General features: G+C 43.3%; 1 protein-coding gene across 2 annotated transcripts; it reads left to right on the top strand.

Moving 5' to 3' along the window:
* Positions 1-79,373: 79,373 nt before the first annotated feature.
* Positions 79,374-139,767, top strand: LOC148451051 (syntaxin-7-like). Of its 2 annotated transcripts, XM_088462341.1 has the most exons (11): positions 79,374-79,613; positions 82,386-82,524; positions 104,050-104,189; positions 107,229-107,298; positions 112,780-112,870; positions 116,638-116,775; positions 118,567-118,619; positions 120,295-120,391; positions 121,523-121,595; positions 137,294-137,376; positions 139,010-139,767. In XM_088462341.1, the coding sequence occupies exons 3-11, from the start codon at positions 104,111-104,113 to the stop codon at positions 139,106-139,108; spliced, it is 783 nt and encodes a 260-aa protein (XP_088318467.1). In that variant the 5' UTR covers positions 79,374-79,613; positions 82,386-82,524; positions 104,050-104,110; the 3' UTR covers positions 139,109-139,767. The 2 variants fall into 2 exon arrangements, with proteins under 2 accessions (XP_088318467.1, XP_088318466.1); XM_088462340.1 differs by lacking the exon at positions 82,386-82,524.
* The last annotated feature ends 4,412 nt before the right edge of the window (positions 139,768-144,179 follow it).

Below are 144,179 nucleotides of genomic sequence, written 5' to 3'. Positions count from 1 at the left end.
TCTGTCAACTCCAATGACACAGGGGTGGGACCCCCACCTGTCCCCCTTGCATGCCTAGCTCTGTCGGCAAGTTTTAGCTTGAGACGAATTTTTGAAGTCGCCCCATCTGTGGAATGAAATTGGAACCATTATCCTTTTGTTTAAAATGGGGCTTGTTTATAGGGTGGGAAAGTGTTTACTTACCGCCTTTTGACATCCCGGGCTAGACGGACATAATCACCCACCCTATTGACAGCAATGGCGACCTCCTCCCACATTCTCCCCTTCTGGCTTTGGCTCATATTCCTGTCTGCCTGGGGCAGGATGTCAACACACTTCTGGATCAAAACCTCCATCTCATTTCTTGTGAATTGTGGCTGCCTTTTTTTTGGGGCAGCTTTGGCGGGTTGACTGGGGCCAGCAGTCTCTTCCATGTCATCGTCCTCACCTATTTGGGTAAATATGCTGATTTAGCCACTTCACAACTTGCACAATATTATGTTTGAAAATAATCATTGAGACAAAATGCATGAAGGCCTTACCGCCGGAATTTTGCCCATTGTTTCCCTGGTCTGAAGCCATGTCTCTGCTTCCAGCATGAAATCATCCAGAAATTCTATGTGATTTCGTGACCTATTTATACATGCGTCCTTAGTTTGCGGCCGCATCATTGATTGTGCGTCCCTATGATTCATCCTTAATTTGTGCGGGAAAATAAACACTATTTATGGCTTGGTGTGTGTGGATTCGAGGTTGCGTTGTTGGATTATTGGCGGTTAAGTTGGTTGGAGTTTGTGGTTTACGGTTGGAGGATTTGGCGGATTTTGGCATTTTTTGGGTTTGCTACAGTTTATTTTTTTATCCGTTCGCATTTTTGTTGTTTTTTTTGGGCCTCGTTTCCTGATTTGGTAAGTTTGGTGAAGTCTAACTTGTGGCCAATTGGTGTCTACTTCTTGTTTTTAATTTAATATTTTCAGCTTAACACTAATTTCATCTCTTTTAGATTTTTTTGGCTTGCGGACCCAAAGACCTTTTTGAGGGAAATCTTTTATATTAGCTCTTGGTAAGTCCATTATTTTTCTTGCATTTGCGAACTAATTAGCGCATTTTTCACTGTTGGTCTAGTGACTTGCATTTGCGAACAAATTAGCGCATTTTGGGATGCTTATTCATCATGTAAACCAGTTTTTGTTTTCCCTTTTCCATTTTTGGCTTACATTTGACCCCTATTTGATGTACGGTGTGCAATGTCGTTTTGATCGATGCCCAAATGTGTGTTTCGCCTATTTTATGTTTTGGCTTGCACCAATTTGACAAACATAAATTCACCCTGTAAATTTTTGATGTATAATTTTTGGCTTGTTTACAGTTTTGACGTATCATGACAATACCCCGGCATGTAAGCAGCTATGGATGGTATCATAAAGCTAAGTTGTTTTATGTTACTTTTGGGGTAGGGCTCAAAAGCCTTACATTGTAAACTTTGAATTTCAGGTAGATCTGGGTCGAATTGTTCTGGCCCTGCTCCCGGAAGCCGACCAACCTCAATCTCGTCCCAGGCGTAGGCATCGTAGGCATGCAAGGCCCCAGATATTTCGAACACGTGTCACCCTTTTTGGAATGCCCGATGATGAGGTTTTAAGATGCTACCGTCTACCTCCCAAAATCATCATAGACACTCTCTCATTAATAGAAAGTGATCTTGAGCGGCAAATTGACAGTCCAACAGCAATACCACCACTGACGCAATTTATGGTGGTGTTACATTTCTGTGCCTCGGGATCATTTCAAACAACGGTGGGAATAGTGGCGGGCATCTCCCAATCCTCCTTTTCCCGGATCCTGAGGGCAGTGATGGAGGCACTTTTCAAGCACCTCCATCATTTTATTCAAATGCCTTTGGATATGGGTGCCCTTAGTGTGGCCAAGGCCAATTTTTACCAAATAGCTGGCTTCCCACACATCATAGGGGTTGTGGATGGTACTCACATACCACTTCAGCCTCCAGCATGGCTGGAGGCAATATTTAGAAACAGGAAACACTATCACTCCCTGAATGTAATGGTGGTATGTGATGCCTTCCTCCAGATCCTGTCCCTGAATGCTAAATTACCAGGAAGTGCACATGACTCCTTCGTCATCCGGCAATCAGGGATATGGCAGAAATTAACCAACCTACAAGCTGGTGATGCGTGGCTTCTGGGTAAGTGGAGACCTTTAGTACATAACAATGTTAAGCTTGATACACAGTGTTCCTGATGTTGTCTCTTATTTTTCACAGGAGACAGTGGATACCCTTGCATGTCCTGGCTGCTCACTCCTTATTTGGCTCCCACACCAGGCCCACAAAGTGAGTATAATTCCGCACTTACAGCCACCAGGCAAGTGGTGGAGCGCTGTATCGGCCTTTTAAAAGGCCGATTCAGATGCCTCCACCGCTCTGGTGGCGAGCTCATGTATTTGCCGGATATGGTGTCGAAAATTGTGGTCCTGTGTGGGATATTTCACAACATCGCCATAAGGAGTGGTGTCCCAATGCAGCCAGAGGATGCCTTACCTGAGGATGGCCCCCCCGAGGTTGGTCGGAGGTCAGTATGTGGGGGGCCATACGCGATGATGTGGTGGCCAGATTTTTTAGGTAAGTTTTACCAAAACTACAGTGTTTATACCTAATGTGTTTGTGTTTGTTTGCGAACATCTAATTTATTTTTATTTTTTTCACCATCTTCTGTTTGTTCACATAATCTTTGGCACTCCAACGCTCACTACTTCCTGCTACCCTTACCAAACCTGGATCTGCTGATTTTGGGCATATATTCTGGAACCCATATCGCAACACCATGTTTGTGGAATCATGTTGGCATGGTCCTTCGTCAACCAGTTCTTGATTGTTTTTTTTATTTAAATATTTTATTTGTATGTGTTGTATTTGAGATTATCACTGTGTTTTTTTTTGGGAGTGACCACTTTGATTTCTCATTTATGTTGTGAATAAATGTTTGGAGAGTGAAATGGTCTTCCTTTTTTTGGACGTTAACAGCAAGTGTAACCAGGTTAACACACCTTACATTTGACTAAGGGGTAATCCAGTACTGACACCAGTTGATGTAAACTGAAATATGTTTTCAGGTTCCCAACCCACACCAAAAGGAAGCCTGTCCAAACCTTTGGATTTGGAAGATTGGCCTAAGCAGCTTGCACACCAACTAGGAACCTGTAAAATGTAGAAATATCTAATTGACACTACACCCAAAAAGGGAAATGACATTGTTACTGTTATGTGTTTCTTGTGGCTGTTTTACATACAAATACAAAACACAATCTAACTTTTAAAAAAGGGAAATCCTTGCAGGAACAGTCTACTTATGTCAGGGAAAACTATTTTGTTTTGGAAAAAAAGAATGAGCCAGAACGTATATTCGAAATAAAAAATTTATTTAGAAAACGAAAAAAAACAAAAAAAAATACTGGCGAAGGATGCCAGACAGCCGGTCAAGGCCCACAAGAACGCCAATGACATGTTGGCGCATCTGGGCAACACATTCGTCCACCTCTTGCCGACGCCTCTGTTCCTCTGTGGGTGAGAAAAGTGTGTGGATTAATAAAACAATAGGGAATCCACATTAAAAAAACAAAAACACAACGAAATCACTCCTAAACCTAAAAAAAAGAAACCAAAACAAAAAGGGGGTGCTGCCAAAAATACAAGGCCTATGTACAAATTCCCACAGGTGTGATATGTGTATGTTGAAATCAGCAGGAAGAGGTAAAGGCAAACTGCTAAATCACCAAAAGTAAACCAAAAAATCACGAATAAAGGCACGACACATGATTACATACAAACAGTTTGTGCTTAAAAAAAATGCGAAAGAAAAACATACCGGGAGCCAAAACGGGAGATCCGGAAGTCCCTCCATGTTCTTCCTCGGAGGAGCCTTCATTCCCCAAAGAACGGGGAGGGGTAATGACGGACTCTGGGGAGGGGGTAATTGGAAGAGGGGTGGGTGGAGGAGAGGGGGAAGTGGGACGGAGGGGAAGGAGGCCCGACAGTTCCGGGAGAGGGTCTTGGAAGGCTGGGGAGGAGTGGGGTATAGGGGAAATATTTGGGGTGGAGTGTTGGCTGGGGGTTGGGGATAGTGGGCGGGAACGCCGTCTGGCCGGACGGTGACGGCATAGTCTTGGCTGTCCACCTAAAATATGTCAAACAAATTGAGGTTAGTTTCTGGCCAAATCCGGGGCCCAAAAAAAAAAAAACCACCAACAAAAAACATGCAAATAGGAGTAGAATGAAAAAATCAAAAATAGAGGGAAAACATGGCCATGCAGATATGAGGACAAATAATAAATAGGACAGACAGGAAAACATGCACACGCAGATATGAGGACAAATAATAAATAGGACAGACAGGAAAAAATGCACACGCAGATATGAGAACAAATAATAAATAGGACAGACAGGAAAACATGCACATGCAGATATGAGGACAAATAATAAATAGGACAGACAGGAAAACATGCACACGCAGATATGAGGACAAATAATAAATAGGACAGTCAGGAAAACATGCACACGCAGATATGAGGACAAATAATAAATAGGACAGACGGGAAAACATGCACACGCAGATATGAGGACAAATAATAAATAGGACAGACAGGAAAACATGCACACGCAGATATGAGGACAAATAATAAATAGGACAGACAGGAAAACATGCACACGCAGTTTGCCCCACAAACACAAACATGAAAACCACAATACAAAACACTTACTTTCCTGTATCTGCATGCGAAAGCATGCCAGCAAGCGGGGCGTTCGCCGTTGCAGGTCTGACCACCTGCGCTCCAGCTGCCCGATGTTGCGGCGTGAACCGAAGGACCGCAGGCGGGACCATGCCTCCGCATACGCGGAGCGCTTCTGCCGGTTGGTGATGGGTGGAGGCTGGCTGGTGATACGGCGATCCATCACCTCCGTAAGCACCAGCAGCTCGCGCCTGGTGAATGCGGAGGCTCTCATGATGGCAATGGTGTTTTTCATACAAAACATTTTTGATAAAGTGTGCAAAAAATTTCTGATTGGCTAATGTATTTTGGAAATTAACAGGAGCAATTTTATTGGTTAGTGTATGAGTCATGTGTTCAACAGGGCCAGAAATCTCTGGAGAGTTATGATAGGCTTGATGCAGTGACATGCGTAAGCACATTTAAATAAAGAAATGAACCCCGGGAAATATGCGGGGATCCACAGCAATAGTACAATTGTTTAATTGTGGTTCACATGTTTTTTGAACAATAAAAGCGAATGTTCCATCCGTACGTATTCTGCGGGTAAACACAAACACGGACAAGAGTAAAGTTTCTTGCATTGTGTTGAAAAAACAACAACAATTAAGCTAATTGATACATTGATTGGCATGATACGATTGATGGAGGTAGGCAGAATAAAGGAGCAGGTAATCGACATCTGACAAGGCCACTTCCGGTTTATACTTGTGCGTGCGTTCCCTTCAAGCCATTTCCGGTATGTACGCTCGCTATTTCGCACGCTCGTTAGTTAGAGGAGGGGTCGCCTGAGTTTAGGGAGGAATTTTAGATGCGAAAGAAAATACGAGCGAGCCATTGAATTTAAATAATTTTGTACGTACGCCTAACGTACGTGCGCCCGCTTGCGAGTGGGTCTGAATGAGGGCCATTGCCCCATATATAATCTTTTTCTGTATGTGCTGTCACATCCACAGTACTAGTTCTCCTCCTGTATTCTGGGTGTAATGATCAGTGCATTCCCAGACATTGCCCCATATATAATCTCAATCTCTATGCGCTGACACGTACACAGTACTACTTCTCTTTTTGTATGCTGGGTGTAATGATCAGTGCTCTTCCAGACATTGCCCCATATATAATCTTATTCTGTATGTGCTGACACGTACACAGTACTACTTCTCCTCCTGTATGCTGGGTGTAATGATCAGTGCACATCCAGACGTTGCCCCATATAAAATCTTATTCTGTATGAGCTGACATGTACACAGTACTACTTCTCTTTCTGTATGCTGGGTGTAATGATCAGTGCTCTTCCAGACATTGCCCCATATATAATCTTATTCTGTATGTGCTGACACGTACACAGTACTACTTCGCTTCCTGTATGCTGGGTGTAATGATCAGTACATTTCCAGACATTGCCCCATATATAATCTTATTCTGTATGCGCTGACACATACACAGTACTACTTCTCTTCCAGTATGCTTGGTGTAATGATCAGTGCACTTCCAGATATTGCACCATATATAATCTTATTCTATATGCGCTGATACGTACACAGTACTACTTCTCTTAATATATGCTGTGTGTAATGATCAGTGCATTTCCAGACATTGCCCCATATATAATCTTATTCTGTATGCACTAACATGTACACATTACTTACTTCTCTTCCTGAATGCTGAGTGTAATGACCAGTGCATTTCCAGACATTGCCCCATATATATAATCTTACTCTGTATGTGCTGTCACGTCCACAGTACTACTTCTCTTCCTGTATGCTGGGTGTAATGATCAGTACATTTCCAGACATTGCCCCATATATAATCTTATTCTGCATGCGCTGACATGTACACAGTACTTCTTCTCCTGTATGCTGGGTATAATGATCAGTGCACTTCCAGACATTGCCCCATATATAATCTTTTTCTGTATGTGCTGTCACATCCACAGTACTAGTTCTCCTCCTGTATTCTGGGTGTAATGATCAGTGCATTTCCACACATTGCACCATATATATTCTTATTCTGTATGCGCTGACATGTACACAGTACTACTTCTCCTCCTGTATGCTGGGTGTAATGATCAGTGCATTTCCAGACATTGCCCCATATATAATCTTATTCTGTATGCGCTGACATGTACACAGTACTACTTCTCCTCCTGTATGCTGGGTGTAATGATCAGTGCATTTACAGACATTGCCCCATATATAATCTTATTCTGTATGCGCTGACACGGACACAGTACCACTTCTCTTCCTGTATGCTGGGTGTAATGATCAGTGCATTTCCAGACATTGCCCCATATATAATCTTACTCTGAATGCACTGGCACGTCCACAGTACTACTTCTCTTCCTGTATGCTGGGTGTAATGATCAGTGCACTTCCAGACATTGCCCCATATATAATCCTATCCTGTATGTGCTGACATTTCCACAGTACTACTTCTCTTCCTGTATGCTGGGTGTAATGATCAGTGCATTTCCAGATATTGCCCCATATACTGTATAATCTTATTCTGTATGCGCTGACACGTACACACTACTACTTATCTTCCTGTATGCTTTGTGTAATGATCAGTGCACTTCCAGACATTGCCCCAGATATTATCTTACTCTGTATGTGCTGTCACGTCCACAGTACTACTTATCTTCCTGTATGCTGGGTGTAATGATCAGTGCACTTCCAGACATTGCCCCATATATAATCTTAATCTGAATGCACTGGCACATCCACAGTACTACTTCTCTTCCTGTATGCTGTGTGTAATGATCAGTGCATTTCCAGACATTGCCCCTTATATAATCTTATTCTGTATGTGCTGTCACGTCCACAGTACTGCTTCTCTTCCTGTATGCTGGGTGTAATGATCAGTGCATTTCCAGACATTGCCCCATATATAATCTTATTCTATATGTGCTGTCACGTCCACAGTACTACTTCTCCTCCTGTATGCTGGGTGTAATGATCAGTGCATTCCCAGACATTGCCCCATATATAATCTCAATCTGTACGCGCTGACACGTACACAGTACTACTTCTCTTTCTGTATGCTAGGTGTAATGATCAGTGCTCTTCCAGTCATTGCCCCATATATAATCTTATTCTGTATGTGCTGACACGTACACAGTACTACTTCTCCTCCTGTATGCTGGGTGTAATGATTAGTGCACATCCAGATGTTGCCCCATATATAATCTTATTCTGTATGCACTGACATGTACACAGTACTACTTCGTTTCCTGTATGCTGGGTGTAATGATCAGTACATTTCCAGACATTGCCCCATATATAATCTTATTCTGTATGCGCTGACACATACACAGTACTACTTCTCTTCCAGTATGCTTGGTGTAATGATCAGTGCACTTCCAGATATTGCGCCATATATAATCTTATTCTATATGCGCTGATACGTACTATTGATACCGTTTGAACAGCATCGATATTAGAGAGATTTGATTGCACAGACCAGATAGCCCATACCTCCCATTTCAATATAAAATAACTTTGTCACACAGAAACAGTTGGCGGTTCCAACACACACAAAGATACTATATTGTAAAAAGGGTATAATCAGCCTTAATCTATACAATGCATCTATATACAGGATAAAGACAAAGGCCCTCATTCAGAGCCGTACGCTCTAAGCAGAGCGCACGCTCTGAATGAGGGCCGCCCTCCATGAAAATGGAGCGTCCTGCTGGACGCTCGTATAGCTGTGGGTCACCACCCACAGGCTATACGAGCGTGCAGTTTGATGGCCGCGATGGTCTTGACCATCGCGACCATCGAAACTGCGTACAAAAGCCTGTGGTTGAGTTTTTCAACCACAAGGCTCGGAGTGATTTTGGCTCTATCAGAGCCAAAATCACTCCCACTGACATCACTAGTGATGTCAGTGGGCCGGCTTCTGACGGGAGGCGTTCCCGTGGGAGCGCCCCCGTCAGGGAGGCACGCCCCCGGCACGCCCACCAAAGGGGGCGTGCTGTCAGTCAACATCGACAGCACGCCCCCTTTGAAGAGACACTACGAGCGAAGGAAAATCCTTCGCTCGTTGCATCTGGCGCATGCGCACGACGGAGCTCCCTCCATCGTGCACATGCTCAGTGCAGAACATCGACCCACTTGCGAGCGGACAGCCGCTTGCGAGTGGGTCTGAATCAGGCCCAAAGATACAATTACCAATATTTCGCCATGCGGTCTGGATCCTAGACTAACAGCTGTCCATCAGGATTGCTGTGTGTTTCTTTAGGGTCAGGCAGGGAAAAAGGAAGCAAAGAAAAGGGGCTGGGATCCAGACTGCATGGCAATTTATAGGTGTACCATTACCTTTGAACATAAGCTGAATACTCAGAGGGGTTCCCTATTGGCCCTTTATTACTGAGTCACAATGGTTGTTGCTATTCATTTGTTAGTAAATGGTTGACGTCACTGGAGGTTGAACTGTTAAAAAAATCCCTTTGTACTAACATTTGGCATGCAAATCTACAGGGGAGGTGTACGGTGATTTATACAGTATAGAGTATAATTCTTGGCAGGTCTTCAAAACTCGATAGTGATCCCTTCCATATTCATTCTGTTGGTTTCATATTCCTGTTGAGACAGAGGGAAATCGGTAGATACTACTCATGACACATTTATCTTATTCCTAATCCCAGATATCATATAACTGCTATTTAAAATGTAACATTCACTGTATACCTTTAAAACACATAGCATTGTGCGTATCTCAGTCAGTTTAGGGTTAAATGGGATATAAGTTTATTGTAAGGAAAGGCTGCTGTCCGTCGGGGTAAGGTTTCCGACAATAATACTTAAAAGCTGGCTATGCGATTGAAACGCAAAACAGTATTTAAACAGTATTGCTGTACTAACTTTATGTGTTTATGTAATGTAAAAATGGCGCTTAACTGTTGTGAGCACAGAAGCATGGCTCGCCATTTACAATATGATGAGTTGCGGGGGCATGGGATGTGTGTGCATGTATAGCGAGCATGTGCAATTGCACGTGCGCAAATGCGGCGGGAGCCTGTGTTCGCATAAAATGGCCGTGGACGATCAAATCGTCCAATGGATGTCGTGTTGCGATTCGTGCGCAATTAAGCGATCGCAACCAATTTATACGGTTTCGACAGTCCACCCTTTGATAGCAATTATACGCTATAACCATACGCAAGCAACAATTAATAATTGGTTATCTGATTAGCCATACTATAAGACATTAGTTAATGTTATTGTTATGGGATGGCATGAGTTGTTAATTTACCCATCAATGAAGCGCTCTTGGGGGAAGGGACATAAAACTAGCCTTATGTGCACACCACAGGCCAGACTGAAGAGGTTGTGACCATATGTTAGATGTGGGAATGCACCTAACCCATAAGGATAATTTTGAATTGTTTAGAGACTTCATTTTAAGATGTTTTGAAATAGCATTAATAACACTTTTATGCACTGCTAAACAAATCCAAATCACACCATTACAAGGTACGTGTTCTTATGGGACTTCTACTATCATTCGGATCTTATTTCATGTGGACACTGTATTATAAAGTATTGTTCAATGTTCTTAACGATATGACTCCGTCTTGTCATTGGAATCGTTGAATAATGCGCCCCTGGGGACATAAAGTAGCCCCTTGTATGCATACCACGTGGACTCTAAGTCGAGGACCAATGGGGAGCTAGTGTGGGAAAGCACCACTCCATGGAGAGGACAACCTTGGAAGAAAGGGGAGATGAAGACTACATTTAAACTAGGGTGTTCTAAAGAAACATTGACAATACTTTATTATACATGGCAATATGCAAGCAAACATTAGATCATACTCTCTAATTCAGGGTTATAATGTAGGGTATTAGTTACATTAGTATTCACAGCATCATGGGTAACTACCATCATTATTTCATTTTCCTGGTTTCCATTGGAACAACCTTTTGCACACTTCATAGCTGCTGGAACACATCTGATACATATGCCAATTATTAGGATGACCACCAACACTAGGATCAGGAGTTTCCCTATACTCGCAATCAGTCCTTGGACCCACTCTCCTAGACCCGAGAACCATTTCATAGGGTTCAACCAGGAGAACCACTCTTCAACCTGTTCCTCCACTTCAGCGATTGAAGCATTATGGTTCTTCCGAAATTCCCATTTCAACTGCAGAATTTCATCCATTTTCCGGTCTATCACCTCCTTGTGGTCACTAGTGCTATTGGTGATATAAGTACAACATTTAACACCAAACTGGGTGGCTAGGGTTACGCAATACCCTCCAGTGACAGCAGTTAAATAATTCAGCACTAAACGATGTTGGACCAGCTCTTTCTTGTACACTTGCAACTCCTTACCAGTGTACCTAAAGGTGTCATCATATAGCTTGGTGATATTATCTATTAATTTTGCGAGATCTTGAATATACCTAAAATTTAGAGATCCCCGAGCAATCCTGGTGGGATCAAGTGCAACTAAAATCTGGAAGCCAGTCGTCTCACTTATCATTTGAGTGGCTTTATGCACATCACCAGGAATCATGTTTCTCTTATTTCTGTGTTCATAATGCGTATGAAGGTATGGAGAAGGTATGTTCCTATGGACATCAATCATTTCATTATGTGCAAGAGTCATGACTTCAGGGAGTACCTTTCCCAAATAGCATAGTCCACTGGAACTTGGAGAGAGCCATTTAGATGCTTTTCTACCACAAATATAATATACATCATCTGGGAGGATGAATGGGATGGAATGTTTCATGATACCGGTACACATCTTTTCTATGAATGATCCCATCCCTATCTCCTCCATTTGGCTAATACAAGTATCAGGTTGTATGATCTTCGCACAGTACCCGGGTGGTACTCTTCCAACCATCACTTTAACATTACTCCGCGTATACCTGTACCTATAGAATTTCCCACTTGTAACAATGTTGTATAAAAGTGCTGAGTCTATAGATACATTATCGGCTCTCAGTGAGAAGGTCATTGTCTGATTAATTCCTGTGACTTCCCAATTCCCAGGTTTGTTGGGATTGGTGAAGTTGAAACATAACAGGGATTTATCTACTTGATATTGATGGAGCTTCAAATTAGGGGAATCGGATATGTTAAATTTTCTGTCCACCGGTTTGCCTCCCTGTAAGTCAATGACTTCAGAGACCTTTAAGGGGAATGGGACTAACCCTACATTATGCTGTCCTTGAGGAACCTGGGAGCATACCCAACATTCGGTTTGGTTCAAAACCTTGCCTACTAGGGAATGGTAGTCCTCTAACGGATGCTCGCCCAAGTATAAATTACTCTGGGTCTGACATCGTAGGATGCATTTATCATTGACTACAGGCGCACAATTTGTGCATATACAATACTCTTCAGACAATAAACCTTCACACTGCCGCCGAGATTCCAAGAGAGCAGATCTTTTAACCATTACAGTGCTAAAATTGGTCAGGTACTGGCCTTGTTTTTGCAGCTATTTCTCTCCCAGCTCCTCTCCACCGACACCACTACCGATCTCTCTCTCCATCCTCCGACCACCAGCACAGAACCAGGACATCCCGAAACACAACAGTATGATATGAACTCTGGGAGGATACACAAAAGCAGTTACAACCTGAAACCCCATCACCATACCAGGTCTTACCAGCCTTGTTCAAGTGCTACTGATACAATTAGTAGCTTTCACGGAACAGGCTTGCAATTGACAGGTCCAGGTTCTCTGTCTCTCCCCTGGTCTGGTTCTCCTCAGGATTTTTGACCTTCCAACAATGGCTGTAATGGACCCAGGTGTCTCTCTCAGCTACTTTCACGGATGTTGTACTTGTCAGTAGCACTTGGTATGGTCCTTCCCAACGGTCAGTCAAACAACCTGAACGTAAAAAGTTTCGGATCATAACATACTCTCCAGGTTCAACATCATGACAGTTCATTTCAGGCATATCAGGTGATAACAGTTTTAGTTTCTGCTGCTGCTGTTGGAGCTGCTTACCCATCCCTATAAGGTACGTCACAGTAACCTCGTTGTTACTTTTCAAATCTTCCTGAGGACTTATAATTAAATGAGGTTGCCTCCCGAACAGTATTTCGAATGGGGAAAGATTAAGAGGGGATCTAGGGGTGGTCCTGATACTATGGAGCACAAGAGGCAGAGCTTCTGGCCATCCCAAACCAGTTTCAGCCATGATTTTACTCAGCTTGTTTTTAATAGTACCATTTACCCTCTCCACCTTGGCACTGGCCTGCGGTCGATATGGGATGTGAAGCTTACTATTAATACCCATCAACTTACACATACATTGAAAAACATCTCCGGTAAAATGGGTACCCCTATCACTTTCAATTACTCTAGGGATACCATACCTACATACAAACTCCTGAACTATTTTCTTTGCCGTGAATGCAGCAGTGTTGGTAGCAGCTGGGAATGCCTCTACCCAATTAGAGAATACGTCTATGCAAACCAAAACATACTTCAAGTTCCTGCAGGGTGGTACCTGGATAAAGTCAATTTGTATGACCTGGAAAGGGCCGTCTGCTGGAGGGATGTGAGATGGTTCGGTGGGTACAGTTTTTCCTATATTCTTCCTTAAGCAGGTCAAACAGGACATTGCCCTCTTCTCTGTTTGGGAAGAAAAGCCAGGTGCATACCAGTATGCCTTCACTAACTTACACATACCCTGCTTACTCAGATGGGTCAGACCATGTGCTGCTTCTGCTAAGCTTGGGTAGTATGCCTTAGGAGCTACTGGCTTCCCTTGTCCATTTCTCCAGAGCCCAGAGGACTCTTGCTCACATCCCTTGGATCTCCAGCTTGCCTTTTCCTGATGGGTACACACACCTTGCATTTCAACCAGTTTCTGCATGTCAACCGTTTAATATACCAACACTTTATCCATTTGATTAAGTTTTAAACCTGCTACCCATTTGGCAGCTTCATCAGCCCTGTTGTTACCCAATGATACTGGATCATCTTCGCAGGTGTGGGCTTTACACTTAATGACAGCTACTGTCTTGGGTAGCTGTATTGCCATCAACAGTCGTTTCATGTGATGTGCATGTGCGATTGGTGTGCCTGCTGCCGTTAGAAAATTTCTTAGACGCCATAGGGCCCCAAAATCGTGCACCACCCCAAAAGCGTACCTGGAGTCTGTGTAAATATTGGCCGTTTTCCCTTCGGCCAACTCACACGCTCTCCTTAGTGCCACAAGTTCCGCCACCTGCGCTGAATGGGGTGGACCGAGTGGTTCGGCCACTATAACGTCCTTGTCATCAACCACAGCATAACCTGTACATAACTCACCTGTATCAGTCTGTCTATGGCAACTCCCATCCGTGTAAAACGTTAAGTCTGCATTTTCTAACGGTGTGTCATGAATGTCAGACCTAGCTGTAAAATTTTGATTTAAATACTCCATACAGTCATGCCTATTAATTCCTGTACCAAACTCACCTTCTACCACTGGTAACGATTCACCTTTACCTTCCACCCTTTGTGCATCATGAGGCACACTTGGTAAATATGTAGCAGGGTTTAAAGTATTACACCTCTTTATAGTAATGTTGGTCGGTGCAATTAATGCTAGTTCCCATTTAGTGAACCTAGCGGAGGAAACGTGTCTGGTCTGGGCCGAATTTAACAGGGCAGAAACAGCATGTGGTGTATGTACAGTCATGTCATGGCCTAACACTACATCCTCACTCTTTTCCACTAAGAGTGCGGTTGCAGCTATGCTCCTTAAACACGTTGGGAGTGCTCTTGCCACAGCGTCCAACTGGGCACTGTAGTATGCTACTGGTCTATTGGCATCACCATGTTTTTGTGTGAGAACTCCTGCCGCACAACCAGCAGCCTCCGTACAAAATAAATCAAAGGGTTTCCCATAGTCTGGAATCCCCAATGCAGGTGCTCTTATCAGACTGTCCTTAAGATTAAGGAAGGCTTGCTCTGACTCTTCAGAGTGCAAGACACGGTCTGGTTTTATGGAAGATTCTAACTCCTGCAGTGGTAAAGCCAGAATGGAAAAACCGGGTATCCATGCCCTGCAATACCCACACATGCCCAAGAAGGTACGGATCTGGTGCTGGTTCTGCGGTAGTGTCATGGTCTGTATGGCGTGGATTCTGTCCGCTGTCAGATGTCGGAGGCCTTGGGTAAGACAGTGTCCCAAGTATTTAACCCTGGTCTGGCACGGCTGTAACTTGTCCTTAGCTACCTTATGCCCTGTGTGTGAGAGGTGAAGCAACAAAAGTTTAGTATCATTTAAACATGGCATAAACGAATCAGAGCATAACAGCAAATCGTCTACATATTGGATTAGTACCGATCCATTGGCAGGTTGAAAAGACTGTAAACAATCATGTAAGGCCTGGGAGAAGATACTGAGGCTGTCAATGAAGCCCTGGGGTAGTCGTGTCCATGTGTATTGTACGCCTTTGTATGTGAAGGCAAATAGGTATTGGCAATCAGGGTGAAGGGGGACGGAGAAGAAAGCGGAGCATAAATCTATTACCGTGAAATGGGTTGCGGTTGATGGGATTTGCATAAGGATGACAGCTGGGTTAGGCACTATGGGAAATTGGCTTTCTACCACCTTATTAACCCCTCTAAGGTCCTGTACCAGCCTGTACCCCCTCCCACCACTCTTTTTCACAGGGAAGATGGGACTGTTGGCTACACTGGCTGTACGGACTAAAATTCCCTGCTGTAGTAAACGCTCAATTATGGGGTGAACCCCTAACTCCACTTCTGGCTTTAATGGGTATTGGGGAATTTTAGGAGCGTGTCTACCGTTTTTCATGTTTACCATGACGGGAGCTACATTTGCCATTAACCCAGTGTCCTGTCCATCCTTAGTCCAAAGGAAACTAGGTATTTGTTCTAACATTTCATCTACCTGAGCTGAACCCTTGTCTGATGTTATGGTGTGCAGCATTAACCTTTGGGGAGTGTCTAGCACATCCCTTACCTCGTGTGCAAACCTTCTGGGGACATCCATAAATATCCTGTCAGGGGTACAATAGATAATACATCCCATTTTGCACAATAAGTCTCTTCCCAGGAGATTAGTAGGGGCTGTTGCTGCCAGGAAGAAAGAATGCCTGGCATGCAAAGGCCCAATGGTAACCTCCGTGGGTTTGGTTAAAGGGTAATGCTGTACGCTACCTGTTACACCCATTGCTGGTACTGTCTGGTTTGTTATCTGTAGATTTTCAAGAGATTTTAAAACAGACCTGGTCGCCCCTGTGTCTACTAGGAAGGAACGTTCAGTACCAGCTACATTAACCTTTATTACCGGCTCTTCCCTAGTACCTCCTGTTATCCTGACTGCCTGCAGACTACAGGTATGACCTAACCCCTATAGTTGGCTATCTTCCCCCAGCAAGGCATTTGCAGCAACTATGTGGGCAGGATTTATCTGGTAGTTCTTATGGTTACGAGATGCATCAATACGTTGCTGCATGTGGGGTTCCTGAATTATGACTCTACAGTCCTTCCTAAAGTGTCCTACTTGGTTACAGTTAAAACATTTCTTAGCTGATCTGTTGGGGAAATTTTGTTGAAGTCCGGGAGGAGCGGATTTTGAGTGTGGGTATGATGGTTTTGGATGTGTGTGAAGAGTGTGTTGTGGTCTGGTGTGCTATGGTTGAGGGAATTGTATGGGTTGGGCCTGCGCAGGATGGTAGGTGTTTAAGACTTGTAACTGTGCAGGTGGATATGTGTCTGTTGGCTGTAAGTGCATATCTTCGCTCTGAGCTTCACGTTTCCTGGTGATATTCTTGTCATGGTCTATTGCAGTTTCCCTGAGCGCGTCAACTGTTATCCCTCTCCAACCAGGGTGTGAGGTCTGAACTCTGTCTTTCAAACTGTCTTTTAGACCGTCCATTAGAACAGTGATGACCATTCCCCGGTAGTGCGTGCTATCCTTAATGTTTTCGATCCCAGTGTACTGAGTGATCGTCTGCAGCCCACGATTAAAGTAATCTTCTGCAGGTTCACTTTCCTTTTGTTTAATGGAGAAGATTTTACTCCAATTAACAACTAACGGGAAAAATATGGCTAGTTGGGCAACTATACGGGCAATGCAATCCTGATTACCTTGATCAGTTAAGGGGATGTCTGCATCCAGAGTACATGCTGTGATAAACTTTTTCACATCTGTACCTTCTGGGAGACATGCTCTTAACACCACTCGCCAATCCTTGTTGGTTGGCTCATGGGCATTGCCTAGATCCTTTATGAAACGCTGACATTTTGCCAGATGTTTCTTGGGGTCAGGAAATTCAGACATAATAGAATGTAGTTCTGCCCGTGTCCAAGGACAGTGCATCACTACTTCCCTTGTGAGTATGACACCATTCGCATCTGCGTTCCCATTAGGGACAATAATTGTCCTTACAGGGTGGATGCCTCCCACCTCTATACCTTTAAGCCTATTACTGCAGCGAACGGTAGTAACCTCCGCTATTGAAACAGTTGGTTCTAATATTTCCTGCACCCTTATTAAAGGAGCCTCCCCCACCATGGGTTCTACTAGGGCCTCCCCCCCATGAGCTAAGGATCCCTCCCCCCCTCTTGATGCCATAGGGGCAGCTACTTGTACTTGCTGGGAAGGGACATTTAATAACTGCACAGCATGGGATACAGCAGACATTGCTACAGGATCACTTTCTGCATCATAGACATTTTCCAAATATTCACTCAGGACCGGGTACAACTTACTTGGTTCAGTTACAACATTTTTATAGTTTTTGTTATGTGGTAATGTATCATCACCGCCCACCACATAAGGTGGAGGGGGTACGCAAGCGCGATTCGCAATACCTTTGGCAACGCTACCGTGCCGCAAGTTTGCATTTCCCTGTGATGCGTACGCTACGCTGTGTAGTGTTGCTTGCGCATCACCCCTAGGCATGCACGTGGCTCCACGCGGTGCCCCATGCACGCCATTAACCCATGTGCGACTCTCATTCAGCCAGAGTTTCAAAGAATCATCATACTCCACTCTTTTCTTTAGGGATTTCACTCTACATATGTGATCCCTAAGGTTATTTAAAATCTCCATATTAAAGCTTCCAATCTTTGGGAAAGGTTTCTCACACTTACCCATCATCTTAACCCACACAGTACAGTGCGTCGTTGCGTACGCACCATATTTAGTGTACATTATATGAAGAGCCGACCCGGTCGGACCTTGCATACACAGCGCATCGTCTACCATCCCTGTTGACTGTTTTGCGCCCATTTTGCGAAAAAAACAACAACAATGATGAGACCGGTGGAAGAATTAACCGATAGGCTGCCTTCACGCACCTATTCTACAGTTAGCTAATATCTAAAAATAGGGAACACAGCAATACCTACTAAGGCAAGCACAGTACCACCTATAATAGGGAACACAGGAGTTATCTAGCTATAGATAAAACCACAGTAACCACCTATTGTCCTTTTGTCCCCGCAACCAGCCTCAGTCAGAGATGCCACACTCGTATGGTCCGGTCGCAACACTCAAAGGCCCTAACTGACCGATGAATATTACAACTACACTGGAAGCTATGTTTTATCGTTAACTCTCTTTAACGATAGGAAACCAGGAGGATCCCCTCTGCCAGTATACCTGTTATGTATACCCTATATTTATTACCTAAAATAGGGACCACGAAGGCACAACCTATTTAACAATCTCAATCATACACCTTACACACTTCTATATTGTGGCCAAATAACAAAAATAAAAAAAAATACCTTTCTTTTGATTAATAGCCTTTTGGAGATTATAGCCCTATCAATATGACGTATTTCAGTCTTGATGATTTATTTGAATTCTAACAGAAATGCTAGTCACATGCTTCACTTGCTATTGTGCGTTCGGTTACAAACAATTAGATGTAATCACTACACATGGCAGGAAGTGGCCGTACATCCGGTCGCACGCACTATGCTGCGACTGTTTGCACGTGGTGTACACTAAAACCTTTGTGGCGTTATTGTGCGATCGGTTGCGCATGCAATGCGCGGCCGTTCTACAACAACGTGGGCAAGCACAAATCTCTCTCCACTATCCCAGATTCTAATCAGCCCTCTCTGAATTCGCAAACTGCGAGTCTCCATCTCTGAACAAAAATAGGAACGCAGGAAAAAAATCTGCGGGCGCCTTTCCTGCGTTCCTATTTTTGTTCAGAGATGGAGACTCGCAGTTTGCGAATTCAGAGAGGGCTGATTAGAATCTGGGATAGTGGAGAGAGATTTGTGCTTGCCCACGTTGTTGTAGAACGGCCGCGCATTGCATGCGCAACCGATCGCACAATAACGCCACAAAGGTTTTAGTGTACACCACGTGCAAACAGTCGCAGCATAGTGCGTGCGACCGGATGTACGGCCACTTCCTGCCATGTGTGGTTAAAAACACAGTGATGGGTGATATCCAACTCGGTGAGCCCCCATTTATTGATACCGTTTGAACAGCATCGATATTAGAGAGATTTGATTGCACAGACCAGATAGCCCATACCTCCCATTTCAATATAAAATAACTTTGTCACACAGAAACAGTTTGCGGTTCCAACACACACAAAGATACTATATTGTAAAAAGGGTATAATCAGCCTTAATCTATACACACCTATATATATGCAGCTATATACAGGATAAAGACAAAGATACAATTACCAATATTTCGCCATGCGGTCTGGATCCTAGACTAACAGCTGTCCATCAGGATTGCTGTGTGTTTCTTTAGGGTCAGGCAGGGAAAAAGGAAGCAAAGAAAAGGGGCTGGGATCCAGACTGCATGGCAATTTATAGGTGTACCATTACCTTTGAACATAAGCTGAATACTCAGAGGGGTTCCCTATTGGCCCTTTATTACTGAGTCACAATGGTTGTTGCTATTCATTTGTTAGTAAATGGTTGACGTCACTGGAGGTTGAACTGTTAAAAAAATCCTTTTGTACTAACATTTGGCATGCAAATCTACAGGGGAGGTGTACAGTGATTTATACAGTATAGAGTATAATTCTTGGCAGGTCTTCATAACTCGATAGTGATCCCTTCCATATTCATTCTGTTGGTTTCATATTCCTGTTGAGACAGAGGGAAATCGGTAGATACTACTCATGACCCATTTATCTTATTCCTAATCCCAGATATCATATAACTGCTATTTAACATGTAACATTCACTGTATACCTTTAAAACACACAGCATTGAGCGTATCTCAGTCAGTTTAGGGTTAAATGGGATATAAGTTTATTGTAAGGAAAGGCTGCTGTCCGTCGGGGTAAGGTTTCCGACAATAATACTTAAAAGCTGGCTATGCGTTTGAAACGCAAAACAGTATTTAAACAGTATTGCTGTACTAACTTTATGTGTTTATGTAATGTAAAAATGGTGCTTAACTGTTGTGAGCACAGAAGCATGGCTCGCCATTCACAATATGACGAGTTGCGGGGGCATGGGATGCGTGTGCATGTATAGCGAGCATGTGCAATTGCGTGTGCGCAAGTGCGTGCGCAAATGCGGCGGGAGCCTGTGTTCGCATAAAATGGCCGTGGACGATCAAATCGTCCAAAGGATGTCGTGTTGCGATTCATGCGCAATTAAGCGATCGCAACCAATTTATACGGTTTCGAAAGTACACAGAACTACTTCTCTTAATATATGCTGTGTGTAATGATCAGTGCATTTCCAGACATTGCCCCATATATAATCTTATTCTGTATGCACTAACATGTACACATTACTTACTTCTCTTCCTGAATGCTGGGTGTAATGATCAGTGCATTTCCAGACATTGCCCCATATATAATCTTACTCTGTATGTGCTGTCACGTCCACAGTACTACTTCTCTTCCTGTATGCTGGGTGTAATGATCAGTGCACTTCCAGATATTGCGCCATATATAATCTTATTCTAAATGCGCTAATACGTACACAGTACTACTTCTCTTAATATATGCTGTGTGTAATGATCAGTGCATTTCCAGACATTGCCCCATATATAATCTTATTCTGTATGCGCTGACATGTACACAGTACTTCTTCTCCTGTATGCTGGGTGTAATGATCAGTGCACTTCCAGACATTGCCCCATATATAATCTTTTTCTGTATGTGCTGTCACATCCACAGTACTACTTCTCCTCCTGTATTCTGGGTGTAATGATCAGTGCATTTCCACACATTGCCCCATATATATTCTTATTCTGTATGCGCTGACATGTACACAGTACTACTTCTCCTCTTGTAAGCTGGGTGTAATGATCAGTGCATTTCCAGACATTGCCCCATATATAATCTTATTCTGTATGCGCTGACATGTACACAGTACTACTTCTCCTGTTTGCAGGGTGTAATGATCAGTGCATTTACAGACATTGCCCCATATATAATCTTATTCTGTATGCGCTGACACGTACACAGTACCACTTCTCTTCCTGTATGCTGGGTGTAATGATCAGTGCATTTCCAGACATTGCCCCATATATAATCTTACTCTGAATGCACTGGCACATCCACAGTACTACTTCTCTTCCTGTATGCTGGGTGTAATGATCAGTGCATTTACAGACATTGCCCCATATATAATCTTATCCTGTATGCGCTGACACGTACACAGTACTACTTCTCTTCCTGCATGCTGGGTGTAATGATCAGTGCACTTCCAGATATTGCCCATATATAATCTTATTCTGTATGCGCTGACACGTACACAGTAATACTTCTCATCCGGTATGCTGGGTGTAATAATCTGTGCATTTCCAGACATTGCAATATATATAATCTTATTCTGAATGCACTAGCACATCCACAGTACTACTTCTCTTAATGTATGCTGTGTGTGATGATCAGTGCATTTCCAGACATTGCCCCATATATAATCTTATTCTGTATGCGCTGACATGTACACAGTACTACTTCTCCTTCTGTCTGCTGGGTGTAATGATCAGTGCATTTCCAGACAATGCCCCATATACTGTATAATCTTATTCTGTATGCGCTGACATGTACACAGTACTACTTCTCTTCCTGTATGCTAGGTGTAATGATCAGTGCATTTCCAGACATTGCCCATATATAATCTTATTCTGTATGCGCTGACACGTACACAGTACTACTTCTCTTCCTGTTTGCTGGGTGTAATGATCAGTGCATTTCCAGACATTGCCCCATATATAATCTTATTCTGTATGCGCTGACACGTACACAATACTACTTCTCTTCCTGTATGCTAGGTGTAATGATCAGTGCACTTCCAGACATTTCCCCATATATAATCTTACTCTGAATGCACTAGCACATCCACAGTACTACTTCTCTTCCTGTATGCTGTGTGTAATGATCAGTGCATTTCCAGACATTGCCCCATATATAATCTTATGCTGTATGTGCTGTCACGTCCACAGTACTACTTCTCTTCCTGTATGCTGGGTGTAATGATCAGTGCATTTCCGGACATTGCCCCATATATAATCTTATTCTATATGTGCTGTCACGTCCACAGTACTACTTCTCCTCCTGTATGCTGGGTGTAATGATCAGTGCATTCCCAGACATTGCCCCATATATAATCTCAATCTCTATGCGCTGACACGTACACAGTACTACTTCTCTTTTTGTATGCTGGGTGTAATGATCAGTGCTCTTCCAGACATTGCCCCATATATAATCTTATTCTGTATGTGCTGACACGTACACAGTACTACTTCTCCTCCTGTATGCTGGTGTAATGATCAGTGCACATCCAGACGTTGCCCCATATATAATCTTATTCTGTATGAGCTGACATGTACACAGTACTACTTTACTTCCTGTATGCTGGGTGTAATGATCAGTACATTTCCAGACATTGGCCCTCATTCAGACCCACTCGCAAGCGGGCGCACGTACGTTAGGCGTACGTACAAAATTATTTAAATTCAATGGCTCGCTCGTATTTTCGTTCGCATCTAAAATTCCTCCCTAAACTCAGGCGACCCCTCCTCTAACTAACGAGCGTGCGAAATAGCGAGCGTACATCCCCGAAATGGCTTGAAGGGAACGCACGCAAAAGTGAAACCGGAAGTGGCCTTGTCAGATGTCGATTACCTGCTCCTTTATTCTGCCTACCTCCCTCAATCGTATCATGCCAATCAATGTATCAATTAGCTTAATTTTTTTTTTTTTTTTTCAACACAATGCAAGAAACTTTACTCTTGTCCGTGTTTGTGTTTACCCGCAGAATACGTACGGATGGAACATTCGCTTTTATTGTTCAAAAAACATGTGAACCACAATTAAACAATTGTTCTATTGCTGTGGATCCCCGCATATTTTCCGGGGTTCATTTCTTTATTTAAATTTGCAAACGCATGTCACTGCATCAAGCCTATCATAACTCTCCAGAGATTTCTGGCCCTGTTGAACACATGACTCATACACTAACCAATAAAATTGCTCCTGTTAATTTCCAAAATACATTAGCCAATCAGAAATTTTTTGCACACTTTATCAAAAATGTTTTGTATGAAAAACTCCATTGCCATCATGAGAGCCTCCGCATTCACCAGGCGCGAGCTGCTGGTGCTTACGGAGGTGATGGATCGCCGTATCACCAGCCAGCCTCCACCCATCACCAACCGGCAGAAGCGCTCCGTGTATGTGGAGGCACGGTCCCGCCTGCGGTCCTTGGGTTCACGCCGCAACATCGGGCAGCTGGAGCGCAGGTGGTCAGACCTGCAACGGCGAACGCCCCGCTTGCTGGCATGCTTTCGCATGCAGATCCTTGAAAGTAAGTGTTATGTATTGTGGTTTTCATGTTTGTGTTTGTGGGGCAAACTGCGTGTGCATGTTTTCCTGTCTGTCCTATTTATTATTTGTCCTCATATCTGCGTGTGCATGTTTTCCTGTCTGTCCTATTAATTATTTGTCCTCATATCTGCGTGTGCATGTTTTCCTGTCTGTCCTATTAATTATTTGTCCTCATATCTGCGTGTGCATGTTTTCCTGTCTGTCCTATTAATTATTTGTCCTCATATCTGCGTGTGCATGTTTTCCTGTCTGTCCTATTAATTATTTGTCCTCATATCAGCGTGTGCTTGTTTTGCCTCTATTTCTGTTTTTTTCATTCTACTCCTATTTGCATGTTTTTTGTTGGTGTTTTTTTTTTTTTATTTGGGCCCCGGATTTGCCCAGAAACTAACCTCAATTTGTTTGACATATTTTAGGAGGACAGCCAAGACTACGCCGTCACCGTCCGGCCAGACGGCGTTCCCGGCCACTATCCCCAACCCCCAGCCAACACTCCACCCCTAATATTTCCCCTATACCCCACTCCTCCCCAGCCTTCCAAGACCCTCTCCTGGAACTGTCGGGCCTCCTTCCCCTCCGTCCCACTTCCCCCTCTCCTCCACCCACCCCTCTTCCAATTACCCCCTCCCCGGAGTCCATCATTACCCCTCCCCGTTCTTTGGGGAATGAAGGCTCCTCCGAGGAGGAACATGGAGGGACTTCCGGAGCTCCCGTTTTGGCTCCCGGTATGTTTTTCTTTCTCATTTTTTTTAAGCACAAACTGTTTGTATGTAATCATGTGTCGTGCCTTTATTCGTGCTTGTTTGGTTTACTTTTGGTGATTTAGCAGTTTGCCTTTACCTCTTCCTGCTGATTTCAACATACACATATCACACCTGTGTGAATTTGTACATAGGCCTTGTATTTTTGGCAGCACCCCCTTTTGGGTTTGGGTTTTTTTTTTTCGGTTTAGGAGTGATTTCGTTGTGTTTTTGTTTTTTTAATGTGGATTCCCTATTGTTTTATTAATCCACACACTTTTCTCACCCACAGAGGAACAGAGGCGTCGACAAGAGGTGGACGATTGTGTTGGCCAGATGCGCCAACATGTCATTGGCATTCTTGTGGGCCTTGACCGGCTGTCTGGCATCCTTCGCCAGTAGTTTTTTTTGTTTTTTTTCGTTTTGTAAATACATTTTCTAGTTTTAATATACGTTCTGGCTCATTCTTTTTTTCCAAAACAAAAATAGTTTTCCCTGACATAAGTAGACTGTTCCTGCAAGGATTTCCCTTTTTTAAAAGTTAGATTGTATTTTGTATTTGTATGTTAAACAGCCACAAGAAACACATAACAGTAACAATGTCATTTCCCTTTTTGGGTGTAGTGTCAATTAGATATTTCTACATTTTACAGGTTCCTAGTTGGTGTGCAAGCTGCTTAGGCCAATCTTCAAAATCCAAAGGTTTGGACAGGCTTCCTTTTGGTGTGGGTTGGGAACCTGCAAACATATTTCAGTTTACATCAACTGGTGAAACAATCAAGAACTGGTTGACGAAGGACCATGCCAACATGATTCCACAAACATGGCGTTGCGATATGGGTTCCAGAATATATGGCCAAAATCACCAGATCCAGGTTTGGTAAGGGTAGCAGGAAGTAGTGAGCGTTGGAGTGGCAAAGATTATGTGAACAAACAGAAGATGGTGAAAAAAAAATAAATAAATTAGATGTTCGCAAACAAACACAAACACATTAGGTATAAACACTGTAGTTTGGGTCAAACTTACCTAAAAAATCTGGCCACCACATCATCGCGTATGGCCCCCCCACATACTGACCTCCGACCAACCTCGGGGGGGCCATCCTCAGGTAAGGCATCCTCTGGCTGCATTGGGACACCACTCCTTATGGCGATGTTGTGAAATATCCCACACAGGACCACAATTTTCGACACCATATCCGGCAAATACATGAGCTCGCCACCAGAGCGGTGGAGGCATCTGAATCGGCCTTTTAAAAGGCCGATACAGCGCTCCACCACTTGCCTGGTGGCTGTAAGTGCGGAATTATACTCACTTTGTGGGCCTGGTGTGGGAGCCAAATAAGGAGTGAGCAGCCAGGACATGCAAGGGTATCCACTGTCTCCTGTGAAAAATAAGAGACAACATCAGGAACACTGTGTATCAAGCTTAACATTGTTATGTACTAAAGGTCTCCACTTACCCAGAAGCCACGCATCACCAGCTTGTAGGTTGGTTAATTTCTGCCATATCCCTGATTGCCGGATGACGAAGGAGTCATGTGCACTTCCTGGTAACTTAGCATTCAGGGACAGGATCTGGAGGGAGGCATCACATACCACCATTACATTCAGGGAGTGATAGTGTTTCCTGTTTCTAAATATTGCCTCCAGCCGTGCTGGAGGCTGAAGTGGTATGTGAGTACCATCCACAACCCCTATGATGTGTGGGAAGCCAGCTATTTGGTAAAAATTGGCCTTGGCCACACTAAGGGCACCCATATCCAAAGGCATTTGAATAAAATGATGGAGGTGCTTGAAAAGTGCCTCCATCACTGCCCTCAGGATCCGGGAAAAGGAGGATTGGGAGATGCCCGCCACTATTCCCACCGTTGTTTGAAACGATCCTGAGGCACAGAAATGTAACACCGCCATAAATTGCGTCAGTGGTGGTATTGCTGTTGGACTGTCAATTTGCCGCTCAAGATCACTTTCTATTAATGAGAGAGTGTCTATGATGATTTTGGGAGGTAGACGGTAGCGTCTTAAAACCTCATCATCGGGCATTCCAAAAAGGGTGACACGTGTTCGAAATATCTGGGGCCTTGCATGCCTACGATGCCTACGTCTGGGATGAGATTGAGGTTGGTCGGCTTCCGGGAGCATGGCCAGAACAATCCGCCCCAGATCAACCTGAAATTCAAAGATTTCAAAGTAAGGCTTTTGACCCACCCCAAAACTATATTAAAACAACTTAGCTTGATGATACCATCCATTGCTGCTTACATGCCGGGGTATTGTCATGATACGTCCAAACTGAAAATAAACAACAAAATTACTTGACACATTTCACTCTGTGCATTTTTGTTTATACATTTTGTGCTAGACCAAAGTTCAAATATGCCAAACACCCATTTAGCAAAACCGCAAAGCGACATTTAACACAGTACATCAAAACGGGCCGAAATGTTGGCTCAAAAAGCGAAAGATAAACCACCAAAAAGTTAGAATGATTATTAAGCTGTTTAAAATGCGCTAATTAGTTCGCTAATAAAAGTCACAAGAGTAACTACTAAAAATGCGCTAATTAGTTCGCTAATACAAGTCACAAGAGTAACTACTAAAAATGCGCTAATTAGTTCGCTAATACAAGTCACAAGAGTAACTACTAAAAATGTGCTAATTAGTTCGCTAATACAAGTCACAAGAGTAACTACTAAAAATGCGCTAATTAGTTCGCTAATACAAGTCACAAGAGTAACTACTAAAAATGCGCTAATTAGTTCGCTAATACAAGATAAAAAATGGACTTACCAAGAGCAAATATCTAAGATGCAAAATCAAAAGGTCTTTGGGGTCGAAAATAAACAAAATCTAAAATAGAAGAAATTAGGGATCCAAAAATTACAAAATATACAAAACACAATGAAACAACAATTGAACAAAAGTTAGACTTCACAAAACTTACCAAATCAACAAACGAGGTCCCAAAAATATAAACCAACAAAGATAACGGAAAAAAAAACGCAAATCTAACCAACAAACGAATCTCCAACCTCCAACTCCTTTCTACGCAATCAATAAACTCCAGCCAAGATAACCTCCAACAATCCAAAACGCCACCTCGACTTGAGACACACCAAGCCATAAATAGTGTTTTGTTTCCCGCACAAATTAAGGAGGGATCATAGGGCCACACAATCAATGATGCGGCCGCAAAATAAGGACGCATGTATAAATACGTCACGAAAACACATTCAAATTCTGGTGTATTTCTTGTTTGGACCGCAGACATAGCGACAGACCAGGGAAAAATGCACAAGAGTCAGGCGGTAAGTCTTTCATGCATTTTCTATCAACGATTAATTTGAAACATAAGATTAGGCAAGTTGTGATTTTGTGAATTCTGTAAATTTACACAAATAGGTGAGGAGGATGACATGGAAGAGGCTGCTGGGCCCAGTATTCCGGCCAAAGCGGGCAAAAAAAAAAGGCAGCCACATTTCACAAGAAAGGAGATGGAGGTTTTGATCCAGAAGTGTGTGGACATCCTGCCACAGGCAGACAGGAATATGAGTCTAAGCCAGAAGTGGAGAATGTGGGAAGAGGTAGCCGTTGCTGTCAATAGAGTGGGTGATTATGTCCGTCTAGCCCGGGATGTCAAACGGCGGTAAGTAAACCCTTGCCCCCCCCTAAAAACAAACCCCATTTTAAACCAAAGGATAATGGCTTCCATTTTTCCCCACAGATGGGGCGACTTCAAATATCGCCTAAAGCAAAAACTTGCGGACAGGGCTAGGCATGCAAGGGGGACAGGTGGGGGTCCCACCCCTGTGTCATTGGAGTTGACGGATTTAGAAGAGCTGGCACAGGGGTGTGTGCAGCCTGTGAAGGTGTTTGGCGTGTCCAACATGGATACGGACATGCCAGACTTTGCGGCTCCTCATGTTGGCCCAGGTAAGTATTGTGATGTCACCAACTCTGAAATGCTATTGTGCCAATATGTAGATTCTAATGTGACTCTTTTCTCATTTTTCCAACAGAGACACAGGCGGATGAGTCTGCTCCAGAGGGAAGCCTTGGCCGCAGAATTTCTGCTGGCTCTGCAGGGGAGGAACCAGTACATCCGGCTGAGGACCCTGCAGAAGCCAGTCCAGGGCGTGCCCCCTCGCAGGCAGTGGGCCTCCTCACAGAACTCAATTTCAAATCGGATTTCCATACGGAGATTCTGCAGAGGATGGACGCCAGTCTGATACGGGTGGCTGAGGCCCTGGAGCAAAATGCTGCGGCCAACGTGACCATTGGTCAGGCCCTGGCGGAAAATACCAGGGCCAACATCCGCATCGCCGATGCCCTGGAGCAGCTCGTTCGCCAGCACATGGTGGAGCCGACCTCCCTTCCTGCCGGAACATCAGGATCCTCCACCTCTTGCACAACATCAGTCAATCCTCCAAATGTGCCTAGCCCTGTGCCTAGTCCAGAGGCCACAACATCTGCCTCTGGACAGGCCAGCCCGATGGCATCCCGGACCCGGTCTGGCGCCCACCCTCTCCCATCCAAACGGGCGAAAAAACGGTGACAGCAATGGCGACTTTTCCCACACTCCTTCTGTGCTTGGCTCATATTCCTTTCTGGTCAAAACTTCCCTCTCCTTTCTTGTGAAATGTTTTTAAGTTATTTTTGTACGTTTATGTTATCAGTTATTGATTATTTATTTTTGATAAAAAGTATCTTTGGCAGAAAAAAAAAATAAAAAATATTATGCCAATTGGTTTGTGTTTAAACAATAAATTTATGATAAAAATCTGACATTGTATTGTGACATTATTGTACAAATGGGTTACATTTAATCCTGGCCCTAAAGGCAAAAAAGGACACAAAAAAACCATTTCATTTGTATAAAAAAAAGGCCTCTTGAAGGAACGTTTAAAAATTCACATAACGATGCAAATTCCACATTAAAAAAAAAAAGGGGAGCTAATTAAAACATGATGACATTATTGTCACAATAGGCCAGAAACAACAAATTGAGGCCAAAAAAAACCACAAAAAATGTACGCCAATTGATTGTGTAATCCTGACATTAGCAGGTATGATTTCCACCTGCGTACGGTTTTGTGCTATCCCAATAAACTGCTTTCCAAACACATACCAAGCCGGTTTTCAATACAACACTAATTGCTTTTGTGACCACCCGCGATTAATCGCTGCAACATCATGGAGTCCCGGGACGGAGGAGAAGGCCATCGCCAATGTGGTCGACTAATCCAGACCCTAAACTGTGCGAGCATTTTGAAGGGAAAGAGGATGTTCCAGTGACGTATGTGACGGTCCGAACACATTTGACGTTTGCATCTGCTAATGTATGTACGCCCCAAAAACGCATCGCCACGCCTGCGTTTTTCCATCTCCACCCCCGTCAACACCCAAAAACGCCCTGTTCTGTCAATCACATTTGACATGTCACTTCCTGTACGCTATTTTAGGAACGAGAGAAAAAAAGCTCGCAATCTGCCGTACGCACATGCGCAGTGTAACACCGACGCATGCGCGGTTAGTCAACATCGGAACGCAACGAGCATACTGCTGTTTGCGAGTGGCTCTGAATGAGGGCCATTGCGTGATGATCTGCGCACTTCCAGACATTGCCCCATATATAATCTTATTCTGTATGCGCTGACATGTACACAGTACTACTTCTCCTCCTGTATGCTCGGTGTAATGATCAGTGCATTTACAGACATTTCCCCATATATAATGTTATTCTGTATGCGCTGACACGTACACAGTACCACTTCTCTTCCTGTATGCTGGGTGTAATGATCAGTGCATTTCCAGACATTGCCCCATATATAATCTTACTCTGAATGCACTGGCACGTCCACAGTACTACTTCTCTTCCTGTATGCTGGGTGTAATGATCAGCGCACTTCCAGACATTGCCCCATATATAATCTTTTCCTGTATGCGCTGACACGTACACAGTACTACTTCTTTTCCTGTATGCTGGGTGTAATGATCAGTGCACTTCCAGACATTGCCCCATATATAATCTAATTCTGTATGCGGTGACACATACACAGTACTACTTCTCCTCCTGTATGCTGGGTGTAATGATCAGTGCACTTCCAGATATTGCCCCATATATAATCTTATTCTGTATGCGCTGACACGTACACAGTACTACTTCTCATCCTGTATGCTGGGTGTAATAATCTGTGCATTTCCAGACATTGCACCATATATAATCTTACTCTGAATGCACTAGCACATCCACAGTACTACTTCTCTTAATGTATGCTGTGTGTGATGATCAGCGCACTTCCAGATATTGCCCCATATATAATCTTATTCTGTATGCGCTGACACGTACACAGTACTACTTCTCCTACTGTATGCTGGGTGTAATGATCAGTGCATTTCCAGAGAATGCCCTATATACTGTATAATCTTATTCTGTATGCGCTGACATGTACACAGTACTACTTCTCTTCCTGTATACTAGGTGTAATGATCAGTGCATTTCCAGACATTGCCCCATATATAATCTTATTCTGTATGCGCTGACACGTACACAATACTACTTCTCTTCCTGTATGCTAGGTGTAATGATCAGTGCATTTCCAGACATTGCCCCATATATAATCTTATTCTGTATGCGCTGACACGTACACAATAGTACTTCTCTTCCTGTATGCTAGGTGTAATGATCAGTGCATTTCAGACATTGGCCCTCATTCCGACCCGGACGCAAGTGGGCGTTCGTACGTTCGGCGTACGTACAGAATTATGTTAATTCAAGCGCTCGCTCGTAATTTCGAAAGCAGCTAAACATCCTCCCCAAACTCTACCGACCCCTACTCTAACTAACGAGCGTGCCAAATAGCGAGCGTACATCCCCAATGTGGCTTGCAGGGAACGCACGCACAAGTCCAACCCGGAAGAGGGCCAGTCAGATTCCGATTACCTGCTCCTTTATTCTGCCTACCTCCCTCAATCGTATCATGCCAATCAATATATCAATTATCTTAATTGCTCGTCAATTTTTTTTTTTTTGGAAATGCAATAAACTTTACCCTTGTCCGTGTTTGTGTTTACCCGCAGAATACGTACGGCTTAAACATTCGCTTTTATTTGTCAAAATACATGTTTGAGCCAATTATCCATTTGTTTTCTTTGTTTTTAACCACGCATATTTTACTGGGTTCATTTCTTTATTTAAATTAGCTTACGCATGTCACTGCATCAAGCCTATCATAACTCGCAATAGATTTGTGGCCCTGTCGAACACATGACTCATACACTAACCAATAGAATTGGTCCTGTTAATTACCCAAATACATTAGCCAATCAAATTTTTTTTCGGGTCTTTATTAAAATTGTTTTTTATAAAATACACCATTGCCATCATGAGAGCCTCGGCATTCACCAGGCGCGAGCTGATGGTGTTAACCGAGGTCATGGACAGGCGGATCACCAGCCAGCCTCCCCCATCACCAATAGGGAAAAGCGTTCCGCATATGCGGAGGTACGTGGCCGCCTGCGTTCCTTCGGCTCATGCCGCCAGATCGGCCAGCTGGAGCGCAGGTGGTCCGACCTGCAACAGATAGCGGAAAGTAAGTTTTTTTGACTGTGGTTTTCATGTTTATCTTTGTGGCACTAAGTGCATGTGCATGTTTTCATGTATGGCCTATTTATTGTTTGTACTCATATCTGCATGTGCATGTTTTCATGTATGGCCTATTTATTCTTTGTACTCATATCTGCATGTGCATGTTTTCATGTATGGCCTATTTATTCTTTGTACTCATATCTGCATGGACATGTTTTCATGTATGGCCTATTTATTCTTTGTACTCATATCTGCATGTGCATGTTTTCATGTATGGCCTATTTATTCTTTGTACTCATATCTGCATGGGCATGTTTTCATGTATGGCCTATTTATTCTTTGTACAATTCCTGCATGTGCATGTTTTCATGTATGGCGTATTTATTCTTTGTACTCATATCTGCATGGGCATGTTTACATATTTTGGGTGTTAAAAATTAGAGTTTAACAAGGTGATGTTCTAAAATAAACACAATTTGTTTTCCATCCTTTAGGGGCAGAGCGAAGACTACGGCGCCATCGCCGTCAAAGACGGCGCTTTCGGCCCCTCTCCCCAACCCCCAGCCAAACATCCTCACCCCAAAATACCCTAAATTCCCCCTCCTCCCCAGCCTGCACAGACCCTGTGGCACATGCGTCTGGACTCCTTCCCCTCCATCCCAATTCCCCCTCCCCTCCAACCACCCCTCTCGTAACTACCCCCTCCCCTGAATTCGAAATCACCCCTCCCACCTCGTTGGGGAATGTTGTCACCTCCGAGGAGGACGAGAGAGTTGGTTCTGGGCCAGGCGTCATTTTGAACGGTATGTTTCCCTTTTATCCTTTTTTGTGTTTTAAAATGTTTGGATCTAATCCTGTGTCTGTGCCTTTTACTTTTTTGGTTTGTCAGAATTTGGGGTAGATCTCTGTTTGTCTTTACCTTTTACTGCTGATTTCCCCATACACATATCCCACCTGTCAAAATGTTTTGTTTTTTTGTGCAATTTTTTGGGTGTCCATTTTTGTGTCCTTTGTTTTTTGGGTTAAATGTGCTTTTGGTCACAATATTGTCATTTTTGGATACCTTTGTTTGGCTTGTTTTTTCAGTGGGTTTCATTAATTATGTATTAATCCCCACACTTTTCTAACCCACAGAGGACCAGAGGCGTTTGGCGGACCTAGCCGGGTGCGTCCAAGTGATGCGGGGCCATGTCATCAGCCTGCTGGTGGTCCTTGACCATATGTCTGGGATCCTGCGTCCATAATTTTTTTTTTTCATTTTAAAATATTTTTCTTAATAAAAAATTAAAACTTAGCGTTCTGTCTCATTCCTTGTCTCCAAATCTTAGATTGTTTACACTGACATAAGTAGACTCTTCCAGCAAGTATTTGCAATTAATGTCACTAAGATTGTGTGTTGTAGATTTTTAGGAAACAGGCACATGAAACAGCTAACAGTAACAATCTGCTTGGGCTTTTTTGGTGTGTTACAATTTTTATATTACTACATTTTACATGTTCCAATTTGGGGGGCAACCTGCTTAGGCCAAGATTACAAAGCCTACTGATTGTACAGAATACCTTTTGGTGTTGGTTTTGACCCAGAAAGCATATTTAAATTTAGATCAAATTGCGACATTACAGGATTAACCCTTAAGCAATTTTAACGTGGGTGAACCTGGTTACACTTGCTTGCAATGGTCAATAAAATAACATAACTAAAAAACCAAAGTGTTGGCTCACAAACAATACACACAGTGATAACAAAAAATACAACCCATCAAACACCATATGAAAAAAGTATAGAAAAATCAAGAACTGGTTGACGAATGAGCATGCCAACATGATTCCACAAATGTTGCGTTTCAATATTGGTTCCAGAATATATATCCAATGTGTCCCCATGAAGGTTTGTTTTGGGTAGCAGGAAGTAGTCATCGTTTGAGTCCCAAAGATTATGAAATCAAACAGAAGATGGGAAACAAAAAACAAATTAATTAGATGGTCTCCAAAAATCCTTACCACATTGTGTCAAAGAACTTCTTTTGTGCCAATAATTACCTAAAATATCTGGCCACCACATCATCGCGTATGGCCCCCCCACATACTGACCTCCAACCAACCTCGGGGGGACCATCCTCAGGCAAGGCATCCTCTGGCTGCATTGGGACACCACTCCTTATGGCGATGTTGTGAAATATCCCACACAGGACCACAATTTTCGAAACCATATCCGGCAAATACATGAGCTCGCCACCAGAGCGGTGGAGGCATCTGAATCGGCCTTTTAAAAGGCCGATACAGAGCTCCACCACTTGCCTGGTGGCTGTAAGTGCAGAATTAAAATTACTTTGTGGCCCTGGTGTGGGAGCCAAATAAGGAGTGAGCAGCCAGGGCGTGCAAGGGTAGCCACTGTCTCCTGTGAAAAAGAAGTGACAACATCAGGATCACTGTGTATCAAGCTTAACATTGTTATGTACTAAAGGTCTCCACTTACCCAGAAGCCACGCATCACCAGCTTGTAGGTTGGTTAATTTCTGCCATATCCCTGATTGCCGGATGATGAATGAGTCATGTGCACTTCCGGGTAATTTTGCATTCAGGGACAGGATCTGGAGGGAGGCATCACATACCACCATTACATTCAGGGAGTGATAGTGTTTCCGGTTGCGAAATATGGCCTCCAGCCGTGCTGGAGGCTGAAGTGGTATGTGAGTACCATCCACAACCCCTATGATGTGTGGGAAGCCAGCTATTTGGTAAAAATTTGCCTTGGCCACACTAAGGGCACCCATATCCAAAGGCATTTGAATAAAATGATGGAGGTGCTTGAAAAGGGCCTCCATCACTGCCCTCAGGATCCGGGAAAAGGAGGATTGGGAGATTCCCGCCACTATTCCCACCGTTGTTTGAAATGATCCTGAGGCACAGAAATGTAACACCGCCATAAATTGCGTAAGTGGTGGTATTGCTGTAGGACGGTCAATTTGCCGCTCAAGATCACTCTCTATTAATGAGAGAGTGTCTATGATGATTTGGGGCGGAAGATGGTAGCGTCTTAACACCTCATCATCGGTCATTCCAAAAAGGGTGACACGTGTTCAATATATCTGGGGCCTTGCACGCCTACGATGCCTACGCCTGGGACGAGATTGAGGTTGGTCGGCTTCCGGGAGCATGGCCAGAACAATCCGACCAAGATCAACCTGAAATGGCAAGAATTGAATGTAAGGTTTTTTTGGCCAAAAATAATTGAAAAATTACTTCGCTTGACGATACAATCCAATGATGCTTACATGCCGGGGGATTGACATGATTTTCCCAACCTATAAATAATAACAAACAAACAATGCAACAATTTAGGGTGGGCATTTAGGAATCTAAATTGGGTGCAAGACAAAACATAAAAGGGGAGAAACACACATTTGGGCAAAGAGCAAAATGACAGTGCGCAGACTACCCCAATTTGGGCCCAAATTTAATAAAAATTTGCTAAAGGGAAATCACAACCAATTTCAAGACAAAAAATACGCAGCTAAAAATGCGCTAATTAGTTCGCAAATACAAGACAAAAAATACACAGATACAAAAGCGCTAATTAGTTCATACATTTCGGAATCACAAAACCAAAGGTTAAAAGTGTAAGGTCAAACAAAGTTGCGTTAAAAAAAACATGAACATTTAATAAACAAGTGAAAAAAAACACTTACCAATAGAGGATATATAAGTCACCGGATAAAAAGGTCGTTGGGGCAGAGCCAAAAGAAACCTAACAAAGGAGATTTTGAAAAAAAATTAACGACCCAAATTTAACAAAAAGAAGGAGACACAAAGTGAACAAAAGTAAGACGGGCAAAAACTAACCAAAAAATAACAAGACAAAGAAAACAAGCACAACAAAAAAAGCGAACGGAAATAAAAACTCCAAAAAGACAAACCAAAAACAACTCCAAACAACGCCAAATACAAATCCCGCCAACAATCCACTCCGACCAACGTATCCTCCAACAACCAACACCCGCCACCTCGACTCGAGACGCCCCAAGCCATAAATAGTGTTTATTTTCCAGCACAAATTAAGGAGGGATCATAGGAACGCACAATCAATGATGCGGCCGAAAAATAAGGACGCATGTATAAATACGTCACGAGGCAAAACAAACGTTCTGGTGTATTTCTTGTTTGGAGATAAGAAATGGCTACAGACCAGGGAAACAATGGCCAACAGTCTGCCGGTAAGTATTTCATGCATTTCCCAAAAATGATTATTTTGAAACATAATATAGTGGAAGTTTGCAAGCTTAAATTTCTCAACATTTAAACAAATAGGTGAGGATGAGGATGACATGGAAGAGGCTGCTGGGCCCAATATTCCGTCCAAAGCAGGGAAAAAGAAAAGGCAGCCACAATTCACAAGAAAGGAGATGGAGGTTTTGGTTCAGAAGTGTGTGGACATCCTGCCACAGACAGACAGGAATATGAGTGCAAGCCAGAAGTGGAGAATGTGGGAGGAGGTAGCCAGTGCTGTCAATAGGGTGGGTGATTATGTCCGTCTAGCCCGGGATGTCAAACGGCGGTAAGTAAAAACTTGACCCCCCTAAAACCAAAACCCCCCCAAAAAAACAGAATAATGGTTCCTTTTTCACCCACAGATGGGGCGACTTCAAATATCGCCTGAAGCAAAAACTGGCAGACAGGGCTCGGCATGCAAGGGGGACAGGTGGGGGTCCCACCCCTGTGTCATTGGAGTTGAATGATTTAGAAGAGCTGGCACAGGGGTGTGTGCAGGCTGTGGAGGTGTTTGGCGTGTCCAACATGGATACGGACATGCCAGACTTTGCGGCTCCTCATGTTGTCCCAGGTAAATATTGTGATGTCACCAACTCTGAAATGTTATTGTGCCAATATGTAGATTCTAATGTGACTCTTTTCTCATTTTTCCAACAGAGACACAGGCGGATGAGTCTGCTCCAGAGTGGAGCCTTGGCCGCAGAATTTCTGCTGGCTCTGCAGGGGAGGAACCAGTACATCCGGCTGAGGACCCTGCAGAAGCCAGTCCAGGGCAATCCCCCTCGCAGGCAGTGTCCCTCCTCACAGAACTCAATTTTAAATTGGATTTCCATACGGAGATTCTGCAGAGGATGGACGTCAGTCTGGTACGGGTGGCTGAGGCCCTGGAGCAAAATGCTGCGGCCAACGTGACCATTGGTCAGGCCCTGGCGGAAAATACCAGGGCCAACATCCGCATCGCCAATGCCCTGGAGCAGCTCGTTCGCCAGCACTTGGTGGAGCCTACCTCCCTTCCTGCCGGAACATCAGGATCCTCCACCTCTGGCACAACATCAGCCAATCCTCCAAATGTGCCTAGCCCTGTGCCTAGTCCAGAGGCCACAACATCTGGCTCTGGACGGGCCAGCCCGATGACATGCCGGACCCGGTCTGGCGCCCACCCTCCCCCAGCCAAACGGAAAAAAAGTTGACAGCACTGGCTACTTTTCCCACACTCCTTCTGTGCTTGCCCCATATTCCTTTCTGGCCAAAACTTCCCTCTCCTTTCTTGTGAATTGTTTTTAATTTTTAGATTTAAGTTTCCATACCTTTTATGTTTGCACAAATTAAAAAATTATTGGGAATAACACTGCCAAAAATGTTTGGGGCAAAAATGTGCCTGAAAATGTTTTTAGTTTCCAATAAATTTTGTAAAAATGTTCGACATTGTATTCTGACATTATTTTAGAAATGGTTTACATTTAATCCTGGCCCACAAGGCAAAAACGAGCTCCCAAAAAATGTAAACGAAATCCAAAAAAAAAGGCCTCTTTAAGGAACACTTTAAAATTTACATAAGGATGCAAATTCTCCAGACAAAAGCAAAATGGAAAAATACACACAAACATGATGACATTATTGTTACAATAGCACAAAAACCAAATATCAACCAAAATAAACAGACCAACAAATGTACGCTAATTGATTGAGTAATCCTGACATTAGCAGCTATGATTTCCACCTGCGTACGGTTTTGTGCTAACCCAAAAAACTGATTTCAAAACACATTACAAGCTAGTTTTCAATACAAAACTAATTGTTTTTCTGACAAGCCGTGATTAATCGATGAAACATCGTGGAGGGCCGGGACGGAGGAGAAGGCCATCGCCAATGTGGTCGAGTAATCCAGACCCTAAGCTGTGCGAGCAGTTTGAACGGAAAGAGGATCATCCAGTGACGTATGATTTGGTACGAACACATTTGACGTTCGCATCGGATAATGTATGTACGCCCAAAAAACGCCTCGCCACGCCTGCGTTTTTCCATCTCCACCCCCGTCAACGCCCAAAAACGCCCTGTACTGTCAATCACATTTGGCATGTCACTTCCTGTACGCTATTTGACGAACGAGACAAAAAAAACTCGCAATATGACGTACGCACATGCGCAGTGTTACACCGACACATGCACGATTTCTCAACATCGGAACGCAACGAGCGTACTGCTGTTAACGAGCGGCTCTGAATGAGGGCCTTTGCCCCATATATAATCTAATTCTGTATGCGCTGACACGTACACAGTACTACTTTTCCTCCTGTATGCTGGGTGTAATGATCAGTGCACTTCCAGACATTGCCCCATATATAATCTTATCCTGTATGCGCTGACACGTACACAGTACTACTTTTCTTCCTGTATGCTGGGTGTAATGATCAGTGCACTTCCAGACATTGCCCCATATATAATCTAATTCTGTATGCGCTGACACGTACACAGTACTACTTTTCCTCCTGTATGCTGGGTGTAATGATCAGTGCACTTCCAGACATTGCCCCATATATAATCTTATTCTGTATGCGCTTACACATACACAGTACTACTTCTCTTCCTGTATGGGTGTAATGATCAGTGCACTTACAGACATTGCCCCATATATAATCTTATTCTGTATGCGCTGAGACGTATATAGTACTACTTCTCTTCCTGTATGCTGGGTGTAATGATCAGTGCACTTCCAGACATTGCCCCATATATAATCTTATTCTATATGCGCTGACACGTACACAGTACTACTTCTCTTCCTGTGTGCTGGGTGTAATGATCAGTGCCTTTCCAGACATTGCCCAATATATAATCTTATTCTGTATGCGCTGACACGTACACAGTACTACTTCTCCTCCTGTATGCTGGGTGTAATGATCAGTGCATTTCCAGACATTGCCCCATATATAATCTTATTCTGTATGCGCTGACACATACACAGTACTACTTCTCCTCCTGTATGCTGGGTGTAATGATCAGTGCACTTCCAGACATTGGCCCTCATTCAGAGCCGTACGCTCTGAGCAGAGCGCACGCTCTGAATGAGGGCCGGGCTCCATTTTCATGGAGCGTCCTCCTGGACGCTCGTATAGCTGTGGGTCACCACCCACAGGCTATACGAGCGTGCATTTTGATGGCCGCGATGGTCGTGACCATCGCGACCATCGAAATTGCGAGCCGGAGCCTGCGGTTGAGGTTTTCAACCGCAAGCTCCGGAGTGATTTTGGCTCTAACAGAGCCAAAATCACTCCCACTGACATCACTAGTGATGTCAGTGGGCCGGCTTCTGACGGGAGGCGTTCCCGTGGGAACGCCCCCATCAGGGAGGCACGCCCCCGGCACGCCCACCAAAGGGGGCGTGCTGTCAATCAACATTGACAGCACGCCCCCTTTGATCGGACACAACGAGCGAAGGACTTTCCTTCGCTCGTCGCGTCTGGCGCATGCGCACGACGGAGCTCCCTCCGTCGTGCGCATGCTCAGTGCCTAACATCGACCCACTTGCGAGCGGACAGCCGCTCGCGAGTGGGTCTGAATCAGGCCCATTGCCCCATATATAATCTTATTCTGTATGCGCTGAAACATACACAGTACTACTTCTCCTGTATGCTGGGTGTAATGATCAGTGCCTTTCCAGACATTGCCCCATATATAATCTTATTCTGCATGTGCTGACATGTACACAGTACTACTTCTCTTCCTGTATGCTGGGTGTAATGATCAGTGCACTTCCAGACATTGCCCCATATATAATCTTATTCTGTATGCGCTGACACATACACAGTACTACTTCTCCTCCTGTATGCTGGGTGTAATGATCAGTGCACTTCCAGACATTGCCCCATATATAATCTTATTCTGTATGCGCTGACACATACACAGTACTACTTCTCCTGTATGCTGGGTGTAATGATCAGTGCCTTTCCAGACATTGCCCCATATATAATCTTATTGTGTATGCGCTGACATGTACACAGTACTACTTCTCTTCCTGTATGCTGGGTGTAATGACCAGGCCCGCCAAGAGCTGTGACGGGCCCCGGTAATATGGGGCGTGGCCTAATTGCGGGAGGCGTGGCCACGCCCCCTTGCCGAGAAAAAAAAAAAGATTTGCAGCGCCGCTTTGCGCTGGGGAGTGGGGGCACTCTGAGCCCCCTCAGCCCGGCGCAAAACCAGGGGGGGCACAATCAGTGTGATCGCTCCCCCGCACAGGCATAGGAGACTGCTGTGGCTGCTTCTCAGCAGCCACGAGCAGTCTCCAACTGCAGCTCAGCACATGCTGTGTGCGGGGCTGCTGTGAGGGGAGCGGCGCCGGGCCCCACAGCAAGCCCGGGCCCGGGTAATCTGTACACGCTCCCCCCCCTCTCGGCGCCCCTGGTAATGACCAGTGCATTTCCAGACTGTTGCTGTTGGAAACATGGAGTAATCAGGATAATAAAAGCAGTACAGTAGGTACATCCTCTGTGGCTGCTAAAACACCAGGATTGTATAAATAAGAGTTTAATAGGCAAAACTTCATATTGGTGAATGTTGATTATGAAATAAGCTGTAGAAAATGAATTGTCATATTGGTCATGTTAAAAACCCATCTCAGTTTACAACAAACCCATCTTGCATAGGCAATATTGTTTATGATAAATTGCTACTGTATATTAAGGTTTTCTGACTACTTCATCAAAATCCATTTACTGCAAAGAATTTCTGGATATATAGTAGAAATTACAACCATTGTAAATGAGTGAATTTCTTTGGAAATACATATTGGCTACCACTATGAATATATGCTAATGGACATTGCATTTGTGAGGAACCCTCGTTAACCATAACGAATTGAACATTCTTTTGTAAAGACCCCCGATGAAGTCAAAATATTGACGAAACACATTGGGTATTTTGCAATTAGAAGTGATTTTCAGCAGAAAACTGTATTAATTTACTATTACCAGAGTTCTAAACTTTTTTAAAAATAAATTTTATTGGTTTTACACATGACTGAAGGGCTGATTACTATTTGTTGGGTGATCTTGGTGCGAGGGTTCTATTTCAGAAGAAGACGTAACCATCCTAATTACACAGAAACCTACACCTTATGAAGGAGATAATATGTGTTCCCAGGAACCATTTTTAATTTTTTATAAATTAGTTTTTGTACATTTGTTTTTTTTTGACCAACCGAATACCACCCCTAGGGAAGCTGCTAATCTGTTTATTGTGTGTATTCTTCTAGTGTCTAAATATTGTCAAATACAGTGCAAACATAGGACATTTGTACATATCTAAGCACACACATATACAGTGTATATATATATAAAGTTCCTGTACCCACCTAATTTAAAACCTATATTATCTATCTATCTATCTATCTATCTATCTATCTATCTATCTGTGTGTATGTACTGTATATTCAGGGCTATTTCTTCTTATCCACTAGAGGATACTGGAGTTCAAGACAGTGGGGTATAGATGCTGGTAGAGTAGAGCCTGGCACTTTAAATAATTTAGAAGTGTGACTGGCTCCTCCCCCTCTGTGCCCCATCAGCCTCAGGTTTTAGAATGTGCCCGAGAGAGCTGGTAGCACATTAAGCTGTCTCCAGCCTTTTCATATTTTTTATCTTTTTCTTTTGTTTTTTATAAACAAGCATTGAGGACAGGCAGTCTGCCTGCTACGGGGGAACCGCCATGGCTACTGCAGCCTGTGTCCAGTGACCCTGAGAAGGGGGCTTACAGATGGTGTCATCGGACACTGCGAGGACCTGCCACAGCTGACACCGGCTCGTGTCCGGGTTTCCTCGCTGCCCCCTCAGCCCACCATCCCAGCCACAACAGCTTGTAAGTATAACCACTGGGCTCAGTGACATGTTGTTGTTGTCACTGTTAGGAGAGACCCTCGGCTACTTGCCCACCCCCAAATTCCGCACAGATGGTGGTTAAAAAAGCGGGTGGCGGAATTAATTGACATGTCCTGCACACCAGTGGTGCCATTTTAGTAAGGGCTCTCCATCTCTGCACCCCCTTACAGAACAGTTGTGTGCAGACAGTGCAAGCAGCTCTCCGCCTCTAATTACAAAGGAGGAGACGCCGCGTCCCTATGTGCTTACAGAGGCTGTGCTGACAAACGGAGAGGTGTCACCCCACAGTACATAGTACTTCAGCAGCGGCGCGGCTTCCTCCACTAACGCGGAGTAGTCAGCCGCTGGAGGTGTTTACATGTTAGTGCTGCAGCGCAGACATACTCTGTAGTGCGTCAGTCCCCCTGCGAAGGGGCCTCCGGAACAGAGTGCAGTGTGGACCAGCCTCCTGCAAAAGCGCCGCTGAAGTGCTGTGCTGACGGGACATGGTCCCACCATTTTGCAGCGCAGTGTATTACCCCCTGTCAGGTTTCCCCTTGGTCTATAACAAAGGGTGCCTAGCTTAATCTAATTGTCTGGTATCGTAGCCTGTGGAGGATACCTCATGGTGCACTAGCTACCCTGCCTAAATGTTTATAGCATCTATAGTAATAGCCACTGTTCTGGTGCTGCTGCCAGAATTTATGGTTATAGCATACCCTTAAGCCAGGGTTAGCAGATTTTATCCTTCATCCACTAGGGGACACTGGAGGACTTCAAGACAGTGGGGTATAGACGGTGCTGAGTGGAGCTGGCACTTAAAATTTAAATGAAGTGTGACTAGCTCCTCCCCTCTATTCCCCCCTATAGGCCAGTATTAGTTTGTGCCCGAGTGGGAGCGGGTCACAAAAAAGATCTCTCCTGCTCTTAGGGCTAGGATAGTTTAAAAAAAAGAAGAATTCCTATCATCTCTGAGGACAGACAGGCAGTAGCTGCAACTGCCTGTCTGCTATGCGGGATGCTGCCGGAGCGGACCCACTCGCAAGTGCATGCACTTAGCCTGGGGTCCCTGACACTTGAGACTTCAGTCTTCAGAGGGGGGCCACATGCCCACCGCCGGCAACAGCAGGAAGCCGCCACCACCAGCCTGACTGTGAGTACAGCTGGCTCCCTGGTTGGCAGTGCAGCCAGCTTATGGCTACATAGGCAGCCCCAGAACCGTGCCAGCGGCACAGTCACCAGAGCGACTTGTCAGTAGAGCTGACTCCCTGATTAGCAGGGCAGCCAGCTTAGCACTATCAGGCGGCTTCACAAACCACAGAGACGTGCCGACGGCAGCACAGCCACCAGCGCGTCTCAATGTTAGTACAGCTGGCTCCCTGATTAGCAGGGCAGCCAGCTTATGGCTATATTAGGCGGCTTCCTGTGTACTCCGGCTCCCTGATTAGCAGGGTAGCCGCTGTTTTCCCGGCATTAGGCGGCTCAGCAGAATACTGCACAGAGGCAGTATATATACTTATACAGTTATACTGGGTATAGCGCCCATTTACAAAACGGCGCTAGAATGCGGGGGGCGGAGCTTAGCTCTGACTTCCTTCTCCTGCCTCCCATCAGCCCCAGCGTTTCACTGCAGACTGCTGGCGGCCATTACAGGGAGAGGCAGCGCTGGACAGCCTACACGGACCTGTATGTATTACAGCAGGGGTTTAGGCTGATGTAGAGAGAGAGCATAATAATTATTAATCCTTTGCCTGGCATTCTGGCACTGCTAGGAGTGCTGTTGTGGGCAAGTGTGGCTGTCTCCAAAGTCCAAACTCTCTGTACCCCAGTACATTCTGTTTTTTCTTACCCTGTCACTTAACCTCTTGTGGCTTGTGTGGGGTCTGTATGTAGCATGACTGGCAGGTCTAAGGCTTCGCAAAAGTTATTTACCTGCAAAAAGTGTGGAGTAAAATTTACACAGGGACAGTCATCTACCTCCAGATTGTGTGACGGTTGTTATACGGATCAACAATCTGCAGAGATGTCAGAACCACTCTCTTGGATGCAGGTTACATCTGTTATGTCCTCTCTCTCGGCTAAACTGGAGGCTTCTCGCAGAGACAGAGAGGTTTACAGATCAGCTGTCTACAGAGGAACCAGCATGGGCGAGATCCCTAGCTGTTTCTATGGAGGGGATTTCCAAAGCCATGACAATGGCGTCCGCTCCGCAGGTCTCTAAAAAGAGATTGTTACCCTCAGTCCTCCATTGGCATGACCCAGAGGAGGAGGAGGCTATGCCGGAATTAGAAGAGGGGGAGTATGCCCCAGATTCGCCTAAAGAGCTTCTGGAGCCTGATCCTGAACCAGTATCTGAGGGAATAGAAACCTTGATTGCTGCAATATGACAGGTATTGCAAATAGAGGAAGAGGACTCAGGTCCTGCAAAACAGTCTTTCTTAAGAAACAAAGACAAGCTACGGCTTTCCCTATATCGGAAGAGCTGGATTCCCTTCTAACGACAGCCTGGGAACATCCAGATAAAAAGTTTCAGATGTCCCAGCATTTATTATCTTTTTACCCCTTTCCAGCAGAGAATAGAAAGGCTTGTGAAACTCCCCCTACAGTAGATTAATCTGTATCACGACTGTCAAAAAAGACTACGCTCCTGGTTCCTGGAGTCACATCTTTAAAAGACATGTCCGATCGGAGACTGGAGAGCACTCTTAAGTCCATTTACACCGCTGCAGGGGTGACTCTTCATCCAGCGACAGCTGCTGGACTAACAAGGCTATCAAAATTTGGGCTAAGCAATTGGCGGACCGAATGAGAGATCAGCTGCCAATGGAGGACCTCATTCCGTTAGCAGAACATATAGGTGAAGCGGCGGCTTACCTTGGTGAAACATCTAAGGATGTTTGTTCTATTGCCTCCAGAACTTCAGCTCTGGCAATTTCAGATCGAGGTAGAACCGCAGCTACCACAGGCTTGAGTCTACAGGAGGTTGTCCACTTCTAAAACCAGTGCATGAAGGGCTTCCCTCTCACCTCAGGGACCCCAGAGTGGGAGCACATCTTCGGGACTTCAGCGATGTCTGGACGGAAACCTGTGGACGCTTGGGTCCGAGATCTAATAATTTGGGGCTAGAAGCTTGATTTCCAACTTCAACCCCCAAATCGTTTTTTTACCACAGGTTTGCTAGTTTCCAACGACAGAGGTGTGGTCTTACAGAAAGCAATAGACAGGCTTCTGTCCATGAAAGTGGTAATCCAAGTCCCTAGTCATCAGAAGGGAAAAGGATTTTACTCCAGTCTTTTTGTCATTCCGAAGCCGGACGGCTCGGTCAGACCCATTCTAAACTAAAAGGATCTCAATCCATATTTATGTATTTTCAAGTTCAAGATGGAGTCTCTTCAGTTGGTAATTGCAGGCTTGGAGGAGAGCGAGTTCATGGTATCTCTAGATATCAAGGACGCCTACCTGCACATTCCCATTTGGCCACCTCACCAGGCTTTCTTGAGATTTGCAGTTCGGAATTCACATTTCCAGTTACAGGCCTTGCCCTTTGGCCCCACGGGTATTCACAAAGGTTATGGCTGTGATGATGAGTCTCCTTCGGAAACAAGGGATCACTATTATTCCGTACCTGGATGACCCAGTGCTGAAGGCGAATTCCAAGGATCAACTATTACAGGACATGACCGTGATGCACAACCTCCTCATTCGTCATGGATGAATGCTGAATTTTCCCAAGTCACATCTGCAACCGACACAGAGATTGCAGTTTCTAGGAATAATCATGGACACAGTGTCTCAATGTGTGTTCCTTCCCCAGGACAAGATATCTTCCATTCAGGAGATGGTGAGGTTGGTCCTTCGATGTCGGCAGGTTTCTGTTCATGCATGTATCCGACTTCTGGGGAAGATGGTGGCAGCCTTCGAGGCTGTTCCGTACGGTCGTTTTCACTCCAGATCTTTTCAGCTAGATCTCCTATCACAATGGTCGGGATCCCACCTGTTTATTCACAAAAGAGTCAGGTTACAACCCAACACTCGAATTTCCCAACTGTGGTGGTTAAACTCAGTTCACCTTACGGAGGGAAAGAGATTCAGAGAGTGGGATTGGACGCTTCTTACCACCGATGCGAGTCTAAGAGAGTGGGGGGCAGTAATTCTAGAGCATCACTTCCAGGGACACTGGACAGCACAGGAATCGAGTCTTCCAATCAACATATTTTTCTACGCATTACATACAGCAGGTCACCTTCTGAGGGGCCGAGTAGTCAGGGTCCAGTCCGACAATGCCACAGCAGTGGCATACATAAACAAACAAGGAGGCACCAGAAGTCATGCGGCCATGAAGGAAGTCAGCTGGATTCTTATCTGGGCGGAAAGCTACACAAGGTTTATTTCAGCAATCTTCATATCGGGCGTTGAAAATTGGGAGGCAGATTACCTCAGCCGTCAGGATGTACATTCAGGAGAATGGGCTCTACATCCACAAGTGTTTCAGCAGCTGGTCCAACAGTGGGGTCTTCCACAGGTCAACCTCATGGCATCCAGGCAGAACCATCAACTGCCCCTTTACTGCTCTCAAACAAGGGATCCACAACCAGTGGCTGTGGATGCACTGTCAACACCATGGCGGTTCCAATTCATTTATCTGTTTCCTCCATTTCCCCTTCTCCCTCGAATCCTTCAATGCATCAAGAGGGAACAGGCAAGGTCCTGGTGATAGCTCCAGACTGGCCTCGCAGAGCTTGGTACTCCAACATTCAGCTCCTGTTGGTAGGCAATCCGTGGCCCTTACCACTCAGAGAGGATCTACTCCTACAGGGTCCATTAGTCCATCCAAACTTAAAGCAGCTACGTTTGATGGTGTGGTTGTTGAAAGGGCCATCTTGAGACGTAAAGGGATACCTTCCAAGGTGATTCCTATGATGCTTAGAGCCAGGAAAGAAGTTACTTCCAAGCATTACCATCATGTTTGGAAGGCATATGTATCCTTGTGTGAACGTAGAGTTTTGCCTTCCCAGATTTCTACTTTTTCTGCAAGCAGGTCTTTCAGCGGGCCCTCGGTTGGGATCTCTGAAGGTACAAATTTCAGTGCTCTCGGTTTCCTTCCAAAAGAAATTGGCCTTATTACCGGATGTACAGACTTTTCTGCAGGGTGTGGTTAGATTGCAACCACCCTTTGTTCCCCCTACAGCTCCATGGGACTTGGACTTCATCCTGTCTTTCTTGCAGTCATCGCTGTTCGAGCCTTTGGAGTCGGTGGAATTCAAATATCTTTCATGGAAGGTGATACTTCTGCTGGCTCTAGCTTCCGCCAGGAGGGTGTCGGAACTAGGAGCTTTATCATGTCGTCCACCATATTTGGTATTTCATGAGGATAGAGCTGAGCTATGCACCAGAATGGATTTTCTGCCTAAGGTGGTTTCGGCCTTTCACATCAATCAACCTATTGTAGTTCCGGTTCTTCCACAGGTTTCTCCTTCTTCTAGATCCTTGGATGTGGTTAGAGCTCTTCACATATATGTAGACAGGACAGCAGCCGTTCACAAGATAGATACTCTCTTTGTTTTGTATGATGCTGCTCGTCCGGGTTGGCCAGCTTCCAAACAGACACTGGCTCGATGGATATGTCTGACCATTCGACAGGCGTATATGGCCTCTTCTAGAGATCCTCCATCTTCCAATACTGCACATTCCACTAGCTCAGTGGGTGCCTCGTGGGTGGCTGCTCGAGGCATTTCTATGGAATCTCTATGCCAGGCAGCTACTTGGTCGGCCGGGCATACTTTTGTTCGGTTTTATAGATTTGATACCTTTGCGACCTCTGCAGTGCAATATGGTCGGTCTGTCTTGCAGGGTTCTCAGCGCTTTCCCACCCGTGATGGGAGCTCTGGGACGTCCCCACTGTCTTGAAGTCATCCAGTGTCCCCTAGTGAATGAAGGAGAAAACAGGATTTTGGTACTTACCGATAAATCCCTTTCTCCGATTCCACAGGGGACACTGGACGCCCACCCGGAGCTGTTCTTCCTGCCACACCTGTTATGCCTGTTGGCGACATGTTTGTTGTCTAGGATGATTTTATGGATGTTAGAGACATGTTTGTCGTCTCTTGTTTCATTCTGTTTTCCTTTATTTTCAACTTTCAGTTGTTTTGTGTACTTTCGCCTCTTCCTCTTCTGTCAATCTTTTCTACCAGCTCCCCTCGGGCACGATTCTAATACTGGCCTATAGGGGGGTATAGAGGGGAGGAGCTAGTAACACTTCATATAAATTTAAAGTGCCAGCTCCACTCAGCACCGTCTTTACCCCACTGTGTTGAAGTCCTCCAGTGTCCCGTAGTGGAATAGGAGAAAGGGATTTATCGGTAAGTACCAAAATCCTGTTATTGCATCCCATCCCCAGGCTTATGCCTCACATTGGCTCGCCTTAAAGAGGGGCCATACTCTTCTCATGCATATATGTGCCAGCACATATACTAAATTATAGGCTGGTTTTAAAACCTTCCAGTTCTCACCAGCCTTCTGTGCTAACCTTTAGAAGGTATTGTGACACAGTCAGATTAGGGGTCCCTCTCCTGGGTAGAGGTCTCCTTCCTTACACACACATCAGCTGGGAAACAGTACGCCAGTCTGGATTCGAGTACAAGCTGGTCGGCGCCGGTCTTTATTGTGCAAAACAGAAACAACAAAAAGAAACCATAAACATAAATCCTAGCCCTGGCTGGGCTCTAACTTTACAGGTGGTTCCCTCACTACCAGAACCTGGCAGGGCCTAATGCCCTCACCAGCAACAAAGGCAGAGCACAACACTCACGGATAGGTTTTTCAAGTGTCTCTGAGCAAACTCCCTGTCTGCTCTCCCAGGTGAGACACTCAGCCCTAAACACACTAGGCTTATATTGGCCACTCTCAGGTGTAAACCCTAACAAGCCTGTTACCAGGCTGCAAGGCCCAAAACCTGGAGTGGCCATGGGTGGAGCCCTCCCTCTCCTCTCACCCACAACCCCCAGGTCCCAAACCGGCTTTTCAAAAAGCCGAGACTCAAGCCTGCTACACTGCAGACTTTCTCCTGGGGGTTTAAAACACATAAGACAGGAATCTGGGACAAATGTACCTGCCACAGACCACTTTACCAGTGATCCTATCACAGTTTGTATATGTACATCTATACAGCACATACAAAAAGAAGTTAGTGATGCACTGCACAGTGGTTGGCATTACTAGCTTACAGCACTGAGGTCGTAGTTTTCATTCCCTCTTCGAAAAAGCGGGTTCAGTTGGAGCTCAAATGGCTCACATGATAAGGCAAGTACACCAGTGATAGAAGGGTCCCAGGATCGAAACCAGTCTGGGACAGTATGCTGCTAAAATATCCTGCCCCTTAAGCCATAGCAGAATGATGGCCACATGCGGCACATGAGCAGTCTCCCTGCCCTTCTGCTCCATGGGAGGTTTCTGTCCTCCCTGAGCTAGCCTTAGGACACCTGCATTACGGTTTGACAGGTGTACCGCCCCAGTTAAACTCCCCACCTGCCAATGTCCCGGAGCGGGTCGTGCACCAGCCGGGCGAAGGGCCGGACACTTGGAGCCAGAAGTGAGAGCCTGCTCGGGGCTCGCCCCCCCCCGGGTGTATGACCCAGAGCTGCATATTCTGCCCTAGGGTTATTATACACTGGTCAACAATCACTGTCTCTACAATCTGAGAATCTGAGTGGCAGTTTGGTCTTCTGGCTGGAGCCAGCTTTGCCCCTGTCTGGTGAGTTCTGAAACCTGGTTCCGAATTGGCACCCCTGGTAATAGGGCCCATTCGTGGAAGCGCTGCACTTTCCCAGAAGGAGTGAGAACTGACCTGGCCAGAATAGCACTTTTGACTAGGTCATATTTCTCTGCATCGGCAAAGGACAAATCAGCATAGGCTTTCTGAGCCTCACCCGAGAGACAGGGGACAAGTCTATCAGCCCAAGTATCTGCTGGCCATTTTAAGCACTGTGCCACCCTTTCAAATATCAACAAATACGCCTCTGAGTAATCTGAAGTAGACATTTTCTTTAGATGCCCTGTAGTAGCTGTTGTGCCACTTGACTGGGTCACCAGCTGCAACATTTGTTCATCTGTCTTTTGGAGAGAGGCCAACAAATTGACTGTAGTGAAAACATTTCCTCCATTTTTACAGTGGGAGGTGTATGTAAGTACTTAGCGGCTTTTATATAAGAGCAATGACAAGCCAGTTTACACAAATAAATATATCTCTTTCCTTCAGCAAAGCAACTGTTACAAGGTATAGCCCAGGCGCTGAAGAGTTGATATATACTAAACAGATTCAATGTGGTTGTGTGGGGTAGTCAATCCCACTAAATAAAAAATGCATAAAAGGTAAAGCAACCACAGATTCTGTTAGTAAAAATCACTCAAACCAGTAGCAACAATGTATATAGTAAAATGAGTTGTATCTTTATTAAGACAAAGCAACCAATGCTTAATGATTCAATTAGAACAATGAAACACACATGTAAATAATGAAATTACATATAAATGGTGGTTCCTAGAATGTATGAATGATAAGTCCCGGACTGTTAAATAAACATTTAATGAAACCCTCTGAAGAGCTCCTCCATGGACGAATATAATTTTTGAACTGTTGTTAATTAGTTCATCATCCGGTAATAAGGTCAAAATGTAATGAATGTATGTCGGTATTACCTTCCGTGTAGTTGGATCAGACCCAGATCTTTGTGTTGAGCCACAGTGTGATGATGGTTGCCGTGGCCGAGGATGGCTGGCCTCCCGATCTCAACCCAGCTGACGATGGAGATGCAGAGGGGAGTGGGTGGTCGCTCTAGTAATCCAGGTCCGGCATAGGGAGGGAGAGACAATGAACTCCGTGCTCTGTGAATTGGTGGGCCATCTGACCAAGGTGCACGCGCTCTACCCGGCTAGCGGGGAGACTTTGGAAGGATTGTATAGCGCCGCTCTGAAGCTCTGTAGCAGGAGGGTATGGAACAGAGGGCTCTGTGTCCCGGATGAATGTGGAGGATGTTGCACTGCAAGCTGATGTAAATGGCTCAGAACTTGCCAAGCGCAGTGTATAAGACGTGTAGAGGGAGCCTGTGGTGAAAATCCAGGGATTAAAAGCCGGGTAGGTGTAGCGGTATCAAGCACCAACGCGTTTCAACGTCCTTCTGACGCCTTTTTCAAGGTGAATGAGGCATTGCAAATTTGGACAATTTAAGTACCTTCAGCAATTAATCGGCATTAAATACATATAAGTATAGTTAATTACTGGTTTGAGTGAAAAGGCAACAATTTGATCCTATTAAAGGGACACAGACAGCTAACAAAGCAGGAACTTTATAAATGTACATACATATATTAAATGGTAAAGACGAGAACATAAAAACAATAATTCTGAAAGAGAACAGACAAGAAGATATATGTATACATACATATACATGCATAAATGGGCACACACACATATATATCCATATATACACGTATAAAAAGAAGCATATTGATAGTAACTTAATTACATGTATCTTAATGTAACAAATAGAAAATTGAAACAATCAACAACAGATTTATTTATATCTATAAAATCTATATCTAATGTTAAATAAAATTAATATGAATAAAAAATAAATAAAATAAAATAAGAATATCACTTGATGTAATCAAACAATAGTATTTAGTTCAATTTGCTCATTAAGACCGTCAGGGTAGAGACTATAAAGATTGAAGATCCAGTAAACTTCTCGTTTACATAGAGTTCTGAATCTGTCTCCTTGTCTAGAAGTAGACGGTATTGATTCTATTCCTATAACTCTTAGGGAGCATATATCACCCTTATGTTTGTCCATAAAGTGTCGGGAGACACTATGTAAAAGGTTTTTCTTTAGGATATTCCTCCTATGTTCTAGGAATCTCTCTTTTAAACCTCTAATGGTTCTACCAACATATCTAACATCACTGCAACTGCACAGTAACACATACACAACATATTTAGTATTGCAGTTAATAAATTGCTTGATGGTGTAGCTCTTATCCATTCCCTCAAGATTAATGGTTTTTGTTTTATTTAATGCATGGTGACATGTGATACATCTAGTAGAACCGCATTTATAGAAACCGGGAGGTCTGGATGGAAGCCAGTCTGATCCGGATTCTAAGGTCATAATAGGAATCTTTAAAGTGCTCGGTGCAAGTATGTTTTTAAGTGATTTATTTTTTCTATAAATGATAGTGGGTTTCGTTGGTAATATTTGTTTCAACACATGATCGAATTTTAACATAGAGTAATTTTTCTATAATACTTTTAATTTTTCTCGAAGAGTCATTATAGGTGGAAATGAATGCAAAATTACTCTCTGTATTGTGTAAATGAGATTCTCTTGTTTTAGGTTGTAGTAATGATTCCCTTGGTATAAGTAAGACTTGATTTTACGCTTTTTCAAGTAGATCTCGAGGATAACCTCTATCTAAAAAATTCTCACAGAGTGTTAAAGCTTGTTTGGAAAAATCTTCAAGATTGGAACAATTGCGTTTGATACGCATGAATTGTCCCTTAGGTATATTGGTTTTCCAGGGATGATGATGACAGCTTTTAAAGTGTAGATAGTTGTTAGTTCCTACTTCTTTACAGTGATTAGTAGTTATAATGTGTTTATCACTAATTGTGAGAGTCAGATCCAGGAAGGTAACCAGATCCCTGCTGTATGTGTGTGAAGGAAAGATTAAAAGAATTAGTGTTGAGGGAAGAAACAAAGGATTGTGCACTGATAGAGTCCCCATCCCAAATTATAAAAATATCATCTATGTAACGACCATAGAAGACCAGGTTCCCCCCGAACTCGCTCCCCAACACATGTTGGGACTCAAATTGTCCCATGTATAGGTTCGCGAAGCTCGGGGCAAACCTGGTCCCCATGGACGTCCCAAGCACCTGTAAGTAAAAAGTGTCAGTAAAAATAAAATAATTGTGAGTTAGAATGAAACTAATAGCTTGAAGGATAAATTCCTGATGTTGAACGGATAGGGTTCCGTCTGTAGACAATAAATTTGCTACCGCATTAATCCCCAACTCATGGGGGATATGTGTGTATAGCGCTTTCACATCAAGCGTGAGAAAGGCATACCTTTCGTTCCAAATGATATCTTGTATAGAATTCAAAAAATGTGTAGTGTCTTTCAGATGGGACCATAACCATGTAACATGTGGTTGAAGAAAAGAGTCTACATAGTGAGATAGATTGGAAGTGAGGGAATTAAGTCCAGAAATAATAGGGCGCCCAGGGGGATTTGTGAATTTTGGGTAAATAATAAAAAATGGGAGTGACAGGAAAAGGTATCAGCAGGAATATTATATAACTCCCTGGTAATGACTCCCTGCTTTAAGGCTTTATCCAATAGAAGAGTAAACTCATTAAGATATTCTGCTGAGGGATCCGAAGCCAATACTCGGTAAAAAGTAGTATCTTTCAATTGCCGGAGGGCTTCGAGGATATAGTCGTCTCTATTTAGAATGACTATACCTCCTCCCTTGTCCGCTTCTTTAATTACTAAAGAGTCATCTTTACACAACTCTCGGATAGCTACCCTTTCCCATTTATTTAGATTCGGATCCTTCACCTTATATGTGGAACAAATCTCTTTGAAATCATTCAATGTTGTCTTATAGAAACATTCTATACTTGAACTCTTATTTTTTATAGGGAAAAATTCTGACTTAACCGTAAACTGTTTCACGCTATCTCTAACATCAAACAGCTTAAGGTTTTCCTCTCCACTGGCTCCCTCTACACGTTTTATACACTGTGCTTGGCAAGTTCTGAGCCATTTACATCAGCTTGCAGTGCAACATCCTCCACATTCATCCGGGACACAGAGCCCTCTGTTCCATACCCTCCTGCTACAGAGCTTCAGAGCGGCACTATACAATCCTTCCAAAGTTTCCCCGCTAGCCGGGTAGAGCGCGTGCACCTTGGTCAGACGGCCCACCAATTCACAGAGCACGGAGTTCATTGTCTCTCCCTCCCTATGCCGGACCTGGATTACTAGAGCGACCACCCACTCCCCTCTGCATCTCCATCGTCAGCTGGGTTGAGATCGGGAGGCCAGCCATCCTCGGCCACGACAACCATCATCACACTGTGGCTCAACACAAAGATCTGGGTCTGATCCAACTACACGGAAGGTAATACCGACATACATTCATTACATTTTGACCTTATTACCGGATGATGAACTAATTAACAACAGTTCAAAAATTATATTTGTCCATGGAGGAGCTCTTCAGAGGGTTTCATTAAATGTTTATTTAACAGTCCGGGACTTATCATTCATACATTCTAGGAACCACCATTTATATGTAATTTCATTATTTACATGTGTGTTTCATTGTTCTAATTGAATCATTAAGCATTGGTTGCTTTGTCTTAATAAAGATACAACTCATTTTACTATATACATTGTTGCTACTGGTTTGAGTGATTTTTACTAACAGAATCTGTGGTTGCTTTACCTTTTAAGCAAAGCAACTGTTATTCATGTTTAACACAGAAAAAGAAAACACTACTATTTTTCTCTTTCAGCAATGCAGGGGTTAAACAGAACACAGGAAAATAAATGTTTTTATCTCTTTAAGCAATGTAGTGCTTATTTAAACCTCAGTATGTGCGCTCTGTTCAAACAACAGATGAACTTAATTACACAGCATGAACACTAGCTGATGAACATACTAATCAGAATTTTGATATGTCTAAAGCACCTTAGTAAAAAAAAAAAAAAAAAAAGGAGAGTAACTTTTTTTTCCGGTACACAAACAAAACAGCTTTTGCACAGCAAGTTACAGGGTCCTTAATATTTCTGCATTTTTTCTGGTTCGCCAACTGTACTAATGTATAGCGAGCATTGTCAGATCTTTTACCATGCCTGAGGCATCTGGCATTTGCACTGCGAGACAGCAGTGCAGTACCCCATACAGGCCACAAGGGGTGTAGTAATGAGGACAAGACAGGCAGGTATTCGGTGAGGTAGTGTCTGTAATAGCAACAGACACTGCACTTCAGCATACATGAGCATAGGCCTGGACACAGACAGGCACATAACAGAAAATTAGCAATTGAACATAAAAGGTCCCAACACTCCTCATGCTTACCAGTCAGCAGTGGCTTGCAGCCACAATTGGCCATGCTCTCCCTGCATAGCTCTTGGTCCCTGGCACTACAACACTAAGGGCTAATATAGTGGCCGCTAGTGATATATAAATATATATATATATATATAAGCTGGAGTACCCAGCGTTGCCCGGGATTTTAAGAATGTTTGTTTATACATCATCCTCCAACCGACCTCTCCTTAGGCAGGCCTCAAGAAAGGTGTAACAAACTTCCCCATCAACAGTCCTAAGGTCTTCAAGGGAAGTAGGACCTTTAACGGTGTAAAGCAAACTTCGGAGATAGAAGCATTCAAAATTTGTAGGATGTACAGTGTAAACACGGCCAAGAGCTTCTGTTGCTCTGATACGAGGATGACCATCTACAGCGACTCCCTGTTTTCTGCGCAGAAAAACGTTGGGAGAAGCATTCCATGTGTAATATTTTGGCAGCTCACAGTACAGCAGGGTTCTTGCAAAGTCATCATTTTGACACAGTTGGAAGAAAGAAATAAATGTTGTTGCGTAAATTGGTATAGTCAGAGAGCTGAGAATTCTGGCAAAGCCTGCTAAAGCTCTCTTCAATAATAAACATTAATATGACAAAACATGACAACACAAAACGTTTGCTCAGAGGCCCTACTTATATGCCGTGAGGCCTGACAATGACTGTCCAGCAAAAATTGTAGTTTTAAATTAATTAAAAATTAACAGTAATTAATTTCGATTTAAAATTTTTTTAGTTGCCTCCGCCATGTTTTAATACGCTGGTATGTAAAATGTCACAATCTTCGCTTGAAAACTATGGATTTGTATAGAAAGACAGAAGTACAGAAGGACAAACTTTTGCTTTGATATAGTAGAGAAGATAGAAAAGGAAAAATAGTAGATAAGCTAAATCCTTTTGTAATTCCGTACCTGACCTTTAGAAGGCAAATGCTACCAAACATTGTGGTTTTTAATTAATTAAAAAGTAACAAATTAATTTTGATTAGTAGAGAAAATAGAAAAGAAAAAATAGTAGATAAGCTAAATCCTTTTGTAATTCTGTACCTGACTTGTAGAGGGCGAATGCTATGCAAAAATTGTGGTTTTTCATTGATTAAAAATTAACAGTAATACATTTTTATTTCAAATTTTTTTAGTTGCCTCCGCCGTGTTTTAATACGCTCGTAAAAATTTCACGTTCGTGGCTTGTAAACTGTGGATTTGTATAGAAAGACAGAGGGACAAATTTTCGCTTTTATATAGTAGATATATATATATATATATATATATATATATATATTTATATACAGTATATATATATATGCGAAAAGTTATATATATATATATATATATATACAGTGCCTTGCAAACGTATTCACCCCCCCTTTGCATTTTTCATGTTTTGTTGCCTCAACCTGGAATTAAAATGAATTGTTTGAAGGTGTGAATCAAACTAAATTTAGGACAACATAACAGAAAACTTCAGCGTGCATAACTATTCACCACCCTAAAATCAGTATTTTCTCGAGCCACCTTTTGCAGCAATTACAGTTGCAAGTCGCTTTAGATAAGTCTCTATGAGGTTGCCACATCTTGCCCGTGGGATTTTGGCCTATTCCTCAAGGCAGAACTGCTCCAGCTCCTTCATGTTGGATGGTTTCTGCTTGTGAACAGCAATCTTCAAGTCTGACCACAGATTCTCAATTGGATTGAGATCTGGGCTCTGACTAGGCCATTCCAACACATTTAAATATTTCCCCTTAAACCACTCGAGTGTTGCTTTAGCTGTATGCTTCGGGTCATTGTCCTGCTGGAAGCTGAACCTCCATCCCAGTCTCAAATCACAGGCAGACTGAAACAGGTTTTGCTCAAGAATATCCCTGTATATAGCACCATCCATCTTTCCCTCGACTCAATCAGTTTCCCAGTCCCTGCTGCTGAAAAACATCCCCACAGCATGATGCTGCCACCACCATGTTCACTGTGGGGATGGTGTTCTTGGGGTGATGGGATGTGTTGGGTTTGCACCAGATGTAGCGTTTTCCTTATTGGCCGAAAAGTTACATTTTAGTCTCATCTGACCAGAGCACCTTCCTCCATACATTTGGGGAGTCGCCCACATGCCTTTTGGCAAACTCAAATCGTGTCATCTTATTTTTATCACTAAGTAATGGCTTTTTTCTGGCTACTCTTCCATAAAGTTCAGCTCTATGGAGTGTACGGCTTATTGTGATCACATGCACAGATACACCAGTCTCTGCTGTGGAACTCTGCAGCTCCTTCAGGATTACCTTTGGTTTCTGTGCTGCCTCTCTGATTAATGCCCTCCTTGCCCAGTCTGTGAGTTTTGGTGGGAGGCCCTCTCTTGGCAGGTTTGATGTGGTACCATGTTCTTTCCATTTGATGATGATGGATTTGATGGTGCTCTGGGGGATCATCAAAGATTTGGATATTTTTTTAGAACCCAACCCAGATTTGTACTTCTCAACAACTTTGTCCCTGACTTGTTTGGAGAGCTCCTTGGTCTTCATGGTGTGATGCCTCGTGCTTAGTGGTGTTGCAGCCTCTGGGGCCTTTCAGAAAAGGTGTGTTTATACCCGCAGATCATGTGACACTTAGATTTCACACAGGTGGACTTCATTTCACTAATGATGTGACTTCTGAAGGTAATTGGTTGCACAAGAACTTTTGAGGGGCTTCATAGCAAAGGGGGTGATTACATATACACATGCCAATTTTCAGAATATTATTTATAAAGATTATTTTTTATATATATTTTTCTCATTTCACTTCACCAAATTAGACTATTCTGTGCAGATTCATCATATAAAATTCAGATTAAAAAAATAAAGAATTTATAGGTTGTAATGTAACAATAAAGGTAAAAGCCAAGGGGAGTGAATACTTTAGCAAGGCACTGTATATATATTATAAGGGCACAGTTGTGCCCTTATATTAAGGCTGTGTGTAAAAAACTGCAATTCTCCCATAGAAAATTCCGGAGGGGGTCATGGTGTTTAAGGGGATACACCTCAAAAGCTAATAGAGGTACCGAGCTGAAATTTGGCACGGGCGGGTAGAATTGTTGCTCGGAGCATGGCAAATATCAGGGCATAAACATAAAAAATGAGAATTTGGGAGTAAGCTAAAGTTCCAACTGTCACGTTTTTCTGACATTCTCAATTAGGACCACTTTTCTGCTGTTCTCTATGGGGGATTTTTGGGAAGGCATAACTCAGGGTAGGGGGCGAATTTAGACTTGGGGGTTTGTTTTATTAGGTAGTTATTGTGCCAGGGTATGTGCTTTTGTGGTTCAGGTAAATTAGAAAGTTACAGTTTTTAAACTATTACCTCAAGAATGCGCCATTGAAGAGATAGGACTTTTCAACTTGTTGCGCAGCCGCAGTAGGAGCCTCCAGCAGGTGTAATCACTGAGGCTTCACTTGGGTGCACAAAGATGGCCATCATTTGCGTGTTTTAGCAGTGGTAGGCTTGGGGGAAGGAAGCTGGACTTAGCTGCAGCGGAACCCGGGGAAAGGCGCGGGAGGGTAGCGGACATTAGCTGGGGCCAGGACCCCGGGACAGTAGCGGGTCTTAGCGGCAGCAGTGCGGGCGGCGGTGGGGCAGGCATTAGGTCCCAGAGGAGGTAGAAGCACACAGATGCAGGCTCGGACCTGGAAGATCCATGATACCTGCTTCGGTGTTTAAAAAAAAAAAAAAGGGCTTGGCCCCACCCCTCATAAAACAACCAGCACCGGAGTCCCAGTACTGGTTGTGCTAAATACAGGGGACAAATGACATAGGGGTCCCCCGTATTAAGCACAACCAGCAGCAGGCTTTTCAGAACCAGTCCTGGTTTCCAAAATAGGGGGGACAAATGACGTAGGGGTCCCCCATATTCAGCGCAACCAGCACTGGGCTCTGAGCCGGTTTTGGTTCTGGAAATACTGGGGGGAAAAATGCGTAGGATCCCCCTGTATTTGCCAGAATCAGCACCAGACTCTTTCTAGCGGGGGGGTGATGCCACAGCCAGGGGAGCCCTTTCACTGGGCCCCCCAGCCGCAGCATCACCCCTGACCACTAGTCAGCCCAGGCTGGGGATCCCTGTAGAGCTGGGGACCCCCCCAATCAAGGGGTCCCCATCTTCAGGGCACCCCAGGCTGATAGCCCAGGGCTATCCCCAGCACCAATGGGTGGTGGGTGCCTGGTTGATTATTAAAAGTGTGGTGCATATGAAAGAATTCAAATATTGTCTTTTGCTGTGGAACTACAGTTCCCAGCAAGCCTCCCCCGTATGCTGGTACTTGGAGAACCACAAGTATCAGCATCCGGGGCATTAGAGGCCTGCTGGTACCTGTAGTTCCACAGCAAAAGCAATATTAAAAAAACACAACACACACACTGTAGAAAAGTACAATTTTATTAAAACATACATGCACACACACACACATGTAGTCACACACGCACACACTATCTCACATACTCACCTATGTATCCCTGAAGCCAATCTGTCCTCCAGTAGGTAATCCAATTGAGTACCTGTAATAAAAAAAATCCATATCCACCTCCTCCTATGCATGGATCTGTCCTCTTCAGGCAATCCAGGGTCTTGGCAAAAAAAAAAAAAAAAACAGAGATACCCGGACCCTCACACACATTAGTAGTGTTCTTAGAGAACACTACTACCCAAATGACAGCTCCGCCCGGGATTTCAGTTCAGAAATCCTGGTGCGGAGCGTTCATTGGCTGAGAGAGGCGAGCCTTCCATCTTTCAGCCAATGAGCTGTTCTCACCATTGACTTCAATCGTGAGAACTGAGCGTGCCCTTTTCAAAAATGGCATCTCAGCGCCATTTCTGAAATTCAAAGATGGCCACTGTGAGCCAATCATGGCTCACGATGTCATCGCCCCGCCCCCCCAGCTGCCTTATATACAGCCAGTGTGAGGCGTACATCAGCCGGGTAGCTGGAGAAAAGACCAGCTGAAGAAAGAAGATGCTGCGGAAGCCCTGGATGGACGGCGGCTGTGGAAAAGAGCTTAAAGGCCACCGTGCTCCAGGTGAAGACTACGTGGAAGTCCTGGGGAAAGCAGCAGCTTTGATAAAGAGCTTAAAGGCTGCCGCCCCCCAGGTGTAGATGCGGAAAAATAAAATATTAAAACACTGTCTGATTTATTTTAATATTTCTTTTGCAGGGGCAGTATAGGTACCAGTGGGCCCTTAATGCCCCACCTGCTGGTACCTGTGGTTCTCCCAAGTACCAGTTTGTGGGGATGCCTGCTGGGACCTGTAGTACTACTGCATAAGATAATATTTATATTTTCATATGCACCACACTTTACATAATAAACCCGGCACCCACTGCCCAGGGATGCTGGGGATAGCACTGGGCTATTAGCCTGGGCCTGAACCCTTTATTGGGGGGGTCCCCAACTCCCCAGGGATCCCCAGCCTGGGCTGACTAGTAGTCAGGGGTGATGCTGCGGCTGGGGGCCTAGTGAAAGGGCTCCCCTGGCTGTGGCAATACCCCCCCTCCCGCTAGCAAGAGTCCGGTGCTGGTTCTGGTAAATACTTCCAGTATTTCCAGAACCAGGACCAGCTCAGAGCCCAGTGCTGGCTGTGCTGAATACGAGGGACCCCTACATTTATCCCCTGAATCTGCAGTTAACCACATGGTGTCATGACATACCATATCTGTATTACGCAAGGAACATGTCCATTAAGGCATCAGCCTTAATGATCGTAATTTCATTGCTTTTTAAAGTTTGTGTGGCACAAATTCAGTAGGTTTTGTGAATTTTCAGATAATTTCTAAGCAGCCTTAATGGGACATGTGAAACCGTAAGGTTTTTTGTCTATGGAATATATAGTTATAAATACATAAATATATATAATAATACAATTTCACATGGGACAGCGGGTGAGCACAACTACGTAAACACAATATGGGCCTAATTTATACAATCATAACCCCTTTAACGCACGCTAAAGGGGTTAATGTAATCATTTTTGTATACAACAAACTGCAATGGATTATCCTTGTTTGTTACAGCACCGTTTTTGCCATCTTTAGATGGTGTGAGCGATGTAGTCCCTTTAGCGGGCAATTGGTACCCATTGTTTCCTTTCTAACCTTAGCGAAGCCTTGCATGCATCGCATGGGGCCCCACCGGATGAAATTGTCATGCACATGTGTAGACTGACAGTCCACATGGTCTAATAGAATAGAATTGAAGGAGAGACTGTTAGGATCTGCGGTTAGCAGATAGTTTTAGTTGCTGTTGAGACACTGAATTTAATCCTGTCTGTATGCTCATCAAATGTGTTCTGTAATTAACTGTCTGCATGTGTGCAGTATCAGCTGCTCATTAATTGTCTTGTCTGTGTGCACAGGCCAACCGCACTTTGGTCTGTCATTAGGGAGGCTTGCAGGGCTTCCTATGATTGGACCTTGTATCTGTTAAATTACAGCCAGCCCTTCACTCCATGCAGGTGAAAGAGTTAAGGTACCCATACATCTGAGAGGGGTCTCCGCGATCCTGTAACGCTATCGGAAATGCCACCATCGATGTTCAGTGATCCATCGCAGGATCGCTGAAATTTTACATGTTAAATGTCCCCGATTAGACAATCATGATTATTTTTTGATCACGATCGTCAAATCAGGAAAATCCAACATGTTGTTTGTTCAGTCGAGTACCTGTGTCCAGTTTTAGTATTATTCACTGCCATTTGTTCCATCCAGGCAGCACGGTCCGCATTCCATCTGCTGTGTGCTGCTTGAGTCATTTAAGCAGCACAGTGTGTATCTCTGCCCTCAGCCGTGTGTTTCATCCCAGCGGTTCAGAGTACACTTCCATACCGGGCGCATGCCAGCATCCGGCGACTAGTGTCAACCTGGCGACACTGGTTGCATCTCAGCGTCTCAAGTGTGCAATCCGGCGCACCAATGACAGTGTCAACCCGGTGACATTGGTAGCATCTCAGCGACCCAAGTTCGCAATCCGGCGCACCGATGCCAGTGTTAACCCGGCGACATTGGTAACATCTTAGCGTCCCAAGTGCGCAATCCAGTGCACTGACTCCAGTGTCAACTCGGCGACATTGGTAGCATCTCAGCGTCTTGTTCACATTATCATAAAGAGACTCACCAGCCTTCAAGGCTGCTTCAACAGCTCAAAGGCAGCGTCTTTCCCTTAAAGTTGAGGAGACACAGGCAGCTCCCATCCACCCTGTGGTTCATGAACCCAAACTTAATCTGCCCGACCATTTCTTGGGGAGTCGTAAGGAAGTTCATACATATTAAGGAAAGCTCCAAGCGTTATTTCAAGCTTAGGCCTCAATCCTCGGGTTCTGAAGTTCAGCAAGTTGGGATCATAAAGTCTCTTCTCCAAGGGGATCCGCAGACTTGGGCTTTCAGTTTCCCCTCCACCTCTGCTGCCCTTCAGACCATGGACTCTTTTTTCTCAGCTCTCGGACTACTATAAGATGACCCAGACAAGGCAGCTCTGGCAGAGGCTAGCCTTCGGTCTCTGAGAAAGGAGAATCGGGAGGTGGAGGGTTACTGTACAGAGTTTCGAAAATGGGCCGTGGACTCCGGATGGAATGACCCTGCTCTGCGTAGTCAGTTTCGATTGGGTCTGTCAGAACAGATTAAAGATGACCTGGTTCAACATCCCTCTGCAGGTACTTTGGATGACATTATGAGCCTGGCAATACGCATTGACTGATGTCTCCAGGAGTGCAGGCTGGAGAGGAACCTGCTGTCTCAGGCTCCCCATTCTTCTTTTTGGGTCCTTCTCGAGAACATGATGAACCATAGCAGTTGGGAGCTTTTTGTCTTCCTGCAGAGGAAAAACTGAGGAGGTACACACTGGAACTATGCATGTATTGTGGAGGTAAAGGACATGTGGCCCAACTCCGTAATGTCAAGTCGGGAAAAGGAAAAGTCTAGATGGTAGTGGAGAGTTACATCTAGGCCTTGCATTCATCTCTCCTAGGAATTCAGTTATTTTCCCCACCTTGCTCCAGTCTTCGTATGGCCAGGTCTCAGTCTCAGCTTTTATTGATAGTGGGGCTGCAGAGAATTTTATGGACCAGACATTCTTCGAAGACCTTGGGATTATCTCCTGAACCTCTGGATAACCCAGTCGCTGTTGTTGGGTTTTATGGTAGGAATCTCTCTTCTGTTCCTATTTCCTTCTGGACGCCACCCATACAGTTGACCGGTGGAGCCCTTCATCACAAAGTACTGTCTTTTCTTCTCCTCCAGTGTCCGATGGCTCCTGTGGTTCTGGGTCTACTGTGGTTAAAGAAACAGTTCTCCAGTGGCAGACTGGGGAGTTCTACAGTGGGATTCCTTTTGTTTCAATCATTGTTTATCTCGTCCTGTTCGTCTGGCCGCAGTTGTTTCTTCAGAAACTCCCATGATTCCTGCTCTGTATCTTGACCTGGCAGAGGTTTTTTCTATAAAAAAAAAGCAGATGTTCTACCACCTCATTGGTCCTTCAACTGTCCGATTGACCTATTACCTAATGTCAGACTCCCTAAGGGTAGGCTCTACGCATTATCTATCCCTGAAAATCAATCTGCACCAAAGATCCCAAAAATTGGGACCCAAGTTCATCGGGCCATTCAGAATTATTGCTCAAATTAATCCTGTGGCTTTCCGTTTAAATTTAACCCGTCTCTCAAGATCAATAACACTTTCCACTGTTCTATTCTAAAGCCAGTCTTCCCCTCTACCAGACACAGTACTCTCTCAAACGTTCAATCAGACCACCACCAGTTCTTGTTCAGGGACGCCGAGAGTTTGTTGTGGAAAAAATCCTGGAATCTAGAAGTTCCAGCAGCTGTCTCCAGTTTCTTGTACACTGGAAAGGATACGGACCAGAGGAGTGCTCCTGGATTTCAGAAAAGTCATTGCACGCTCCTATCCTGAGAAAGTTTTTTGAGGACTTTCCAGACAAACCAGGGTCTAGAAGTTCCTTAACCCTTCGTCAAGGGGGGTGGTACTGTTAGGATCTGCGGTTAGCAGATCATTTTAGTTGCTATTGAGACACTGCATTTAATCCTCTCTGTGTGCTGGTCACATGTGTTCAGTAATTAACTGTCTGCCTGTTTGCAGTATCAGCTGCTCATTAATTGTCTTGTCTGTGTGCACAGGCCAGCTGCAATCTGGTCTGTCATTAGGGAGGCTTGCAGGGCTTCCTATGATTGGACCTTGTATCTGTTAAATTACAGCCACCCCTTCACTCCATGCCGGTAATAGAGTTACTGCGGTTTCCGGTTGTTCCAGTCTCCTGTTTGTTAAGTCGAGTACCTGTGTCTAGTTTGAGTATTATTCACTGCCGTTTGTTCCATCCAGGCGGCATGGTCCGCATTCCATCTGCTGTGTGCTGCTCGAGTCATCTAAGCAGCACAGTGTGTATCTCTGCCCTCAGCCGCGTGTGTCATCCCAGCAGTTCAGAGTACACTTCGGTTCCGGGCACATGCCAGCATCCGGCGGCTAGTTTCAACCTGGCAACACTGGTCGCATTTCAGCGTCTCAAGTGCACAATCTGGCGCATCAACGCCAGTGTCAACCTGACGACATTGGTAGCATCTCAGTGTCCTAAGTGTGCAATCTGGCGCACTGATGACAGTGTCAACCCGGCGACATTGGTAGCATCTCAGCGTCCTAAGTGCGCAATCCGGCACACCGACGCCAATGTCAATTCGGCGACATTGGTAGCATCTCAGCGTCCCAAGTGCGCAATCCGGTGCACCGACGCCAGTGTCAACCCAGCGACATTGGTAGCATTTCAGCGCCCCAAGTGCGCAATCCGCTGCACCGACTAGTGTCACCCCCGCGACATTGGTAGCTTCTCAGTGTCCCAAGTGCGCAATCCAATGCACTGATGCCAGTGTCAACTCAGCAACATTGGTAGCATCTCAGCGTCTTGTTCACATTATCATAAAGAGACTCACCAGCCTTCAAGGCTGCTTCAACAGCCCAAAGGCAGCGTCTCACCTTCGGCCCACAGGTCACAGCTAGTAAAGGCAAATCAGCCGTCAAAGCTGCTTCCACAGCACGGAGGCTGCATCACTCCCTCAGCCCTCTTGCCACAACTAGTCAATGCAAATCAGCCCTCAAGGCTGACAATAGACTTGATCTTGCGTGATTAACCCCGAGTTCCTAACAGAGACTAGGTGAGCATAAACAGAATGTCAAAAAGGGGCTGGATAGTCATAGTGTCTCCGTACATTTTAAAGAGGTACATGATTGTAAACCCAGCAATCTAAGTTCCATTAGTGGGATCTCTGATAACTGGAGGAAAAATTATACTAAAGAAATATTAGCTAGGACAGAAATACGCACAATTTTTACATTGAGTAATCCTTAGCCCCAAGGGTTTAAACCTATATTTCAAGACAAAGTGGTTTATATAAACAGGTTATGTGCAGATCAATCATTTTTATTAAATGTATTTGTTAAGAGCCCCCAATGCACGGTGTGTGCATTGGGGGCTCTGGAATTAGAAAGATGACACTTCCAGTGAGGCACAAGTGAAGCGCATGTGCCATTAATGCTGGAACACACGGCCATATGTAATTAACTGTGCACATGCGTATCACATGGAGGCGGCAGGAAGACCGGCCTCTGGGCGGTACGCTTGTTGTGGATCCAGGAATATGGCATCTATAGTGAGACCCACGTGATGTGCATGTGCCGCAAACGCTGGGACACAGGGCCATGGTTACGGACCCATGCGCATCATGTGGGTGGTGGAGATAGGAAGACCGCTACATCGGCTTCAGGGCCCCATTTTACATGTTCCATAGATGGAATCCATAATATTATTGTATTTTCACCCCTTGTAGTAGCCCTAATATTAGCTATGAATAATTTTATATACAAATTTAAATAAAGTGTATATGGGAATAGCAAATATTGTGTGCTGTGTATATATTTTGGGATATATCAGGCCAGTATTGTGCTAATACATGCCCTGCCCCCTATGTACAGGGGAATAGGACCAAGGGTATATAAATTGGATCTGGTGCCCACATGATGACACCTTGAAAAAGATTTTAAAGTCGAAGGGCATTTGTGGGATCAGGAGAGGACATCTGCTAGCTGGACATATGCCACACGGAGACCCATAAAAATAGACATATTCCACCTGGGACTATGCGGAATCCCCAGGACTGTTTATATGGACATACAGTACATAGTGACTTTAGCCCAGTTGAGCATAGTTCCTCTGCCTGTGGAATATTTCTGTCAATAATAAAATATCTACTTCTTACCTGGAAAAACTCCAATTTTCTATTGAAACACACCAGAGAGACACACCAGGAAAAACAATTTTGAACTTTTCCCCCCCTGAGATAGGGTGAGTGTGATAACCAGCTACTGTTATACAGTATTACACTATATCATCTTTCTTGTTTCTATATACAGTATGTACAAGTTTCAAGACTATGTAAGTTGTTGCCCCATGACTCGTTCTTGCATGTGCAGAACAGATCCTGCGAGCTCACACACAGTGCCCCCAAGGTGATGTGTTCCCAGAAAACTAGGGCAAGTTAGTGCCGTTTTCTGTTAGTGCTGAGGCCAGTATCTGTAGGACATGGCCATTTTGTTTAAACTGAGGCATACTCAGATGGCTGATGCTACAAACATCGGGAGTAATGGTCGCAATGTTTATCTGAGTCTGTGTCTTCGGACGCAGACATTGGATCTGACATGCTGGCAGGAGGCATCTTTTTCCTTTAGACACCTACTGCAGGCAAAGACGCAGTTGCTGTGCAAAACTGTACATATCTGATTTAGGACCTGTGGACACAGTGCAAGTGCTGCCGATTTTCATGCAACTTTCGATTGCCAGTTGAGTGCATATTTTGGTGTGTTTTATTGTTGTGTCCACTAGTGGTTTTACTGCATGACTTTCATTTCAGTACTTGCCTAAGGAAGTGGTTTAAAGTGATTTCAGTTGTTTAAATTCCATTCTGTGCTAATAGACCTTTAAAAGCCAAATAGGCTTTACAGGAAAATAAAGGAGAAAAGATGTACACAATTAATAATTAGGGTGCTTCACATAAGGTGGCCATACACGGTGTGATTTGTAATCGCATTTGAAGTTGCATACCATGTCCCTTGAAAATTCATCCCTTCAGATTCTGTACGATTTGTATTTAGAATGCAACGATTCCACATGAGACCATACGATTTTTTCTATCGCATACGCTTTGAAATCGTATAAGATAGATCTTATGCAGCAAATTACCACACAATGCATCTGCTGGAATGTCAATAGGGGAGGGCTTATCTAGTGGGTATAAAGGCAGCAGCCATTTTAAGATTTTTGCATACTCTGGGCCTGATTCAGAGATGCTCGTAAGCGGCCGCTCGCTCGCTCCGAGCGATGTTCGCACATCTGCGCATGCGTATGGGTCATAATGCGCATGTGCCAACCAGTCATTGCGGTCGGAAATCGTGCGCTCGCAAAACAGCGAGGGCCTGCTAATTTGAGTGACAGAATGAGGCGTTTGTGGGTGGTAACAGGGGAAGGTGCTTGAAAACGGGGAGTGGAGATCCGAACACAGGCGTGCCAAACGATCAAAACGGGCGTTTAATGGGAGTGCATAATTAACAAAGCAGCATCATCGACCACGTCACTTGGTTGTCTTTTAGCCTGAACTGCTCGCAGTGATTGTGGGAAGTAAAACCTACCACAAGCACTGCGAGCAGTTCAGACGCCTTTCGATGTACTCGATTAATCTAATGAATAGCGGAGATGATGTATGATGCGAACGACCAGGGGGTGTCTTTACAAAATAGCGAGCGCATGTTTCATTTGCTCGCTCAGACATAGAGGCGTCAACAGACCGCAAAGAGCGAGCGCTCAATTTAAATAGCCGGCCCCAGCTGTATTTGCTGACTTTCAACCATTTCGCATAAATTGCTCACAATGTGTGTGCCAAGGTGGTCATACATGTCCGGTGGTTTGTTTAATGCCAGGTTGACCTGATCTAATAGAGGATCCTGTGTAACCGGGTTCTTGCACTGGTATCTCCGGCGTTTAGTGGTAGGTTGTGAGACATCACTGACATCTGCCTCACTGGCACTTTGGGAGGGATTTTGTGGGCTGACTGTCAAGTCGAGGAGGTTAGGTGTGGGAAGCTGTTGGAGGAAAGACAGAAATGATTAATGTTAATTTCAGGTTTTACAAATGTTTAATTAAATGTTGTCTTTATTCTAGTTCCAGACAATGGCGGAGGAGTGGAAGACCATTGCAGAGGAATTTGAACTTAGATGGAACTTCCCGAACTGTGGTGGAGCAATAGACGGGAAACATATCAGGATTAATCCTCCTGCCCACAGTGGATCATTTTATTATAACGATTTTACAGCATAGTGCTCATGGCGGTTGTGAACGCCAATTATGAATTTATTTTTGTTGATGTGGGCAAAAATGGCCGTTCTTCATCTGGGGGGGTCATATAAGCAAACAGAAACTGACATCCCAATGCCTGAACCTGCCACAAAGTATGGAAACGAAGCACGGCCTAAACTATGTTTTTGTTGCTGATGAGGCGTTTGCACTCCACAAGCATTTTCTGAAGCCGTATGCACAAAAAAAAGTGCATATTCAACTACCGTCTTTCCAGGGCGCAGAGAGTAGTTGAAAACACTTTTGGGATTTTAAGCAACCATTTTAGGATTTTCCACACAAGCATCAACCTTCTTCATGTGGACAAAATAGATACTGTTGTCTTGGCCTGCTGTGTTCTCCACAATTTTCTAAGGCAAAATACAACTTTACACAGTATGGCATCAGACACAGCTGTGCCTGATGACCGGGAACATACCGAGGAAACACTGTCTGTGTTTTCTGTGGCCCCATCCTCAGTGTTGGCAACAATAGGGACTGCAAGGGCTAAAGAGGTCAGGGAGCAATTTATTACCTAATTCAACAGAGTGGGGGCAGTACCATGGCAGGAGGACAGTATACGTTAATGAACTATAGTTAGTTGGCATGTGAACTTGTAAATAAAAATTAATGTATTGTATAAAAAACTGTATTATACTTACTACTTCACTGGAGGACGCTTGTTCATTTTCTGTGTTGTCCCCTCCAGCTTCCTCGGGAACACTGTCAATCAATAAGGCCTGTGATGGTCGTTGAGGCTCCTGCTCATGCAGAAATTTTAGGGCATTATTATTATTATCCTTTATTTATATGGCGCCACAAGGGTTCCGCATCGCCTTACATAGTACATAAACATAGTACATAAACAGTTGAGCAGAACAAGAAAACAGTGTCATACAGTTTAAGACACTACAAGACAAGTACATGGTATATAAACACTGCTGCAACAGTAGCAGGATGGCAAAAGTCACGGGTTAGGTGCTTTTGAGTATAGAGCAGATAATATAAGTAAAGAAAGGATAAGCACAAGAGGAAAGAGGGCCCTGCTCGTGAGAGCTTACATTCTAAAGGGGATGGGCAAACAAGACAGGGGTGACATGGATGGGGTAGACAGTGTGCATGGGACAGAGGGTTAGGCTGACAGATGGATGGATTCCTAGTTTACAGTATGTGTGGAAGTCATTTGAATTAAGATTTACGCCACTGACATTCTACTTTAAGAGGCAGTTTTTGTAGGTGTCTGTGGAAAGCCATGGCTGTTATATCAGTTTATGTGAAGTCTGACGGGTAGCTGAAGCCACTTCATGAAGGGCTATTTAGAGAGTTTGGTTAACGTGTGAACCAGCAGTCTCAGGTAAATGTAGAAATTGGTGAAAGTAGTTATTATTTTACATCTGAACATCTCTTTACAATAAGTTGTGATCAAGCCTGAATTCTATAAGGCACATTTATTGATTTGGAGGGTGATGGGAGACATGTGAGGTTTGCAGGAATATTTATTCCATAGTAAATCCGCTGTATGTGTGTGGGGCCTGGATTTGGTGATATGTCACCAGATAATAAAAGCAGGAGGATGGAGAAGTTGATATAGTTGTAGGTGTGTAAAAGTTTTTTATAGTGACACAATGAGGCTGTAATAGTCAATTTTTGATGAAAAGAAAGCTCATTAGTTTTTAGAGGAGGTGAGTGACTCAATAGGGCGGCAGTGTGCCCAGAGAGGTGAGATGCAGGGAGAGTTAGGGATGTTATATCCTTAGAGAAAATACAAAGGAGGGAGTTGATAAAAAGAAATGTGTAGTACATGGTGAGTTTTAGGTTTGTTATTTTTAGACAAATTTTAAAGCAATCAGTTTCTTAATCTGAAATTACCTTAGATGTTGGTCAATGTTTGTATAACTGTTTGATTAACTGTTATGTAATCACACTTTGTGCATTTAACACTTGGTGCTTTTAACCCCAGCTGCCCCTAGACTGAATATAAGGAGTGGTATCCCTTGATTAAGTCAGGCTACAACTGACTCAATTGGTCTGCTGATCAAAGGAGATAACTTGCTCTGAGTTGGAGCAAAAACCAGGCCAGATATATACCATAAACTATGCTTCACTGACCAATACAGACTATACAGGAAACAAAAACAAATCTATGCAAGAGAGACAGTCACATACATTTAAATCCACACACGATTGCAAGCATGAGGTTCTATGCAGAATATAGGTGCAATAAGCAGGATGAGACAGTCACATACATCAAAATACCACAGTGTACTGCAGTATATATCAGCTGCCCCTGCTCCGGATGCCCGAGATTTGTTTTGTTTCTGATTCTCTTGGACATATACTGTTCTTAAATTTTGGATCTTGTGCTTGACTCAATCTGGATCCGCCTCATCGTGATAGGGCTTGCTTAATTGGATAAGCTTCTGGACTGCGGCAGCTCTCTTATGTTTGTTGCGATAATCTGCGTTTTTCACACGCCACAAACATACATTCAATAAACTCGGCTAGGAATTTTTTTACAAGAGCACTTGTCATTCCTGTTGGATAAACTGATTATAATATATATATATAGAAATGTTTACCCTTTTAATGTTATGATGTGTGAAGTTTTTAAAATAGTTTTTAAGGTTTTGATGTTTGAAGGTTTTAAATTAGTTTATATGTTTGAATTGTTTATGTAAAATTTTTTCAAAAATTTTCTATGTTTTTATCATTTAAAAAAAATAAAATAAAACTATTTTGGTATTTTTTAGGGGTTAATACACATTGGTGGGCAGTGGTATGCATTGGTGGGGCAGGGGTTAATACACATTGGTGGGGCAGTGGTATGCATTGGTGGGGCAGGGTTTATACACATTGGTGGGGCAGTGGTATGCATTGGTGGAGCAGGGGTTTATACACATTGGTGGGGCAGTGGTATACATTGGTGGAGCAGGGGTAATGGTGCAGGGATGTATATACTCACTTGAACTCAACTCCGGAAAGACGATCAAAACAATGCTGCTTCTTGATCTCTTCTCCATGTCGTCTGACACGAAATGGTGGCGGGGAGTGGCCAGGGACATCACAGATCATACATCGGATCGCATATGAACAAAAGTACATACAGTGTGTCGAAGCTGGATTATTGGCTGAGACAAGATCAGTTTAAAATTTAATCGCAGCGACACCATCTTGCGACTGGACGCAAGACGCCATTTTGCGAATGGCCGCCTAAGCGCCATTTTAGATAAACTCACACTTTAGTACATGTGGCGATAATACTATTAGCATCATGCGATTGCATCTGTGACCATCGCCATAAGTTACGGCGATTCACCAAAAGCCCATTTCATGACTTTACATAGTTTGGGTGCTCTGGATAAAGTGTATATTATTATAATTCCCCTAAAGGATATATTGCATATTGCATTAGCTAAACAGAGCAAATGGCCACGTGATAACTAGCCTGCGTAGACAAGCTTCCTGGATAACGTCTACTCTCACTCCAGGTGGCCCGGCTCGAATACAAACCTTACATTAGCAGGCTTCCTGCAATAAAATACCTTCAAAGCCAAGAATGTTATCTTAGGTGTGGGTCTTGTAGCTGGGCTAATTTGCATTCACGCAAGAGTCTGGGAGAACAAAGGACTTTACTTTTGAGCCTGGGAAGGGTGGGGGCTGCTGAGAGAGGGGGGTGTGTGGAACTATAAGGCTCAGCATTCCACACTGCTAGGTGTTCACTTAGTAAGTGAGATTTAAGTGCACCATTTCTCATACACACATTAATACACACAATTGCGCTGGTAACTAATCGCATATTAGCGAATGCATAAAACCTTGTATGAAAATGCTGTTTTATTAGCTTCATGCGCACGCATGTGCCCCAAGTTAACTAGCATCTTTATATCAAACCCCGCATACTCACACATTACATACTCACATACAAGGTTCCATAAGCTTTAAAGTATAAGATTTAAGTTTGTTCATTTAGTATAAATGCTGTGAAATAAAGATTATTTGGTAATTAAGGTTCTATACATGATAAGTGAGCCGTGTTTGGTATTGTACTGATGCGTACTCTTTCAACAGAATTCCGGTATTATCGGTGTGGAGATCGCATCATGCATTCTCAACTTATGGACCGCAGAGACTTCAAGAAACAAAATGTATATTATGAACACCTGTTAGGATGTTGCATGGGGCGGGAAACCAGAGACCCTCAGTTTTTGGAGGCTGGGTTGTGTCTATTTGAACCAGCCTGTTAAACGCTCTGTAACAGATTCACCCCCTTGGAAACCAATGGCATCAGCAACAAACTTCTCTATTGTTCTGTCTATTCCTGGGGGGTATAAATATGTGTGCTCCAACCCTGGGTCTTAGTCTTCGTGCTGAATGCTGATTGATGAGGGGTTTCTTGCTGATGCCTAACATCTGGACCAGAGAGCGCTGCGTATGTATACTGTACTTGGGTCTGTATAATTCCTTTGCGCCGAATTGTGTATGGATCAATAGCGTGTAGCTGACTGTACTTTTACTTGAATAATACTTTGTGCTTTGGAACCACATGTTCCAAGTCTGGAGTCTTTATTTACTGTATGACTGCCTACGCAAAATAGCGCCATCCTTAGAGGTTTATAGGTAGGATATTAGAAGGTATAGGCAGGGGTATATAGAGGTTCAAATATAGATTCTTTAGTTGTGTGTTGCATCGTACAGTTGGAATCTCTCTGCAAAAACATCTGATCTGCGATCCAACTAGAGGACGGCGGGGACATGCATCGGGGTCGAAGAACACACAAAAAACACCAATTTGCATACGATTGGTTGGTACAACCTGTCGAAACTGTCCATTTCTGGTAAAAAATTGCATCGTGTATGAGCACCAATATACTTAAGGGTGTATCAGCTGTGCTTTTTAATGTGCTCAAATGTACCTATACTTATCCATTAAGGTGTACATCCACTTCAAGCTCTTTGAAGCTGCCCCAGAAAACAAATCTGCAATAAGATTGAGGAGACATTGGAACATTTTTTATTATTTGTGAAACTTTTGTTTCTCCTAAGCTTTTAAAAGTAAAGGATGAGACATGATTTCACCACATCAGAAGTGGTGGAAAATCAAGTCCTTTTGCTTCAAGAAAGGCTGTGTTCTATCTTACAAACCAGGGAACACCACTGCAAATGTGCCCTCTGCCCCCTTATTTCTCATTTAAATAATTTTGTCTAGGAAAACTACATTTTTACTATTGCATGCTGATCTATACTCGGGTAAATCATTGTATCACTTGTAATCAAACCATGCAAACTTTTGTTACCAAATAATGACCAATAAATCCATTCAGGTTTTACTAGGCCTGCTTCCCCTTTGGACACCCCCCTCTCCATTGACGGAGCTCCACTCCTTACCAATTATGGGATGAGAGCAGAGAAGCATCTTCTTGTGTGGCCCTGGACTATGGGTACATAGTCTAGCGCCACACCCTCAGCCCATTACTTCCAATGAAGAGGAGCAGCCACAGATTCACAGGTAAGAGGCTGCCGGATGTTGCTCTTTCATGTGTCAATATTGGATGTGTGGGTGTCAAGGGGCTAATTCAGAGCTGCACACAAGTCTGTTCTGCTTATGGTTCTTGTTATTGTTTGCATTACGCATGCTCCATACCCAAGCATGCACTACTTCGAAAAACTACAGCCAATTCAGAGTTATACCCTTCTCTGCCAGCACTACGTCCATCTGTGAATCAGGCCTTACCTCTGAGCTCACCTATGTGGCCAACTTGAGTGCAACAATGTATGAGACCCTAAGTATATTAAGTGCTATTCACAATTTGGTACACTAGACAAGCCTAGCTTTGCCTAAGGTTAGCGCCAGCCCGAGGTTTTGCACTTTTGCAATTCCTAAATAACCTTAATGTCTGGGGAAGGATATTAAAATGGCTCTGATTACTTTTACTTTCTTTGTGGCTCAAAAGTTGCCATTTAAACTTATAGGGACAGTTTTCCACACAGAAATTTGGGTAGCGTACCCTGACCAACCGGAGGCAGGGATTAATAAATTATACCAGTCTGAGGCTGTGCTATTTTCCATAGCAGAGCAGGGATGGGCATTGTATGGGCACCATCGAATTGTTGCGCCGTTGCTTCAATTGCAACATGTGATGGCATGTAACCATCAACTGGTAACCTTTCAATAGTTTAATGGTATGCGGGTGCGCATGTGCAATGGACATCTGTAGTTTGTACATGCGCAAACAAGCTCTGCTACTGACACAAGGGGGTAGATTTACTAAGGAGCGATTTGTCTTTGGCAGCTTTGGCCCATAGTTTTAATATGGCAATAGAAATAAATGCTAAACCCGGCTTGTTTATCATTAATTCCTTTTGCCGTTTTATTGGACAAAGCCATTGATGATTGGCGGCTTTGACAAATCGCTCCTTAATAAATCTACTGTCCAGTTTCTCCTTCCTGGGGTAAGATTTACTAAACAACAGGTTGTCAAAGCCATTGATCATTGGTGGCTTTGACTAAAAGTTTTAAAACTCTAAGTAAATGCTAAGCAAGCCTGGTTTAATATTCATTACTATTGTTTTAAAACTGACGACTCAAAAAAAAAATTTTTTTTAAACCTACAAGATCAGTCAAAGCTGACAACCAGCTCCTTAGTAAATCTGTGTCTGATTCAGACGGCTGCAAATACCGTCACAGCTGCAATCCTGTACGCATCTGATGTGCAAAAATATGCAAAAGTAGTAACAGCCGAGATTTTTACTGAAATGCACACAGGGCCCCATTCAGAGATGGACGGATTTGCAGAGCCGCACGCAAGCAGCTGTGCAATCCGTCCATCACAGATGCAAATGCAGAAGGAAGTGTCAGACACCTCCTTGCTGCAATTGCGATCCCAGCACTGCTTGGTCGGGCTGCAGCCAGATCATGCAAGAAGCCAGAAATCTGCGTCCACCGATGCAGACCCTGGCCTCGTCCCTCCCGAAAAAAGGAGGAGTCACGCCTCCATTTCCGGAACGGCGACCAACATGCCCCCGCTCCACCCCCAAAGTGACCCTTGGGGGGGGTCTGCGAGCAAGATCACAGGACCTGTTCTGCACATGCGCAGAACGGGTCCTAAACAGGAGCACATCCCTATCCATCGGAGATGTGCGTTTATCCTCAGGTGAACGTACATCTCGGAATCAGGCCCAGTCTCTTGTTCACAAAGATGCAACCATCGGATGCACAGTGGACGATTGCTGAACTTTTGAATTACCCTGTGGTTGCACAGAATGGCTGCTAGAAGTAAGATGCTGGAGCCATTTTTCTGCGTACAGGATCGCAGTAGCAAGTTGTGACACACCTCCGAAATGGTAGTTTCACACCTGCGTTTTAGTTACCACTCACAAACGGTCCCTGTCTGTCAATCAGTTTGCAAATAAATCCTCACTGCGATCATTGTCACAGGACCATCATGGCACATGCGCAGTGTGACTCATATGCAGTAGAAAAAAAATCATCCATTTGCAAACACATTAGCATTGTGGCCGTCTCTGAATCAGGCTCTCTATCCCTGGTGTACACAAACATTGGATCAAAAACATTGATGGTTGCAACTATCGGTTTACGATAGCCAAGTATTTACGCTTTTATGTTTGTGATGACAACCCCAGCGTGTGCTATTTTTGCCAGCGTCATTATTATTACAGTGGCAAATACTCCACAGACAAGTTCCTACCTAAAGGGGTAAGCTGGAGATCATCAGCTTGTTTAGCATTGATTCTGTTGCCATTTAAAACTTTTAGTTGGAGATGCCGATGATCGATGGCTTTGATGAACCACAGGCTATTAAATCTATGCCAAAGTGATCAGAGGCGGGCTGGGCCGGGGGGCAGGGTGACATCTGCCCCCCGGACCGGTACATGTTTAAGCATTTGGGGCTGGCGGCCCAGCCAGAGGGAAGGCTGTCTTCTGCCCAGTGCCGGACTTTACATACCTGCAGCCTGGGCAGCCGCGGTCACGCTGCACTGCTGCAGATTTTTAGGGAGCAGGGCCGGATTAAGGGGGAAGTGCTGGGGATAAGTACCCAGAGGCCTCCCTCTCTGAGGAAGCCCCCGCCACAGATCGGATCTCTATTACCGATCTGATCTGCAGCGTTGCACACCAGCGGCACCGCAGTGACAGCTGTCACAGCCGCCAGCGCTGCAGAGCAATGCTGGGCTGCTGAGTGACGGCTCAGCTGTCCAATGGCATATGAACCTGCAGCCTGCTGGTGCGCAGGCTGCTGGGAAGGAGGAAGAGAAGGCACAGCCGCCCGCAGCAGCATATGGAGCTCTCTCGTATGTGTTGTCATTATGTACAACACATAAACCTGATCTGAATGAGTGCTAAAGATTACAAGGTCGCTGTGAGGTGGCATCTGCAGTGGGGATGACATGCACAGTAATGTGTGTGACTGTGCTCTGCTTAGTGCAATGATGGTGATGAGTAATCGCCATCAACACCACAACCACTTTTTTTAAATCTTTTTTTAAAGTGCACTGTAGGATTTATTTTTTATAGTAGATGGGGAGTGGACAGAACTGCCTTATAGTACAAATACCTTACATAAAAAATGTCATCATCCTGAATTGATGTACTAATAATATCATGATTATCATAATGTATATTACAATATACTTATAAGGCAGTCCTGTCCACCCTCCAGACCCCACCTACCATAAAAAAATAAATCCTACATAATTCAATCTATATTAGAGTAATTGAGAATAACACAGTAGTACCCTACCTGCTTGGTTGCTGTGCTTCCCTGAGATCCGGATCCTCGCTCACTGTCTCACATAGGGCTCTATTTACTACAATCCGCATTTGTAATGCAGATTGTAGTGTGATATTATTGACTGAATTCGCATTGAGAATTCAGGCAATATCACAGGGATTTACTACAAATCCCTTGCAGGGACAGAGCTTGCGAGAAAGCTCTGTCCCTGCGAATCCCCTCCGCACACTAGTCACGGTATTTTCGCAAAAAATGTAGTGACAAAGTGCCCGCGCATGTGATGACTGTCCGCCGCTGCTACCACCTGTCGCTAAGCCCTGCCCCGTTGTTAAGCCCCACCCCCACAATCGTGGACCCCCCGCGACCCCCCCTCCCTTAATAGCACTTACCTGCAGTCATTGGTGCTCCGGTGATGTCTTCCATGCCTCCGGTCAGCTGATATCCCATACTGCACTGGGACCCGATCATCTGATGACCGGGCCCCAGTGCACCATGGGAGACCAGCTGACCGGAGGGGAGTCATCACCGGAGCCCCGACCACCGGTCCATGGAGTCAGGTAAGTAAATTATTATTATTTTTTTTTTAGCAGAGATCAGCTTGCGGTCTGTTTAGACCACACAGCTGATCACTGGGACTGGCTCCGGGCTCTTCTCTGCCTTTCAGAGCAGAGTAGGAGCCTGGTAACCGGGGGAGACCCTGGATAACGCCACCTCCAGGTGGTGTTATTATCACAGGGCTTTCTCCGGTATTTTTTTACAGTTTAGTTTTAATACACTTTGTTCGGATCACATTTCCCATTACAATTATGGGAAATGCGATCTGCTTACTAAAAATAAGTGATACTTAGGGGTTAGAGTAGAATTTTACGAATTCTACTCCAATTGCCCTGTAATAACTATAGGTGATACAAAAATAATGTGAAAAGGGTGTGAAAACACCCTTTTTCACTTCATTTTAGTAAAAATAATGTTAATAAATAGAGCCCATAGACAGACTCAGCCTGCCTCTGCAGCTTTGCCTCTACCTGTCCCTCTGCTCCTCTCTGGGTGCTGCTGCTGCCTTCTGCTGGTGGCTAGCGGCAAGCCTGGCAGTCCTTGGCAGAGGCAGCTGTGCTTTGGCGGGCTAAAGCTGTCTGGAGCTGGATAGGGCAGGGTAGCGTACCCGCTGGCCCTCCTCCCCACTCCTATGCACAGTCACTCTACTCTGTGACAATGCATACAGCATCACCGCAGTTAGAGTTTGGGCGGGTCCTCGTGACATAGTGATGTCTCGTGGTACTCGTTCAGTGCTCCTTTGGGAGCGTTTTGATCGACCGGATTTCTTGGGGCCCAGGAGCCCGTCCAGGCCCTAGGCGAGCGCCTAGGTTGCCTTGTGGGAAACCCGGCCCTGCAGGCCGGGGTGCCCAGAAGCGTATTTATAATGGGTGCAGGGGGATCTCCCAGATCCCTCCGCCGGCAGTGCGATCATGGACTGTACTGCATGCCCTGATCGCATTGCAAAATGCAATCATTAATAAATGGGCCCCATATTTTTGCACTTACAACCAACTATGTGGCTACAATTCTGTATGCAATACATACCCTCACTGAACTTCAGCCCAGTTATACCATTTCAGCCATAAGTGGATATGTGCTTGAAATGCGTGCACCTCTGTATCACTTGTATTTATGAATGCCCGGTTCATGGCCATTTTTCTGTTGCCGTTTGTTTGTGGAAAGCTAGGGCCACTGGATTGCATTTGCCCCCAAGGCTAAAAGTTGCCAGCCAGCCCCTGAAAGTGATAATTACAGGGAACAGTTACAGAGTTTTGCATTAGTTACCAGTCTATGGTAAGCACAATCTCTTCACTTTTATTATACCTGTAATGTTGTTATTTCTATGTCTGGTTAAAAACAAATAATGAAATAAAGTGAGAAGGAAGCTTTACAGTAGAGCAACAGTGAGATTCTGGTGGTAGAAGTCTACAGGTCACTGCAGTTAATGTAAGAAAAAGTAATCTACTAGCCCCTCTGGGTATAATTCTTTCCCCACCCTCATTCTTCTAATACCAGGAAGAAGGAGTAGATATAGCTTTACTATTCTTTTTTGAATGCCCCACATACACACTGCTGCACATTCTCCTGTCAGTAAGGTTACCACCAGTGAGAGTGCACTAGTCTCTGCTGCCTGCCCTGCACTTGCTCAACAACAACTGAGTCTTCTTGAGGCAGGACTCCCAGATCAGCTGCTCTATCAGCAACAACAACTCCTCCCCAGCAGCAGGACTGAGTATGCGCTGCTGCCCTGGCACTGGGGAGTGTGGAACAGCAGAGTGAGAGGCCGCTGGAGAGACAGGTATGAGATTGCACGGGAAGGGAGGGGAGCTGGGATCAGCTGTGCTGTGGTTATTGCCTGGTAATATATAGAGCAGGTAGGGATCCTTTGTAGTCTTATTGCCACATAAATAAGCAGCCCTTGTGCTGAGGCTGTCACTTTCCCCTGCCCCAAACACTGATTCTAGCCAGGTAAATCAGGGCGGTTTCCTGATCACAGAGACAGTAATAGCCACATTTTATAAATCATGTCTCTAAAATGGAGTTTGCAGCATTGCAATCCATTGCTGTCATTTTGTATTATAATAAGTATTAATATAATTAGTGCTTGACCCTCACAAATAATACACAAAGCCGGCTTAATAGCGTCACATGACATTCATTTGGATTGTAGTATGTTCCATGTATGTTTGTTGATAGGGAGGGAGCCTCCCTTCTACCAGGAAATCCTCCAGCCGCTCGTATCATGTGATAAGCAGGAGGGACAGCAGCCTAGCAGCATGGTTATTCTTCCTGTCTCAGGAGTCAGCACCGCAATTAGTGTCCTCCTTATATGTTATTAGTCATGGCAACATGCAAGTTTAGTGTACGGTGTGCTCTTTATTCTTCCAGTGTCATTATACAGTCAGCCATGTGATCCATGAGCTGAACTTAACATGTATAGAGCAGTGATTCTCAAACTCGGTCCTCAGTACCCCGAACAGGTCAGGTTTTCTAGGTCACTCAGCAGTGCAGTTGTATTCATTACTCACTGACATATTTTCAAATATTCACAGGTGGAGATATTTATATTACTTGTGATTCTGTGAGGAGACCTGGAAAACATGCACTGTTTGGGGTCCTGAGGACCGAGGTTGAGAACCTGTGGTATAGAGCACAGGTTCTCAAACTCGGTCCTCAGGGCCCCACACAGGTCACGTTTTCCTGATCACCCAGTAGGTGCACAGGTGTACTCATTACTCAGTGACACATTTTTAAAGTTCCACAGGTGGAGCTTTTTTTTTAAATTGTGATACTGTGAGGAGACATGGAAAACATGCACTGTTTGGGGTCCTGAGGACCGAGTTTGAGAACCACTAGTATAGAGCATACCCGTCAACGTGACCCCTTCCACCAGGTACAAAGGTCGCCTCTCCTGGGCTTCATTCTTGATTATTGCTGTCACCTGTGCTGAAACACCCTTATCAATTAATCAGTTCAGCACAGGTGAACGCAATCATAAATTAAGAGGGAAGTCCAGGCCTTTTGTACCTGGTGGAAGAGGTCATGCTGGAGGGTCTGATAGAGTAGGCCACACATAGATATTGTGCTCCAACTATTGTGACATTGTGCTGGGGCTTTAGTTCTCAATCAGCCACTGGTTACATTCTGGTTATCGTTTTACATTTTGTGTATAACCTTGTACATTGATGTGTTTTTCTCTTTCTTTAAAAAAAAAAAGGTTAAATTCAATTACCCGTGAGGGGGTGAGTTGCCAATGTAACGGTGTGGGAATACCGGGAACCGCACCTCATCTTGCTCCAGACTTGCAGATTCTTGTATGCAGCCTATGAGGATTTGAACAGTCAGCAAGTCAAAGCTACCACAACTATGGCTTATAGCAGAGGTTCCCAAACTCTGCCGTTACAGTCCAGGTTTTAAGGATATCCATGCTTAAGTCCACATCGTTAAATCAAAATGACTGAGGTACTAATTAAGTCACCTGTGCTCAAGCATTGATATCCTTAAAATGTGAACTATAATAGCGACGTTTGGGAACCTTGGGCATATAGCATGTATCAACCACCAAAATATAGCCTTACACAACTACATTTTATATACATGTTGCAGAACATATAATCCATTGTACTTTTTATCAAAAGATTAACCCATTCATTGTAAAAATCGCATTTATTTCCCAGTGAATGTTTTATATTTTGGCACTAGTCTACTAAGCTGTTCTGTAAATAGGTGCAGTTCACTTGTCGGACAGTTTTATTTGTACTGTTTTAAAATGTATTCCAGGCATAGGAGTTGGTGCAGAATGAGTACTATGCCAGGTTGCATGATTTCACTCTGCAGATTCTCAGAATATGAATGCATGCAGACCCCAGGCATCTGACCTTCCCGCTAGAGAGGCGTAATGGGGGTAGGAAGGGTCGTATCTGCTCAAGTAGTGCTCATGTAAATACAGCTCATGCATACCGGCAATTATGTGCATATGTATTCTTCTATTGTGCACCTGCTATAGGCAAGGGCACACACTGATGATGACAAACTAGGCACATTTTCTTCCCATGTAGATGCAAACTACAGATATGTGCAGCTTGGAATAAATGTTAATATATTGTGTTTTTGCAAATCCTTTTCTTTTTAAAGTGATTTATGCCCATTTTGCTACCAACTTCATATCAGCCGCATAAGGGCGTCAATATTTTTATACAGTAAACCTAAATATACATTTCTATTTAATATGTGGCGTTCCTTAGTTAAAAAGGGATGTCCACCTCAGACTGTTTGTACACAGAGAGTTATATAGAGTTCTACGCAAATGAAACATCTTTTTGCATGTTCACCCTCGGCACTGATGGTGATGGGATGACCCCATGCACTTAGACAGCCTCTTCAGCCCCTGCTGCGCTACTCTAAGGGCTGCCAAAGTTCAGTAAGTTTGGATTTGTGCAATATTTTCAATTTGTATCTGCACTTTGTTCTTATATCCTTTTACAAGGTAAATGCTACTTTATTAGTTATTAATGACACTGTCAAGGCAGGTACTATATTGTTGTGTATGAATTGTGTTCTGTAATTTCAGCATTTACTATTACTATGAAGCCATATCTACATGCCTACACCATTCACAAACGTGGGTACGGGATGCCGGCGCTCGATATCCTGGAGGTCAGAATCCCGACGCCAGCATCCCGACAGGGTTAGGATACCGACACCTGTCGGTAAGTATCCTAACCATACCCATAATCCTAAACCTTCCTCCCTGCTGCCTAAACCTAACCTCCTCCGCGCCTAAACCTTCCAAAAGTCAGCCATTTGAGCACACAAACTGCTGTTTGGGGACTCTATACAGTACTTTAGACAGGTTTAGCCGCTTTACGTGACTGAACTTGATACATTTGGGGGTGCAACAAGCGCGATAACCGTGGCACTTGTACCCAATCAGAGCAACGATTGAATAGCTCTGTTTGGTGCTCAAAAAACATTTGAATTTACATTAAGAATACAATAATGTACTCTAACTCTCGAGAACACTTTAACAACATAGTGCTCACCAGCTGTCCTCCTATGTTAATACCTCAAGATGGCGAAAACCTATATGGTCAAAACTATATATATATTTTTTTTATTCAGTGTTTTAGGAGATCTGACTGATTGGCGACTACTCTCCCAGAAGGTCCGGGAGTATCCTGAATCTGCAGGTAGTCCCCCGACCCCCGTAAGATTAGATAGCCATCCCGCATCCTGCCCACTTGCTAGGGAAGTGAGGAGTACAGTGGGCCTGATTCAGAGCCGGACGCTATTTGCGGACGGTCGTTCTGAAAAAGGGGCCGGATATTTAAATTAAGCGCTCGCTCTTTGCGGTCTGACGCCTCTATGTCTGAACGAGCGAACGAAACATGCGCTCGCTATTTTGAAAAAACGCCCCCTGGTCGCTCGCATCATTCGTCATCTCCGCTATTTATTAGATTAATCGAGTACTTCAAAAGGCGTCTGAACTGCTCGCTATTCTTGTGGTAGCATTTTCCTACCGAAATCATGCGAGCAGTTCAGACTAAAAGACAACCAAGTGACGTGGTCGATGACGCTGCTTTGTTAATTATGCATACCCTTAAAACGCCCGTTTTGACCGTTTGGCACGCCTGCGTTCGGATCTCCACTCCCCGTTTTCAAGCACCTTCCCCTGTTACCACCCACACCCATCCCCGCCTAGTGCTCTCAGCGGGCATTCCGGGGACTTTGCTAGCTGGCCCCGCGGACAGACCCAGACTGCAACCTGTTTTCTATGGGGACAGGTAAGGCGGGCCACCGCTTGCAGTGGCCCGCAGATGGGCAGTCTTACTATTACTCAGTGCCATATTGTTTGCTATGCTACTCTGAGGCTATGTCTAGCAAAGGCAAGAGTAGCAAGCAAGCAGCTGCACCCATACTGCTCTCATGCAAATTATGTGATACGGGCTTAATTGTAGAGGATTTAATACAGGATGGGCTAAGTGTTATACCTCACCAGGCCCCCTGGGCTTCCTTTTCTTGGGTGCTGGCCACTATTCCGGACCGCCTAGCAGTCACGGCTGTAATTCCCCCTATGGGGTTGCCACAACAGGTACAAGCAATGCAGGTATCTCCTATGCCCCCTCCATGGGTAGACTTACTCTCTAACTCAGTCAAAGTCTGGCGGCTACCTCTACAGCCTTTCAAAATATGTTGCAAGGTGTGAAGCCCCTCTCCAGTAAGACTACTAAGCGTTCTATGTTATCTTCATAGTCTACGCAGCTCTCAGATTCTGAGCTGTCTCTGAGGAGACAGAAGATGCTGGTCTCTCAACTAGTTGAGCACATAGCAGAAGCTTGGCAATGCCTAGTATGAGGTTTCAGCCCCAAAACGCCTGACCTCTTGTTATCCTTTTCTTGCAGCTAATTTTGCAAGATCAGAAACTCCCCCAGCAGTGTATTCCCATGTTACGTGTTTGATTAAAAGCTCTACATTACCTATCCCTACAGTTTCCTCACTAAACGACCCTGCGGATAGAAAGATTGAAACTGACCTTAAATCTGTGTACTCTCTTTCATTGCTTGCTCGACCATGGCTATTACATGGGTGGCTAAAGCAATTGAGGGCTGGGCAGACGCCTTTGAAGAATCTTTTCCCTCAGACGCCTCTGGAGATCAGTTTTCTTATGCGGCTCACATAAAAGATGCAGCTACATATATGCGAGAAACATAGAATTTGACGACAGATAAGAACCACTTGGCCCATCTAGTCTGCCCCATTTTTAAACATATTGTTACCTCAACCCTTATTGATCCTTACTTTTTCTGAAGGATATCCTTATGTCTTTCCCATGCATGTTTAAATTGTTCTACTCTCTTAGCCTCCCATTAGAGATGGTAGAGGCTATTCCACTTGTTCACTATCCTTTCTGTGAAGTAAGTTTTCCTCAAATTTCCCCTCAACCTACCACCCTCCAGTTTCAGAACATGTCCTATTGTTCTAATACTTTTCTTTCTTTGAAGAATGTCTCCTTCCTTCACCTTGTTAAAACCCTTTATATATTTGAACGTTTCTATCATGTCCCCCCTTTCCTTTCTCTGCTCCAAACTATACATATTAAGATCTTTTAGTCTTTCCTGGTACGTTTTGTGGTGTAGACCTTGCATCATTTTAGTTGCCATTCTTTGTACAGTCTCTAATGTATTAATATCCTTCTAGAGATATGGCCTCCAGAACTGAACACAGTATTTGAGGATGTACCAATGACCTATACAGTGGTATTATCACATCTTTCTTTCTGCTACTGATTCCTCTCCCTATGCAACCAAGCATCTGACTTGCTTTCCTCATTGCTTTGTTACAATGTTTGCTTGCCTTGGAAATAGTGACTCCTAGATCCCTTTCCTCTTCAGTAGTTTCCAGTATAGTGCCATTAATATTATATTTAGCCTTTGGATTTTTGAGACCCAAGTGCATGATCTTGCATTTTTTGAGGGCAGAAATGTGGGAGTAAATGCACAGAACAGTTTAAAAATGTAAATGCAAAAATACTTAAAAGGTAGACGAAAGTAGGACATTAAATATATTGATATGAATGGCAGGGGATCCAAGAGTCGTTTTGGAGCAGTCAGATTCTCCTTTACTAATGATACTGTAAATGTTAACATTCCTTAAATAAGCAGGATAATGCAGTGTATGTGTATGCACCCTTTTGAAGATGGGTGCATGCCATATTTGTATAAGCTTCTATCTTGCCAGATGGCGTGGCTATGGACTGTCAATCCAAATCCCTCCTCATAACACCACTTCTGTAGCCAAACATTAAAGTTGCTGATACAATGATATCTATCTCCCCCTCTGTGTACTGGTAATACTTCTGAAAAAGTTACAGTGGTTACCACCTGCTTTAGAGCAGTCCCTAACTTCCTGAATTCATATTTTACTGCCATGACTTCAGCATTGGCCAGGTCATTTGTCCCTAGGTGGACAATGACATCCACCTCTCCATCTTTTCTTGCTGCCTTCACAATTCCCAGCATGCGCTCTTTATCCCTTGGAGCTGTGGCTCCAGGTAAACGCCTTGTCTCTCTACTTCAGCAGTGTTTCCCAGATGTACTCCTCTAATAATGGAATCTCCCAAGAGAAGTGTAGTCCTTTTTGAAGATGTAATTTTCCTGTTCCTATTCCTTTTTCTATAGTCAGTGGAAGACCCCATATCTTCCTGTTCTGTATTGCCTATATTAGCTGTGCCTTCCAGTCCTGTAAGAGCAGCATATGAGTTTTGCAGTGTCACAGCTTGTGGGGAGGTGTCTGTGTCCCTCTGGAAATCTCTGCATTTCAGAGCCCACAGTAGTCCAGGCAGTATGTCTTCTGGGGGCTCTCTGAGGCAGTGGTGGCCTCAAGGACACAGACATCTTGCATATCTCAGCATGCAGTTTTTCTATCTCCTCCTGCAGCAGAGAAAATTGCTTACAAATTGGGCAGTAGCTGAGTCTCCAGAATTCTTCCTGCAAAACAAATGCATTACACCCCCTGCACTGCACTAGGCCAAACATAATCTCAGATGTAAGTGGTATCGGAAATATGTGTTACTGTTTTGTGTATAACTCGCCTTTTTCTGTATTCTAACTCACCTGCTTCTGAATCAAACACACAATTCATTTAAGTATTCAAGCTTCACTTTAATCTGCAAACTTCTCGCAATGAGAAGTGTCCTTGGATGCCAGTCTCCTAGCTTCTAGAGCTTTGGCCATGGCAGTGTCTGCCTGCCGCATGTTGTGACTGCGGTCATGGAAGACGGATGCAGATTCTAGGAAAGCCTTAGAGGCATTACCTTACAATGGGGAGATCTTGTTTGGCCCAGACTTAGACAAGATTGAACCCACATTAGCAGCATCAAAGACTGCCTTTCTGCCTTCAGCAGCTACCGCAAAACCTAGGACAACATCCTTTAGGTCCTTTCATCCCAAATAAAAACCTAAGGTTCAGTCTTTTCCTAGGCCTTCTGCTTCCACAAGGCCCACTAAGCCCAGGAGCTGGACACCAGTCGTTCTGCTTCAAAGTCCCAGGACAAGCCTTCAGACTGACGGGACGGGCCTCCCCCTAGGGGACCCCAGAGTAGGAGGCCAACGTCTTCAGTTTGCCCAGTGCTGGCGTCAAACCACCACAGGTGCTTTGGTAAGAGAAGTGGTCTCCCATGGGTACGCCCTCTCCTTTATAAGACTGCCACCAAACCAATTTTTCTGCACAGGCCCTCCATCAGGACCGAACAGGGCTCTGCTCATCCAGAAACGAATTCAGTCCTTGTTGCAAGCAGGGGTTATAGTTCCAGTCTCACTATCACAGGGAGGGAACGGTGGTTATTCTACTCTTTCTGGTTCAGAAGCCAAATGGGTCTCATCAGCCTATACTCAACCTTGGATTCCTGAACAAGTTTATCAGGGTACCCAGGTTCAGGATGGAAACCCAACACTATATTATCCTAGCTGTGGAGCCGGGGGACTTTATGGTATCTCTGGATATTCAGGATGCTTACCTACATGTACCTATAGCGCCCTCTCATCAGCAATATCTCCGGTTTTCTATACTACAGCAACACTTCCAATTTCAGGCTCTACCCTTTGGACTGTCTACAGCTTGATGGGTGTTTACCAAGATTATGGCTATCATGGCGGCCCACCTGTGTGTTCAGGGGGTCCGGCTGCTACCATACCAGGACGACCACTTGTTCTTAACAAGCTCCCCAGAGGTGCTTCAATGCCATCTTCAGGTAACTATTGCCTTCCTACAAAAGCACGGCTGGTTAATCAACTGGAAGAAATCCTCCCTGGAAGAAATCCACCACAAACGATGGTTCATCTGGGAGCTCTTTTGGATTCTCAGCCGTCACAACGTGAATGCTGGGGAATGGTCTCTCCACCCAGAAGTCTTTCAACTCCTAGTGGACAAATGGGGCCTACCAGAGGTGGACCTCATGGCCTCCAGACACAATCACAAACTGCCAGTGTATGGGTCCAGAACAAGGGCCACCGAGGCAGCCTTCGAAGACTCCTTATCAGTGAAGTGGACCTTCCATCTGGTGTACCTATTCCCTCAAGTCTCCCTTCTTCGAGTTCTTCGGAAGTTCAAAGAAGACGGAGGCACTGTCCTGCTGGTGGCCCCAGCATGGCACAGACTGCATTGGTACTCAGATCTTTGGAGCCTTTCCATAGACACACCGTTCCTGTTACCTCAGCGGCCAGACCTGTTGTCTCAGGGTCCCTATCTTCACCCGGACCTGGGTCGTCTGTCTTTGATGGTGTGGCTCTTGAGACATCCCTCCAGAGGTCTAAAGTGTTTTCTCGCTCTGTGGTTCAGACTATGCTCATAGTGCATAAACCTGCCTCTGTCAGGATTTACCGTAGAATGTGGCATACCTACTTCAGTGGTCTGATGCCAGAAGCTATGTTTCGGGTCTCTAGAGTCCTGGCCTTCCTCCAAGCTGGATTGAAACTTAGACTCCGACTTACTTCGCGGAAGGTACACATATCTACTCTGTCCATTTTGGTTTTAGCATAGAATTGCTTCACTGCCAGATGTACACACCTTCCTGCAAGGTGTACTATGCATACCACCTCCCTTTGTCCCTCCTGTGGCTCCGTGGGATTTGTCAGTGGTTCTTCAGGCCTTACTGGGCACTCCGTTTGAACCTTTGTAATCTGTAGATCTCAAGTGGCTCTCTGCGAAGACTCTCTTCTGACTAAGGCATCCACCCGAAGGATATCGGATTTAGGGTCCCTCTCATGTCGCTCCCCATTCCTAATCTTCCATCAGGACAGGGCTGTTCTTCTGACTCGCCCTGGTTTCCTTCTCAAAGTAGTACTCGTTTCCATATTAATGAGGAAATCATAATCCCGGTCTTCCAATCACCAGACCTCTCCGTAGTTGAGCTTCTTGGATGTGGTCCATGCTCTCAGGATCTATGTGGACCGTGCCAGTTCTCTGAGGAAAACAGACTCCCTCTTTGTGCTCTATGGCTATCACAAGAAGGGTTGGCCAGCCAATAAACGGACATTGGCTAGATGGCTTCGCATGACTATCTCACAGGCTTAAGGTGTCCATACACTGTGCAATGCACTGTGTAGGGCGACTGCTGCTCCGTCGTCCCCGCAGACCGCACAATATGCCGGCTTCCCCCTCCTTCATCTGAATTAGATAGTACATCGCTTCCCAAATCCAATGGTTTTGCAGGAAGATCTGGGGATGCGATGTAGGACCCCGCGGGAGCCACGCAGCACGATATCAGGTACGATATCATGCCCATACACGGCACGATATATCGTGCTGATCTGTCGGATCGGCGCGTATATCATGCCGTTTATGGGGGCCTTTACACAGAGGCAGGCCTTCCTGTACCGGCTACTGTCTCTGCTCATTCCACTCACTCTGTGGGTCCCTCATGTGCAGCTCGCCGTGGCACCTCAGCTGAACCGCTTTGTACAGCCATGGCCAAAAGTTATGAGAATGACACAAGTATTGGTTTTCCCAAAGTCTGCTGCTTCAGTTTTTATGATGGCAATTTGCATATACTCCAGAATGTCATGAAGAGTGATCAGATGAATTGCACTTAATTGCAAAGTCCCTCTGCCATGACAATGAACTTAGGGCCTGATTCAGACCTGCTTGCGAGCGGGTCGATGTTGCCCAAGTGCGCATGCGCACGACCGAAGCGGCTCCGTCGTGCGCATGCGCGAGACCCGAATAACGACGGCCAAGCCGTCGTTATGGGTCTCGCACCAAAGGGGGCGTGCTGTCGATGGTGATTGACAGCACGCCCCCTTTGGTGGGCGTGCCGGGGTGCGTGGCTGCCCAGACGGAGGCGTTCCCATGGCAACGCCTACCGTCTAAGGCCGACCTCACTGACATCACTAGTGATGTCAGTGGGAGTGCTTTTGGCTCTGATAGAGCCAAAAGCACTCCAGGGCGTTTGCGGCAGTGAGACCCCACCGCAAGGGTCTCGTCGCAAACCAGGAGGCCGCAAAAAAAAAAAAAGCCCTGATTCAGAGCGAGTGCTCTTTCAGACGCGTCGTTCAAGGATACCATTCTACAACTATTTTTTGCATATTCATCGTGGACCTTTAATCCACACTCCAGAAACAATGGGAGTTGCTTACAGCGCACGGCTCACAGTGCGAGGCTCACATCAGACTGGTCTCCGTCAATCAAGCAGGCGCAGCGTGCTGAGCAGACAACCCCCTCCCGCCCTCAGTGCTCAGAGACCGGTGAGCAAGCTTACACACACGTGTTGCAGCCACACACTCGCAGTGAGCAGACGGAGAAGGTATAACACTGAACACTGTTTGCCGATTGAAGGTGTTACCTCCCGCATTGCCCATTACATCCTGGCAGGTGAGGGATACTGCAGGTCTCTCACCGAGCGGCATATAAAGAACTCCAATACATTTTCAAACATCCAGTACACTCATACTGAGAGTGTCTCCGATACACCTTGGGCTAATTGGATCTATCCAGCCGGAGAGTTCATAGATACATTCACGTAAGCACCACTGGATGACTATTAGGAAACGAGACTTTTAGATTGTGTATCGCTACAACCGGCCGGTGAGCAATATAGTATCAATATTGTTTTATTACATCTAATACAGTGATGATATGCTCAACCATAAATTGTGGATAATATATTTAAATTGTAGAACATTTTAATTGGTATATATGTTCATTACAACATTGTGATTAAATTTGTTTATTTTTATAAAGGATGCCTTTCTTTATCTATCCAACATAATATCCATACACTACAGAATTTCATATATACCGTGTTTCCCCGATAATAAGACACTGTCTTATTTTTTTTTGGGCTCCAAAAAACACCATAGGGCTTATTTTCGGGGTAGGTCTTATTTTAACTAACATTGACAGCCCCTTATGCAGGCCCCCCTGTAGCAGTGCCCCTTATGCAGGCCCCCCCCCTGTAGCAGTGCCCCTTATGCAGGCCCCCCCTGTAGCAGTGCCCCTTATGCAGGCCCCCCCTGTAGCAGTGCCCCTTATGCAGCCTCCCTTGTGTAGCAGTGCCCCTTATGCAGCCCCCCCCCCTGTAGCAGTGTCCTTTATGCAGGCCCCCTTATTGCAGTGCAAGTACGGTACTTATCTGAGTCGCCGCCGTCCGGGATGTCCCTTTCACCTGCGCGCTGACTGGATCTAATATGATCCAGCAGGCGCGGCCACACAGGATCCTCAGCGCGCGGGTGACGTCATGACGTCACCCGCGCTCTGCATGACTGGGAATGCTGGTCTCTGCAGCGTTCCCAGCTCAAAAAGAAAAAAGGTAGGTCTTATTTTCGGGGTAGGGCTTATTTTAGACCGGGCTTCACAAGTAAGGGTAGGGCTTATTTTCAGGGTAGGTCTTATTATCGGGGAAACACGGTATATACTTTGAGAAACTGCGCAGTTCAATAGGTGTTTTTTTGTTTACTGATCAATTGTGCCAGAGGAGTAACTGGTTAAATGAGCTAGCAGCGGTGTCAAGGCTTTAAGTAATTAACTCCAGCACTCACCACTTTAATTGCACCAGGATACCAGTTCCCAGTGGCTACTGGGGAACTGATTTTCTTTTTTCTTTGGTTTACAATCATAAAGTACAAAGACTAGATAAGAGTTTAGATTTAGAGCATACTTAGCTACTTTACTTACACCCTCACCAGGAGAAGCCCATAGAGGAGATATACCTGACAGCTTTGAAGGGGATGGGGAACTGCACCTGCCGCGCAAAATGATGTTATTTGTGGGTCCACGGTGTGGGGGAGGGGTTAATAACACGATTCACATATTTGTCCCGCCCCTCCGTGCGGACCCGCAAGCTCCCTGTATAATCTCCCCATCCTGCCCACTTTACTAGGCAGTGGGCAGGATGAGGGAGATCCGTCCACTCTTCTGGGGGTGTGGGGGGCTACCTGAAAAATCGGGAGCCTGCATCTTCCGGGAGCGTAGGCAAGTATGATGTAGAGGGATGTTCAAAAGCTTCTCTGCTCCTAAATGATGTACCACGTGACTGTGATTGTCACGGTGGCCATTTTACCTTACAGAATTCTAGATCATCAATCGCAGCCTGAAGAAACACACCAAGCAAAATGGTCATTACCAAGAGTTGTCCCATATCCTGCACAGTGATTTATGTCAAATAATATTAAAAAAACAATTTTTTTTTTTATGTTCTTGCTACTTTAAATAGAAAGGCTTACGGTTACGTTTTGCTTCATTGGCTGCAGACCAGATGCATAAAAGCAGAACTACAGTATATTAATTGGTAATTATATTTCTTACTACCCTATTTTAGTGATAGTGACTTTCGAGCGTAAAATATATATCTTGACAATTTTACTTTTTTTTTGTTTCAGAAAAAAAGCAAAAAGAACCAGGCGCTAATAAACAATGTGTACTAATGTATATAAATAGTGAATGTGATATATATATAAAAAATAAAACTGAAGCAGCAGTGTATGTATAACTCCATTATCAACAAAGCATACTAATCTAGAACGCTTAGATACAGCGTTAGTAAACTTGTGATAATATCAGATACCTCATATGAATCAATGATACATCCTTTATAGATAAATAGGAAATGTAATTAAAAATAACCAAATGCAATTTGACAATAAAAAATAATTTCTAGATATATATAACACAATAAAAGTACATGTTAGCTAGTATGGGATGTAGTTTAAATCCTGGCTGTCGGTGTGCCGGAATCCAGACACTAGTCAGAATCCCGAGGCCAGCATCCTGACGGTAAGTAGTGTTAGGGTTAGACACTAGGAGGGAGGTTAGGTTTTTAGACTGCAGTGGGGAGGGTAGGTTTAGGGGTAGAGTTAGGATACAGATACCGATTGGAAAATATCCTATCCCTCTTGGGATGCTGGCATTGGGATTCCTGTACCCAACTGGTTAGTATCAATTACAAATGCACAACTAACATATACTGCCTTAGTGCTGCGGGATAACCATGGGTGCTCTGGGCACAGTCAACTCCTATGATAATGTAATACAATATCCCAGGTTATATATATATATATATATATATATATATATATATTACATACACATACATACAGTCAGGTGCATAAATATTGGGACATTGACAGAATCTTCATATTTTTACCTCTATTCACCATCACAATGGCTTTGAAATGAAACAAGCAAGATGTGCTTTAACTGCAGACTTTCAGATTTAATTTGAGGGTAATTACATCCAAATCAGGTGAACGGTGTAGGAATTACAACGGTTTCTATATGTGCCTCCCACTTTTTAAGGGGCCAAAAGTAATGGGACAAACTAAACTATCCTAAATCTAACTTTTTCACTTTTTAATACTTTGTTGCAAATCCTTTGCAAGCAATTACAGCCTGAAGTCTGGAACGCATAGACATCACCAGACGCTGGGTTTCATCCCTGGTGGTGCTCTGCCAGGCCTCTACTGCAAATGTCTTCAGTTCCTGCTTGTTCTTGGGGCATTTTCCCTTCAGTTTTGTCTTCATCAAGTGAAATGCATGCTCAATCGGATTCAGTTCAGGGGATTGACTTGGCCATTGCATAACATTCCACTTTTTAGCCTTAAAAAACTCTTTGGTTGCTTTTGCAGTATGCTTCGGGTCATTGCCGATCTGCACTGTGAAGCGCCGTCCAATGAGTTCTGAAGTATTTGAATGAATATGAGCATATAATATTGCCCGAAACACTTCAGAATTCATTCTGCTGCTTTTGTCAGCAGTCACATCATCAATAAATACAAGGAAACAAGTTCCATTGGCAGCCATACATACCCACGCCATGACACTACCACCACCATGCTTCACTGATGAGGTGGTATGTTTTGGATCATGAGCAGTTCCTTTCCTTTTCCATACTCTTCTCTTCCCATCACTCTGGTACAAGTTGATCTTTGTCTCATCTGTCCATAGGATGTTGTTCCAGAACTGTAATGGCTTTTTTAGATGTTGTTTGGCAAACTCTAATCTGGTCTTCCTGTTTTTGTGGCTCACCAATGGTTTACATCTTGTGGTGAGCCCTCTATATTCACTCTTGTGAAGTCTTCTCTTGATTGAAAACTTTGACACATATACACCTACCTCCTGGAGAGTGTTCTTGATTTGGCCAACTGTTGTGAAGGGGTTTTTCTTCACCAGGGAAATAATTCTTCTGTCATCCACCACAATTGTTTTCCGCGGTCTGGCGGGTCTTTTGGTGTCGCTGAGCTCTCCGGTGCGTTCATTCTTTTTAAGGATGTTCCAAACAGTTGATTTGGCCACACCTAATGTTTTTGCTATCTTTCTGATGGGTTTGTTTTGATTTTTCAGCCTAATGATGGCTTGCTTCACTGATAGTGACAGCTCTTTGGATCTCATATTGAGAGTCTACAGCAACTGATTCCAAATGCAAATGTCACACCTAGAATCAACTCCAGACCTTTTATCTGCTTAATTGATAATGAAATAACGAGGGAATAGCCCACACCTGTCCATGAAAAAGGTTTTGAGTTGATAGTCCCATTACTTTTGGCCCCTTAAAAAGTGGGAGGCACATATTGAAACTGTTGTAATTCCTACACCGTTCACCCGATTTGGATGTAATTACCCTCAAATTAAATCTGAAAGTCTGCAGTTAAAGCACATCTTGTTTGTTTCATTTCAAAGCCATTGTGGTGGTGAATAGATGCCAAAATATGAAAATTCTGTCAATGTTCCAATATTTATGCACCTGACTGTGTGTGTGTGTGTGTGTGTGTGTGTGTGTGTGTATATAAATATATATATATATATATATATATATATATATATATATGTGGGAATTTTTGAAGTGGGGGTATGAAAATTGTAGAAGTCGTGGCAGTGGTGCAAGTAGAACCAATGTATTGAACAAAGAATTAATATGAGCGTGGCCATGCGTCACAAAGGGTACACAGGGGTGATGGGATACACATTGGAGGTGAGGGACACAGGGGTGGTTTGGTTATACACTACACAGGTATAACTAATTGTGGAATCTGGTATTACTCACCAGTTGTTTCTGTAACAGAGCTGAGAAGGAGGCTGTTTGACTCTGATTGGGGGTTTTAAAGGTGGAGTGGAGAGGGATCCATCTGAGGAGTGGAGACGAGGAGGGAACAGTGCAGGAGCCAGTGGCAGCAAATGTGGTACAAGGAAGGGGGGAAGTCCCAGCAATTAAGAGGCCAAGCAGCAGGAACGAGCTCCAGGGCTCAGCCAGCCGCACAGTCACCACGGTGGCCAGTATGATGGGCTGCCCTGTCATTGAAAGGCTGTTAGGGTATCACTAGCGGTTGGGGACAGGCAACAGTAAGGTCACCATAGACTCTGCAGTGTGGCTGAGTGAGATTGAGTTATGGCTCAGCCATCCGCACAGTCACTGCAGTGGCGGAACTTGTCAGTGGTGGGCCCAGGTGCAAAAAATGCTTTGGGCCCCTCCCTTCTAGGCCCCATGCTAAATTAATATACCATACAGTAGTGCACCATGTGATCACCAAACAATACAGACAACATCCCAGTGTCTAATAATAATCTGTGCCCCCTTTAATCAAATAATAATAATAATCTGTGCCCCTTTAATCAATTAATATAATCTGTGCCCTCTTTGAACTCAACAGGATCTTATTTCAGCAGTGCTCCTCAGAGGCACCACCAATGGGTCTGTTGGCAGAGGGTGACAGGTGGATGCAGAGGTTTACAGGCAAAGCGTAGTGGCCAAAGACAGAGGGTGATGGGGAGAGGCAGAGTATGATGGGTAGAGGGTAACGGCCATAGGGTGATGAGCAGAGGGTGTTGAGAGAGGCTCAGAGTGAAGAGCAGAGAGTGATGGACCGAGGCAAATGGGCAGAGGGTGATTAACGGGGTAATCTGCGAGAGCCAGAGGGTGATGGGGAGAGGCACAGGGTCACAGACAGAGGCAGATGGTGACAGACAGAGAGAGCAAGACGCGGCACAGGTCGTTGGTCACTCCTCTGGCAAGCGCTGGATCCTAGTATCCAGTGGCTGTCTCCAGTACAGAAGCAGTGTACAGTGTGCCGCTAACAGGCTGGCTGAGCAGTGTCAAACAGACTTCCAAATACAGATATGGGCAGAGGACAGCCCTTCACCGACTGCCCATGTCCCAGGACCCAAGCATGTATACTCTCCAGCTGCAGGGCACTCTGGTACTTATGGTTCTTCTGCAGTCCTGCTGTGTCAGCATAGAGAATAGTACATTCATGGTGTGTACTGGGCACTGCATTACATACCAGGGGAGGTGACTGCTTGAAAAATACTATAGGTGATCATTGTGTACTTTTCACTGTATCAGTGGCCCACATACAGCATAGTTTATACAGGTTATATGCAGCAGACTGGCAGTGTACCTACCCACATAGAGCATCGTATATATTGTACATGCAGGAGACTGGCAGTGTACCCACATAGCGAATAGTAAATAACTAACTGTTACGCAGGAGACCGGCAGTGTGCTCACATAGGGCATGTAATATAAAACTTATATGCAGGATACTGGCAGTGTGCTCACATAGGAAATATACAGAAGACTGGCAGTGTGTCCGCATAGTACATGTTACATGCAGGAGACTGGTAGTGTGCCGACATAAGGCATAGACTGGTATGTGTATGGTGTATGCAGGGGATAGGCACTGTCCTTGTCTTGGAGTATTGTCCTACACCACATGACACAAAGGCTTCTCTCCGCCCTACCCCGATATCACTCACTGTGACCCCATCGCCTGCATAATCCATGCAGTGCAGACACCAGGGCCAGGCTGAGCTGCATATAAGGTGGCTCTGTGCAGTCTGGCTGAGCCAGCAAGAGATGCAGGCAGCACAGGCCACTCCATCTTGGTACCCTCGGGCCTCACTGACCTGTGTACACCGAAGCGCCATGCAAATCTCAAAGCAAGAGTCTAGCTTCAGAAGCTGCAGGCAGGGGACTGAGACAAGCGGAGGCCACTGCCGGTCGGATCATTCAGCACCCGGCTGGAAGAGACTTTGCTGTGCGTGTGCGAAGACTCAGTGGCTGCTGATGTTGCGAGTCCCGGCTCCCTCCCGCAGAGAATTCCTTAAAGATCCTACAGCAGCTAGCTACTGGTCCGCGGATCACCTTGCGATACCCTTGCCCAGTAAAGGTAGACTTGGGCACTTCCAAGCCGGCCAGTCCAGCGGGAACCGTCCTCCACCGCTTGCTGCAGTTCATCAATGCTGATGATCTGCACAGCGGACGGGGTGGGGAGCTATGGTGCGGTGAACCAGCAGAAGTTTGGCTCCTGACTGCGGGGGCAGTATAAGGGGCTGTCCTGTCACTGACAGGCTGTCAGGGTAGTGGGGGATAGGGGGCAGCAGCACAGCAGCCTCGGCTTTCAGCTCTGCAAGCTAGAAAACTTCTTTAAAAAACAAAGTGCTTAGAGTTGAAGTTCCGGTATGTCACACCGTTACATACCAGCACACTTCCAGCACTGTATGTGTGTGTGTGTGTGTATATATATATATATATATATATATATTCTATATTACTGTCATTGAGTGACGAAACATGTTGAGGCTTGGCTTGTGATGTGGACGCTGTAACGAGATCTGCCTGTGTCCAGAGCCGGAGTTACTCGTGGAAGAGGTCTCATTCCTGGAGCTGCTGTTACCTGCCAGGGACTGGGTGACCGTTGAAATTTCATGCTTGCTGTTTTAAACTTTAAATTGCGTTCTCCTATATAATATATATATACCATAGACTAGAAACCTTAAGGGGGGTATCCACTTAGCGATTTAGCCAAGCACGATAACGACATCGTTATCGTGCAATCGCTTGCAAATCGGGCTTGTTTTGGTCAGAAGCGACCAGCGATGCGCGTGCCTGCTAGTCTTTATTCCCTCATCCGTACCAATCTGTCTTTACTCATCTATGCTGCTTTGTCTTCCCGCGTCCATGCCACTCTGTAACTCCCATCCACATCGGTCTCTTCTCCCAAACTGTGCCACTCTGTCTCCCCCGCATCCACTCCACTGTTTTCCACCCATCTGCATCACTTTGGCTCCCCCCCGCCATCTGTGCTGCTTAATCTCCCCCCTCTCCACGCCTTTCTGTTTCTACCATCCACCCCACTCTTATACCATCTGCACAGCTCTATCTTCTGCTCAGACCTCAGTTGCATAGACTGTATGTGTGTATTCCAATGAGCACACAATTCTTTGAATTAGCAGCTTCACCATTTTGTGAGTGACGGCAATCTCACTCTGTGAGAGTGTTGAATCTGCTCTTAACCACAGGTTGTGATGGCATACCATATCTGTATCGCGCAAGGAACACGTCCATTAAGGTGTCAACCTTAATGATCACAATTTCATTGCTTTTCTTGAATTCAGTAGGTTTTGTGAAATTTCAGATCATGTCTAAGAAGCCTTAATGGGACATGTGAAACCGTAAGGTTTTTTGTCTATGGAATTTCATAGCTTTTTTTTTTATAATTTATTAACAATCAGGGTTTGGATGAGCAAACCGGGCCACAAAATGGTACACTAGCGTGGGTGGAGGAGGGGACAGCGCACAAGAAGTGTTTTTGGGGGTGCAGAGGGAGAGACTGCTGCGGGGACAAGCTGCAGGTGTGCAGGGCAGTGGTAGCAGCGGGGGTGAGGGGCAGTGCACAGGGGCATCAGCGAAACACAGTGGGGCTCACTGGCGCTGGGAATGCACCTGAGACAATCAAATCAATAAGACACAGATGCATGGACTTATCAGTGAGATCCATCCATGTATCTGTTAAAAATTTGAATATGTGTAATATAAAAAAAAAAATTACGTGTCCCACCCCCCAAAGCACAACCAGCTCTGGGCTTTTCACTGCCAGTCCTGGTTTTTAAAATACAGGGGACAAAAAGCATAGGGGTCCCATGTATATAGCACAACCAGCACCGGGCTTTTCAGTGCCAGTACTGGTTGTCAAAATATATAGGGGTCCCCTGTATTTAGCACAACCAGCACTGGGTTCAGCCGAGCCAGTCCTGGTTTTGGAAATACAGGGGACAAATAGTAGTGGTCCCCTGTATTATCCATAACCAGCACCGAGCTATCCCCAGCACACCTGGGTGGTGAGTCCTGGTTGATTGTGTAAGGTGCCCCCCTCCAAAGTACAACCAGCCCTGGGCTTTACGCTGGTTGTGAAAATACATGGGACAAACGACATAGGGGGTCCCCCATATTTAGCACAAGCAGCATCGGGCTATTCAGAACAAGTCCTGGTTGCCAAAATACAAGGGACAAATGAAATAGGGGTCCCCTGTATTCAGAGCAACCAGCTCTGAGCCGATCCTGATTCTGGTACTACAGGGGGAAAAAAAATAGTAGGGATTCCCTGTATATAGCACAACCAGCACTGGGCTCAGCCGAGCAAATCCTGGTTTAGTAAATACAGGGGACAAAAAGAGTAAGGTTCCCCTGTATTTACCAGAACTGGACCCTTTCTATTGGGGGGGGGTAATGCCACAGCTAGGGGAGCTTTTTCATCGGGTCCCTCAGCCAAAGCATTACTCCTGACCGCTAGTCAGCCCAGGCCGGGGATCCCTGGGGAGCTGGGGGCCCCCCCAGGCCTGGGCTATCCCCGGCACCCCTGGTCGATGGGTGTGGGATGATTCTGTACTGCAAACAGTTGAAATATTGTCTTTTGCAGGTAAACTACAGAACTCAGCAAGCCTCCCCGCATGCTGGTATTTGGAGAACCACAAGTACTAGCATGTGGGGCATTAAGGACCTGCTAGTACCTGTAGTACACCTGTAAAAGAATATTAAACTAAACACACTACACCGATTTTTTTGGAAAAATAAAGTGAAGGGAGGTTAATGCCACAGCCTGGGGAAGCCTTTTACCGGGTCCTCCAGCCAAAGTATTACGCCTGACCGCTAGTCAGCCTAGGCCTGGGGTGCCCTGGAGAGGGGGGCCCCTCTATTGGGGTCCCTTAAACACCATGCCTCCCCTCAGGAATTCTCTATGGGAGAGCTCCTGTTGTATTTTTCAATTCAGCCGTATATATATATATATATGTATGATCCACTTAAATTTTTCTGAAGGCCTCCCCCCCCCCCCCGCCCCCTTAAAAAAAATGCTCTCAGAAAGAAGGAAATATTAGCTTACCTGCCATCTTTATGTTAAGTTTTTTGGTGTCAAGCAGTCTTAACTTTGTTCACCCACATTATTTTTGATCGTCCACCACCAACTTTGGGTTGGAGGCAAAGGCACAGTTGGGAATGCCAATGGGGTCACAGTAAGAGATGGGGGAAGAGGTCAGAGGCACACTTGGGTAGAGGGAGTTAGAGACACACTTTTGGTAGGAGGGGGTTAGAGCCACACCTGGTTAGTGGGCAGAGGTACACCTGGCTAGATTGGGGTCAGAGGCACTTCTGAGTAGGGGAAGGGTCAGGTGCACTTTATTCATTCAATCACATTGGTGTCAGTGGAAATGGACGGTTTTGGAGCAGAATACATTGATACTGTTGCTGTGAAGCAAGTTTGTTTCACCAGTTTAGCTACAGTATCTTGTTTATCATTTTCCAGTGTTCTGATACTGCGTGCATGCAATCTCACTACTTCTGAGTGTGTTCCCCAATTTTTCATATTCTACATCACTGCAGTGTTCTCCCCACTCTTTATTTGTCAGGCGGTCTGCCTGGCAAAAATCAACTCCCACCCGGCACTGTGGCATGGCCAAAAGTCCCGCTGTACTGGCTTTTCATATAGAAATGTCAGCACAGTGTGACTTTTGACCTCCTTACCGGTTGAAGAACAGGAAAGATCCCTCTCCTGTATAAAAGGAAGGACGCAGTTGCCAGTGGGAACAGATGCACCCTCCTATGTCCACTCTCTGTGTCTTAGTGGCCACATGTTTGTTACTGAGGAGGCCTTTTGTGTGGCCGGAAAGTGGGGGCAGTATCTGGGTGCTGTTAAAAGAAAAAAATAAGTCTGAAAAAGCAAGTGTGCAGCATCTGGACCACTCTTCAAAAATGTATTGGTGTCTAAAATGCAAGAGTAAAGCATATGGTGCACTCTTAAAAAATTTATTGGCTTCCAAAAAGCAAGTGTGCAGTATCTGGGCCACTTTAAACAATTATATCTGTGCTCAACCAGCTATTACCCAGAATAAGTAAGAATTTAAATGAAAAAAAAAAAGTATTCCAAATATGGAAGTTCTGCAATCTTAAACTCTGAAAACAGTAAACTGGAATGGACAGTTGCATCAACATTGTTTGAACCAGTGTCCTTTCAAAAATCTAGATTCAAAACAAATAATGCTTAAATTTTCAACAGCTGAGCTCAATGAATCTTCCAAATTTAGCAGAACTAGCTGCTACTGGAGTGACCATACCTGTAAGCACAGCTGAATGTAAAAAGAGGATTTTTTTTTACTCTTTAACAAATTAAAACTTTTTTAGGGAATCGCTTGAAGCAGAGCACACTGATACCACTTTAAGATATAAATTCCCGGCTTGGACCTGGGACACTGAGCATGGGTTGTAGCTGGGCTAGCTTTTTCACACTCAGGGGGATGACCCGGGTTATTCCTGGGTCGTCACCCTTCACACCAGACCCAGGTTTTGAAGAGACACAGGCCTTCCGGTATTCAGTGGGTGCTTGGAGATGATCTAATCTCCAAGCGCCGTTGTCCCTAGCCAATCAATGTGTTTTAGCCGTGACCTGGGCCATCAAGACCTGGGTTGCACTTTTCACACTTGAGCTGGGTCATCAACCGAGGTTCCAAGTCCCAAGAAACACTTTGCTAGCGAGCAGGGTCACGGACCAGGGATTGTACAAAAAACAGAATTTTAGGCTTAAAGCTGAAAGGGGTATAACTAATCTAATGCTGATTTCACAACACGGACCAGATCCTACAGACTCTTGATTATGAAAAAGCCGCAAACAATTTGATCTCCAAGAGAAGAATTAATAAATAAAATATTAATCTTGAGTTTAAATTAAGGTCAGGATTTCCACATTTCATTTTTGCGATGGCCCTCACCCAGCTACTCCTTGATGCCATCTGGCTGGGAAAATTTCTGTGGAGAACACAATTACCCGGATATCTTATTTCTGCCTGTAACACCAACGCATTTCTGCTCTCCAGGAGCCTTTCTTTTTTCTTGAGAAAGGCTGCTGGAGATCAGAAACGCGTTGGTGTTACAGCCTCACTCTGGTGAACACAGGTGCATCAGTATACTATCTCGGGGAGTTACTGGTGGAATTTTTATGCTTACTTGGGAGCGTGACATCTGCACCCCATATCATCTGGTACGAGACTGTGTTTATTATTTGGATACTTTGTTTTAATTATAATCATTTAACCTTGAATAAACAATATTTCACTATATACCCTTTTTTTTATTTAATTTAATTTGTATGTGTCACTATATATGGAGGAATACTGAGACTATATCCAGCTGGGATTGTTGTTCCTGAATATAAATATTGGAAACAAAGGACAGGAATATTAAGGAACTGATTTTCTTGAATTACTACAATACCTCAGAGAGCGCAGAGGACCGCAAGTACTGTGTTATAAGACAGGAGCAGAGTGCAATGCAGCGGAAGCCCGACAGCGCTGGAAATCCCGATCGTGGATAGGTAAGTATCACCTAACCTAACCCCCCTAACCCTAACCCTCCTTAGGGGTGCCTAACCCTAACTTCCCCCCACGTGCCTAACCCTAATCCCCCCTCTAAGTGCCTAACCCTAACCACCCCCTTCCCCGCTACCTAAACCTAAGTCCCCCGGGGGAGCCCTAAACCGAACCCTACCCCCCCGCGGCTGTCCGCTCGCGGCGCCCGGCATCACTACGATCATGATGCCGGGCGCCAGTCTCCCGGCGTTGGGGAAATGTGGGCATCTACATCTAGACGCCCGGCATTTCACCCATGCCGGGACAAGACAGTCGGGAAGCCGGCTGCTGGTATATAGGCAGTCGGCTTCCCGATTGCTTCCCCTTCTCATGTTCCCTTTGTATATGTCTACTCTATAGAGGGAAACATGGCTACTTTGCTCAGTATTATTGCTATTGACACGAAAGAAGCAACTAACTTGTTTTATTTTCCAATATCATTCTGTGTTGGAAGTTGCCTTATGCTGGATACACACTAGATAATTTCTCGTATGATATGCCGAATTGGACCTACATATCGTCCAGATCGTGTAGTGTGTATGCACTATGCGTGCACCCGCTCTTCGACATGGAGGTAGCTTTGTTGGTGGTGCATGCACGACTAATGGAGCGACCCAGCTGCCGACGCCAGGAAGGTGAATGGTGCAGGTGAACAATATATCGGACGTGTGTTCACCGGATTGTGAGGGTGTACTGCCCGCCCGATATATAATGCTGTCCTGCCAGTGGGCATCGCATTCGCCTAGCCTTAGAAGTCATACACACATGCATTAAACTGAAGTTCTGAAATGCGCATCAACAAAGCTTTGGGAATGCCATCTGAATATGGACATAATGTAAGCAAACGACCTTAAACAATTCATGCTTTCTGACTGCAGCGGAGCTTTATGAAGCTCTAATAAATGTGCCTCAGAGCTCTTTTGAAACAAGATCAATCCTGTTGGTCTGTATACATTCGTGACATGCCCCACAATAGTGCCACCAATGTGTTTTCGCTGTTCAAAATAAAAATGGAATCTTTGATAGACTGGTTTGTTGCAGGGTAATTGAGACAACAGAAAAATATACATTTGTCTGCTCATTATGTCGCAAAATGCAGAACTAAGAATGATGCAATATTGTCCTCACTGGTATATTAAGAGTTGGCAGACCTCTTAAGCTGGGTACACACCTAAACAACTGGGCGATGTAACAATACATTGTGTCGCACACTACACAATCCACCATACGTCGGTGTAATGCTGTATGTAATGACACTGCATCGACCATGGAATCGTCTCATTGGATGTACAACACAATTGATGGAACGATTCAATGAATGACGGTCGTGAATGATGGATTGGGCATGCAATCAATATGATGTGTACGATATATTGCTCAGATTCCCATTGGAGCAATATATAAGACGAACGATCATATAGTGTGTACCCAGCTTAACCCTTGTTCTGGAAGAAGCATGTTTGTACTACAGTATTAGTAGTAAAAATCACAAATTATCTTCTTAGCTCCTGGCCTTATCTTACAACAGACTTGAACTTGCATTTATTTACATCAGTTCCTCTTTTTTATCCCAGGTGTTCATACATTGTCCTGGTCGCTTTTCCCTGAGAACAGAATTGCAAATACACAGCAGCCATGGCTTTTACAACCACACGGGACCCAGCACAGCTTGCACAGAACATATCTGCCAACATCCAGAGGATAACACAGAACTGTATGTCATAACCTCATTACTGCATATTTATCTTGGTTTAACTAATGTAATTGTTTGTTATTATGCTAATTATCACTCAATATTTCCCATTAAAAAATTTAGAACGCAACCTTGTTCTGCACAAACATGGCCATTTCTAGCATTGCCCCCTTTCCGGTTTCCCAATAATAATAATAATAATAATAATAATAATAATAATAATAAATATAATTGAATCACATATAAAAATAAAATAGAAATATATAACAATACACTTCCGTCTATATTATTAGAAATATTCAACTATAGTTCACAGATCAAAATAAAGCGATCTATATGTGAAAATTTTACCCTCTATAGATCACTTTATTTTGATCTGTGAACTATAGTTGAATATTCCTAATAATATACATGGAAGTGTATTGTTATGTATTTGTATTGTATTTTTATATGTGATTAAATTATTTTTATTATTATTGGGAAACCTGACTGCTATATAATTTTCTGCCATTTCACAACTTGGTTCTAATAAATGAGCGCAGTCCTATTTCTGTTTATTCGCCATCTGTCTTGTTCTGGGTGAACACACACCTGGTAATTGGGGATCTGCAGCTGATTTGATAATTAAGACTTTTTTTTTTTTTTTCCTTGAATTTGTTTGTATAGTCAAATAACTATAAGGACTTTTGAAAGCTAGATTAGGGCCAAAGTCATCTGTTTCTATTGCCCCCTTTCCGCAAAGATACGCCCATTTTGGCCAAATGCAAACCATTGGGGAAAAGATTATCAGTGATGTTGTCAGGAGAGCTCTGGAAGGAGAAAAATGGATTTTAGAGAATAAAAATAATGCTGCCTGTAGACATGGTCCCCATTGTAAAAACTACATGAAAACTTGTAGCATAAATGTATTTCTGCATTCATCCCATCATATTAACTTTAAATAAAAATGTAAAAAAATATATAGTTTTATGCAACCTATTCAATTGTATGTTTCACTGTGAGTGACAAGAAGTTAGGGCAACTACTGTAAGGACAAACACTGCACAGGTTACAAACCTACACAGGGCATCTATCTGCAGGTTTTCACATTATTTGATTCTCAAAATCATATATGAAGAATTTACAGGAATTAAAGATCAAGACTTCGACATGAATGAAAGTGGACATCTCAGGCATACAAGTCCTGTGATCATTTATGAGTTAGAAGGGAATACCGGAATAATTTGGGAACTGTAATTGTGTAGATAAGTACAGGCCACCAGAGTGCCAATATATTTCCAAGTTCAGGGTTTGTTTTAATTGTTTTCAATCTGTTTTAAATTCAGCAATTGATAGTAATCCTGCATTGAAAAGTGCAAGAATCTGTCATGTTTAATTGTGTACCTTGCAGAGTTTGTCTTAACTTCTCTTCACTGAAACATTTGTTGAACTTACCAGTGAATAAAAACGGGCTGCTAACGGAAGGGGGTCATCATGGGGCCCCCACATACAAGGTCGGTCTACTGAGAGCAAGTACCCAGTGGCACTTGTTCCCCGACTCTCACAGGGCTGCAGTGCCGCTGCTTCTGGATACATAATGAATACAGAGCAGCTCCCAAGAGTCCCTTAAGGATTATGTCACCTCCGCGATGCTTAAGGTACTCTGATGCATCCAAAAGCAGTGAGGCAGCCCTGTCTGGATGCCGGGAAATCACCCGGAGCCCGCCACAAAAGATAAGTACTCGGGGGCTCTGTGTGGCATACTGTGGGGCATAATAATACTGGAGCAAGCTCTGTAGGGCATAATATTTAATACTGGGGTGCACGGGGTCATCATATTAATACTGGGGGCAAAACAATAAAACTAGGGGCATTATGTGACATAGTGTAGTGGGGGGGACTGTAGGGAATAATGGGGCATTGTGTGGTTTAATGCAGGCACTGTGTGGTATACTGGGGATCACTATGTGACTGGGCGCATTGTGTGGTATAATGTTTATAATGGGGGCACTGTGTGGCAAAATTTAATTTTATTGGTAGGAACCCCCACCCCACCAGACACATACACACACATGCATTAGTTGCCCTCCTCCCCACCCCAACACACACATACACACACACATACATTAGTTGCCCACAAACCTTAACCCAGCCCTGGATAAAACTTGCAAAAATGTTGCATATAACTGTATATAGGTCTTTACATTTTTAAACTTTAAACTGGTAAAGTACAAAGGAGTATTTCTTCCCTTTTTCAATCACAAACAACAAATGTACCTCACACAGCAGTCTGTACCCAAAAGACAGTCAGACAAATATCAAAACATAGCATGTCATTAATATTTCCTGAGATATCAGTGGTTATTAGACTTCATACATACAGTAGGATTGATTTTAACTAGGGTGGTGCAACCTCCGCACTGGAATTTGGGCTTCTGCACTGGCTCAGAGTGAAACAAAAATAATAAGTACCAACTTAAAATTTGGTATACAGTTGTCTTGTAATAGACCATAATGTTTAATCATTAACCTATGTAGAGGGACATCATTTTGTTGCTCAGTTGAGCTTACAACTTGTTCACTGCCACAAGAGGATAGTTTGGCCCTGAGATATGAAGTGCTGCCCTCAGCAAATCTCTCAGTCATTGTTGTGCAGTCAGATGATTCAGTATAACCATGTAGTCCCTCTTCCTCTCATTAATTTGACAACTATGCATTACTGTATGGTTTGGTATTGGGTTACATTTTGTTGAGCTGTGAAAGTGCATTATTGGGAGGACCTATGGGCAGGCAAATGTGTATGTGTATATTTTCCAATCTTTCTAATTAAAGTTTCTGTATTTCAGCTATGCTGCATGTTATGTTTGCTAGCGTGATCCCAGTTATCACATTATTACATGTTTCCATGATCCCAGTTATCACATTATTACATGTTTCCATGATCCCAGTTATCACATTATTACATGTTTCCATGATCCCAGTTATCACATTATTACATGTTTCCGTGATCACAGTTAATGTTTTGATGCATTATGAAGCGCACCTGCGCTTACTACCAATAACTTTCTCTGTCCCATGCAGCTTCTGAAATACAGAGGATAGTAAATCAACTTGGAACTGTACAAGACACTGCAGAGCTACAGAATCAGCTGTGAGTAATGTACTAACCAGCATAGCAGTCCTGACATTGGGCATGAAATAGAGGACACTCAGACAAGTTGGCAGTCTTTGTTATACAAATGAACATATTGCATAATCTATCGTCTCAAGGAGCAAAGAAAAATCACTCAATATGCAACTGTTCAACCAATTAAACTGTGTTAAGGAACTACCCTAAATCTTGCAAAGTAATTTTACTTCAGATCTGCACATAGTTTCATCGTTTTGAGGTGGCAGCAAACCGGGTTTACATATTATTATCCTCCTTTAGTTATATGGGCCACAACGGGTCTGCAGTACCTTACGAAGTTCATAAACAGAAACATTATGAAGGCAACTATAAAAAATTGACTTACAGTACAAAACATTGTAGAATATGGGCAAGGTTTATAAACATTGCTGTAGCAGCAGTCATAAGACCCAAATAAGCACGAGGACAGCCGATACCAAAGGTATGGTGCTGCTGTTGGCAGTAGGGAGGAAATTATGGTGTAAGTGAGGGAAGAGGGCCTTGCTCCTGAGAGCTTACAGTGTAAAAATGTTTTGTAGAGACGGAGAGGGAAAGGGCTAGAGTACAGTGGTAGGGCACAGCACGGGAAAATCTTGGGAGTGGGGGGTAGTAATAAGTTGGGAGGAGAGGTGGCATTCATTTGTGGAGCAAGGTGGGCGGACAGGAGTATAAATGGAGATGAGGTCAGCGATGTAAATAAGAGACAATGGGGCAGGGCTTTGTAAGTGAATGTGAAGAATTTGAAGGAAAAAGAGAGCCAGTGTAGGGCATAGCATATAGGAGAGGGGAGGCAGGCGTAGTTCATTTGTAGAGTAAGATTAGACGGGCAGCAGCATCGAGGACGTATTGGAGGGAAGAGAGGTGGAAGTCAGAGAGCTGAGTAGTGACCACCGAAGCAACAGTCTAGAGCAGAAGTTGGAAGACATTGTATAGCGATAAGGGCATAGTGCCAGTAACCTCAATGTTACGCTTGGTGATTGTAGCCTTGGGAGGAATAGGTGGAGAAGGAGAGAGGGATAAGGTAAAAGAAATAAAGATGATGGTCCGAGAGAGGGAATGGGTAATTTTTAAAATCAAGAGATATTACGAAAATTAGTGAAGACCAGATCAAGTGAGTGTCTACTCACATTGGAGGGAGAGAAGGTCCATTGAGAGAGATCAAATGATGGTGTAAGGGGGTAAGAAATTTAGAGGCAGAGTGGTCAGTGGGTACATCAATAGGGATATTGAAGTCACCTAAAATGAGGAGGGATAAGACTGAAGAGAGGAGGTGAGGGAGCCAGGAAGAAAAGTTGTTAAGGAATTTGGAGATAGGGCAGATTGTAACAGATTGGAAAAGGTAAATAGCATGAACCTCAAATGTAGAGAATGAAAGGGAAGGTTTTGAAGTAATGAATTGATGGGTGCAGCTGGAGGATAGAAGGACTCCACCACCACGAAAAGATCACGGATGGGGGCCAATTTATTACAGACAGATCTGGCATTCCAGAGGGCACAGATGAGAGGGAAAGAGTTAAGGGGAGACACGTGAATGAGAATGTTAGGGCTGCTGTAGCATGGAGCCGAGATTGATTTGGAACTGGGAGATGAAGAGAGCGTTGGGATGGTGCAGGTGGTGGGCAAGTATGGAGTTTAGTGTGATGCGGAGAGGTGACTGGGAGAGATGGGAGGGTGCAGGAGGGGAGGTGGAGAAAACTACGGGGGAGGATAGAGTTGGGAACAGGTGGTAGAAGAAAGAATTATCTAGCTGCTGAGTGAGGGGATGTAGTAGAAAAATGCTGCTAAAAAGAACAGTGCTGGTAAATATATAAAAACAACTACAATAGTGTATTATTAAGATAAATAACCAGGAGATGTTATGGATGCAGGAATAAAATACTAAACTACTTAGTATTAAAATTGTATGCATGTGAAGCAATGTTAAAAAGCAATGGCAATGTAGGAAGGAATTTCAAAGATAAAAAGGGTAAATTACGGTACATTGGCACAAGAATTATATATTCAGAGATGCATAAAAAAAACTAACAATAGCAGCTAGCCAAGTGGTAACTCCTCCCAATGTCCAAACAGGGAGTTCAGTTAGAAGTGTCCAGGATATGAACAAATCAGGTGTTTGAGGTGAAGGGTATCCAAGCATGCAGCAGTTTAGCAAAAATATGCCCTCAGTAACAGAGATGTCTTGGTAGAATGTTCACCTTCTATTTTCCTCCTATTTTAATTTTGGTATACTGTAACTCTTAAGTTGTGGTATAAAAGTCTAATAACAGTTTGAAGAAAAACACTTTTGCAGCCTGTAAATCTGTACTGAAATTGCATAGAAGTGACACCAGGGAAGAATAAGGACATTGAATGCAGAATAGGGGAAATGAAGAGGTTTACAAAAACCGACTACCACATCTGAAAATAAAGCTACACTTCAGATTGTTAACTTATCTACAGCTAAATTGCATTTTTTTTCTAGTATGCAGTCTTAGTACTTATCAGTACTCTGTACAAAGACTATGGTACAGTCTTTTGTATTACAGAACCCAGATGTGACACATATAGTTTAGTTTAACGATTTAACATTAGGGATGATGAAGAAAAAAGTTCCTGACTCACTAAATAGTTCCACCTGTCAAACAAACATTGCAAAGTGACCACAGCAAAGCTATTAGACTACCTGTTTTGTCCAGGCAAATAGAGTGAATAAAGCTCAGAGATCACCGGCTAAAACTCATTAGTACACAAAGTACAGGACCCGTGAGACATTATCTTTAGCTGTATAAAACAAATTAAGGTATTGCTCTCTTAATTATTATTATTATTATTATTATTATTATTATTATTATCATTTATTTAATTAGATCTTGACATGGCAGAAAGAGCAATCAAGACACTTGCAATGTGATATAATTTATTCATTAGCAGTATAATATTAGTTAAATAATAACCAACAGGTTAAGAATAAATATAAAAATACATGGACACCTCCTGCAACATTCGCTGTTTGGTAACCCCCTTTTTTTACCTTCATCGGCACCTTTAACCCACCTAGCAGCTGCATGGCTGTCCTCATCTGTACCTGGACTAAGCAGCCAACACGCTTGCTGCAGATGGTCTATTAACTTCTTCAGTAAGCTCCTAATACATCTGGAGTCCAGACCTTCAGCATTACACCACAAAAGATTGCTGCTTCTGTGACATACAGTACATCAGGTCCTTACCTTAAGGCAGTGGTTCCCAAACTTTTTTGAATCACTGCGTCCTAGAGTATCACCAATGTTATCATGGCACCCCTAAGACAAAAGTTTGTTATTGAGAAATTCAGAAAAAAATGTAGTGCAGTAGTACAGTGAAGTAAATTGTTCTTACCTGTCATCATTAGGTTCATTTATGTAGTGGACAGGTTTGCACTTCTGTTTGTCCACATATTTGCATTACAGTGACCATAAATAATTTGATTTCGTGCTGGACCACCAACCTAAAGGCACCCCAGAAAGTGTCCCGAGGCACCCTAGGGTGCCATGGCGAACAGTTTGGGAACCACTGCCTTAGGGGTTAATATTCACTATTAAGGTTGAACCATACAATTTTCACATGCAGCTATTACTTGCCATTACAACAGAGCCGCTATTGACCATATATATATTTTTATATACTTATTAATATCAGTTTGATCTTCTATATTTAAACAATATTTGTGCCTTCACATGTATTGTTATAATTATATTTATTGCTAAATGGTTGGGTATTATTTTATTAATATTCTATTGCTAATGAATAAATGTTTAATATTGTTTCAAGTGTCTTCTTGATTTGTTCTTTTTACCGTGTCAAGACCTGAAACAGAGCACAGTACCTTAGTGAACAGTTCAGGATGCATCCACTAGGCAAATTAGGGTACTGCAGCAATTGGTATTTGATATACACTATATTGACAAAAGTATTTGGCCACACCTGTTAATTATTGAATTGAGGTGTTTCAATCTGACCCGTTGCCACAGGTGTATAAAATCAAGCACCTAGCCATGCAGTCTCCCTTTGCAAACATATGTGATACAAAATGGGTCTATCTGAAGAACTCAGTGACTTCAAGCATGGTACTGTGATAGGATGCCTCCTTTGCAATAGGACAGTTTGTGAAATTTCATCCCTGCTGGATATTCCACGGTCAACAGCGTTTAGGAACAACAGCAACTCAGCCACAAAGCGCAAGACAACGTAAAATCACAGAGCTGGTTCAACAACTGCTAAAGAGCATGGTGTGTAAAAGTCGCCAATGCTCTGCTGATTCCATAGCTGACGAGTTCCAAACTTTAACTGGCATTAATGTAAGCACAAAAACTGTGCGGCGGGAGCTTCAGTGAATGGGTTTCCATGGCCGAGCAGCTGCATAGAAGCATCACATCACCAAGTCCAATGCCAAGTGTCAGATGGAGTGGTGTAAAGCACACAGACACTGGACTGTGGAGCAGTGGAAACGTTATTCTGTGGAGTGACGAATCACACTTCTCTGTTTGGCAGTCAGATGGGCGAGTCTGGGTTTGCCAGATGCCGGGAGAACATTACCTGAATGACTGCATTGTACCAACTGTAGTGATAATGGTATGGCGCTGATTTCATGGTTTAGGCCCCTGCCCCAGTGAAGGGCAATCTTAATGCTTCAGCATACCAAGACCTTTTGGACAATGCTATGCTTCCAACTTTGTGGCAACAGTTTGGGATAGGAATTTTCTATTCCTTTTCTATTCCAACATTGCTGTACCCCAGTGCACAAAGCAAGAATGAGTTGGATTGTGTGGAAGAACTTGACTGGCCCGCACAGACCCCTGACCTCAACCCTATTGAGCACCTTTGGGATGAACTGGAACATATATTGCGAGCCAGGCCTTCTCGTCCAACATCAGTGCCTGACCTCATAAGTGCTGTACAGAATGAATGGGCACAAATTCCCACAGAAACACACAGAAACACTCCGATATCTTGTGGAAAGCCTTCAAAGAAGAGTGGAAGCTGTTATAGCTGTAAAAGGGGGACCAACTCCATATTAAAGTATATGTATTTGAGTACAATGTCATTTCAGTGCCTGTTGGTGTTATGGTCAGGCGTCCGAATACTTTTGTCCTCATAGTGTATCTGTCTATCAGCGCCTGAGTCTTGAGAAGGTTCTATTTATTTTTTTTATCCAAAAAGCAAATACAGTAATAAATAAAATACTATTTCATGTTTTATTCAAATGGATCCAAATGTTGCTCTCTATTGACCAACATTACTAGTATATATCATGGTACGTCAAGCGAAAAGATGTGTAGCACTCGATTACAAAATCCAAATTGCCATACCAAGAATGAATTGTAGGTGCCTACCTTTGGACAAATGTCCCCCCGGCTTTACTATTATGTTGTTTTTATTTTTATATATTGCAAAGACCTCTTTGAGGCAATACATGTGTAATAAATGCTGATTTTTTTGTTGTTGTAGACAACCGAAGATACAGTACGTAAACAAACTTGCAAAAGACACAGACAAATGCCTAAAGGAGTTTTCATCACTCCCTGCAGACAGTGAGCAGGTAAATAAAATGTGTAACGTGCCTAATTGTGTTTGAAGTAAATTAGCACCAGCTGCTTTCCACTATTCACCTTTTTATATGGCAATATATTTCTGGAGGAACTCCTGATACCACAAATAAACCTACAGATGTGTCCTCGTCAGTGCCAGATTACGGTGCACATGGGTCTGGAGCTGAAATTTATGAAGGGCCTACTGTGTGCTGCTGCAAGGGGTGTGACCAGCGCAGCAGGGGTGTTAGAAGTGATTGTGGGGTGCAAGACAGTTATGCTCAGGCTGAAGCCTGCAGCCAGCATGGCACACATCACCCTATCAGCAGCAGCCAGCATGGCACACATCACCCCATCAGCAGCAGCTAGCATGGCACACATCACCCTATCAGCAGCAGCTAGCATGGCACACATCACCCCATCAACAGCAACCAGCAGGGCACACATCACCCCATCAGCAGCAGCCAGCAGGGCACACATCACCCCATCAGCAGCAGCCAGCATGGCACACATCACCCCATCAGCAGCAGCCAGCATGGCACACATCACCCCATCAGCAGCAGCCAGCACTTAAAGACTCACCAACAACTCAATCAGGAGTAAGATAAGTCAACTGGCTGGGCTGCCTTCACAGAGCAGACAGAGCATGGGCTTAGCTATTTCTGCACACTGAGTCCGGACCAACGCTGATGGGGCGGCATCTTTATAACGTCTGGTGAGTAGGAGGAGCTGCGCTGGCCACTGAAGTCACTATGCAAGGCGCCGCGGTACAGGGAGGGTCAGAGAAGCTTACCACTGCGCCATCATGTGTGCTCAGAGTTTCAATGGCAGGATGCTGGGCAGGGAGGTTAACGGCCTGCCATGGTAAAGTGTGCGGGGCCATGCATCTTTTTTTTTTGCCGTCAAAGGGCCGGATTCAATTAGACGCGAAAAGTGCCGTTTGGGAAAAAGTTTTTGCCGATTTGGTCTTTCCGCCTGTTTTCAAAGTATCTCCATATTCAAATCCAGGACAATTTCGCCTAAGCGAAAACTCAGTGCATTGTAATAGGTGTAAAAGTATATCCAATGAATAGCAGGTGAAAAACAGTGCAAAACCGTTATTTTGTGGTGCAAACGTGGGGAAACGACTCAGAACCTATTGGACATCCCCCCAAAGGACAAATCAGCAAAAAAAAAAAAAACAATTACCTCAGAACACCCCAAAAAAAGACATGTAATTTTTGGTGCGAAAAAGTTAAATAGTTGGTGGACAACTATAAAAACTAGCGAAATAGACTTCTTGGGATGCTGTAAGGAGGGGCCAAGTGTTTTGGGGATTACAGGTGCATGTATGAGGGTGGTTTTTCAAGTTTTTTAAAAAGATCACTTTAGAGATGCAAAAAATATGCTAGCACCCATTTTTAAGTACCCCGAATTTGACAGGACTATTTATTTTCACCCCAAAATACTGTTTTCTACCTTTTTTCAGCACAAATAAGCAGATATAAAGCTTTTAACACAAAGTGGATATTAACACAAAGTACCTTTATTAGGGCAAATAGTACACATCTGTACTGATTTCTAGGGTCGGGGCTTCTTATTTTGGGGTACAGACTGATTCCCCCAAACTATTCAGTACTTTCCGCCTGTTCCGCATTCGCCGCTTTCCATTTTTGCCTTTTTTGGAATTGAATTAGGCGAAAAGCAGGGACGCAAACGGAAGGATTTCGCCTCTGAACCAGGCGAATGAGGCGGAAAGTCGGACAGGCAAAACTTTTCTGTCTTTTTGCCCCTAATTGACAACGGGCCCAAGTCGCAATGCGATGTGACTAGGACGCACCAGCAGCCTCTGTTTGAATAATTTGATATGCAGCACTTCTATATCTGTGTGCCCCTGATTCTGTATACAACCCACAAGGGGACTTGGAATGAAAAAATTTAATCATCTGGCATAATGGCTTTATCAGCACAGAGTTTAGCAGTAAGCTCTCACATTGGTCGAGTTTTATCTTCAAAATGGGAAAACATCAGGATGAGAGTTTAAATCGTGAGAGTTTTTTTGAGTGTAAAAACATGAGCGTTTGCAGTATCTATTACATTGGCCCAGTTTGAAAAGTGTGAGAATTTACTGCTCAACTCTCACATTTTATTTGGTCCCTAGTGTTCTTTTTAAAGCAAGATCTCTGCTCCAACGTAGTGTGGTTTAATCAAAGTTATGTACTTGTTAAACTAAAGATAATGAGCATTTAAGGTTAAAATAATACACCATTTATACAGTATGTTTTACAGATCGCTGCCATCTTCCTCAGATTATGGAAACCTACTTATCACTTGGTTGTTTATGCTCTGTAGCTTATGTGGGTGTTATTGTCGCTAATGTAGCAATGTGTATTATCCATGTCCTTGTCCTGCATTGTATTGGTTGTATGGTAAGACACTGGTCAACTTTTTGTTTATGTACATTATAAGGCGCTGCGGAACACTTGTGGAGCCATGTAAATAAATGATAATAATAATGTGAATGAGATTGTGTCAGCCTGAACATGAAGGCAGTCAGGGTAGAATAAGATTTTAGGTTCTGGTCCGTTTGGGGATGCCTGTAGTCTGCTCATTCGATCCCAGATCAGTTCTCTCTATGACGCTTCTGCATTCATTCTTTTGTATAACAAATTTGAATAAACCACACTACGTTGATGCAGACCTCTTTATGTGAAAAGAACACTAGATGTTTAAGGACTCTTGTTATTGGGACGTTATGTTTATCTACTTCACCTGCAACCAAAAGATCTCCTCCTGTTCCTAAAATATCAATTAAAATAGATTTTAATGCACAGATGTATGCATGTCACACACAGAATATAGGCATGGTGCATATGATTTTAATCAACAAAAGTTGCTTGTGTGTCCTATTCGCATCACTTTGCGAATAAGACGCATTTGAAGGGAAAAAGTCGCACAAAAAACCGCTCGGCACTACTGAGTCTCACTGAGCTCCCGCGTTATGTTTAACGTGACTTGTAGCGCACGGAGGTAAGATGTATGTGGAAATATCTGTAATACTGTTATAAATGATGATCAGATCAAATGCTCTATTGTTCAGATTAATCCTTTTAAGGCTATTCAATAAATGAAACAGTTTGTAGAGATTCATAATATATCATATACCATATAAAATAACAATATGGAGGTATGTACTTCCCTTATAGCGATAAGTTTCTTTTTCTGACACGTCATTTGGATTCAGAATTGAATAAATAGTTTTCAATCGATATGCAAGATAAAAATAGAATCCATATAGTGTAATCCTGTTTTAACAATTTATTTCCATATATTTATTTCATATCAGGTGCAGCTTTTTTTATTGTTTCTGTGCCAAGTGTCATCCCCCTATATCCCAGTTTTACATCTGTGACTGTCATTTTATGGTGCTGTTTAGAAAATGAAAGCTACTGTCTGATCATCTTTCCTTGGCAGAAATCTCTCTAACATGTAGTTCAATTATTGGTTTCTGCATAGAGTGTTCAGGGCCCCATTTATAAATGAAGTGTAACCCCTTCAGCGCACGCTAAAGGGGTTATGACATCCTTTCTGTATTTAGCATCTAAGATTACCAGTGTTTGTCACTGCATCGTTCTCACCATCTTTAGATGGCGAGAGCGATGCGGTCGTCATTGATCCTCGAAGCCTTCTAGGATGAAAGATGCCATTGGTATTTAAGTTTGTTTATAAATGGGGCCCTTAAAGCTTTAACTCTGCCTGTCTCTCCTCCTGTAATCTGTATGATATTTTGTTATTGCAGAGACAGAGGAAACTGCAGAAAGACAGACTCTTGAATGAATTCTCCGCAGCACTGACGAATTTCCAGAAGATTCAAAGATTAGCCGCTGAGAAAGAGAAGGACTTTGTAGCCAGAGTCCGCGCAGGATCCAGAGTATCTGTAAGTTAATGAAAAAAGTTCAGTCATTAAATTGCACCAATACATTTTTTGTGCAACTAAAGCATCTCAATCATTTCACTGTAGAGACTGGAGTGTGAGGAGTTGTTTCAAATTTATAGAATAAGTAACGCTTTTTTTTTTTCTATCTGAATTAGTCTGACCACATGTTGAGGAGTGTTTTCAGCATTTAGACCTGTGGACCATAAAAAACTACCTTCATATATTTGCATTAATATATTATTTTGAGAAAATGACCAGTTCAGCCACGTTCTCCTGCAGGACAATATGGCTGCTCAGATGTACTTTCCAGGAGCACTGTAGGATTTCTGTCATATGACTGCTAATATGAGACCCATTAAACAACCATACAGGTGCTACATATATAGTATTCATGCACTAACTTCACCACCAAAGAAAGCGCCATCTTTATTTCCGTGCCAGCCTTAATATAAGAGTACACAGTATAATATATGAGTAATTCTCCATGTTGTCACTCATCCCCTAATTACAGGCTGGGATAAAGAATATATCAGCCATATTTTCTTCCCATGTGCAAGAAGTAATTGCCGCTGAGTGCAGAATGCCTCCCTCTTGCCCTTTTGTTCTAGTATTCGCATAGCAGAACTGATTGCTTCAGAGAGAAAACCTACAGTGGAACAAAGAGAGGCAGTAACAGAAACTGGTAAAATAGTTGTTTTGGCCACTGAAAAGCCCTTAGTGTTTCATAATAAATGTATCTTTCTCCACAAGTATAACTGTAAATTCACTTCGTCGTTTCCTAAATACACACATGTAATTTGGGAAACAAAAACAAAAAGTCTTCAGGATACTGCAAAATACATACTCAACACAAAAATGTCAGGGTTTCCTGGAAAATGTTGACCCTTTTATAAGTGGTAAGGCTGTCTTTCAGCACAAATAACATGTAACAAGTATTGTGCATCTTGATGCATGTAGGCTACTGGTGGGCATCAAGCTGCCTATCAAAGAAGCCATGTATTGCTCTAAAATAAAGTTATTTCCACAATATAAAGACATGTACCTGGCACAGCCATTAATAACTTCCAAGGCCGAGCTATGGTTCTTTTTCCTAGTGACTCTTAGGTCATAGTGTGAGCGTAGTGCATTGACAAAGTCTGTATAAACACTGCACGGGCCGTTTGTGCACTTTATCCTCTCATCTCCTTGTTATCTTATTATACTTCTTCAATTTAAGATTTGGTCCACTTGTGGGAACACAGGCTCTTCTCTGTAATGTTTCCTTTTACCAGCCACCTATATAAACAATGCAAACATTTTCCTGTAGCTAGGAATAAGCTGTTTCCTTAAGCATGGCGCAGAGGGCAGATTACTTTAGTTGATTGATTTTGCATTTGTGAGAATTTTTTCTGCATGTTGTGGACCCAGGTAGAAAATGACGCCTGAACGAAGTGAGTGAACACTAAGATTATCTGACACACAGGGCGGGATGTAATAGAGGTCGAGTCTGCCGGAGGTGCAGGATGCAGACTGATCAGCCAGTTCGGCTTTGCCCTGTAAATGACTGCAACTTTAAAAATACGATCGAGATCAGTCTTCATCCCGCACCTTCGGCAGACTCGATCTCTATTACATCCCGCCCACAGTCTTGATTCTGATATGGTACAATTGCTTCAGTTATCAGAAATATTTTGGTGTTTTTGGATTTTCTTATGATGAAGTTTCTTTCTTAAACTATATATTTGGCTGAAAGTTTCAAAGTTTTAGACTTTTATTTCATTCAGTTTTTTTCTACTGTGTTCTAATTTTTAGGGAGGAGCGCCAGATGACGGTTACAAGGATGGAACACTGGTCACGTGGGAAAAGTAAGTCATGAAACGGTTTGGAATATATGCTGGGGGGAATTTAGTAAACATCGGTTTTGCAGGGCTTTTATAACAAAATCTGAAAAAATCTCTGTGGGGTCAGCCTAAACTGATAATAATAATAATAACTGATCCTAGGCCTTAAGTCTAGGCTGGTAGTTGAAAAATTTCAGGGGCATGGGTACAAAGAACTTTACACTACCAGCGCTAGGCTTTACAAGCCAGGGCTGGTGCCCTAGGCCTGTCCACACATGGGTACAAAGAACTTTACACTACCAGCGCTAGGCTTTACAAGCCAGGGCTGGTGCCCTAGGCCTGTCCACATATTTGTGTGGCCCACAAAAAAAAAAGTGCCTTCCCCTATGGAGCAGCCCTGAGCTATGCCTAATACCCTGGGTGGTGGGTATGGGTTTAATAATTTATGGGAAAAATAATTTTTAATATTCTTTCTTGCTGGCTCACGTTTCCTGTGTGCTCTATGATTGTGGCTGGTAATTAAAAAAAAAAATGTTTAAGTATCGTAAGCAAATAAACAAAAAGGGCTGAACTATAGCTGGATCTCAGATTAGATTGTTGCATAGAGGGGAAGCTACTGTATGTTTTCTTTCTGCATCTAAGTTCCTTGGCTCATAATTGGCATTGGTTGGCAGATTTACTTAACATAAACAATTTGTGAAAAGTGGGCCTGTCAGTAAGTAGAGATTAGATATCAGTAAAACACAGTATTAGATTTTATTCACCATACCATTGTCTTAGTTATGAGCCCCTATTTTCAGTTCCTGCCTCTACTTTAACTGCTACTTTTTCTTACTATTCTTTTATATACGTTTCAGAATTACAGAAGTGTGTTTCTATAAATATATATATTTTTCAGTAAATTTGTATAAATTGTAATATTTTTTAGTTAGCAGCACCAGTGAGGATATTGCACAAAACTTCAGGAAGCCACTCCCAACTTATTACTCATAAGGGAATGGTTTGCTCTCAAATATCGAACAGGGTTAGGAATAGCTTTTTTTCACTTCATGTTGCTTCATGATTTTTGTAAAAAAAAAAAAACCCCACAGCAAATGTGGATAAAGACACGCTTTTGTGCCCATGCCCTATATGATTCATCAGTGTGGATATTTGGAGAACTTTTAAAACCATGTTCAGTGGTTTATAGGTAATCATTTCAGATTCATTATTAGCACTTCTAATATCCCTTTCACACCACTAACCCAGGACGCACCCGGGATTTTGTACACAGGTCCATTTCGGAGTAGACCCCTTTCAGACTGGCGTCCCGACCCGCCTAATTTCTGGGTCGATGATGCCACCGCCTTCACGTGCTGAGCCGGTGCTTGGAGATTAGATCCTCTCGCATCCACCCTGGCTACCCATTCATACTGCACCGCGAGCTGGGTTGAACACGTGTTCAACCCTACTCGTCACTCAGATTGTAATCCCGGGTCGTTAGCCCGGATTATTTCAACCTGGCCCTTTCACACTGCACAGTAACCCGGGTTGCTGGGTGTTCACTTGCAAATCCCCGGTTATTTCTGGCAGTGTAAAAGGGGTATAAATAATACAAACTAGCTTGAGTTTTCTTAAGGAAGAACTGAAAACATTGTTAGGGGGCATTATATTTATTAGGATTGCACGTATAATGGATGATGCATTTTTTGTTTTCCAGTGAGAACCAATCACAGGCAACAATGCAAGAAGAATTAATCACAGAAGAAGACCTGCGTCTCATAGAAGAGCGCGAGTCTGCTATAAATCAACTTGAGGTTGGTTTTATAAAAAGCCACTATACTGAAGCCACAAAAACTTTGTCACATGTCTGAGAGATGTTTTTTGGCCAAAATGTGTTGCTTTGAATTGTTTAAAATTCCGCCTGTCAACTACACACTGACGCACACGGGGGGTTTCGGAGTACCCAGAAACCTCCCCTGACAGGCTGATTTTCCCCCCTTTGCTTAGGGTTCACTCTAGCTCCGGTGGCAGGCAGGGCGTCGGAGCCAGAGAGGGTACCTTTGTGCGCGCGCCAATGGTGCGGGCACTCCTGAAAAGGGGGCGTGGCCATTGAAAAGGGGGGGTATCTATAAGATGCGTCCCCTTTTCGTCTCTCTTGGGGGCGTGCCTGGCACTTACGGACACGCCGGGCAGCCCCCAAGCGCTGCAGACAGGGAGAATAGATGCCGGGCGCATGCGCCCGGCTTCTATTCTCCAGCGGTGACTGGGTCACCGCACATTTCTCCACCCACGGCACCTGCAAGCTGTGAGGGCAGGGCGCTTTTTGCCCTCCTTCTGGAGGGCAGGGTGCTTTTTGCCCTCCTTCTGGAGGGCAGGGCGCCGAGCCCCGCTAAAACAGCCTAGTGGGAACGCTATTTGCTGTGAGGGGGCGAGTATAAGTATGCAAGGTGCCATGGCCACATCGGCAACCTACAGCAGTTGTGGATATGTGTGTGTATTATATTATATTTCAATTATATTTGCTCCTGCTACACATAATGGAAGCAACCACTTTGTGGGGTACTCTAGTATTCATGAGAATGCAGCCTTTCGATTTACAGGATCGAGTTTCATCTGTGACAGTACTTCATAACCAAAGAGGAGCTGTAGTTGCATGAATGATGTTCAGCCCATGAAATGGCTGCCTCCATTGTCTATTGATGCCTGGTGCACATTAACCAAGCAAACAAAATGGCTACTTACCTTGGTGATGGTCATAAATGGTGACCCACTGCCTTCCCAAAACATTTTATGGAAAGGTTTTTAATCGAGCATTGTCTAAAAGAATGAGTTACTGTATTATTATTTTTTTACGGAGATGGGTGTTCGGTCTTGTACTAGTTTTATTATTGCAACATTCTCGATGAAAAAAACTAATAATTGCATATATTTGTATGATTTTATAGGAGGATATCAGAGGAATAAATGAAATATTTAAAGACTTGGGTATGATGGTTCATGAGCAAGGAGAGATGATTGGTATGTATTCATGACACTTATTGAATATACATATTTTATAAAAAAATAGTTTTTAGCAAAACAAAAAAGTGACTCTACTGAATTCTGATAAGCATATTTAAGGGAAAAACTGCAAATAACTATTGTCACTGCATGAGTGTACCGAGCAAGATGGGAGGAGTGGAGGTGTTCATAGCACAGTACAGAGTAAGCACACCAGTTAATCTAATTTTGCAGAGCAATGGAATTACATTTCTTTCTCAGATCCTATGGCAGCCCTGACAAATGGGATTATCCTTGGTCAGCTGAGTAGAGACAAGAAACCATTGACAACCCGAAAACGTATATACTGTGACTCCTAATCCCTTCCTTGTATTTGTCCTGTCTCTTCAGCTGAGCTACAGTACTGAGGTCTGCTTTTTTTAGTCAGACTTTCCTAGTGGATAGCATCCAGTGGGTCCTGGTGTCGCCTCAATTCAGATTGCTCACCCGGGACAAAGCATGAGTCCCGAAGACCGTTTCTTTACTACCAAAGTTACTGACAGGCTGCAGCATAGTGCTGGAATCTGACCCCAAGATGCTTATGGACATACATTCTAGAGTTGTCTAGGAGTAACAGTTAGAAGAAATAAGAAAATATCTACAGTGTTTTATGTAGTATTGTACAGGTTGAGTCTCCCATAGCCAAAATGCTTGGAACCAGGGGTATTTTGGATATCGGGATATTCTGTATTTTGGAATATTTGCATAATATAATGAAATATCTTGTGAAAGGGACTCAAATCTAAGCACAGAACGCATTTATGTGTTATATACACCTTATACACACAGCCTGCAGGTCATTTTATACCATATTTTCAATAATTTTGTGGCTCAAACAAAGTTTGTGTACATACATGAAATTAATTTATGTTATATATATACACAGTATACACAAAGCCTGAAGGTAATTGTATACAATATTTTTAATAATTTGTGCTTTAAACGAGGTTTATGTACATTGAACCATCAAAAAGCAAAGGTTTCACTATCTCAGTCCTGCTAAAAAAATTCTGTTTTTCGGAATATTCCGTATTTCAGAATATTTAGATATGGGAGACTCAACCTGTATTACTCTTACTGAACCTGTTGAAGGAAAAAAATATACTCTTGGAAGACACATTATCATGTTCGTGTAATGATTACAAATAAGCATTATGCATTGGCTGTATTCCTCAGAAAGATAGTTATGAGCAACCTCCAGAATAATATAAATAATTGTCTGGATAATTAAACTTTGAACACTGGAGGCAACTCAAGGGCTGAAGGGAATAAAATCACAGATGTGCATAAATCTGGATAATGTACAGTAAGTTTCCTCAGAAGGGTTTATTCATTGATGTGAAGGCTCCTCTGATCAGGATGAAGGAGAAATCAAGGAGCAACCAAGAAGCTTTATCCCCAAAATCCTATATACTGTATATTAAACATTTTAGTAAAACAATTGGTATATTATAATACCTGCTACATGCAGCTCGCTAGTACTACTTATAGTATAAGGTGATCAAAGTCCTGCTAGATAAGGAATGGAATCAGTTGACGAAAACTAATTTTAAAAGAATAAACACTATGTGCCTGATTCTCAGTCGCACATACTGTAATTTAAACACAATTTAAGATGCTTGCAGTGAACGAAATGGTAATGCAACTATAACCGTATTCTGAGTCATACACATCTGTGTGATCACAGTACTCTTTCTGCAAAAGCAACCGTCATCAGCAGTTATACCTACCCCAAACCTGGTGCAAGAGATGCGAATAAAGTTGGCATGTACCGTGTATGTGTACTACTTAGACTAGAACGCAACTCCTACTACTTGCCCATGGCACACCCTCAGAACGTTTCAGTCGCGAGCGCTCTGTTGCCACCTGGTAAACTATGTGTGCAGCCGCACTGTGCGCTTTATGAAAGTTCCCTCCAAAAGTTTCCTATGGAAGTACTTAGTAAAAATTATTAAAATAATAAAATTGTGCTTACCTGCCATGCTTAGGTTCATTAGGTTCATATACCTCTCATAAATGCACACTGCCTGTTAATCATTCTGCGTCCATATACTCCATACGACCGCCATCTGTAACCTAACGCGACACATGCATGCACTACCTCAGACGCATGCGTGGTACAAAAGACATCGGCCAACTACGCAAATATCTGTATTGCTTCCACCTCTGAATCTGGTCGGTAAGAGAGAGCGAGATCAAAAGTTTCAACAGCTGCCTTGCATATCCAGTCTCAGTAGAGTGAGGGAATTCCTCAAACACCAATCTCCCATACCCATAAGCAAGTTGGCATATGAGAGATCTGCAACTAGAGCTACTCAAATTATGTGATCACAATCCAGGAACTTGGGATCAACATCTATGACTGATGCAAAACACCAGAAAGTCTCTGGACTGTTGAAAATACTGTATTAGGCACTATGAGAAAGGGGAGAACCAGGCTGAATGTGTTTATGATTCAAGTAAGACAAAGTAATACAAGGAAATCAGACTGCATGTAAACATTTTGGAAGCAAGAGCAGTGTAGTAGTAATACAACAGTTTGCAACTAGACAAGATGGCACCAACGGAAGAACAAAATGGGTCACAAAAGCCATTTATGATGGAAAGGACTATACAATACTGCGATTTACCACAAACATTAATGTAAAAAAACCCTGAAAATATTAGATGATGACTAAAGGGAAGATGTGGAGAGCCCTGAGGGAGAAATGCCACATTATAACAGAAATATCAAACAACTATATAAGCAGAGAACATACTAAGATCCCTCATAGCACTTTATGTAGTGGGAAAGACAATAAGGTATTTGATTACCTCAGTTAATATCAGGTTCACCCAGGAGAAGGGGCAAATTCCCCAAAACACGTAGTTCAGGAATTGGGGGTCCAGTATATCTGAAGAAGTTGCCCTATGATGTATGTAGTCATATGATTCTACTTCTATTCAGCTTTAAAGCACATCCCAAACCATAGCAGCGGGTCTCCTAGAGAATTATGTGGCATAATTGAATAGGAAACGGGACAACAATAAAGGCCACAAAAGCCATTTATAATAGAACTACAAAATAGTGCGATTTACCACAAACTTCAATGTAAAAAAAACTGAATTTATTTGCATGATAATTAAAGGGAAGATGTGGAGAGCCCTGAGGGATAAATGTGCTGATTTGTCTTAGAGGAACCGCCGTCCTTGGGACTTTCTCATTGATTTATTTACTGATCTCTGACTTGTTTCACAATTTCTAATGCTCTAATATACCTCACACACTATAATTAATGTTTATGTTTGATTACTTAAATTAGTAAGAGAGAGTGCATCTTTATGTGGTATCCTTCCATGTCTCAATCTGCCACTATAGCATACAGCCTACTGCCACGTTTGTACTATAGTGCGCAGTCTGTATGGAAACTTTCATTTCTACTAATAACGTGGAGTCAACCTGGAACATATCTACTGTAGTGTGCAAAGACAATTTAATTATCTAAATGACAAAACACTTTATATGTGTTTATGGTTTCAAACCATGGGCCTAATTTACTAATGAGTTTTATCACCAAAACGAGTGATAAATGTCACTGTGTATGATAAATGCTGCTCCAGCCAATCAGCTCCCAACTGTCAACTGTAGGAAAAATGACAGTTGGGAGCTGATTGGCTGGAGCAGCATTTATCATACACAGTGAAATGTATCACTCGTTTTGGTGATAAAACTCGTTAGTAAATGGGGGCCCATGAATGCTCAATCACTTGCGTATGTGCTCCTGCAACAAGATCCATGTCACTTTCCATGGTGGTTGATGTTAGAATGGTGATAATAACCTACTATAGCATTTAGATTTCTTTATGCAGGTCATCCGTCTGAATGCAATTCTGGACCAGATTCACACTTTTTCTGGCTAATTGTGATCAAAATATTTGTGTCACGGAAATACGCAAATGCTCTGTTTTCGTTCAAAATTACACTTGGGGGACTTTAGAGATCATTCAGCAACAGTGTAATAGCACAACATCAGTTGGTAGATCGCATGCTGCCGAATCCACATCAGTTGGTAAATTACACATCAGGGGAAGTTTAAAAGAGAGGGGCCAGTGTGCAGTCTCTGTACGGGTCCCTTCCTCTATGCGGCACAGTAGACTCTGACATTGACTACTGTGTCTACTGTGCATGTGTAGCACTCTGGTGGGTTAGATGCTGTCTGTAATGTATTTCTCTTAATGTATAATAGATGATAAATTGAATGGAGCTAAAACTTAACGTTTAATACAAAACCTAAAATGAATTTTCTCGTAAGGGTAACTAACAAAAATATACAATACTATACTAGAAAATACAAAATCCCAAATATGAGTGTTGTTCAAAAAGTAATGCCTAAATGCTCATAACTCTGAAATAATATGCAACATTTATTTGAAACTTTGGGCCTGATTCAGAGCTGGACGCTCTGACCAGAGCGCTCGCTCTGAATCAGGGCCCTCCTCCATTAAAATGGAGCGTCCTCCTGGACGCTCGTATAGCTGTGGGTGACCACCCACAGCATATACGAGCGTCCAAAAAGATGGTCGCGATGGTCTTGACCATCGCGACCATCGGATTTGCGACGGAAACCCTGTGGTAGGGTTTCCCAGCCACAAGCCCTGGAGTGATTTTGGCTCTATCAGAGCCAAAATCACTCCCACTGACATCACTAGTGATGTCAGTGGGGCCGGCTTCAGACAGTAGACGTTCCCATGGGAACGCCTCCGTCTGGCAGGCATGGCCACCAAAGGGGGCATGCTGTCAGTCACCATCGACAGCACGCCCCCTTTGGTGCGAGACCCGGAGCGACAGCTCGGCTGTCGCAGTCCGGGTCTCGCGCATGCGCACGACGGAGCTCCCTCCATCGTGCGCATGCGCAGTGGGGAACATCGACCCACTTGCGAGCGTACTGCCGCTTGCGAGTGGGTCTGAATGACCCCCTTTGTCAGTTTGTACTTTAATGTGTCTGCTAACTATATATTTAGTTTTGTTTAGGTAGTACAAGAAATACCATGGAATCCAAGATGAAACAAAGAGCAGTCACTGAATTTCTGGAAAAAGAAGGCTACGGAAATCCACAGAAGACTGAAAAAAGTGTACGGTGAGCGTACAATTGACTATAGCAATGTCGGAAGGTGGATGAAGTGTTTTCAATCGGGAGAATCGTCCATGTGCGACAAACTTCGTGGTGGCAGACCATCAACTGCAGTGACAGCAGAGAACCGACACAAGTCGATGCCATGATTCAGAAAGAACATTGTGTGACCATCAGAGATATCAGTGATGAACTGGAATGTAGCCATGGCACTGTAGAAACACTAATCAATGATTTGAGATATCGTAAAGTGTGTGCTAAATGGGTTCCAAAGCAATTAACCAGGGATAATAAGGCTTAGAGGGTGGAAGTGTGCAATGACCTTTTGACCAACTTTGAAGCCAACCCTGAGACATTTTTGGAAAATTTCATTACAGGAGATGAGACCTGGGTATTCCTTTATGACCCGGAAACAAAGGCCCAATCAAAGCAATGGAAACACCCAAGTTCACCTAGGCAAAAAAAGTTTAAATCACAGCGATGCAGTAACAAAGTCATGGCCACATTCTTCTGGGATTGCCGAGGTGTTATTCTCATCGATTACTTGGAACAAAACCAATCAATCAACAGTGATCGATTAAGAAACTGAAAGAAGCCATGCGAAAAAAAGGTCAACAATTCGACTGTCAAATGGCATCTTACACCACGACAATGTCAGACCTCACACTTCGATGGCAACATCTGCGGCCATTGCCAAAATGGGGTTGGCAATATTGCCACATCCACCATACAGTCCTGATTTGGCCCCTTCTGACTTTCATCCGTTTGGCCCTCTCAAATACTGTCTCCGTGGTCAACATTTTGAAGACATAAAGGTTGTTAAAAACGCCATGTATTCCTGGGTCAAATACCAACCACTGGAAATTTTCCAAAGTGGATTCACAGCTTGGGTTGAGAGGTGGAGAAAATGTTTGAGGGCAGATGGTGAATTTTTTGAGCAGAGTCATTCTGTTACTAAGACTTCAAAGTATTTTACCGCAAATTTTCAAATTTGTACCTATAATAAAATTTAGGCATTACTTTTTGAACAACCCTCATAGAAGGGTCGAAAACCGATGAATAAACAGTTTGGGACCGATCAGGATAAATAGTCGATACTTTAAACCTTGTATGAAAAAAAAAAAGGAGGGGGGGTTGCAAATAATAAAGTTTGCAGCCCACCGCAGTATCAGTGTAGGATATATAGGAAAGTGTGTATATATCTCAATTTATCATGGGCATGAATCCCCAATTAATCACTGATCAAAGATAAAAACATACAAGTATCAAAATAGATGGGTATATATTACAATAATTGTAATAAAAGGGCGAAAATGTAGGTATAACGGATCTCAATCTCTACTTGTTAGGCAGACATCACAAAGAGATAATTATAACACACCAGTAAGTAAGACCGAAAATATAGTGCTTAGATATATCCTTCTGAAAACATAGTGCAAATTATATCGGTATACTGCAACCAAACGGTTAGAAATTGGTAAAGAAAAGAAGTCCTTATTGATATTATTGAACTGGTACTAAGAAGATTAGATAATTATATGAGATTAAGGCAAAGAAATTGTAGTAGGAACTTATGTAGCAGGCAGAAAAATTCTGTTAATGGAAAACAATATGATACTGTATACAATAATCAACACAATGTGCAAATAAAAGTAAGATTTGAAATGTCAAAATGTAGATAAAAAAGATAATAAATAAAGATCATATATTAGCATGCTCAATGCAAATTATCCCAAAGAAAATACATTCAGTAATATGCACAATGGATGTGAAATAGCTAGATGAGAATATTTATAAGACAATGCTTAAAACTGCAAGCAAGGAATGCAACATAGAGATCATACACTAGTATGCAAAATGCAAATTATCACAAAGAAAATACATAGGTGATACGCACAGTTGATGTGTAACATTAAAATAGGGATATTTGTAAAGCACTGATGAAGTAAAGTCTGGGGTATAGAAAACGTGATGTCACTTCTACTTTCCCCTGTCTAAATCAAACAGGGGATGAGAGAGTGCATACAACGTATTAGCCCAGATGAAACAACAGACAGCGCTTCTGCTGTCTGAGGAAAAGCTGCGTCTCTCCCCTGTTACCAAATGGGCATTGCAGGGTGAGTCATCTGCTAGGGACTCAGATGAGAGAGTGCTTGGAGAGAAAGAAAAGTACCTGGTGGTAAGTAAGGAGCCGGGGCTACAGTGCGGTGTGTATACGAGATCCTGCTGCTGTCTGCAGCGGTAGGAGGACGCGCGTTTCGCCAACAGGGCTTGGTCACCAGATTATCGGGAGTTGCTCTAGCTTGCTGTAACATAATGGACACTTGCCCAATCATGGGACTGTGTCTATGAGTGGCTGCAGGGATAGCCAGTCATAAAGTGGGTGTGGGGTAGCCAATCAAAATGGCCACAGATGTCCAGATAAAGGAAGAGAAATTAGCATATGTAAAGAAATATACAGCTTCCTATTTGATGGTCATAAATAACGCCGGGGAGGATGTACATTTATACAAACAAGAGAGAGGAAGGAAAATTAATTATTGACATGTAGAAAAACCTGCTAGTTAATAATTAAAAATATTGCCGGGAAAGATGTGCATTTATACAGACAACGTAAAGAGACAGTGCATAGAGGATAATAAAGCAGTCATCATAAAAACTATTACATTGTTAGGACAGAATATCAAGTATCAATTATAATAGACAGTAAAGCCGCGGAGGTCCGGAGAAAATGAACAAAAGAAATATATGAATAAATAAACAAAGGTTTAATGTAATAATAGATAAACACGACAAACAACAAGAGAAATAGAGTTGTTACAGATAAACTGAGAGGGAAAAACATAGGGACTGATGAAATAAAGGGGATACAGAGTGTTCATTAAATGTAATAAATAGTGAAATAAAAATGATAATGAGTAAAAAACAATTATTATGAAAATAGATTATGAGAAAATATAAATAAATATGAACATACAGATAACAGGGTAAATAAGTATATGGAGAGATAGAATTAGAATGGCCAGAAAGGTAAATTGATGTGAGATAATACCAGGCACTAATATAATAAACAAGAATGTGAAAGAGAGGTAAGCAGACAAGGAAAGAAAAAGGGAAAGAAGAAACAGAAGAAAGAAAGAAAAAGGAAATAGGAAAAAGAGGGGAATGGTAAGTGAAAATAGCAATGAATAAATGTATTGTAAATATATGAATATCATAATAAACATAATAAATAATGGGAGTGACAGTTATGAGGTGTTGGAAGTATGTGTGTCAACCTAATGGAAAATTCAGGAATGAAAGTGAAGTGAATAGTGTAAGTATAATGAAGTATATAATAATAAGTTATGGACATATTGAGTTGTCTGGTCTAAATCAAAATAATGAAACTAAAGTGTAAGTAAAAAGAAGATAAAATAGTGAAAACAAATGTGGCGTGACTATCATGAGTGAGTGTGGAAGAAATGTGTAAAATAGATAAGGAAGTGAGAGTATAAATAAAAAAAAGAGTGGAGAAATGAAAATAAACAGATAAGAATAAATTATCTAGTACGAATAATTATATACAGTGGTGCAAAAAAGTATTTGGACAGCCACCGATTGTGCAAGTTGTTGCACTTTAAAAGATGAGAGAGGTCTGTAATTTCCATCATAGGTACACTTCAACTGTGAGAGACAGAATCAGAACAAAAAAATCCGGAAATCACATTGTATGATTTTTAAACAATTTATTTGTATATTCTTTCGGAAAAAAAATATTTGGACACCTACTAACCAGAAAGAATTCTGGCTTTCACAGACCTATTACTTCTTCTTTAGGAAGCTCATCTATCCTCCATTCGTTACCTGTATTAATGGCACCTGTTTGAACTGGTTAACTGTATAAATGACACCTCTCCACACAGTTGCCCCACTGTATAAATGGAAACTAGGGCAGAAAATTGTTAAAATGCATGATCATGCAAAAGGGAGAAAAGATAGATAAATGATAACTGAGTAAACAAGATATGGAACATTCTGTGAGAAATACACCATAATTGATACTTTCATTTAAGCCATTGGGCATTAGGATCCCTAGACGGAAAATTAATTCACTCTCTTTTGGAGGGTCTTATTCAGATCTCCTCTTAAGCCAAGTTTGATTTATTTCTAAACAGAAAACTTTGAGATCATGTATCCGTCCGAAGTGTTTGCGATGAAAATATCTGGCCACAGTCGTTAGCGGTTTCATTTTTTTTACATAGAGAGTATAGAGCAGATAATATAAGTAAAGAAAGGATAAGCACAAGAGGAAAGAGGGCCCTGCTCGTGAGAGCTTACATTCTAGAGGGGATGGGCAAACAGACAAGGGTGACACGGATGGGGTAGACAGTGAGCATGGGACAGAGGGTTAGAATGACAGATGGCTGGATTCCTGTTTTACAGTAGGTGTGGAAGTCATTTGAATTAAGATTTACGGCACTGACATTCTACTTTAAGAGGCAGTTTTTGTAGGTATCTGTGGAAAGCCATGGCTGTTACTGTAGGTGTCTGTGGAAAGCCATGGCTGTTATATCAGTATATCAGTGTTCCTTGTCTGCTTACCTCTCTTTCACATTCTTGTTTATTATATTAGTGCCCGGTATTATCTCACATCAATTTACCTTTCTCGCCATTCTAATTCTATCTCTCCATATACTTATTAACCCTGTTATCTGTATGTTCATGTTTATTTTGAATATTTTCTCATCTATTTTCATAATAATTGTTTTTTACTCATTATCATTTTTATTTCACTATTTATTAAATTTAATGAACACTCTGTATCCACTTTATTTCATCAATCCCTATGTTTTTCCCTCTCAGTTTATTTTTAACAACTCTATTTCCCTTGTTGTGTTTATCTATTATTACATTAAACCTTTGTTTATTTATTAAAATATTTATTTTGTTCATTTTCTCCGAACCTCCGCGGCTTTACTGTCTATAATGATTGATACTTGATATTCTGTCCTAACAATGTAATAGTTTTTATGATGACTGCTTTATTATCCTCTATGCACTGTCTCTTTACGTTGTCTGTATAAATGCACATGTTTCCCGGCGATATTTTTAATTATTAACTAGCAAGTTTTTCTACATATATGCCAATGATTAATTAATTTTTCTTCCTCTCTCTTTGTTTGTATAAATGTACATCCTCCCCGGCATTATTTATGATCATCAAATAGGAAGCTGTATATTTGTTTACATATGCTATTTCTCTTCCTTTATCCGGACCTCTGTGGCCATTTTGATTGGCTACCCCACACCCACTTTATGACTGGCTATCCCTGCAGCCAGTCACAGATACAGCCCCGTGATTGGGCAAGTGTCCTTTATCTTACAGCAAGTTAAACTCCCGATAATCTGGTGACCAAGCCCTGTTGGCGAAACGCGCGTCCTCCTACCGCTGCAGACAGCAGCAGGATCTCCTATACACACTGCACTGCAGCCTCGGCTCCTTACTTACAACCAGGTACTTTTCTTTCTCTCCAAGCGCTCTCTCATCTGAGTCCCTAGCAGATGACTCCCCCTGCAATGTCTATTTGGTAACAGGGGAGAGACGCAGCTTTTCCTCAGACAGCAGAAGCGCTGTCTGTTGTTTCATCTGGGCTAATACGTTGTATGCATTCTCTCATCCCCTGTTTGATTTAGACAGGGGAAAGTAGAAGTGACATCACGTTTTCTATACTCCAGACTTTACTTCCTTCATCAGTGCTTTACAAATATCCCTATTTTACTGTTACACATCAACTGTGCGTATCACCTATGTATTTTCTTTGTGATCATTTGCATTTTGCATACTAGTGTATGATCTCTACGTGTCATTCCTTGCTTGCAGTTTTAAGCATTGTCTTATAAATATTCTCATCTAGATATTTCACATCCATTGTGCATATTACTGAATGTATTTTCTTTGGGATAATTTGCATTGAGCATGCTAATATATGATCTTTATTATCTTTTTCATCTACAGTTTGACATTTCAAATCTTACATTTATTTGCACATTGTGTTGATTACTGTATACAGTATCATATTGTTTTTCATTAACATAACTTTTCTGCCTGCTATATAAATTCCTACTACAATTTCTTTGCCTTAATCTCACATAATTGTCTAATCTTCTTAGTACCAGTTCAATAATATCAATAAGGACTTCTTTGCTTTACCAATATTTTTGGTTGCTGATATATAATTTACATTGTTTTCAGAAGGATATATATAAGCACTATATTTTCGGTCTTACTGGTATATTATAATTATCTCTTTGTGATTTCTGCCTAACAAGTAGAGATTGAGATTCGTTATACCTACATTTTTGCCCCTTTTATTACATTATATTAAAATATATACCCATCTATTTTGATACTTATATGTTATCTTTGATCAGTGATTAATTGGGGATTCATGCCCATGATAAATTGAGTTATATACACACTTTCCTGTTTATCCTACACTGATACTGTGGTGGGCTGCAAACTTTATTATTTGCAAACCCCCCTTCCTTTTATTTTTAGGTTTAAAGTATCAACTATTTATCCTGATCGATCCCAAACTGTTTATTTATTGGTTTTCGACCCTTCTATTTGTGATTTTATATTTTCTAGTATAGTATTGTATATTTTTGTTAGTTACCCTTAGAAGAGAATTCATTTTAGGTTTTGTATTAAACGTTAAGTTTTAGCTCCATTTAATTCATCATCTATATATTTATACATTAAGATAAATACATTTTCTCTAGAGAGTGCCCCAACCAAGGCATATTTGTCTTTATCCTCCATTTGTTGCCCTTTGCAAAAAATTCCCTTTATTCATGTTTACTGCACAAATTCCATGGGCGCACCACCAACCTAAGGTCATCTAAAATTATATACTCATGATAGACCATAATGTTGGTATTTTTTCATTTTAAATATAGTATTCTACTAGCAATTATTTTCATAAAATTTGTGAACCTGTGCGGACTCTTACCCTTTTGTATTGCTGTCTGTAATGTACCTGTTATCTTCGGGGCTTCTTAGTTTCACGTTAGAGAAGCAGAGGACTTCCCAAGGCCCAACACAATGAATGACACACAGAATACAACGTATTGCTTTTTATTTCACTGGAACTCTTCTTCTATTCAGGGTATCCTTCAGCATAACAAATAAGTAACTATACTTCATAAAATATTCTACAAAAAAAAAACATATATATATCACAATAACATTACTTTTGCAATTAATGAGAAGGCTCCTTGGCCAGTAAAGGTTTACTCTCTGTAACGTAGAGGTAAAACATCTTTGTTACTTCGCTCTGAACTTCTCAACGCCAACTCTGGCGTTTACTCTTCCGAGAGATCAGGAGCATGAACATTGGCGCTTTCACCTTCACAAATTATAGGCAAAGAATATCTCTGATCAACACTATGTATTGCCCCAGTGGCAACAGGCCCACACGTGAAGGTTAATAGGGTCGTTCAAAGGGTTAACTGCGAGGAATCTCTGCCTCTACACTATAGGCAAGCCCTTTTTCCGTAGTTGAGGAATTTCAGTTAGTACATAATTTCAACTGATCACGTGGTACCGTGCTAAGTTGTCGATCACTCTCTCTCTCTCTGAATTGGTTAGGCGTACAGGCCATCAACAGGAACACTGACAACTGTATAAGGGACATCCTCCTACATGGTGTCAAGCTTGCTTGATCGGTGGGTTTTCCTCTGCTATACCTTGTCCCCCACCTGTAATGGAGTAGCTCTGGCATTGGTATAATAATTCCTCTCCTGGCGTTGATGCGCAGTGTCCATCTTCAAAACAATCTCTCTATCCGGTACTGATGCTCGCGAACCCGATCGGTCTGAGATGAGTAGTCACAGGTGCGTCCAGTTCAGGAGTCAACTCTAAAGGCGCATATCCACTACACGATTTGCTCCATGAGCGATATCGTGTAGTGTGTCCCCGGCAGTGTGTGCTCAATGGCCTTAACGACATTGAGCACACACACTGAACAATATCTTTCAGTGCCGGCACCCTCCCTCATCCCCGGACCTGCACAACCTGATGATATGTCAAGTTGGACAGTGGGTTCGGGCGATGAGCGACGTCAACGACCAGCGGTAGCCTGCATCGCTGGTCGTTGACGACATATCCACTGGATGATATAATGAACAATAACAATATCGTTATCCATCAGTCGTTCATTATGTAGTCTAGTGGATACGCGGCTTAAGTCTTTAGGCAGTCTTTTGTCATCCAAACATCAGGTGGAACGGTGTGAAAATCCCGTGGAGCAGTGTTCAGTAGTGTTGTACAGGTATACGAGCTCTTGCAAGATAGTAGGCCAGTGGGAGCGTTTTTCCACTGAAAGACTTCTCAGATCCCAATTATAGTCTGGTTTGGTCCCTCCCGGCCACTGTCACCAATGGAGCGGGCACATTTAGGGGGCATAACAAATGTAGCAGGCACATTTAGGGGGCATTACACATGAGCAGGTCTCTGGGAATGTTGCATCCACACACTTTTCCTGTTGATTTTGGCCTGCTGCTGCAGAGCTGGCACGGAACTCTAGAGAGGTGAGTAGAATCAGACGGGTGTGTATTGTGGACCCAGTGACCCATGTGCATCGCACACCCTGCACCCATTCAGTGTCGAACTGGGGCATGTAGGGCCCAAAGGGATATGCAGTAATAGGGGCCAATGCTTAAGGGGTGTGTTCAACCACTTGAGTGGACCCAGCCACAACAGAGACTTGGCTAAACATTGGAGAGTACATGGTTTAGGCCCCTTATAAATATAAATAGTACAAACTGATGTGCATGCATGATAATGTACAAGAGTGATAAAACAATGCATTGTAAATACACCTCACGCGCTTCTTCTTCTCTTACTTATACTTTTAATTACAACAGCATCTAACACTTGGTTGCTGACACCCTGCTGCTTATTTAAGTGTTATGCAGCAATGTTTATAAATCATGTACTTGTCCTGCATTGTCTGTACTGTTAATAACAGTTGTTCTTGTGTGCTCATTTGTTTCTGTACTTTGTAAGCCGCTGCAGAATCCTTGTGGCACCATATAAATGAAGGATAATAATCCAGGGAATGCTGTATAATGTAACATAAGCAGAGTCTATAACCAGACCCCTAGAGAAGCGGTGGGCCCTCTGTCAGTGGGGCCCACCGGGGATTTCCCCTGTATCCCTATGGGCTAGTCTGACCCTGCACCCATTACAGATATGCCAAGGCTGCACACTATAGACTGAATAGATATATAACAATAGAAAATAGGGTGTAAGTAATGGCGCCAATAGTAGATTAAATAGAACTAGAGTATCTGCTTCTCTAACATAAAAGGGGATTACTCAGTCCCCATAAAATGGTCTACAAAAATAAAAGATTGGAGAGAGCTAACACACAGTTTCAAAATATAAAAGTAATAATTTATTAATATCTTCTTTAAGTAAGATCTACCAACTCTTCAACACATTTGTATAACCATTGTTAATAAACCAAAAATGTACAATATTAAAAATTTACATAACAATATCTATGTTGTGATGACAACAAAATTTTATATTTTACATTTTTACGGCCACAGTAAATCTGTATTCAGACAAAAAGAAAACCCCCTACTAGGCTGTTGCCTCTAGGTATTAAACATCGCTATGTTTTAAAAGTTACATATCATAATGCTTGAATTGAAACATTGTTTCCCAGTAATAGGTCACATTTGTTTCTCTGATCTCACTGTTAATTAGCAGCACAACATGAAGACAGTTCAGATTTTAAACCTTCGACTATTTGTGTTTCCACAGTCAGAAGGATGACTTCTCAGTCAGTGTTCACATTTGAATTAAAAAAATCATGGCCATGAAAAAGATGTATAAAAATTATTTACCACGTCCCACTGATTCAACGAGGTTAATGGGTTATGTCGTTTTCAGGTATTCCCTTTCTTTATAGCCACCGCTCCGTGGTTTGTAAACTGCGGCTGTGATTGTGATTCAGCAGAATCGGCAAAGGGAAGTAAGAGGACACTAACTACCAGTGTGTCCGATCTGTTCATACAGACCTGGGAGGCAGCTGCTAATACATAGTGGCTACGGAGCACATGGCAAGGAGTCGTCCCGAGAGGGAGCTGCCGGGTACGGAACGGCTACGGAGCAAACGGCAATAAGGAGAAGACCAAATAATGGCGTGTCACGCTCATTCCCTCTTTCCGTAACAGGTACCTAAATTGTCCCTCTCCCTGCCTCCTGAAACCTCCTCTACTCCCTGGCACTTTGGATGCTGAATCACAATCACAGCCGCAGTTTACAAATGTGTTGAAGAGTTGGTAGATCTTACTTAAAGAAGTTATTAATAAATTATTACTTTTATATTTTGAAACTGTGTGTTGTTATTATTATCATTTATTTATATGGCGCCACAAATGTTCTGCAGCGCCTTACAACAACGCCTTAGTGTTAGCGCTCTCCAATATTTTATATTTGAATAGATATGTATATATATGTGACATAATATATAGATATGACGTTAATGACCCTTTTGTAATATCATGCAGATAGCATTGAGGCCAATGTAGAAAGTGCTGATGTACACGTTCAACAAGCTAACCAACAACTGGCCAGAGCAGCAGAGTATCAGGTAAGAGGAACTTCATCGTTTTAGAAATAGCTGAGCTAATATTGTGCTGCCTTATTCCATATTCCATCAGTCATGTTATATGCAATGACCATCCGTTATTTATTCAGACCGCAACGTTGGAAATAAAGCTTTGAGGTTTGGTCTGAGAACGGGATATAACCACTGAACAGTTGTTTAGTAGGTGCTCTCCACTTACATTTAGGGAATAATCCTTCATTTTGTTTGTCAGTAATATATTTGAACATTTTTACAGTCTAGCTGAACCCAAAAGTAAAAATTGTCATTCTAGCAATTTAAACATTGATGTACAGCAGTTGTACAGTCTTTGCTGTTATAGAATGGCATTCACAGGAGCAATGCACTACATAAGTTGTATTCCGCGGTAGATAAGAAAGTATGAAATAAATACAAGCAATGCATTTTACTTAAGCCCTTTGCTGAAATATACTTTTATAGGGTCTTTGAAAAAGTGTTATGTGGTCAGCAATTAGAATTCCTAGGGACAGTAGTAACTAGAGTATGTGTATGTTAGGTCGACATGTCACCATGGGGTTTATTCATGTACAACATGAAGTGGCTACTAAAATATATCACTATATATTGCATCACATCGAGGGGGGCGGGGCCACAATCGCCAGGAATGACAGCAATTCCGGGAGCATCCTCAGTAACTGTAGCGGTGTGCACGTCTGAAGAGTCCTAAGGACGTTCCAGGCGACACAGCTGCAGAAATTCTGGCTGCAGGATCCCTTTCCAGATACTCTGCTAGCCAGATGCAGGGGCCGTGGGTGAGCAGCGGTGCCGGCCACAGTGGTCTGCGCTCTGTGTAGTGGGACCACTCACACACCCTTAGTTACGGCCCTGGGTACAGTACATACAGGATAGTGACTGACTTTTAAATGGTTCTGGTAGTACTCAATGGTACACAGTACTAGCTCCTTTTTTATTTTATCATGTTTAATTCTTACAACTAGTTTCAGAATCAGGAAGAAATCAGCAAATTTATTTCAGAAATGAATAAACTAAGGGGGATATTCAGTTAGGTATGGGGTTTACCCCGCAGCTAATTGAATGCACTGCCCATTTAATTAGGCACGGGAACTGCACACGCGAAATCCCAGAGGGTAGATTTTTCTATTCCAGCCTCAGGAGCTGCGAGGATAAATGTACAGTAAAATGCAGACTCTTGCATTTAACGCTCGGGGAAACACATAGATTCCAGCACTTTGTGCGGAATTTATGGGCTGGCGCGTATGAAACCATGGTTTACCGCTTGGGGAAAATTCTGATTAATTGAATAGCTCCGGGCGTTGAACTCACAGCTTTTAATTGTATTCCTCCCCCCCACCCTAAGTGCCTGAAGGCTTGTCCAGAATATGGAACTTTTCAACTGTATCTGCCAATCAGTACCTTTTTCCATAGAAGAAAAAAAACACTGGTTAAAAGTAACATGAGTTATGTGCTCAAAACACAGGCATATTTCAGAAAGAAAATGTGTTTTATGTTGACTTCAGTTTTTCAAATTGCGGTAGCAGGTATGTAAAGTACATTATGTACACTTGTCTCACCTCTATGTGCATTGAGTACGATTGACTTGCTAAGGTTTTTATGTCTCTTTTTATTTGTGTCTCAGCGCAAGTCCCGGAAGAAGATCTGTATTATCATCAGTGTGATTGTTCTACTCTTAGTAATCATCGGACTGATTATCTGGGGAGCCACTAGATCTAAATAGCTGCCAGAAGAATAAATTCCTCAAGTAATTGAGTCTTTATATTACAGATCATTGGAGAATAAACTTGCACATTTCAGATGAAGAAATAAATTATATATATATAATTTTCTTAACCAGTACACAGTGGGCTTTATATTGCTTTCTTAGAAGAGACACTATATTGCTTGCCACAATATATGGTCTGAGAGATGTGTATATATTTTACTTAATACATGCCAAACAAATGGCTATTAATTTTCTTTAGCCTTCTTTTTTGCACTAGCCTGAAACATAATGTATATGCTTAATTTACATCATATGTGCTATATCTGCAATGTTCAAAAAAAAAAAACAACCTCCTAAAATGTGGCAAAATTACGTTTCTGAACAATTTGGCATTATAAAACGAGGAAAAATGTAAATGTCTTTTCAAATCAGAATCTGTTGTCAAATTATCAAGAAGTTCTGTAGCACACAAAGACATAATGGTCATGTAACAGTGCCAAACCTAAAACTCTGTGTTTACTAAACGGTTAGAATTGCCTTTTAGAAACAAACACTTCTTTAAATCCCGTGCTTTGTAAATGCAATTTAGTAAATATACCCTTATATCTGTGACATTTTCTGAAGCTTTTCAATAAACTGAAGGTCTATACCTATTTTATACATCTGTTATTTAATACAGAACCAATACATGATTACATTACATGATTATGTGATTTGTGTGTAAAGATAGCCAATTCTATAAGAGTTGTTGCTTTTTTTTTTTTTCAACATTATAAAAATGGTCTGGAGAAATCAAGATAGGCATTGCAGCTTTTGCAAGACTAAGCTTACAATGTTCTCACAAACCAAGTGTAGTCTGGGAGTGAAAGGTTGCTTAATGATATAACATGATGCTGGGCTACTTTTTGTTACCGCACTATGGGCCTGATTCAGACCCGCTCGTGAGCACTGAGCGCTCGCAAACAGGTCGATGTTGCCCAAGTGCGCACGACGGAGGCGGCTCCGTCGTGCGCATGCGCGAGACTCGAATAACGACGGCCAAGCCGTCGTTATGGGTCTCGCACCAAAGGGAGCGTGCTGTCGATGGTGATTGACAGCACGCCCCCTTTGGTGGGCGTGCCGGGGGCGTGACTGCCCAGATGGAGGCGTTCCCATGGGAACGCCTACCGTCTGGGGCCGGCCCCACTGACATCACTAGTGATGTCAGTGGGAGTGCTTTCGGCTCTGATAGAGCTGAAAACACTCCAGGACTTGCGGCAGACGAGACCCTACCACAAGGGTCTCGTCACAAGCCCGATGGTCGCGATGGTCTTGACCATCGCGACCATCATTATGGCCGCTCGCTATAGCTGTGGGTGGTCACCCACAGCTATGCGAGCGGCCAGGATGCCGCTCCAAAAAGTAAGAGGGACGGCCCTGATTCAGGGCCTATATGCCATAAAAGGCACTGTAGCTGGTAGGCAGGCATCTAGCATTCAATCCGTGGTGGGCTATAGGTATTGCAGTTTGGTTAAAAATAAAGTGATTACTAAGTGTTTTTCTCCTGACATCTGGCAAGAAATGATTGGAGAACCAACCACAAATCTTCTACCACTGCACATATTTCTCTGCAAATGTATTATTGAATTGCTAAGCCAGGGGGACACATACACTCATGCAGAAATATTACCATCAATTGAAATGAATCAACAGCATAAGAAGTGCTTGATATTGCATTTTATGTACATTGGGCCTGATTCAGAGGCGCTCGCAAAAAGCGAGCGCTCGCTATGAATCAGGGCGGCCTCTTTTGTTATTTTGGATGGCCTCCTGGCCGCTCGCTAAGCTGTGGGTGACCACCCACAGCTTTAGCGGGCGGCCAGATGATGGTCGCGACCATCGGGCTTGCGATGAGACCCTTGTGGTAGGGTCTCAACTGCCGCAAGCCCCAGTGAGCTTCCGTCTCTAATAGAGCCGGAAGCTCACTACTGACATCATGAGTGATGTCAGTAGGGCCGCCCCCAAATGGCAAGCGTACCTTCAGGAACGCCTCCGTTTGGCCAGCCACCCCCCCCCTCACCTACAAAACGGGGCGAGCTGTCGATCAACATCGACAGCCGCCCCGTTTGTAGCGAGCCCCGGAGCGAGCAAATTTCTCACTCGCTTCGAGGCTTGCGCATGCAATGCACAACCATCGACCTGCTTGTGAACGGTCTGAATGAGGCCCACTATCCAATAAGCTGATGAAGGTGTTGTGTTAAACTTAAACATATAGGGCCATATCCAATTAGCCACGGTTAATTAATTAATTAATTAATTAGCTCGCTCGGGGCTATCCAATTAGCCCCGAAGTCGGGCTGACAACGGCACTTATCAGGGTTTTCTTTTTTACGATAAGTGCCGTTTTCTCGCGGCTCCTATGTGTTAACGGGCGAACTAGCCTATCAATTCGGCCGAATTAATAGGATAGCGAGAAATAAAATATCGGCGAAAATTGGGGATTATCGTTGAAAAATCCCCGTTTTTCAACGATCACGGGGATCAATTAGAACCCGAACAGTGTTCGGGGCTAATTGGATATGGCCCTTACAGTGAAAGATAAATTTGACATTTGACAAGAACTGGACATATCACTTTTATCCACAAAATGTATTAGTAAATAGACTACCAACATTTAAAATAACATTGTTACTTTGATCCCTACTGTAGGTCATAACAACTTAATTCATTAAAAAAAGTCCTGTATATTAAATGTAAATATAGATACTGTATCTTATAGCTATACAGTATGACTAAGGATTAATTCAGGGCATTTAGTAGCCTGATTACATTCAAAAGAGGCCGAAGCTGTGTGTGCAGTTTGGGATGTATGCACTGTCCTATGTAAAGCACAAGATATCTATATTTGTAACTATGCCTATGGGTACAGTAAAATGCTCAAACATACTAGTCTACACATGTACTGTATACTATAAATCATAATAGCAACTCACTATTAATCCACAGTCTTAATTAAAATGAATATATGCAGTTTTCAAGAATTGTGCAACTTTTTCCTGGTAAATTAACTTGAATCATTCAATGCACTCCCAAACATTTGCCAGGCTTTCAAAAAGTTTTGTCGGTTTAGCAAGTTATTTAATTGTAAAGCTGAGGGGAGGGGCGATCGGCACAGATAAGGAAAAATCCGGGGGGGGCGCAGTCAGTGAGATCTTTTCTCCCCACAGGCAGCAGTCTCACTGCAGCCCTGCACACAGTAGCATGGGTATAGGTATGAACTACCGCCATTTGAGATCACGACACCAACATCTCGAAAGGGTTAACCTACTGACACTTGTTGGTTGGTGTGCGGTGCATACGGGCCCCTGGGTCATGGGGGGGGCCGCACTGCACACCTTGGACCCATATTATACTTACCTCTCTGGAGTCCCACGTCAGCACCAGTGTCAGCGCTGTAAAAACGCCTGGAAAATGGCCCCTGTGGGCATTTTCCTGTTTTGCGCATTCACAATACAGGGAAAATGCCCGCCGTGGCTATTTTCCCGATGACCAGCACATGCACTATAGACTCTGGGCACACTCTAGTGCACAGTGTTTATCAGTGCGGCACTGGCTGGCTGCGCTCACTGCGCTACTGTACTGAGGGGATGGGGCGTGTGACAGAGAATTCACGCGGGCCCCCTCCTCTCTAGAAACGCCCCTGCCTTCCCCTCTCCCTTAACCACCTCTTTGGTGCCTGAACCTAACCTCCCCCTCTCTGGTGCCTAGCCTTTCCCCATTAGTGCCTAAACCTAACCCCCCCCCCCCAACATCTTGATACTTACTTTTGGTATCCCGGCGGTCAGGATGATGGCGCCAGGCTTCTCACCATCGGGATTTCGGCGTTGGTATTAGGAGCGTCAGCATCCAGATCGCCGGGATGCTGAACGCATACCTTAGCATGTGCTGGGCTGTTGACAGCTGCTTATCGGGCATTTCTTTCGGGAGCTCAGCTCTTCGGGTGGCATTTATGTCATAGCCGTGTGGAATGGTCTTCTCTAACATACATGAGTTAAATTAATTCAAAACGAAAATTATATGTAAAGATAACCGCAGCCTGTTTTGCTTTGAAAAATGTTGCCATCTTATATTTCCTGCTTAAAACACTCCAAAATTTGGCGCCTTTTTCGAGCTGCTGCTTAATAAATTTATCCCTTGGTTGGCTATTTTATTCCACTGTGTTTTTGGAAAGCAACGGCTCTGTGCTTTATGTATTTATTCCATTTTAGTCTTATTTTACCGAATCTGTTCTAATGTTGTATGAATGAAAATGATTTGCCTCTGCAAGACCATAATTTTCCATTTTTTTTTACGAAGCAATTCATTATATTTACTAAGCAATAACACCCTTTATAATGTGCTTTATTGAGGGCGAAGTCCGGTGCACATTCCTGTGCTTGTTACTCTCTTTCATTGTTGAAGTGATGTGATGAAGTCCAGCCTAGGACAATAGCACAGCTTTTGTATAATATGTGCCTTTTGGAAGCTCGTTTTTCCATTTGAAGTATATAAACATTTGTTTTTTTTCAGACTGTTAAAGCTGCTGTAAAGGTTTGTAACAAGCCCACATGTTTTGTACATCTAACATATATAGGAAAAAGAGTTTACTGCGCTCCAATAATATTGCAGGGACACAGGGAAAACACAAATCACGTGAGTATTCGACGTTTAATTGAAGAACTATAATAGACACAATAGCAATAAAAATATGAATAAATCGATATGACAATGTGCTTCAATGATTATTGGTTATAAAAATAAATAAATTAAAACATGAAATAATATAAAAACAATAATATCAAACATAAATTCCCCAAAAAAGGGACAACAAAAGGAGTTGATCAGGCTCCAATATTGTGTCCCCAGTATCACCTGTAGAAATTAGAATACTTAAAAACAGTTGATTAGCTGGAGAATCAATACTATAATGAATGTGTACTATAAACCAGGTTAATACATGGAGAAACCTGATATATGTGCCCACTCTCCCTCTATATAGATAGACCTCAGTGCTACTAGCCCTTCATTGAAATGAGCCACCAGATATATCCAGTTCACATATAGTGTA

This window comes from Taudactylus pleione, unplaced genomic scaffold, assembly GCF_031769625.1.
Source record: "Taudactylus pleione unplaced genomic scaffold, aTauple2 ptg001191l, whole genome shotgun sequence".
Taxonomy (NCBI): domain Eukaryota; kingdom Metazoa; phylum Chordata; class Amphibia; order Anura; family Myobatrachidae; genus Taudactylus; species Taudactylus pleione.
The sequence above is the reverse complement of the archived record's forward strand: the minus strand, read 5'-3'. Positions and strand labels throughout refer to the sequence as shown.

Coding starts and splice junctions, on each gene's coding strand:
- LOC148451051 (XM_088462340.1), top strand. CDS start 104,111: ATGGCTTTTACAACCACACGGGACCCAGCACAGCTTGCACAGAACATA. Junction 120,392..121,522: donor CTGCTATAAATCAACTTGAG/GTTGGTTTTATA, acceptor ATGATTTTATAG/GAGGATATCAGAGGAATAAA. Junction 137,377..139,009: donor CCAGAGCAGCAGAGTATCAG/GTAAGAGGAACT, acceptor TTTGTGTCTCAG/CGCAAGTCCCGGAAGAAGAT.